We start from the raw sequence: 144,179 nt of genomic DNA, 5'->3' as shown, positions 1-144,179 counted from the left end.
CGTGAATCCGGGCTGCCGAAGCCTGTGTCAAGGTGTTTTGTCTAAAACTCAACTCTATCACAAAATAATATGGGACCGAAATCAAAGCACAAAGCTAGAAGACGCACTCTTAAATTCTGTTGTTAAAAGCATCCCTTGGAACCCACTCCACAGCATCTCCATAAACTCGACACTGCAGCACAATCACATCTTGTCCTCGCGGTAATAATGTACCTTCAGATCTGAGCATTTTCCCTTCCATGCGTATTGCCTCTCTCGTTTACACAGAAGTCTTCTTCTGGGAAGTGTTGCCACCTATCGTTTAAATGAGTGAAGAAATTAAGGCAAGGAAAGGTGAAGTAATAGCTAAATTCCAGAACGTGGACGTGCATGAACCGAGGTAGCCTGGAGCCGGAGAACCTAGGGGTTCTCAGACACTGGGCAAGTCTCTTAACCGCTTTATGCTTCGGTTAAAATAGGGATAATAGTTACACCTATTTTAAAAGATTACGTGAGAATTAAGAAGACATTATCGAAGGAGTCATTGATTAGTATGGCTAGTCCGTCTCTGGGTTTTCATTCTTTCCAGTTCACTGCAGCTATGAGCGAACAGTCCTGCAGCAACAAATAGCTTCAATAATCCTGCTGCTGGCGAGACAACATCTGGCCATCTCCAGGGTGCCCAGGGAAGACATCTGTATTGTCACAACAGAAAACATTACCAGAAACAGCACTGTTTTTCTCCAAAATGACATCATAAATGAGAATGGTATTTGGTTCTTTCTTGAAGCTTAGATCAGTGTGAATACAGCTTCTAGTACTGACGACTATAAAAGCAAGGTATTCGATTCTTACTGACTGTGAAGAAAGATATACGTCTTAAGCATGCAAAGCCCCCATACATATCACAGTTCTTACAAATACCCTTTTCAAAGGGGCACATTTTCAAGCACGGGCAACTGTGGTCCCTGCTCATACAGAAAAAAGGAGCTAGGCTTCTGTATAAGGGCTTCCATGAGAAGCAAGAAGTCGCACTCCGGGGGCGGGCAGATAGCTGGGACCAGGTAGAGGTAGTGTCTGGCAGTGGTGGGACTTGGAAGAGGGCGAGCTGGCAGAGGCCCCTGAGGCAGCCACGGGGAAGGAAGCAGGAGACATTATAAGGCATCTGCATCCAGGCCAGGGGTGGGAGGCTGGCGAAAGGCCGGTAGAGAGTCAAAACCTGAACTTGTGCAGGAGTAAGGAGCTGCCTTTTAGCCCGTAGATAGCTCCTATCTCAAATATGATCTTAAATGCTTCTCAGACTCAAAAAAGTCCCAGGGCGGTAATGGTTCCAGGATTCTGTGTGGGCTGCTTCTACAACCAGGAAAAAATGCAGCAGGCTTGCCAAGAGATGAGCTGCCCTGTCTGAAAGCGAGGGAGAAGAGTTCCTTTTTCTCTCTTTCTCCCACAGCAGGCGCAAGTACACCCAAGGCCGTGGAGACCTGCCCTGCAGGACGGCGTGACCTTTCATGTCCACGCCTGGGCCAGGAAATGGGCAGAATCTGCCACTTCAGCTATATATATATATCCAGTTTGAAAAATTATTTCACATTCAGGTTTCTAGAAAAATGCCACGTTGCACACTTGTATATATTTTAAAATCTCTCCTTGTTTTAGATTTGATCAATGCAAATATTTAAAGATTTTTGAAAGATGAAATTTAAAAGACAGTATTTCTTTTTTTAAAATATATTTTATTGATTTTTTTTTACAGAGAGGATGGGAGAGGGAGAGGGATAGCAAGTTAGAAACATGGATGAGAGAGAAACATTGATTCAGCTGCCTCTTGCACGCCCCCTACTGGGGATGTGCCCGCAACCCAGGTACATGCCCTTGACCGGAATGGAACCTGGGACCCTTGAGTTCACAGGCCGACGCTCTATCTGCTGAGCCAAACCAGCTAGGGCAAGGACATTATTTCTTTATTTAATAATTCATTATCTTCTTCAAGGACTTGTCCACAAACATAGGTTTAATTCATCTCCCTAATTCCCTTTTCATATCAAAGTCAAAACTAAAGATGGCTAAAGCATTTTAGAAAATATAATACATTCAGGTTCATGTACAACTTTGCCAAATGTTGACTTGAGTGATAATGAAGCTCCACTTAATAAGGCAGTGCCTAAATTAAAATATGACCAAAGAGAACAATTACATTAAAAATAATTAAGGCTATCATCCTATTTGGTTTAAATGGTATCACAAGATAAAGAAGTGAAAGAATCCACACACTAAAAACAAGCCATTTTATGCTTTCCTTCCGCGTTGCCAGAAAACTTCTGTGTTGATATAAATAATATAACCCTTCCTTTGGAAATTGTTCTAAAGATGCAGTCACTTACGGTCTTATTTCCAAGAGCAAACTTAGAAAGTCTTCTTCACGTGGTAACACAGCCGTCTGATGGCATACATCTTGAGCCGTAATGAAATGCTGACATTCCTAACAGGCATCTCTTCCCCAGGCACATGGATGGACGTGCTGTGATTTCTTCATGGGCCATGTGTAGTGACTGGGATACTGGAGAAAAGATTCAGAGGATGAAAACTAGAAATATTGGAATATGAACACCACCACTAAAGCAGCTGAACATGCTAAAAGCATTTCTTGTGGTGCCAGTTCATTTTTTTGCAAATGTACACATCTTTCCAAAGACATCCTACATCAGCACCCAGATTCAACAAGTGTTTCCCAAGAGCCAATGGGACCAGAACTATACCACATGTAATTCCCACCACAAACGTTTAGAGTTCACTTCATTCCCATTGTCACCCACCCAAGGGTTGGGTCTGGCTCTCTCTCACTCTCACTTCTGAGTCTTGTGGTCTTATGCAGGCCTGTTGACCTGTCTTAGACAAGGGTTGGTTTTGTTTTCTTTATTTTGTTTTCCTTACTACTTTGTACCATAAAATCCCAGGTAGACATAAGCAATGGTTCTCAACCTGGGATGATTTTTCCCCACAGGGGACATTGGCAATGTCTGGAGGCATTTTTTTTAAATGTTTTTATTGATTTCAGAGAGAGGAAGGGAGAGGGAGAGAGAGAATCATTGATCAGCTGTCTCCTGCACACCCCCTACTGGGGGTGGAGCCCACAACCTGAGCATATGTCCTAACTGGGAATCCAACTGTGACCTCCTGGTTCATAGCTTGACATTCAACCATTGAGCCACACCAGCCAGGCTGGAGACATTTTTGATTGTCACAACCAGAGTGTGCTATTGTTGTTTAGTGGGTGAGGCCAAGGATGCTACTAAACACCCTATAAACTGGCCAGGTGGCTCAGTTGGTTGGAGCGTCCTCCCATAGTACACTATAAGGTTGCGGGTTCAATTCCCAGCCAGGGCACATAACTAGATTGTAGTTTTGATTCTCGGTTGGGGTACTATAGAAGGAAACCGATTGATGTTTCTCTTCTCTTCTCTTCTCTTCTCTTCTCTTCTCTTCTCTTCTCTTCTCTTCTCTTCTCTTCTCTCTCTCTCTCTCTCTCTCTCTCTCTCTCTCTCTCTCTCTCTCTCTCTCTCCATTCCTCTCTCTCTACATTCAATAAAAAAACATGTCCTAGCCCAGGGGTGGGCAAACTTTTTGACTCGAGGGCCACAATGGGTTCTTAAACTGGACCGGCGGGCCGCAACAAAAGCATGGATGGAGTGTTTGTGTGAACTAATATAAATGCAAAGTAAACGTCATTACATAAAAGGGTACGGTCTTTTCTTTTTTTAGTTTTATTCATTTCAAACGGGCCGGATCCGGCCCACGGGCCATAGTTTGCCCACGGCTGTCCTAGCCCCAGGTGGTTTGTCTCAGTGGATAGAGTTTTGGCCTGTGAACTGAAGGGTCCTAGGTTTGATTCCAGTCAAGAGCACATACCCAGGTTGCAGGCTTGATCCCCAGTGTGGGGCGTGCAGGAGGCAGCCAATCAATGATTCTCTCTCATCATTGATGTTTCTATCTTTCCCTCTCCCTTCCTCTCTGAAATCAGTAAAAATATATTTTTTTTAAAAAAAAAACATATCCTAGGGTAAGGATTAAAAAAAAAAAAAAGAATTATCCAGCCCAAAATGTTTATGGTGCTGAGATTGAGAAACCTTAGACAAAAATGAAGAAATGAGGTGGCTAAATCATAAAAGAGTAAGCCTTAAATTGGCAGTAGCTCATGATAAAAACAACAGAAGCATTTTTAAACTGTATATATTTCTCAATTCACCCCATTCTTTTGACAACCGAAAGATATTGGTGTGGGGGGGGGAGGGGGGTGGGGGGGGGAGCAGTGAACACTGAGTTCCATTTATTCAAAATTTATTAAACATTACTTGTGTGCCAAATACTATCCATGAGGACATAAAAATAAATAATACATGGTTGCTGTCCTTAGGAAGTTCAAGCTCGAATGCAGGGAAGCTGACTAAAAATCCAGTCATTTTTATGTATTGTGTAAGTGCCTGACAGTGAAGTGCTCACACGGAAGGTCAAGGAATCCTGGCTGGGCAGCAGAGAAGGCTTTCAGTTACGAAAATTAGAAAACAACAACAAAGTTTATGAATTTTGAGCACAACTTAAGATTTTATTATATCCTGGTCGAATCTCAGGCTATTGGATTTTTCATGTGCTTCCATTATGCACTTTCTAATATGCTTTTAAGATCCCAGAAGTCATTTCAAATTCATTCATATGGGCTTATGCTTTTATCCAGCGTGGGCACACTCACAGATTTTTTTTTTGTCTTTGTGAATAGGATCAGACGTCTGAGGTAATAGCCTTTTTCTGTGGAAAATGGCCATCCCCATGTCACTCACCCCATGCAAGTTCTTAGAATTCTGATAATGCATTCACCTCAGTCCTTTTCAATGAAAACTAAAGAGTTGTGGTCTGCTTATTCAAACCTCTTTATATCCTTGGCCATTTTTACATTTAGATAATTTTTATAACCTTTACTGTCTAAGTAGTAACACCCAGAAAATAAATCAGCATCTCTACATTGTTATTTGAGAATCAATACAGGGTGAGGGGAAAGTAGGTTTACTTTACAGGTGGGAAACATGTAGTTTATTCTTGTATTATTATTTATCAACTATTATGTTATTTTCCACACGAACAACTGTAAACCTCCTTTTGCCCCACCCTGTACGTGTTGCATAAAATAATGAACAGTTCACAGAATATCTATTATACAAGAAATGTTATGCTAGGTAGTGGGGCTATGAAGAAGATTAAGTGCAAGAGATAAGTGAATAAATGAATATAAGAAGTTTGCTGATTATAAGTGAATAAATGAATATAAGAAGGCCCTGGATAGGTAGCGCAATTGGTTAGAGCATCATCCCGCTTTGCCAAGGTTATAGATTCGATCCTTGGTCAGGGTACACAAGAAACAACCAATGAATGCATATATAAGTGAAACAACAAATCCCTCTCTCTCTCTCTCTCTCTCTCTCTCTCTCTCTCTCTCTCTCTCACACACACACACACACACACACACACACACACACACTTTCCTCTGTCTCTCAAATCAATAAATTTTTTAAAAAGTTTGCTCTATGCAATCCTATCCCTTCCCTTCATCCACTCAATCACCAGTCATGTTGATTTTGCTTAATGCCTTTTTTTTTAAATTTTGTTTTATTGCTTAAAGTATTACAAAGAGTATTACATATGTCTCCTTTCCCCCCCACCTTGACCACTGCCACTACCCAAGTCAAAGTCACCAACATCTATGTAGGCCTTTTATGAGGAACTCACTCTTTAAAAACCTAAATAGACCAATGACTGCAAGAAATAAAAAACTTATTAAAATAACCTAACATGAGATAGGTAAGTTCTATTTCCTTATGTTTATCCATTTTATTTGCCTATTCAAATCTGTTTGCATGTGTTTCAAAGTAATCTTAGTAATTTCTGATAGAATCCATGTTTTTCTTTTAGTATTCAATATTTTTTGCCTTTGCCTTCTTTCTTTTTTTCTCAGTTAAGTAAGCTAGTGTCATATCTATTTTATTGTGTGTACCTTTAAATCATTACTTGCTTTCTTCTTATTTCTTGTATTCATTTTGTTGCTTTTTTTCTCATTTATTTAGTTGAATCCTTATATCACTAAAAATTATGTAAACAGTCAATTTTGAAAGCTATGAATTTTCTTATGGTCTCAGATTTAGTCATACTTAGTAGATTTTATATGTAGTATGTGAATTATCAGTGTCAGATGTTTTGATATTTTGTTTTATATTTTTTAAAAAAATATTTAGGAGAGTTTTTGAATTGAATTGCTAGGAATTTTTTTTAATATACTTTGGAATTCTTTTTAAATTTTATTGCATTTAGGTCAGATAATTTCCAGTTTGGTAAATTTATTGAGGTTTGTTTATTTATTTTTTGATTATTTCATTTTGGTCAGTTTTCCTGGAATGCTTCATGGGCATTAGCCATCAGTCTGATGAAAAGGTCTATACTGTTAAGAAATTTTAAATCATGTTGGCAAAGAGGAGCTACACTAGTTGTAAGGTTATGAAGGGATTGCAAAAATCATCGCTGCCTCAGAGGTTTAAAATTTGTGAGTAGAAAAATCTCAGTTGGGACCCAATTCTACCACATAACCATGGGAGTGGTTAGTGATAGACAAGATGATGAGAAGGTACTATGGTTAGATGTGTGAGCCTCAAATGGTAATGGAACTATAGCATGAAATGGTCATTGGGTAATTAGGAGGATGCTGGCTATACCTCTGACCTCCTCTTATATACAGTGTAAGAGAATAAGCAGTGCTTATAAAAGAGGCCTTCAGAGAAAGTTGCTATGATTTAATTAAATCAAAGAGGTTTAGGGAAATGTCTTTAAAAACAGTGAGTATATAATTGGGATTGACCCTATATTTCTGTGTATCCAGGACAAACCCAGCCCAAAGTGTCTTAGCTTGGAAGAAAAATATGGTCACCATAGAAAAAATAGATATTGTTTTAAAAAATCCACATGGAATCATAAAAGATTTGATATAAATATTTGGGAAGGGCAAAAAATGGAAGTATGATGAAGGGGTAGGAGCCACAGAATGGGTTGGATATAAAAACGTTCCCTTGTCTCCAACTTTGAAGAGGAAATTAAAGACAACAGATGCTAATTCCTTAAAGACTCTCCCATCAGAATCACACAGTCATGTAATCCACACCTGTATTCTTCCTTTTTCTTGCCCATTAAATAAAGAGGCATCACCTTTCTAACTACAGATACTCTCCATCTGTATTCCTGTTTATCCTCTTATTTCCACAGGTAACTTACTTTCTACTTTACCCATCTCTCACATCTGTTCAACTTGTGTATCATTAGCACTTAAACATACTTAAATTTCTCCTATCTTAAAAATAATAACCTCTCTTCAAAATAATAATCTTCCAGCTACTATATTGTGGTTTTCTACACTTATTATCACTACTTCTTCACTTTCCATTCACTCATCAACCCTCTGTAGTCTGGTCCCAGCTTCTTCAGCTCCATTGAAACTATAATCTTAACGATCATCAATGCATTCCTCTTTGGCTAAATCTAAAGTCACTTGTACATTCAAATGTTACGTGACCATATACTGACAGCGCATACCACTTCTTTCCCGTCTTGAAACCATCTCTTCTCTTAAGAACAGCACATTCCCTGTGTCCTTCCTAATTCTCTCAAACTCATTAGAGTTTCATTTGCAGCCTCTTTTTCATTGTCCACCCTTTCAATATTGGCATTCATCGGGGTTCTGTCCAGGTACTACCGTTAGCTTTCTCACTCCTCTTGCTTATTCTTATTCATGCTCAATGAATGAAGTTTTAACTGAAGTCTCTATCCCAGTCCTGCTCTTCCCTCCTGAAGTCTATCCGTATAGATAGCTGGTAACTGAGCATCACCTTTCAAGTGACTTTCCCACAAATACTTAAAGTCAGCATGCTTACAACCAAAATCATTATCTTTTCCTCAAATATGCTGTTCCCCATGTTCCTCATCTAGGGCAATGGCACTGCCATCTCACAGGTGCTCAAACTGGAAACACTGAAGTTATTGTACTTCCCCTCCCCCAATCACATTAATTTAATTCACATTTCAAAATGGCATCTACTTATTTCATTTCTATTGAAACTACTTCACTTACAACCCATTTTCCATAGTGTACCAAATGAACAGAACTCCCTAAATGTGAATATGATCGAACCACCTTCTTCTTTAAAAGAGTTCAATGTCGCCCTGACTGGTGTGTCTCAGTTGGGTGAAGTGTTGTCCCGTACGCCAAAAGGTGGCGGGTTTGATTCCTGGTCAGAACACATACCTAGAATGCAGGTTCAATTCCTGTCAGTTGGGCATGTAGGGGAGGCAACTCAATGTTTCTTCTCTCTCTTTTTCTCTCTCATCAAGCATGTCCTCAGGTGAGGAAAATAAATAAATAAATAAATAAATAAATAAATAAATAAATAAATAAATTTCAATATCACTTCATTGACCTGAGAAAAAGTTCAAATTCTTATAACCAGTTCTTGAATTGTTTCAATTTGATGGGGTATAACCTTGAAATGGTTTTAATTTTCTCCACTCGCTGCTGGTAGTCCATATTGACTCTCTCTTTCCTACCAGAAATAGAATTCTTCATGACATATTGGGCAGATTCTTCAACATTCAGGTCATTTTTGTCTATTAAAAGCCTATTGAGTTCAAAACTTCAGCCTCCTCAGAGAAGCATCGAACAGACTGTCAAACTTCAGAGGGAAGACGGGGATTGGGGGCGGGGGGAGTAAGAGATCAACCAAAGGACTTGTATGCATGTATATAAGTATAACCAATAGACAAAGATACTAAGGGAGTGAGGGCATGTGCTTGGGGGTGGGGGTGGCTGGGGAGAGGTAAGGGGGGAAAGGAGACATATGTAATACTATATGTAATACTTTAAATAATAAAGAATTTTAAAAAATAAATAAAAATAAACTGATTAATACAATAGAGCCAAATGCATGGAAACATGGAACAGACTGATAGATCTCAAAGAGAAGGGGGTGGGGGCAGGAAGAGATTCACCAAAGAACTTATGTGGATTTATGAATTACCCATGGACACAGATAGCAGTGTGGTGAAGGTCACGGTGGGATGGGATCTGGGATCTGGGTGGAGGAGTATAATGATGGGGGTGGGGGGGGAGAAGGGGACCTCTGCAATATTCTCAACAATAACTATTTTTTAAAAGACCAATAAAAAAATTAAATTTTAAAAAATAAATCAATAAATATTTTTTACAAAAAAACAAACCAAAAAACTTCAGTCTCCTACTAGGGATTAATCTAACCTCCTCCTGAGTTTTTGTTAGTCGGCGGGTGGAGGAGAGCGGAGCCTCTTCCTTGCCCTCTCAGCTTGGGTCGGACTAGAAGAAGCATCATCTGCCTCCGAGAAAAGTACTCTGTTCGGAGCAATGCCAAGGCAGAATAAAGGCAGGCAGCATGTGCCTTCCCTAAATTGGGCTGGTGGCTATCACAGTCCTCTCTCTGCTGGCCGTTGCCACTTCTCTGGCTAACCCTGAATAAGCCATTTTTCATATTCTGGCTTCCATGTTGCCTTTGGATGTTCACTTTGACAGAGAAGAGGCACTGCTCCATCCTTCTGTTTTGATTTCCTTCTTCATTTACCACTTTATCTACATTCCCCGTGTGCCTCTTGGTTCCCTCCCCTCTGTTATTTGGAGAGTCATTGGTAGGAATGAGTCATAGGGGTAATTTATTGTTTATAGAATAGGCCTCTTCAGGGTGTACACAGACTTCGCCAGGAAGCCACTTCAGTGTCAGGCAGGTCTTAAGGGCAGCTACACAGTACCAGAGAGGATGTGAGGCCATGAAAATGTGCCACTCGGATCTCCTGCTGTGGGGAACATAATTGATTAGTGGCATCAGCTGCTGCGTGCTAGGACCACGCTTCCCATGGCTCCTCCCAGCTAACAAATGAGCCTGGTCAGAGAACTGAACGGGACTATTCCTACAAAACATGTCTCCTTTAATAGGTGGCTTTGCTTGAGAACTTCCCATTGGCTGAAATTCTCTTAGAACTGTGTGCAGTCTGAGACTCTTACTACTACTGAATTCCCTCTACTGTCTCCTTGCATTCACAGGTTTAAGAATTATGACTAAAGTCTCTTCCCTTTAATTCTTAATTGTTCATAATGTTTTCTTACAGTCCTTTGTATTTCTTCAGGGTCCTTTGTTACTTCTCTTTTATTTCTGATTGTGTGTGTGTTCCTTCTCTCTTTTTCTTGATTAGTCTGGTTAAAGGTTCATCAATCTTGTTTATCTTTTCAAAGAACCAGCTCTTGTTTTCATGGATCTTTTGCATTTTTTTAGTCTCGATGTCATTTATTTCCATTATAATCTTTATTAATTCCTTCCTTCTATGTAGTGTGGGCTTTGTTTGCTGTTGTTTTTCTAGTTCTTTTAGGTATAAGGTTAGATTATTTATTTGAGACATTTTGCTTCTTGAGGTAGGCCTGTATTTATTTTTTATTTTTTATTTTTTTGCTTTCATTTAATTTGCCAGTCTCGCCTCTACAGAAAGAAGATGGATCTTGGAGCTAGACTGCAGAGTGCCAGAAGCTGAGCTGAGTGGCAGACCTCATTACACTGATCCATTACATCAATGACATCAGGCTGTTCAGCAGGACAAGAAAGAGGCAAGCTAGTAAGGGGAGACACATGCAATTCAGAGGGTGGGAGATAAACCCTGTGAAGATTCAGGGACCTGCCACTTCAGTGACATGTCTAAGAGACCAGGGGTATACTGAAATAGCCCTCCCAAAGTACAAGACAAATTGCATCTTGCTGCTCCTACCACAAAGAAGGAAGCACAGGGCTCACAAGGCCTTTTGGGATCTAGAGGCAATGAATTCCACCCATAGGAGTGCTGATTCTGCCCAGGTGCCAGAGGACATGCCAGACTACCAGCCTTGAGAGAGGATTGGAGCCATACGTCCAGGCTACGTGCAAACAACTGTGCCCATTAGGCAGCACAGTCTATCTGACTCTGTGGGAAGGAAAATGACACATTATGAAGCTTGTGGTAAACCCAGTGGGAGAATCACAATTCAGACCTTTGTATTCTGGAGCAAGGCTATGGCTTCTACAGCAGAGACTTCATTACACAGCTTTTGAGAATCAACTCCCAGTATGGAACACTTGACCATGGGACACCAAATGACCACACAGCCCAAATCTCCCCTTAGGAGTGGGGCCTATCAGAGCACCAATAATAAAGTTGGACAGGCCATGCTTCTGTAAGGCTGTGCCACTCGAGAACAATGGGGCTAAACTGCAGGTCCATTCTTGTGAGAAACGGGACTCCTTCAACAGGCAACTTTGGCTGGAATGCTGCCCATTGGCCTGGCTGGAACCTTGCTTAGGGCCGTGCTGCAGTTTCCTGCAGGCCAAATCTTCTTCCCACCCAATGGTCCTTTTCCCCCTTTCCCTCGCGGATGCTACTCTCAGCCCACTTGCTCGGCTCCCCCTTCCATTTACCCTTACAGGCATTTCCTCCAATGAAACTCTTGAGCAATTAAGCCCATCTTAAGTCCGTTTTTAAGAGGGTCCAAACTAACACAGAGGAGCCTTTTGGTATTAGTTTATCAGGGAAAAAGCCAGAAAGAGTAAGATACTCCATAAGAACTTGTTTTTCTGGAGGATTTTTCCCCCCTGGATATTTTCACCGAATCTCCGGTAAACACTTCAAGTAATGAGTTGTTTGTCCCCAAGCTACCTCTATGCTCTCAGACTCAGAACTCTATTTCCCTAGGCTATTCCCCTCCACAGCAGTCTTATAAATTATAACTCTGACTATGGCAGGGATTGAAGAATGCAAGCTCCAATTCAGGCCTCCCAGGCCAGAGGGCTCTCATTTTATCCGCAGGCCTCCCGTTCCAAATCAGTGTTAATGGGTGATCATTAAAACAAAGGCTGATCTTAGTCTTGTGTGGTCTCTCCCTTCCTCTTTCCCTCCCTCCCTTACTTTTATTCTTAATAGTGTTGTAGGTGGCCCATTAGGGAGACACAAGGCCTGCACCCACAGATGGCCACACTAGGCGAATGATTGTGTGGTTCTGATAAGGTTTCAGGATCTGTCCTGCCCTGGTCTTTTGTGATCTGACAGGACTAGCCCACTTGGGATTTGATGGACACATCTGGAGGGGAGAGCACCGCTGTGCCAATCATCTTCCATTTGAGCCAAAATTAGCAATGACTTCCACCAAGGACACCCTCACTTGTAAGCAAGGAATCACCTGGCCAGTAGGGCCTGCCTTCATCACAGCAATCCCTGACTCTCTTAAGAGCAACGTTTTATACAAATATTCTATAGCCCCCTTCTCACCCAGGAGTAGTTGTATATGTTAATTCGCTGTGTGAAGCACACATGACTTTTGTGTGCCTTTCCTAAAAAATGTACTGTCGGAAAATGATTCCTTGAGATAGTAACAATTGTTCCGCAAAAAAAAAATGGTTCCATGGGGTTCAGTTAATTAAACAAGGAGGCCATTAGACTGAAGTGGTTCTAATGCCATGGGGGACTAAATAAGCAAAACAAAATCCAAGCCTGTAAATGCCTCAAGATGAAGAAATAGAAACCTAAGGACAGCCAATCACAAACAGCCAGCTAGGTTATAAACTGGCTTCTAGCCAATCAGATAATTCCTCCTTTATTCTTTCTCAATTTGTCTAGTAAAGTCTTTCCTCTGGCTCCTGTTAAAGTGCTCCTAACCACGTTAGTTTTTCAGTGCCCGATTCATATTGATTTTTGCTCAAATAAACTCAACGTTTTTAATATGCCTCAGTTTATCTTTTAGCAATGCTTAAATTTAAAAAGTGCTGGACTAAAGAAATTATGTAATGGAATACAAAAAAAAAGAAAAGAAAAACATTTTGACTTCAGGACTTCTCATTGTCTTTAAGATGACGAAGAGCATTGTGTATCTTCAAGAGGAAGACGGAGTATGTAACATTTGCCAAGACTATTTGCCACAAAACTCACTGAATCTGCCCTGGTTCCTGCAGGGTAACTTCCCACAAGCAATGCCTCAGGGACCGGCATTTGCAAAGGTAAGCTGAGTGGTGAAGAGAATGGAGGGTGCCGTCCCGTCTGAGGAGTCTCAGCTGGAATGAGGCTGGTGCCTGCTGGTCCTGTCCACGGAGCTTCCAGCCGCAGAGCCAGCAAGTCTGGGAACAGTTTGACTGCAAAGCCTTGGATGCTTCTCTGGCAACTGAAGTGTTTAACTGAGTCCCTGTCTTCGCCCTTACACGTTGCCAGCTCCAGACTGGGAGGGTGTACAGTTCATTATTTTAGTTCCATTTTTTTCTCAGATACAATTGGGTCCCATCAAAACACAGAACTCACGGTGGTTGAGAAAAACAGGTCAGAGTTTGAATTCATTTGGCAATGGTGGGGAACAGATCACGGCCCTGAATAGTCCCTTTGGTAATATGAAAACTTCCAAGCTTTTGCTAAATGGACTGTCTGACACGCTGTAACAGCCAAGAGTCCGGACTGCCCTTCTGTTGGAGGGCCTCCTACGCGGGGGTTTGTATACAAACCTACTGCACATCATAACTGTGTGAAGCAAACCTCTGCCGGGATGCATGTACATTCAGAAGCTTTCTGGGATGTTCTGCTGTCTAAACGTAGCCTGGATCGCTTGCAAGTGAACATCTTCGCCAGTTCCTCTCTGGGGCTCATTTCCACATAGAGGAGCATGAAGGTCCAAGGAGGGAAGGCGGCCGGAGTCAAACGGGAAGACTTAAGTGCTTGGCTGACACTCAAAGCAAGTTCCAGGGACCTAGGCTTTGGAAGGAGTACCCTTGCAGGAGCAGTTGTTGTTGGGTTTCTTACAGGGTTGAGGCCCAGTCTGACAGTTGGACATAATTCCATGTTTAAAGACCCCATGTCCAGCTTGGGGATACTGGCTTCAGGGGACTGTCCAGGATTGTATAGGTAACTGCTGCCGCATGGTGGAATAGTCACTGGTTACATGCAATTTCTTTTATTTTAATATTTTTTGTGTTTATGTATTTATCACTTGCTTCTTTTCACTAGGATCTGGGAGTATGGCTTTATGCCTCACAGATGAGATTTTCCCAGACACATGAACTTGTTTTCCACCTTCTGTTGCTTATTGTGTGTGGAGAGCAGCTACAGTGCTTGGACAGGTTCAAGCCTTGGACTGATGAGAGGGCACAGTCCTCTCATTGCCACGTGCAAGTCCCAGGGCTCTGCCCTCCCAGCACAATTATAGCCAGCAGCTATCGTTGTAAGCTTGAACCTACGGTCCGAACACGTGGCCCCACGTGCCTGAGTGAAGTGGGCTTGATAGAGTTCAGGTGCATGTAGTTGAGTAGGACTGAAACCCAGGAGCATGTTGTAAATATCTTGATCACGCCCTTACTTTGCCTCGTGGCATCTGCTATAAAATAAAGACACAGCTTGTGGGCGTCGTCGCTGTCTCTCGGAGAAGCAGCGTCCCACCCAGACCCAGCTTTCATTCTCTTGTCTGTCTTTTCTAAGCCTTTCAGCCGACCCCTCTCAGGTTCACCCTTGGCCGTGCTGGTGCGGCGCAATGGTGCATCGGTGCCCCAAAGTGAACTACAGTGCCTAGCCTCTCCTATAGCGATGGGACATTGCCACTTTCCTCTTGGCCATTTTTTTTTTTCTGTCATGGTCTTGATAAAGTTTGGGACCCATGCAATGGAGGCCGCCCCAATGGTCCAGCCCCTGTCACAAATCTACACCTAAGTCTGCTGGGATTTTCGAGAAATGCTTCGGTGTCAAGGAAACATAACAAAACACCAGTCGCAACCCTGCATCTCAGCTGCGGTTAGCTCACCTTGCCCTAGAAAACAGGACCTGCTGGCCTTATAAGGAAACCGCGGCCTCCTAGCCAACCCTGCCCTGTTTCTGCTTTACTTCTAAGGCTTCCAGAACTTGCCCTTGCCTCCGTCCCGCAGGAGGAATGCTCCACTGCTTCTCAGCACTGCACTCCCCCAGCCCCTGGATTGTTTTCCATTGAATAATGGACATCAAATTCATTACTGAATTGTTTTAGTTTTGTCATTTGACAGCTTATGGGAGGAGGCAGGCGGGCAGGGACAGGGCCTATAAACCAGTGCTGGTGGAAGGTGCGGTTAAGAGAGGGTCAGGGGAAATGAGGACAGAATTAATGAGCATGTAAACAACAACTGGAAGATGTCAGGAAATGTTGTGTGTTGGGCCATCTGAAGGGCCCCCTTTAATCACTCCCTTATCTGTGCAGCATCTTGTCGCTTTTGTGTGCTCCCTAGCCTGATGGGTTTAAATGGCCTTTCCCTAAGGGAAATGTTGGCACTTCTGGCACAAGATAAGAATGCTGCACACATTTTCCAGGATCCTTTTTATTTTTTTAATGTCCAAAGGAAATAAAATGAAAATCACAAACAATTTTGTGGGAGGAAAAAAAGAATGAAATAAAATGAAGTTGGGTGCACAGACCTTACTGGTACCCTTGGGGGGCAGGGGGGAAGCAGATGCAAGGGGGGTCCATCAAAGCCAGGAGGTTATACATTGGCGAAGGGTGGGGTGTGCCAGGGACATACTGGAAGGAGCCTATACCAAGTAGATGAGACAGTCCTGTCACCTGTCAGCTACTTTCTAATTGATTTATAGGAGGGGGGAATCTGAATTATGTGCTGGAAAGCCTTTTGCATTTCTTAGAGTTTGGTGTTCACATTTCCACAAACGGAGAGGTTTCCTACAATTCTCTGCATTCTACAGTAAAACAATAAATGGTTTCCTTATCTGCATCTTGTAGCTTAGTGCATAGATCTCTATCACAAGTGCCACCCTATCTGATTACTCCTCTGTCTGCCATATTAACGAATCCTGGAGGCTCAGCCAGCACGCACAGTCATCTCACTTCTTTGGGGCCTAGCACAGTGCCAGGCACTTAATAACGGCTCAGTGATGTTTGTTAGACTTAATTGAATTGAAGGTGGCCACAGTGGGAATGGAGAGGGGAAAGACAGAGGTGGAAAACCTACTTCCTTTTTATACTCAGAGGATATTAATGACACAGGTCTTACAATCACTCAGCTTGATTTCCCCACCTGCAGCCAGGAACCCGCTAACTCCAGTTATGTTTCTGCAGACGTGCAAGCATTAACCACACAATCTACCTCCTTTCTAGCCCAGCCTGAAAACTGAGGCTCTGTCTCCATAGTTCACAGCCTGAGCAAGCCAATCTGAGGCTGTCCCCGCTCCCAGCTGCTCCCTGTCCTCGTCAGACAGAAAATAGATACATGACCTATAGCTGTCACAAATTACAGTGCTCAAGCTAACCGAATAGTACAAACTGTTCTTTCTTTTCTCAACAGTCAATCAACCTCGATGTGGAAAACCCATTAGGGCTTCTTTGCTGTGCTCCCCTTGCCTCTCTTCCGTTCATCACATCCCTGCGAGAAGGCCTCTGGGCCTCACTACTTCTTTTTCTAAGTGAATTAATTTGGGGGATAGCCACTGCTACTGATGGGAGGTGATTACACCTCTCCCTGATAAACGGCTTTATGCTCAATTTCCCATGGCTCGGTTTCACCCATTACTCCTAATTAGAGCCAGTTTCTACTACTCAATTCATCAGGTGTCGACTGGTATAAAGCATCTTAGTGCAGGGCTGTGTCTGTAACCACAGGCCACAAAAGGACACATCCAAACGTCATCTATGCTTGATCTTCGACATGATCGCTACGGATGCACACAAGTAGGACAGCTCAAGACCATGGCAGGAGGGGTAGCTTGGGAAGGTGGTGATTACTTATCACTCTTGAGGGTAGTTAAGCCGGGATTTCACTCACTCATTCACTCACTCATTCATTCATCCAACCAGTAGTGATTAAGTGCTCACTGTAGACAGAAATCCCTATTTGTCCACTGCCTTTCTCCCCCTTCTAGTAAGGTGGCTGGGTGAGATTTATGAACTGGTGGTGGTGGCAGTGGTTGGTGGGTTGGATTAGAGCTCATTCTATATCAGTGATGGCGAACCTATGACACGCGTGTCAGAGGTGACATGCGAACTCATTTTTTTGGTTGATTTTTCTTTGTTAAATGGCATTTAAATATATAAAATAAATATCAAAAATGTAAGTCTTTGTTTTACTATGGTTGCAAAGATCAAAAAATTTCTATATGTGACACGGCACCAGAGTTAAGTTAGGGTTTTTCAAAATGCTGACACGCCGAGCTCAAAAGGTTCGCCATCACTGTTCTATATCAAAGTTTAAACTCTCTGACAAAACTGGGAAAGGAACTGATTACTCACACACCAATCCTCTCTGTCTAAAAAAGAAAATTAAACCTATTCCAATAAAGCCATCATGAGCTATTATTTTCCCTCCTGGATCTTATATATTCATTTTTATATATTTTCTAGCGAGAGAAAAAAAATCCTTCAAAGACAGTTTTAAAGGTATCAAATTACCTGTATCCATAGATCTCCATTTGCTTAGATGTAAATTTTCTTACAGATCCCCTGAATTTAATGGGAAGCTGATTCAGGGGCCTTATGTCCTCAGAAGTTTGGGGACCTCTGGCCTGGACCTCTCTCCTCCTCTGGGCAAGCTGGGCATTACCAAACCACAGGGAGGGGAAATGGCACCCCCTCGTGGCTGGTTTTGTCAAGATGCTTTTTGCTGCTGTCCTTACCTGGTACATTGGAAGACTATTTGTTCTTTACCCAACTTCACTGCGGATCGACAGGAGCAACTTGACCAGAGAATGATTACTTCAGCACTCTTCTTCCTGGAGATAGTGTCGCCTTTCACTGTTATGTACTTGCACACATAAAGGAAAAGGACTGGCCTTGGCATTGACAAAAAAAAGAAATTGATTAGAATCCTGGTCTCAAGCAAGAATAATGGCTGCTACTTTTTTTCTTTAAACCTCAATATGGGGACAGCTGTCAGGATTAAAATAAGCAAATGTGTTAAGAAAGCTCAGGAAGCACACAGAAAAATAGCACATTAAACAAGTGTTCTCCCGGGGACTGCTCGCCTATTTTTTTCTTCCTCTGGGTAACAGAAATTCAACTTTAATAGTCAAATGGGATCCAAATATATGAACACTAGAGGCCCGGTGCACAAAATTTAGGCATGGCAGGGGGAAGGGCGACCCCTGTGGGATCGGGCCTAAACCGGCAGTCGGACATCCCTCTTGCAATTGGGACTGCTGGCTCCTAACCACTCACCTGCCTGCCCGCTTGATCACCCCAAACTACTCTGCCTGCCTGCCTGCCTGTCTGCCTGATGCCCCTAACCACTCACCTGCCTGCCTGATTGCCCCTAACCGCCTCTGCCTCAGCCCCCTGACCCGGGACCCAGGCTTCCCTCCTCCAGCTGGCTGCAGGCACCGGGGTCTAGGGCTTCTCTCCCTCTGGCCAGCCGCAGGCACCCAGGACCCCAGGCGGCTTCACCCAGGCAGGCACCCGGGACTCTGGGTGGCTTCACCTAGGCCGACCGCAGGCACCCCGGACCTGGGCTTCCCTCCCTCCGACTGGCCACAGGCACCCCAGACCCGGGCTTCCCTCCTTCTGGCTGGCCACAGGCACCTGGGACCACAGGTGGCTTCCCCCTGCTGGGCCCCAGCTTTGTCAGGACAGACATCCAGAAGACATCCAATCTATCTAGTCTAATTAGCATATTACCCTTTTATTAGTATAGATAATCAGAAGACACCGTGATTCTTAACAAACATTTCAGTCATTTTTATGAAGTATTGAGTAATTAAACACAACTTGCTCTACACACTTATTAGAACCTTCTGTGTACATCTTGGATCAATGGTAGAGCTCAGGTTCCAAATTCTTTTTACTAAGGAGCCTGGGGCTTGTTTTAACCCCTGTGATAAGAAAATGGAAGAGAACTCAAATTCTATCATCAGGCAAAATAAGAGTCTAGTCTGAACAGGCTATTCTTTGTTGTTAGTTTCCTGTCTTGGGCTCTCTCTGTGTCCTGGGCTTCTGCAGGCCTCTGCTGTCACAGCCTCCCCGGGGAACCAGTGCTCTCCATGGGCGGGGGCGGTGTGCAGGGTGACAACTGAAGTGGGAGTTCGAGTTCTTTTGGAGGAACACTGTCACATCCCCTGTGCAACACCATTAAACAGGCGCAAGCCACCCCCGTCCACACCAGAGGCCACAGCTATGCGAATTAAAGGCATTTTAACTCCAACACCTACGCTCTTCCCGCTTCACTGTAGCTTTCAAACAGACCTGTGTTTAATTCCTGACTCTACCACATAGTAGCTGTATGGCTTTGGGCAAATTATTTGGTCTAGCTGAGCTTGGGTGTTCTCATCTCTGACAAAACAATAATATCTGGTCCGTAGGGTTGTCAGGAAGGTTACGTGAGAGAATACAGATAGAGACCTAGAGACATTTATGCGTTGAAGAGATGATAACTATTGGTCATTAATATGACTGTCTTCTACAAGAAATAAAGATGTTTAAATAATAAAAATTTTAAATAATAAAATTTAAACGTTATCATTAAAAATCTTTTAAATCTTAGATGTATTTTATGTTATATTTGAACACCGTTACTCGCAGAATCCAACATCACAGCACAGCCTCATTCATTGATTGAGAAGATCATGTGATGTAAAAACTTGTGCTTGGCCATAATGGCATTCATTCTTCAGGCAACCTCCAGGGCCCCGTCTCAAACGCCATGGTTATGAGCCGACTTAGCAGAGCCTACCAGTGACCGCATAAAAGCCAGCATGTCAGCCCAGTGTCAGAGTGCTCCGGCCTCCGGGCCTCTGGGCAGGCTGCTCCAGATGCTAGAACACAAGCTGCTCCTGGGACCCAGCCAGCCAACGCAAGAACTGCATGCAGAGCCCCTTCTCCACCACAGGGTGGCGCTAGACAGTGACTGGGGAATGGTGGCTCATAATGGCCCAGGCTTGCTTCAGAGTTATAAAGTGCTTTTCCTTTGCCCTGAAATGCTGGCTCCAGTCAGAATTTGAAGAAGAAAAAAGACAAGATTTTTTATTTATTTTTTTTTAAAACAATTCTCTGTTAGGCTTATAATTACTGAGGCAAGCACTATGCTCCTTTTATTGTCATTTCTTGATAGAAACAGGCAGAGAGGAGGGCACGGGATCTTCCCATTAATCACCAGTCACGTTGGTATCTGTCACTAGCTTGAGACTGTGTCAGTTTCAGGACAGGTTAGGGGCAAAATAGTCCATTCCCAGAGAATTGTGGGGAAAGGATGGAGGAAAGAGGAGAAAGGAAGATTCAGCTAGAAGCTTGCAGGAATGAGGCAGAGTGGAGGGGGTGTAGCTATGACCAGAGAAATTATAAATGGGTGTGAGTGATCCAAATCTGTTCTTGCAGATAGGTCAAGAGCAAAGGTTTGCAGAGAACATGACCTCCCAGGTCTTTGCCCAGATGTTCTGATGCTCCCAACAATTGCACAGCAAACTGCCATTCAGGGGATGATGGTCAGGCTAAGATCAGAAAGAAAGGGCTCAGCTGCTGGGAAACACGGAGAAGAAGCAGGCCCAGGCAGGTCACTGGAGAACAGTCTTGCTTCCACTAACTTCAAGATCCTGCTATGAGGCCCAGCCGGTGTGGCTCAGTGGTTGAGTGTCAACCTATGAACCCGGAGGTCGAAGTTCAATTCCTGGTCAGGGCACATCCCTGGGTTGTGGGCTTGATCCCCAGTAAGGGTCCTACAGGAGGCAGCCGATCAATGATTCTCTCTCATCACTGATATTTCTCTCTCTCGCTCCCTCTCCTTTTCTCTCTGGAATCAATAAAAACATTTAAGAAAAGATCCTGCTATGACTTCCAGTTTTACTCCGAGTAAAAGCCGCAGCCTTCTGTTGCCTTCAAGGCCCTCCCCCACAGGTCCAGTGCTGGTTTCCTGTCTGATCTCATCTCCTCTTGCTCTCCCCCGCCCCCCCGCTGTCCCAAGCCCGCTCTCCTCCTCTTCTCCTTGCTATTCCTCAAGCTCACCAGACATGCTCCCGCCTCACCGTCTTTGTATTCAGGCTCACCCAGCCTAGAACATTCTCCCCACACATCTGCTTAGCCCCCTCCCTGACCTCCGTAAGGGCTTTTTGTTCTGTGAGGCCTTTCTGACCACTCTATTTAAAATTGCACCTCCCCCGCCTCTTTATTTTTATTCGGAGCACATTTCACCTTCTAACACACCATGTGCTCCCCTTGCTTCTTGTACTTAGCCTGCTTTCCCTTCCTGGTGCAGGGCCCAGGAGGAGGCAGGTTTCCCTGTGCTCATCACCCAGACAGAGCTCAGCGCACGTTGGGTCCCCGGTAAAGATTTGTTGTACAACAATGTGTTGGACTGTGTTCTCAGCACCATATCTGTGGGCATAGATGAAGCTCCAGGAGCTGATAAGTCCTGAACACAAGGGGCTCACACATCAAGGTGGAGGTTCTAGCCCAGCCGGCTTTCGGAGTGCCAATGCGTTTAAGACTTAGCAATAGAGTCTTTCCTATCTGTGGGGTGGTCACCCATCTGGCTTTGAGGAAAAAGCATAAGATTGGGAGCACAATGACTAGGCCCCTCCCACCAGGACCTAAGGGTGTAAGACAAGAAGGCCCAGCATGAGCTCTGGCCCCATGAGAGAGCAGCCAAACGTTGAAGGCAACATATATATGGAGTTTGAAGGCAAACCTTAGGATCCTGATTTCCCAAGGGCTATAGACAAGATTGAGGTGTAAGTACCTTGATGTGGCTCTAGACCAATCCCCTCCCCCAATTCCCTAGCAAAAGTCAGCTCACACCTCAGCCTAGTCTTTATTGGCCCAGATGCACATCCTGGGGCTTGTTCTGAGATTATTTACAGGCATGGATGGCCTCTCAGAATTGGGTTGGGTGTCTGGGCGGACAAGAGGTAAAAGACGTCTGAGGAACCCAATTCGTGACAGAGATGCTCAGTTGTAAGATCCCCAAAGGCCAAGTGCTTCTTGTACTTGTTCTCATGCATCCTCAGTTGATCTCATGAGAGAGACATTTTGAACAGCTGAGGACAATGGTCTACAGAAAGAGTCAACGTTGCTCCAAGCTCAAACGGGAGGAGGCGTGTGGCCATGTGGGGTTTCCTCCAGGTCTGTCTCTGAGGCCTTCTATGTGCATTTGTCTGAGCCACGTTGCCACGTGATGTCAGCACCAGCAGACGGGGCCCTCCGTCCTGGCTCCTTGCAGGCCCTGTCATCAGCCTGCCTGGGCTGGGTCAGTGCGACCTCCCAGGCCCAGTTAGAACACCGTGTGGTTTGACCGGCAGCCAGGCGTAATGGGAACAGAAAGAGCCCATTTTAATGTATAGCATGATGATTATAGTTAACAATGCTGCATTGTATATTTGAAAGTTGCTAAGGGAGCAGACTTTAAAAGTTCTCGTAAGAAAAAGAAATTGTTACTATATATGGTGACAGAGGTTAATTAGACTTATTGTGGGATCATTTCACAATATGTACAAATATGGAATCATTATGTTATACACCTGAAACCAATAATATAGCGTCACTTGTCAATTATATCACAATTTTTAAAAAAAGAATGAAGGAGGAATAAGGAGTAGAAAAAGCTAAAGCGGGCAGAGGGCCACAGAATATCTCTTTCCAGGAAACCAGGCAAAGGCTGGGTTGGTATTTGCTTTCTTCCCATTAGTTGTAAATGAGGTTTTGGTAGATGATAGTCTTCATTAATCCTAGCTCAGGACAGCCCTGAAGGGGTAGAATTCCACCACTTGAATTCCATCACTGGGTTTGGGTGCCCTGCTCTGTGGAGCAACTTTAAAAAAAATATATATATATATATATAAAATTGATTTCAGAGAGGAAGGGAGAGAGATAGAGAAATAGAAACACCAATGATGAGAGAGAATCATTGATCGGCTGCCTCCTGCACGCCCTGCACTGGGGATCAAGTCCACAAGTGGAGCATGTGCCCCAACAGGTATCAAACCATGACCTCCTGGTTCATAGCTCGATGCTCAACCACTGTGTCACACGGGCCGCGCTGTGGAGCAACTTTATAACACTTCAGAGACATCATTTTTGCACCGCACCATAGTCTCAGGATGTTCCGTGTACAGTGAGGGTGACTCCCCTTCTCTCATGATGGAAGGGACCCAGGGAACAGAGACAAAGGCTACTTCCTGCTGCCTCTTTCTTCCCAGATATTCTGATGGTGCTATGTCACCCAGGCTGACCTCGTCTCACCGCTAATCTGTCTTCCAGTGAGGGTGAAAAGTGATACTCCAATGACTGGGACCAAAATAAAGTCTTCACAAAGTGAAAAAAGGAGCAGAAATCAAGCAAGTCTGTGTGTTCCTTCTTTCCAGCTGTAGGTAGATCCCATGGCAGCCAGACAGGGATAGCTCCCGCAAGCATTAGAAATCCCTGCCCTTCACTAGGTCTCAATGCTGACTGAGCCTGGAGAAGGCCATTGAGACACCCATGTCAGAGCGGTTTGACAGTCAAGACTTGAAATGGTTTCCCTGGGGAGTTTCTGTGCTGGGACCGGTCCCATTTTTCTTCTCCTGGGACGTGGCTGCAAGCCCTAATGAGGTAGTGAGTGGCATCAAACACAGAATGCATCCAACAAATGTATTCATTCAGCAAATATTTTTTGAGCATTCAGTATGTTCTGGGAAGGCTGAAAATGCATGTGAAAAAGATTTCTAGGCTATGGGTTTCCATGGGTCATGCAAAGTCTTTTTTTTTTTTTTTTTTTTTTTTTTTTTTGTGGTAAACGGAACTTGAGTATTGAGAAATAGGCCATACAAGGAAAAATTAGTCATTGGTGCTCCTTGATGCATTTTATGAAGGCTGTCCTTGGCTTTTGCCATCTATCTACCACATTTCTCCTGGGCCTTACACCAGGACTCTGCTATGGTGTTCTTGGTTATAAGGAAGCCTCGTTGAATGACTCCTCCATATTCTGAATATTTTCTTAGACGCATCTCATCTAAAGCTAGCAATTCTGGGTCTCATTATTTAAAGGTCCAGATAAATCCATTCAAGTTAATATTCATAACTGGTTATTGTATCACCCTTATTAAAATTACATTTTAAAGCAGCATGTTATACCTCCACTTAAAGAAATGACAACTGGTAAGCACGTTGAAGGGCCTAGCTGCCTCACGAGGCATGTTGGTCCAGGATGTCTGTGTAACTCCCAGCACCTATCACTGAGTGGAGTGAGCAGCCTCCTGCGGAAACAGCCCGGTTTCTGGAGGATACAGACCTGGTTTAACCCCTAGCAACCCAGATGCTGTTTTATTTTAAGAGGATCCCACCCATCTCCTCTGCAGAATCTAAAACAGTTACTATTTCTCAAATTGTCTCTAAAATGCTATTGGAAACCCAAATGGCATTTTTGGAATTCTGATGCAATCTGTGGTTCCAATGAGCACGGTCCTGGGTTCGCACTGCACGCAGAGGGTGTGGCATCACGGATGCCAGCAACCCCTCCCAGCGTGTCCCTCCCTGAGGTCAGCATGCTCTTGCTTCTAAGTGCCTGCGTCTGCTGCTCTCTCTGGAGAGTGCCCTTGGGCTGCTGGAGCCTTTTCTGAAAGTGCCTGGGCAGTAACATTGCCCAGGGGCAGCCCTTAGCTAAGGACTGATGGGCAATGGGCATGAAGGCCCAGGTCAGGGGCAGAACTTCAGAATTCCTCTGCAGGACCAGGTTGAAGTTACCCTTAGCAAGATTTTGCCCGGATGACACAGTTCGTTGGCATTCTGCTCCCTGTTCTGCTTCCCCCAGCTCTTTATCAGTTTTTTCTGGGCCTGGGAGCACTTGCTTCCTGCTCATCTCATTCAGGCCTCCTTCTGAGGAACTTTATTTGTTTAAAAATAAATAAATATTTATTTAGAGTACGAAAATCATGCAAGAGTAGGCCTTTCCTCCCCCGGCTGCCGGCACCAGCTTCCCTCTGGCACCCAGGACCCGGGCTTCCCTCCGGCCATTGTCAGGCACCTGGGACCTGGGCTTCCCTTGCAGCCCGGCTTTGTCAGGAAGGACGTCCAGAAGGACGTCCTATCTATTTAGCACATTATGCTTTTATTATTATAGATAACTTTTTTTAAAATATATTTTTATTGATTTCAGAGAGGAAGGGAGAGGGAGAAAGAGACAGAGACATTAATGATGAGAGAGAATCATTGATCGGTTGCCTCTTACACAACCCTCAAATGGGGACGGAGCCTGAAACCCAGGCATGTGCCCTGACTGGGAATCGAACCGTGACTTCCTGGTTCATAGGTTGATGCTCAAGCACTGAGCCACACCAGCTGGGCATGAGGAACTTTATTTGAGACAGTGCCATGAAGCCCTACCCAGTTTGGCTTAGTGGATAGAGCATCGGCCTGCAGACTGAAGGGTCATGGGTTCGATTTGGGTCAAGGGCATGTACTTCAGTTGCAAGCTCGATCCCCAGCCCAGGTCAGGGTGTGTGTGGAAGGCAACCAATCAATATGTCTCTTCACACTGATATTTCTTTCTCTCTGTCTCTTCTCTCCCTCCCACTGTCTCTAAAAATCAATGGAAAAAATATCCTCAGGTGAGGATTAACAGAAACAAAACAAACAGACAGTGACATGAAGACAAGCTGCATGCCACATTATTGTCCCCGGGGGCTGGGGGGGAAGGAGTAACAATGCTTCAACAGGTTTCTCCAAATGCTTGTTACTTCCAACAAGAAGCTTCTCTGACCTGAAATACACGTGCACCCCCCACCTCCGTGCTCCTTCTGGGGCTTTTACAGCACTTACAGGCTACATGACTAACTCCTGTGTCTGGCTGAAAGCACTCTGAGGGTAGGAACTGAGTTCTGATTATAGTTGCATTTTAAGAGAAATGATTGAATAAATCATGTATTGCTGCGCAGCCATATGTCCCAAGAACTCCCTTGGGTATAAAAGCCATTGGGATGAAAGTCACATGAACTACTGCTCTTGTAAAGCACAGGCCAGAGCCCCCTGAGCACTGCATTAATTTTCTGATAATGCACTTGATATGACTATTTTTGCAATTTTGATGACGCATTGTCAAATACCAGCAGGCTGCAGGCCTGGTCTCTGCGTGGTGGAGGAATGAGATGATGCAGATTGTCTCCTTGGTTGCAGCCAGCAACACATGGGTTGCAGTTAAAGTCTGGATTCTTTCTCTAACACTGGGCAGGAGTGAATCGCTGGAAGAAATCTTTTCTTCCCCACAAGGTCACAACCTCAGCCCAGAGTGCTTAGGGGAGAAAGTTGACAAAAATATTTTCTGATTCTGTGACATAGTAAAAGCTTTCACCAGCCACAAACAATATCTCAGGACTTCTACGTTGTCCTGAGGGATGGTCATTCAAAAGGCTATCGAGCGCCTTAACTTCTCCTCACACAAAAGCCTCTCTGAGCTCTTAAGCCAGAAGTCATTGGTTTATAAGAGAGAAAAGCTTATACGTATCTTAGGGTCAAACCCAACTGAGTTGGGGATTTACGAGGAAAAAGAATTAGGTCTCAGAATGGACAGCATCAGGAAGAAGCAACACTCTGGACAGTCTGCCTGTGTCTTCCTCATTAATGAGGCTAAATGAACGCCTGCCACCAGCCAAGGGGTTAACTGACCTATTAGCCAATCATGAATGATGGCTGATCATGTCTGTGAGGAAATTTGATAGGCTAGACCCTAGGCCCGTGGTCGGCAGACTGCGGCTCGCGAGCCACATGCGGCTCTTTGGCCCCTTGAGTGTGGCTCTTCCTAAGCCTTAGGAGCACCCTAATTAAGTTAATAACAATGTACCTACCTATATAGTTTAAGTTTAAAAAATTTGGCTCACAAAAGAAATTTCAATCATTGTACTGTTGATATTTGGCTCTGTTGACTAATGAGTTTGCTGACCACTGGGCTAGACCCATAAATGAATTAATAAAGAAAAACTGGCATGTGGTTAATTCATTAGTTACTTTACCTTCTTGAGTCAAAGGATGAATTTCTTATTAAACAAAAGTATGACCTGCCAGTGTGGCTCCATGGTTGAGCATCAACCTATGAACCAGGAGGTAGGTCACAGTTCGATTCCTGGTCAGGGCACATGCTCAGGTTGTGGGCTCAATCCCCTGGAGGGGGCATGCAGAAGGCAGCTGATCAATGATTCTCTTTCATCTTTGATGTTTCTCTCTCTCCCTTCCTCTCTGAAATCAATAAAAATATATTCTAAAAAAGTATGAAATGTTTGAGTCAAGTTGCTTACCCTCGACATCAATTAGAAACAACCCAATGACTAGGCAGTACCCAAACTTTCTTACATGGGTTTTCATCTAAAAAATAAGATGAAACCATAAACTGTAGCAGGCAAACTACACCTAACAAGTCCAGGCTTCACTTTCCCTCTGTGGATGTTGAAGAATCTCTTCTCAAGCATTGTAGAGCTATCTGGGGTGACTAAATGAAAATAGGCCTGATGGGCCCAGCTTGTATGAATTAAGTCTGTGGCTTATAAATTGACTACTTGGATCCTGTTTCTAGTACTGCTACTGGCATTACCCAGCACATTGAAATAACTACAATAGGTATTCAATACAAGTTTTATGAGTGAGGTTATGATACTATTATAAAACGATACAAAAGTATTACAATCAAAAGTAATAAATGTCTTAAAATTTTCCCAAATAGTGTTCAAAGATGATTCATTTTCTTCAAGGGTGATGGCAAATATATGGCCTAAGAAGCAACTTTCCATGACTGTGGCAAGCATTGTTAATTGTCTCAATGTCATTCTATCCCACTGATCCTGTGAGGACCCTGGAATCCTTCTTAAAACAGTGTTCCAAACACTATGTATCAGTTAACCAGAGAAACACGAGTTCAAACCCAAATTTCATTAGATTTTATGAGGTCTAAGACAGAGCAGAAAAGGGAATTTGAGAGTCACATTCTTCCTGTACAATTGCTAACATTAGTTGGATGCTGATATCTACTGAGCGCTATTTTCTGACCCTAACGTGTATTAACTCATTTCATCCTCACAAAAACTCTACATAGGAGATGATGCTGGTTTTTTACCTGTAGATTAATGAGGCACAGAAAGGTTAAGAAACGGAATGAAGATTGTGCAGCTGATAATTGCTAGAGCTGGGATTCAAGCTGTTCTGGCTCCAGATTCTAGACTGCTAGGCGTTAAAGAACTCGGCAAAAGAGGTAAATACTATATAGAGACTAGAAAGAAGTTGAAATCATTAAAATTAAAAAAGGAAAAAAAGAAAGGACAAGTGATAAAAGAAACAAAAATATATATTTGCAGCATAATGTTTTCCTCTGGGATTATAACAAAGTTTTGAAGAATATCTTTGCATATATATATATATATATATATATTGCATATATTATATAGTCTACATCCTGGCAAACTATATATGCATATATTTGTGTATATATTATTTTACATGTCAACAGATTGTAGCAGCAATATGACATTAACATTTTTTTGAAATATAAGGCAACACTAAAATTTGACCTTTTCCAATTATTCTCAGGGATAGTCCATTTTCTGAAAGAGAGTGGAGGGTAAATGTCAGATGGCTGAATCACAGCATACTGAAAAGGTTAACGCAAAAGTACAGCACTATCCATCGCTCTTTCAGCCTGAGACATGATGATACCTGAACTGACTTTGGTCTGAGATTGTTCTTATGGTGACATGAAAGTCTATTTTCATGGACAATGATCAGGACAAAATGCAGGGCAGTGAAGCTCAAGACTCACTTCCTGAATGTCATCACCAAGGTTTTCTCTAATGATTCAGGAAAGCAAAATTCATGCTGTCCTGAGCCTGTGCTAGAGGACATGCCTGTCTATCCACCCATCACGCGCTGTTCTGACAGTTCATCAGTGGGAAAAGCCTTTGCTTATAGCATGGATACTGGAAACAGAAGAAAAGAGAAATTCTTAGAGTCTATACATAACACTTTTTCTCTGATTTTTACAGCAATGCCCTAGATAACATTATACTTGGGTAATACTAGGACTATTACGAATATATGACCCCTTGAGTAGGTATAATTCCCCTTACCATTTAATAACATGGCAACTCGATACATCATTTTCATGAAGTTTGAAAACCATGAATTAATATCCTTATAATTGATTATTTATCAAATGATACTAATATGAGAACAAAACTATCCCATAGCTGGTCAGTTTCTCTAGCTATTTACTCAGTTGTATAAACATCCCTGCAAAAACTGATTCCAAATGAAAGCTTTTTGTGACTTGTGAATAGGTGTTATCATCAAATTCATCTGGGAAAATGTTTTAAAAGTATCTTCAGAAACTTTTATGGCTATTGCTGTAAATACAGAATAAAGAAGAAAATTCAAGCATTCTAATGACTCAAGAAAAAAAAATGACATTTGCCTGGTCTTTCAGGGAATTCATGGTATATCTCTCACCTCGACCAGTCACATACAACAGTAAGGACTCAGATTATGAGTCAACGTTTTATATGATAACAGATGTTTAACTGAATTTTCAACTTCCATCCATAGTAGAATGCTGGGCTCCACTCTTACCCAACCTTTGATGAGTCTGCTCACTGGGAAATCTAATTGGATGTTTCCTGAGTATAACATAATTCATTTGATATGCCTAGTAAATTCATATACTTTTCTGCTCCTCCAGTGATTCAGTCTGCACACTCTACATCAAAGGGTAGAGACTCTGACAGCGTCAGAATTCACATCAAGCACCATTCAACAGAGTGGCAGGGACAGCCAGTGTGACTCCCATAAACCCCCCTGGAATTTGACTCAGGAAGGTTTCAGAGTAAAGGAGGAAGCCGTGTCTGCCTGTCAGAGTCAGAACAGATGGGGACCATCCTTCGAATGTGGCACATGGAGGTACATCTCTTCCATGACCTGACGCTCCCCTGTCAGCCTATGTGGTTGGCAAATACTATCATATCGACCCTGCATGTTAATGGATGGATGGTTTGCTTTTACTATTTACATGGTGATAAGATTCTTTCCTACTGGAATAAGCTTGGATGGGTGGATAGACTTCCCAAATAGTCAATCTGTTCTCCTCAATGAGTCATTGAATACACACACTCTCTCTATCTCTCTGAAAAGCTTCCTAGTATCCCACTCAGGCCTAACTCTTGGCCTGGCTCACACTATCTCCACCCACTCACTATACATCTTCATTTTCATGCTTTTTTTAAATAACTACAATCCTTTTGAAGCCAAATCTTCTCTTTACCCAAAGGCTTGATTAATGCTTTTGCCTGTCTCTGGACTGGGTATGTAATGGAACTTAGGATTTTCAGGTACAGCCCATGTGTCCTCACTCAGGGATTAAAATGTAAGTGTCACAATGAGACAACCACACTCTATTATAGCCAGCCAAGACCCCAGGGAAGTGTGAGGGGTCTGCTGCGAGGTAGGTCTGGGCTTTTTGTTCCTGCACTGACACTCTTGGTGTGAGTTACTTAACCTCTAAAAACCTCAGTTTTTTTCAATTTAGGGAGGTAAATAGAATTTACCTCATCCGGTTGTTGTAGGCATTGAGTTAGATTAAATACTGTATGGAAAGCATTTACCACAGTGCCAGGGCCAGGGTAGCGGCTCAGTAAACATTTCTTGCATTTGTATTAACTCCCATTTCTTTATTGGTGGCGAGCTCATTCTGGTTAGACACTGATTTTCTATTCCCTTCAATCCCTGGCAAAGTTTTAAGCAGACAAGATTCTTGTAATTTATTTCATACTAGTAGCTCGATGCACAAAGATTCATGCAAGAATGGGCCTTCTTTCTCCTGGCTGCTGGCACCACCTTTGCTCCGGCCTGAGCAGCCTTTCCGCCTTCCCACAATGCCCAGAGGCCCAGAGCGACTGGGGCTGTGCGGAATGCCTGCCACCCACCCCCTGCCTTTGTTGGGTTAATTTGCATACTCTTGCCTGATTGGCTGCTGGGTGTCATGAAGGCACAGTCAATTTGCATCTTTCTCTTTTATTAGTGTAGATGCCTAGTAAAAATCATATCAAATTTGTGTTATTTCTAAGTTTCAGACTAATGAGAATGGCAGAGAGTAAAACTAGGCATGGAGGTACAAACACAGGGTTGCTTTGTTCACTGGTGGTGGGTCTGCCCCGAGGAGGGACCAAGCCAGAAAGCAGCTGGGTAGTCAGTGCCAGGCAGCATGCTCCATCCTCATGGCAGCCAAACCTCCAGAAAGCACCACATTGGAGAGGAGAAATATGAGAGAAAGACAGCAGTTTGCATAACTACATCTCCGCTTCCTACTCACTTTATTTCTAAAGGTTAAGCTGGCTGCTGTGTGAATCCAGGATTTGAAACCGGGGGTCTTGAGACGTATGAGGGACGGTTGTGTTCATGACAACCCATTGACACTGTGCCTTCAGTTAAGCTCTCTAAAACCTTTCTTAAAATATGGTGGGGTGCTCTTTACATCTTTCAATGAAGAAGAAGTGAGAAGAGGTGCCGATTCAGCTGCTCTCTGAGGAAAATCTGCTGACTCCGGGCACGGAGGCCCATCTGGCGCATGCACAACACAAGCTTTGTGGATGTTGGATTATTTTAATTAGCTGATAATGCATTTGGTATGAGGTTGATTTTTGCAACTCTGATTCAAATATTGTCATGAAACATTTGAAAACAGACCTTTTCTGTGTCAGTAAATAACTTAATAAATAATACCCACAAATACAAAATCACTGAGTACAAAATTTCAGCTATATTTTCTGCTGGTTACATAAAAGTCCTTTGATTTAAATTCCGTCAAATTTGGGGCTGAACAGATTTTCTGTGACATTTTAGTTTTAAAATGAAGTTGCATTTTTGCATTTGAAGCCCTTCTTTATTGAATTTAAAGCTGCACTTTCAGCTAATGCCCAGCATCATCTAAATCAGTGGTTCTCAACCTGTGGGTTGCGACCCCTTTTGGAGTCGAACGACCCTTTCACAGGGGTCGCCTAAGACCATCGGAAAGCACATATATAATTACATACTGTTTTTGTGATTATGTTCAATTTGTAACAATTACATTGGGGGTCACCACAACATGAGGAACTGTATTAAAGGGTCGTGGCATTAGGAAGGTTGAGAACCACTGATCTAAATGTTGACAGTCTTTGGGAAGTTGAACGGATGACCCTTCATTTCTCTTTTCCTTGTTTGAGCTGCTGCCTCACATCACCCGTCAGTCATAACCTCCTGGTGAATGCACACGAATGTAAACTTCTGTTTCATATATTGTGAGAGGAGGGTAGAACATAACGACCATAAGAGATAAGCATTTGCAAGTTCCTTCAACACTTTTTTCCCCCTTTGTATTTGATGCCAAGTCTGGGAATTCACCTGCAAAGGCCCTTAGAAATGGCCCCAAATTGTGCTATTAACTGGACTGAATGACCACAATTGTTTAGTCACAACAAAAAAATTATAATGTAAAGAGCTTTTGAGGGTTTACATAGACTGCAAAAGAAAATAGAGTGAGCATTTCCTACACACACACACTCACACACACACACACACACACACACACATGCATGCACCTGCCATGCACGCGCGCGCACACACACACACACACACACACACACACACACACACACCTGAGGCACGTTTCCAGGGTTCAGTGGAGGAAGTACTTTTTCATGGTAAATATAATGTTTTTAAAGAGATGAATCAAAACGTTTAGGAAAGATTTAACCCCATTTTGCACAGACATTATCAATCATCTTCTGTGGGGGCTAAGCAGGACAGGTGATTAAACAGCATTCTCTAAATGGTCACAGATGGTTTTTTTCTTTAGGCTACAGGGGATCCGCAGAGCAGGCAAGGAGGTGCCTGAAGTCATCATCAGGGGAAATACCCCTGCCAGCTGCAGTGATTCCCAGGCAGATACTATGCAGCAATCACACCATCACAAGTTACACCCAGAAAGCAGTTTGTAAAACAAGCACCAGACGACTGGCAGACTTTCCATCGTAATCTGCACTATTTAGCCTGAATGATGACATTTACCCATGAAAATTATTAAATGTTAGGGTCCTAGATGATAGCATGACCCAAGTTATCTTTGAACATTTTCTTGTTTAAAAGGTGGTCACATTGTCACTTAAAAAAATAAATCAGAAAATAATATGGTCTCAAGTGGACAAATAAATATGGATTTTAGGGGGAGTCTTTGCATTATCTCTTGCTTTCCTCTTGCTTTGGTTCCAATGGTAATTTCTCCCCAAGTTTTCTAATAAGTTCTGCTAGATCTTCTGAATTCTGAGTTTTTTCTTCCAGGAGTTCATAGCGGAGACTTGAGATGTCCTGTTTAATTTCCTTCAGTTCCCCTTTGGAAAAAAACAAGAGTGACAAGTATACTGTCAATACGTAGTGCAGAGGAACTAGCAGCTCTGGGGTTGAGTGAAATCAGTCCCAACTCCATGCACATCTGTGTGCTGAATCCTTCTGAAGGAAATAACTTCCCAACAAGCAGGTTTCTATTTTGTCAGCTACGCATTTCAGGTAATGAAAAGACTATAGAAAAAAATTATAGCAAAGTTATCATTTACTTCACTCTGAGAGTAAATTAAAGGAAAACATTGGTGGCAAGTGTTTGGGGGTCTGGGAGGAACAGCCCCTCACTTTTCCTAACCACTTCCTCCTCCCTCCAAGCCGCCCATCAAAACAACCCTTACTTATCTAACTAGTGGCATCGGCCCTCAACTATGTAGACATAGCCTATTGCCTGAGGCCCTACTGGTAGCGGCAGTTGGTGAGAACCCATATTCTCTTCTTGAAGCTCACTCTTCCCAGGCCCTTCCCTCCAGCCCTCTCTCGGCTCTGCATCAAGCCCACACCCTGGCTCACCTTCATTCACTTCGTCACTTTCCTTATCGATCTGGGCTTTCAGAACATATCTTTTAATGAGCCTCTTCATGATTTTCTAGAAAGAGAAAAAAACCCATCTCAGCTTTATGCTGATGACAAATCTCTCATCTGGAATAAATTTGAGTCATTGTCTCTTTTCCAAGCACTTTAGAAGTGATTGCTATTGCCGAAACCGGTTTGGCTCAGTGGATAGAGCGTCGGCCTGCGGACTGAAGGGTCCCAGGTTCGATTCCGGTCAGGGGCATGTACCTGGGTTGCGGGCATATCCCCAGTGGGAGATGTGCAGGAGGCAGCTGATCGATGTTTCTCTCTCATCGATGTTTCTAACTCTCTGTCTCTCTCCCTTCCTCTCTGTAAAAAATCAATAAAATATATAAAAAAAAAAAAAAAGAAGTGATTGCTATCAAAGATGAAGATGATTTACCTGCCAGGGAATGCATAAATCACCTGAATTAATGACTCAAAAATTAATTCTGCAGAAAAGAGCAAGTTCCAAACCAACAGTTAATCCTTGATTCATTGCTTGTATTTTACTTGAAAAGTATTAGGGCAAGACACAGCCTTCAGTGGACAGATTAAAGGTATGCAGCATTGCCGGTGGAAATGGAAAATTAAGCAAATGGGGGGAAACGCATATGTTTATTCCCCTCCCTTACCAAAAGACATAGCCAGCCTTGATTTTTGCTTTCTAAGTTATGAATGGCCAGTTTCAATGTAATAGTTCCTCCAGTACCAGGGTTTCTTCCATAAGGATGTGTGTTTACTACATACTTTTCATGAAAAGTAGGAGGCTCAGCACATGTGCAGGAAGTCCTGTGTGAAGATATAGCTAAGTTACCTAAGCCCAAAGGAAATGGTAGACAGCAAAATTCCACTTTCAAGAACTTATCCCAAGGGTGTAATTGGGTTCATGGATAAATATATTCATGTTATGCTACATAATAGTGGAAACATAAACCCTTACATGTCCATTAATAAGGGATTCTAAATTACTTTATTTGAAAATATATTTATTGATACTTTAGAGAGAAAGAAAGAGGGAGAGAGAAACATTGATGTGAGAGTGAAACATCACAGGCTGCCTCCTGTGTGCCCCCTCTCCCCCCACTGGTGATGGAGCCTGGAACTCGGGCATGTGCCCTGACCAGGTATTGAAGTAGCAACCTTTCGGTGTATGGGTCGATGCCCAATCCACTGACCCACACCAGCCAGGGTTGTTTTTTGTTTTTAATTAATGAGAGAGAGAGAGAGAGAGAGAGAGAGAGAGAGAGAGAGAGAGAAAGAAAGAAACATGGAAACATCAATGGGTTGTCTTCTGCATGCGCCCCGACCAGGGATTGAACTCACCACCTTTTGATGTTTGGGACAATGCTCCAACCAAGTGAACCACACAGGCCAGGGCAGGGATTATTTTAATAAATTATCATATATTTGTACAAAGGAATATTATACATCCATTAAAATCAATATGAATATGTTTTATGAAATGAAAAACTATTGCTCATCACATAAGTATTATTAATTCATTTATATATTATGCATACATTTATATAATCCTATATAATAAAGAGCTAATATGCAATGGTTGTTACACCCTTGCGCTCTCATGCCCTCGCACCCTCACGCTGGAGCCGGGGGACCTGAGGCCAGGCTGGGGGACCTAAGGTTGTGCCCCCCGCCCTGTGGGGCTTGATGGGGGTGGGGCTGGCCAGGTCTGGGTCTTGCATGATTTTGAGGTGCATGTGGGTGGGCAGGGACTTGACTCTGGGTCCTGCAGAGTGCCCCAGACTCTGACAGGAGGGAGATTTTCATACACATTTTACTAATGTTCTTTCATCTCTGACACTTCTATTATAGAGAAAGGGCAAATAACAATATTAAAATATTTCCTCTAATTAATTCTCTTTTAATGTGCACAAATTTTGTGCACTGGGCCATTAGTAATATTAATAAGTGTAAAATTATATTCATGTATATAATCATCTGGCAAAATATTCAGCAAAAGTAAGTAATAATTATTCCTCAGTGGTAGGGTTTGAGGTGGATTTTACTCTCCTCTTTATGATTTTAATAAGGGTAGATTTTTTTACAATGAGCATGAAGACTCCAAGCTCCACGATGTCCAGGCTTCATCTATTTTGTTTACCTTTGCATTTCCAGTACTTAGTAAGTGCCTGGTACAGGGTAGTTACTCAATAAATACTTGATGAATGAATACATTATTTTGATATTGAGAAAAATATTCATTTTCACTTAAAGAATTGAATGGTTTGAAATTCTATATATTATAAATAACTAGTCTTATTATTTAAAAATTCATGCTTACCTGATACTGCCTTGGAGGATTATTGAAACTATTTAACTGGAAATCTTCTGAGCCTCTTATACCAAGCTGCAATTTGGGGAAAAAAAAATTATAAATTGATTCTTATCTAAGTTTTTAAAAATATGATTAAATTTTTAAATGAACTAACAGTTTTACATATAAATAAACGTATCCATCTCTATATATGAATATATAGATATGTATATATATATAGTACCATTTTAACTACACTTGCTTATTGTTCTATCTTCCAAGACAAATCACAGACACTTAAGGTGTGTTCAGTCTCTCAATGGCTATTAGAGGTCATCTGAGAAGTCTTTTAGACTCTGTGCATCAATCATGTTGTCATGAGAATCATATTTTAAACTTCCCACAGACACATCTGTGACAGAGGAAGAGGCAAACGAGTTGGAAAAATAATGGTGATGGCCTCAGAAATCCTGATTGACTAAAAGCTGGGGATCCTGAGAAATGCCAAGATGTGACTGTTGTGGGACAGAATTCAGGTGCCAAGAAAACACTAATTAATCCATTTAAATTTTAGGATGTGTAATAGTATCCAATTTGGGAAGCATTTTTCAAGTAATATATTTGCTTGAATGGGCAAATAACGAAAAATTAAAGCAATCTGCAACAAAGGTTTTAACATACCGTGTTAACATGCTAAGAGGAAATTAAAGAATCCTTCAAGTCACTTTCTAAAGAGAAAAATATGTTTCTACAAAAAACAAGGATAACCCAAGTGAAACAGAGCAGCTCCAAATTTCTATGCTTTGGGTACACAACTGTTTACAGGGGATGAGAAACTTTAAGATTGTCTTCAAAGATATTTCCCAGTGACATCTAAGTTGCTATAGGTACAGCTCAATGAGACTCCATTAAAATCCTTGACTTCAATACTTTGATCTTTACTTTTATTTTTTAAAATTCATCTTTATTGCTGAAAGTATTACAGCTTTGATCTTTCAATGCCTGCATACTGAATTAAAACAGCTATGTACGCATCCATCCACCGAACAAGCATGTATTAAGCGTCTTCTATATGTAAGATACTGTGCTAAGTTATGGGTGCTAACAAAGAACATAAACAATGATGGTCTAGCTGAATTATAGTAATAGGAAAAAAGTCAAAAGGCTGACAAAATCCATAAAAAACAATTTGTAATTTTGATAGTACAGATAGCATTTTTTTCACAAAACTATTTTCTTTTTTCTTCACCCTCTCTAAAAAAAATCAGTAAAGTGTTACATTATTTTATATTTACTTTGAAAAACATTAAGGTAAAATTACACAATTGACCAAACTGACCAAAGAGAGGCAGCTTAGATTCTTAAGAGTACCTGCCAGAGACCTAAAGACGCAAATCTGCTTCTGCTACAAGTTAGCTGTGTAACCCTAGGCAAGGTGCTAAAACTCTCTACTATGTCTCTGACAATGAAGGGGGGGATCTAGTAACCTCTGTAGTCCTTCAAGTTCTTCTAATGAATGAATGTGTGAAATTTATGCAAGCTTAAGCCTATTTTAATAATATAACTTTAATATATTTTATTTATTTATGTAAAATATATTTTATTGATTTTTTACATAGAGGAAAGGAGAGGGATAGAGAGTTAGAAACATCGATGAGAGAGAAACATCGATTAGCTGCCTCCTGCACACCTCCTACTGGGGATATGCCTGCAACCAAAGTACATGCCCTTGACTGGAATTGAACCTGGGACCTTTCAGTCCGCAGGCCGATGCTTCATCCAGTGAGCCAAACCAGCCAGGGCAATATATTTTATTTTTATTTTATTATTTTTTTAAAATATATTTTATTGATTTTTTACAGAGAGGAAGGAAGAGAGATAGAGAACTAGAAACATCGATGAGAGAGAAACATCGATCAGCTGCCTCCTGCACACCCCCTACTGGGGATGTGCCTGCAACCCAGGTACATGCCCTTGACCGGAATCGAACCTGGGACCTTTCAGTCCGCAGGCCGACGCTCTATCCACTGAGCCAAACCGGTTATGGCGATATATTTTATTTTTAAATAATATAACTATTCGTTTCTTTTTATAATGCCATAATTATTTCTGGCTTTCAAACTGTAATTTACACCTTAAGGACATCATTAAATGTGATGGCCAGGTTCAAGGTCACTTTCATCCCTGTTTTTATGAGAAAACATTGAGAGTAAGGACAGGTTCATAAACAGAGAGAAAAGGCCCAGACCAATGGAATCTTTGCACATCCTTTACCAACTATTCATGAATTCTCAGCCTCTGAAAATCATTAATTTGGTGCTCTTTTTTTTTTTTTATTAGAGGCTACCAGTACATCCATGGATGTTCATGGAAATTGGAAAGTAAAAAAAATTTTGCTTCCTATAGATTTTTTGAAGGCAAATGTGTGGTCCTTGATACTTGATTGGGAATGATGCCAAATCATCCCCAATTAAGGCAGCTCCACGACACACCATGCCCTTGGAGATAATCCTTTTAAAAAACACACACAAAAACTTAGTATTATAGTAATGTCACACAGGACTTCTTTCATTTGCTCTTTTCTAACAAGGCTTGTGTGTTTGCTGTTTCCAATTCCTAAAACCCTCTTTTCCTGGCTCTTTGCCTGGATGACGAGCTCTCTCTCACCTTTGGATTTTTAAAAAATATTTTTATTGATTTTTAGAGAAAGAGGAAGGGAGAGGGAGAGAGAAAGAAAACCATCAATGTGAGAGCAGAACATCTATCAGCTGCCTCTTGCATGCCCCCTACCAGGGATCGAGCCTGCAACCTGAGCATGTGCCCTGGCTGGTAACTGAGCCAGAAACCCTAGTGCACAGGACAATGCCCAACCAACTGAGCCACACTGGCCATGGCTCACCCTTTGGATTTTTGCTTAAAACATAAGCTTATTGGAAAGCTTTTCTTGCCCACCTCATGAAAAATAGTTCTTGATTGTTTCCTTCATAACATACTTCACGACTTACAATTACTATATTCACTGGCTTAGTTCCATGTGTACTGTCTGCACTCTCTAGGCTTTATAGAAGGATGGACTTTTTAGTTCATCCCAATGTCCCTAGAGCCAGCACTGCCCAGCAGATGGCAAGTGCTCAGCATTGCTGGTTGGTGAAATAAGTGAAAGAAGAAGTGTTGTTGGGTCACTAATGGACCTCACTTGGTTTCTGGACACCTTGCTATACAAGGCACGTACAAAACTCTCTGGGTTCATGAACCAGTAGGTTGCAGCTCAACTACATGATAAAGATACATCTGAAATACAATGAATTAGTTTTAAGCCACGAGGCAAATGCCTTACAACGCAACACACTGGGTGATACAGAGGAAGTAATAATGCCAGGAAACAGAAAACAGTATTCTGTTCACTTAAGAATGTGTATGATTGTGGATTTTCTAGAGGGTAGATCTTGAAGAGTCAATGACTGGAGTTACACTGTGTTCATACAGCTCCAGCCTAACCTGCAGCTCTCCCAGGTGTGGAGGCAGTGGACTGAGTTCCAGGTTTCTCGATCCAGACATTTTTGACACTTTGGGTTAGAAAATTCTTTATTGTGGGGGCTTTCTGTGTATTGCAGGATGTTTAGCAGCATCCATGCCCCCTAACCCACTCTATGCCAGCAACAGTGACCCTCTCTGGTGACAAAAATGCCTCTATTTCAAATGTGCCCTGGGGATGCTAGTGGGGGTTGGGGAGGGCAAAACCACCCCTGTTTGGAAACCACTGGTATTGTGAAATGGTATATGACTAAACATTTATAAAGTTATTTGGGACATTTTTATGTGACTAGTGCTGCTCTAAATCTGAGACATGAATGTGGATACAAATGAACATTTTTGAGAAAAATTTCTAACCCATTTCTAAATACATAACAGGTATGCAATAAACACAGGTTAAAAGGGAATAATCCAACAAACAGTATGTAAGGAGGAACTTACCCAATGTGCAAAGAAGCATTATTACCACTTGGTGGCAGAAAATTCTAACATATAATTGTTTCTATGCACACTAATGAAATAAACTGGAAAGTCAAGAGAATTCAATTTGCAATATGAATAATATTCAAACCTTCGGGATCTGGATAAGTATAGATCATATTAATAAGTACAATGTGATGGGAGTGGGGAGGGGAAGCTGGTTGAGTAGAAGCAGGAAGCATTGGATAAAAGCTTTATAACAGATTAGTGCACAAATGCACACTCCAATTCCTTTTTAAAATATATTTTTATTGATTTCAGAGAGGAAGAGAGAAGGAGAGTTAGAAACATCAGTTATGAGAGAGAATCATTGATCTGCTGCCTCCCACACACGTCACACTGGGGATAGAGTCTGCAACCTGGGCATGTGCTCTAACGGGGAATTGAACTGTGTGTGACCTCCTGGTTCACAGGTCGATGCTCAACCATTAAGCCACACCAGCCAGGCTACACTCCAATTCTGAATGATTCATTGCCTCTCCTTTTTAAAATACCTTCTACCACATTTCCTGTATTCTTTATGTTTTCTCTCTGGTTCGTTTTCTAATAATTAGTTTATTAACATTTCCTAACTCTTTGTACAATCAGAGTGAGGAACACTCAATACCTTGTTTGTTATTTATTAAGAGGAACAAGTACGCTTCATTCAGTCATTGGAAATTATTATGTGGTTGGACATGGCAACAGTTCTGAGAGTCTCCCATCCCCCGCAGCTGAAATGCCTGAGGCCCGGAGCAAAACCATGAACTTAAAGGTACAGACAATATACGAGTCAGCAGGAAATGCAGATGTGACATGAAGCCATGGGGCACAGAGCCTGCAAGCCTCTTGCTTTGGAATCAAGTAGATGTGAATTTGCATTCTGGCTTTGTCACTTGTCTGAAATGGGACTCGGAGCAAGTCATTCCACCTCTGTTAATCCTCACCTTCTGTGTGTATAAAATAGGGAAAATGGTGTCACCAGCCTCCTAGAGCTAACGTGAGGATTATAGAGATAAGGTACGTAGAATATGTAGCTTGACATACAGTAGGTGTTCTGCAAGTGTCCGTGGCTGTTATTATTATACAAAAGTCATAAATATCTGCTTTGTGGCTTTGGGCCTATTTCATGGTTGGTTTTAATCTAGTTCATTTATTCTGGAGATACTTTACAAAGATTGCTTTTTACTGACATGCCCAAGATCACGACTAAGTTATTCAGGGAATGAAATACTCAGTGATTCCCACACCCAGATGAGCATCCAAACCTCCTGAGGTCTTATTAAAACACCAGCTTCCAGGCCTCATTGCCAGAGATGGTAACTCAACAGGCCTGAAGAGGGCTGGGGACTTGTACAAACTCACCCAGAGAAGTGGTCCTGGTGAAAGTGACAAATCGAAACCACTCCTTTCTGTGACTGTTTCACCACAGGATTAAAAGGATAGCCTCTGCCCTGGCCGGTGGCTCAGTATTTAGTGTCAGCTCCTAGCACCAAAGGATCATGAGTTCAATTCCCGGACGAGGCCATATACGGGGCTTGCAGGTTCGATTTCCAGTCCCAGTGCAGGAGAAAATCAATCAATGTGTCTTCTCTCTCTCTCTCTCTCTCTCTCTCTCTCTCTCTCTCTCTCTCTCTCTCTCCCCCTCCCTCCCTCCCCTTTCCGCTCTACCTCCCTTCCACTCTCTCTAAAAATCAATGGAGAAAAAATCCTCAGGTGAGGATTAACAACAGCAACAAAAGATAGCCTCTGACTTGTTAAAAGTTCAAGGATAGAGTTCCTGGACATGTAACTGATTTCTTAACATTGCCACGTCTCACTCAACCCAGCATAAACAGACCAATAATGCAAAAATAGCATGTCTGTCCTGCATGTGGACTGATGCACATGGTGTACATGCCTGCATGTCTGCCCCATGTTGCTGGCTGCACAGGTGTAAACACCTGCATGTCTTCCCTATGTTGCTGACTGCACAGGTGTAAACACCTGCATGTCTTCCCTATGTTGCTGGCTGCACAGGTGTAAACACCTGCATGTCTGCTCCGTGTTGCTGACTGCACAGGTGTAAACACCTGCATGTCTTCCCCATGTTGCTGGCTACACAGGTGTAAATACCTGCATGTCTTCCCCATGTTGCTGACTGCACAGGTGTAAACACCTGCATGTCTTCCCCGTGTTGCTGACTGCACAGGTGTAAACACCTGCATGTCTGCTCCGTGTTGCTGGCTGCACAGGTGTAAACACCTGCATGTCTTCCCCATGTTGCTGGCTACACAGGTGTAAATACCTGCATGTCTGCCCCATGTTGCTGACTGCACAGGTGTAAACACCTGCATGTCTGCTCCGTGTTGCTGGCTGCACAGGTGTAAACACCTGCATGTCTTCCCTGTGTTGTTGACTGCACAGGTGTAAACACCTGCATGTCTGCTCCGTGTTGCTGACTGCACAGGTGTAAACACCTGCATGTCTTCTCCGTGTTGCTGACTGCACAGGTGTAAACACCTGCATGTCTGCTCCGTGTTGCTGGCTGCACAGGTGTAAACACCTGCATGTCTGCTCCATTTTGCTGACTGCACAGGTGTAAACACCTGCATGTCTTCCCCGTGTTGCTGGCTGCACAGGTGTAAACACCTGCATGTCTTCCCTGTGTTGTTGACTGCACAGGTGTAAACACCTGCATGTCTTCCCCGTGTTGCTGACTGCACAGGTGTAAACACCTGCATGTCTGCTCCGTGTTGCTGACTGCACAGGTGTAAACACCTGCATGTCTGCTCCGTGTTGCTGACTGCACAGGTGTAAACACCTGCATGTCTGCTCCGTGTTGCTGACTGCACAGGTGTAAACACCTGCATGTCTGCTCCGTGTTGCTGACTGCACAGGTGTAAACACCTGCATGTCTGCTCCATTTTGCTGACTGCACAGATGTAAACACCGACCCTGAAAGTGACAACTGGAAAGTGACCTGCTCTGGAGCTAGAGCACAGCAGCTATTCAAGAAGCTTCTTGGCACTTCAGGTTACACATGTAACACTGTGTGGCAGGGGTCAGCTCTTAATTTACAGCATCCTTTCAGAATGCATATCTGAAACCCTCATGCCAGCAACCACCGACGTCAGTGACCTTCAGGAGGATATGGTCAAAAATAATTAACAGGTCTGCTTACTTTGTTTCAAAAAGTATATACTGAGATCTGGGTTCTTGAACTTAATTCGTTCTGGAAGGCTGTTGGAGAAGTGATTTGTTTGAAAACCGAATCATTTTTTTCCCATTAGAAATAATGTAAATTGCATAAATCCATTCCAGACCTTCAAATGATTTCCTGCTTTAACCTTTCTTTTATATAGTACATATCTAATGTACTGTTTAATCTAGAAATAAACACTTCTTTTCTTAAATTTATCAAAACCACCTCCTATTAGCCGTAAACAATTTTTTCGTACCTCACTACCTCCAAAATGCTATTACTGTCTACCTGCTTTTCATTTATCCAATCAGCAATGGTTTTTCTACCTATTCAATTGCCTGTGTTTGTTATTTTGTGAGCACTTCACACCCTTAGCAATATTAATGCTCTTTATGTTTTAAAATCGTGCTAATCATTGGATTTCACTGCAACAAAAGCAGTCTCTCCTTTGTGTGTTGCCTGAGAGATGCTTTTTGTCATGCTGAGGTGTCAGCGTGAAAGGCTCGTCAGGTTGAAAACTGAAGTTTTGGTCCACAACTGAGACATATTTTCTGTGAACAACTTGGTGGAGAACCGAATTATCTGAGATGGGAGACGTTCGAGAAACGAGGTGTGACTGTATCTATAGGGCTCATCTTACTGATGTCCATGGTGTACTTGAAGCAGATGTGAAGGGCGCCTTTGAGCAACCTAACCACCTTAACCTTCAAGGACTCAAAAAGAAGAACCGAGTGAAATACAAACTGTCGTTTTAGATGGAGACTTCATGAAACAGAGTAAGCAAAAGCCACGTGAACTGAGTAACGAAGAAAGAACCATGAGAGTTTTTCTCAGCACATATCAGAGTCCAACTCAGCAGCAATAGGCAAACATGTTTGGAACTATACATAGTTGCTTTAAAAAAAACATTTTCTCAGGAAGATGTATTGTTCATGTATCACAAAAAAGCAAGCTATGGAAAATGTGCCTCAACTTCAGTTCATCACAAGCTTACATGGCAAGGGCAAATATATTATACACTGTGTTGATTTGGTCCCCCAGGAATTAAACTTGAAGACCAAGTTAGAAGGTTGAAATGTTTTAGAATTATGCCTGTGAGAGATAATGGGGAGTGGGAGCCAGAGAAGACAGAAAAGCTTCCAAGCTGTGAGGCTCAGCTCCCCTGGGAAAGAGGGAAGGTAAACAGATTGTCTGGGAAAGTCAGCCAGCCCAACAGGGAGCGCAGTTCTAAGACTGCTCCCAAAGGCGTCCTGTGATGACCACAGATGCCCAGGACCGGAAGAGCGTGGCCCCCAGGGGGAGCATGGCCCCCTGTAGGGGGTCCCAAAGAGGCTGCACTGAAGGCTGTCAGCTGACCACACTTGGAGCAGCTCTCTCCTGCAAGAAGGGATGAATGGCACATCTCCATGGTTCCCACAATAAATAGTTACACAAAAGAATCTCTAGATGACTAACTGATATTGGAATCAACATGTTGTTAATCCACACCAGGGTCAGATACCACATGCTTAGCATTGCTCTTAAAGAGTTTGTTTCAATCTAGGATTAAAATATGTGCTATTGGAAAGTATAAGGTGATCCAAGCCTTGTTTAAAAGATATAAAACAATCGTAGCAGCATTATTTACAAAAGCTAAGATCCGGAAACAGCCTAAGTAACCATCAGTAGATGAATGAATAATAAAAAAAAAAATCTATGATACATAAACACAATGGAATACTATGCAACTGTAAAAAAGAAGGATCTCTTACCCTTTGAGACAGCATGGAGGAACCTAGATTTCACTATGCTAAGTGAATAAGCCAGTTATAGAAAGACAAATATCACATGATCTCACTTACATATGGAATTTAATGAGCAAAAGAAATTGATGAACAAAATAGAACCAGAGATATTGAAGCATGCAACAGACTGACATATTTCAGAGGAAAAGGTGGGGGAGGTTTGGGAAGAGAGTAACCAAAGAATTTTATATGCATACTAGAGGCCCAATGCACAAAATTCATGCAAGGGCCTTGGCCCCGGCCTCCATCTGCCGCCCCCTCCCCCCGCCTGCTGCGGCTTTGTCTGCAAGGAAGGACGTCTGTAAAGATGTCTGGTCTAATTAACATATTACACTTTTATTATTAGAGATAGACATAACCCATGGATATAGACAATAGTGAGGTGAAGGTCTAGGGAGACAGTGGGAGCAGGATGGCAGGGGTCAATGGGGAAATTAAAGGGGACATCTATAGTACTTTCAACAATGAAGATAAATAAAAAATAAAAATACACATCTTTAAATATATATAAAATGTATTTTCAGGTTATTACAATAAAATTTAATTTTCTAGATTTTTGGAGATACTAAATAATATCATTTGATTTGAGAGATACTATAATTTCTATCATAAACAAAGGCATTTGATTCCCCTTGAATTTTTCTCATATGTGTCTGATGATTTGGGGTGTCATGTATTCATCTTAATTTTAGCACAAGTAGTTTCTTATAGGAAAACTGTAATATCAAACTTACACTGGCCTGGTTTTGTAAAATATTTATTGAATTATTTATACCCAAATAACCAAAAGAGCCACTTCTCTATGATAAGTACTTTACACTTGCATAGTGTTTGTAATTTACAAAGTACCATTGTAATCTCCCTAACAGTCTTGTGTGATGCGTTTGTATAACTTGATCATCCCTATTTTACAAATGAGGAAACTGAAGTTTATAGAAGTTAAATGAATTGCTAAAAAGGCAGAGATGTGGTGAGATCCCAATCTTCTAAGTACTTAGTTCAATGTTTTTACTGTCAATACTTATGGATATTCTTACTGTGTTGGTGGAGGAAACATAATGTATAAACAAAACAAAAAAGCCTCCCTCTTCGGCATTTGTGTCCCCTGGAGTGACTCTGTAGCATAGTTCTGGCTAATGAGATATAACAACAGGAATCGCTGGGAGCACTTCTGAGAGCGGTGGCAGTCAGCTAGCATGGCCCACTTTTCCTCTGCCCCTATTCCTTCTTCGCGTCTAAAAGTGGGTGTGATGGCTGGAAGTGAAACTGTCATCTTGCATCTCCCTACCACAAAAAAGTCCAGAAAAATCACTGAGACCCAGCACCAGCCCTGTAGCACCCACCCCTGGAGAGTGAAGTGGGAGGGGGGAAACAACTGTCTTGTAAAATACCATGATTTGGTTTTTTATGTCCAACTGAATGCAAATCCTCCTGGTACACTGACCTTCCCCTAATTAACTCATGTATAAGTTCCCTGTTTCAAGAAGCATTTCTTGCACCTCTATAGGCATGCTACAAGAAGGAAGCAAATGTTCCCATCATTGGGGGTTCTGCCACTCCAAACTGGGGAGCACATGTCTGAGGCACATTGCTCACCCTGAACTGTGCCATCAACAACAGCCACTGAATTCTCATGGTGCCTTTTTCGGCAGCTTCTGGATTACTGACTAACGAGGAGCCTCTTTTGGCTGTGCATCCTCTCCACCTGAGCTGCCGCTAGTTTAATCCCATCTCCATCAGTCCCTGATGGCTTCCTCTGTTTCTGCTTTCTCCTCCTTTCCATCATTCCTATATCCCATCATCCATAAGAAATGTGTGTCTAATATATCTTAAATAAGCACATCATTCCTTTTGCTGATTATTTGAACATAGCTTTATTTCCAGCTCTCGGTAGCAGATTCATTGGGCATTGTGAAAATTGTTAAATTCTTCAATGTGTCTAATGTCTGTCTCTTAAAATTGCTTCTGAACATTTATTCTTTTCTCTGAAAGGATAAGCCTATGCATGACTTCATATTTTTAAAGGTGATCTTACCTGTTTTCTGTCAAGTGATAATTTTGAAAGGTCTTCATGACTCCCCAAAATTTCAAATTTCTTTTCTTCATTTCTCTTTTAAAGAGAGATAATAAAATGAGCATAATTGCTAATTGTACATTTGGGATTACAAAGCCAATTTTACTCTTTCTTTATTCCACATTTTAAAGGCCGTCTGGGCTAACCCTCTAGCAGATTTCAATGGGAGAAAAATACTCTTATTGGGGTCTTCCCTTTGGTAAGTGCTTAGATATGTCCTTTCACCTGGAATTCTCTCAGATTGCAGCTCTAATCACAATGTGATTAAGTAAGGAAAGTTTTTGCTACTCAACCCACTAAGTTCTATGTTATACCTCTGGAAAAATGGCATAAATGGCATATTTTTCCAAAATTCTAACACAAAATAATCGTAAAAGTAATGATATTTAAAAAGGGCTTTGGCATTCTCAAAGTACTTTTGCATACTGACTTGATTTGATCTTCGTAATGTAGATATAACCTTTATTTCCATAGTGCAGTTGATAAAAATAGAGCTCAGAGAGTTTATTATTCACTTGAGAACCCCAAGTAGCAAATGGAGCAGGAATTAGAATGTTTTCTTTTTATTCAATGACAAAATCTTATAATTGCAAGGACCTTTTACACATTTGGCTTAATTGACCACCCAGTGTAGGAAGATCTATATGTATTCTAATGTCGGCCGTCTGGCATATTGATTACTTTCAGTGATAGGAGGCTTATTTCTTCATAAGACAGCCCACCACCCTTTTGGGCAGATTTTGTTACAAGTTTATTTTTACATAGACCTAAAATTGAACTATTTGCAACTATCATCTATTGCCTCTCTTCCTATTTTTGAAGGGAGAGAAACAAAACAAATGTACTTCCGAGTCAAAAGTAAGAATTCAAAAGATATTCATGTTCCCCTTCAGTCCTCCTTCTTCCAGTGAAATAGCCAGTTCCTTGAATCCCCCATCATCTGACATCCTATCCACACCTGTCCCCATTCAGGTACTCCTCCTCCGGATGCCTCTAGTCCTCCCGGATGTAGAGTTCTGCACCCAGCAGGGGTTTTTGCGTGGAGTAACCCGCCAGCCCCCCGCCCCCCACCGACACACACAATTATATACAACATTCCACATGTGCTCTAAATATTTCTGAACATACTGTGATCCTCCTAGCCCTTCATCCAAGCAATATCCCTCTTTTATGGTTTCTTGAGATTGCATTGGCTCATGGGATTCTTGTTTCCAATTAGTACCCTTACATCTTTCTTTCCTCAACTACTTACTGCAAGCCTAGTCTCCCATAATGCAGGTGAGCAGTTGATTTCTGAACTTTCCAATGTAGAAGTTACTTAAGAGTCAAATTCCCCCAAGTCATAATCAGCTACTGATGCTTTGCCCAGCTGTATAAATTGAAAGTGAGGTGAGAGACAAATGGCCACAAGTGCAAAAATGGGACCCAGAAAAGCTCTCCCTTTCAGTATCTGCTCCAAATAATGTATTACATTATTTTAGTCACATTTCATGAAATTCTCTTATATTCTTTTAAGTAGGATATGTCCAATGTGCTCCTGTTAAACAGACATAAGCCAAAAGACCGTGCTGAGCTAACTGACTACATAAGAAATAAATGGGCATCTTATAATGGACTGCTTCTTTTCACAGTAATTGTAACAGCCATAGTATTTGCCTGGGCCATTGTGGCTCAGTTGGTTGAGCATCAATCCATGCACCAGACGGTCAGTGGTTCGATTCCCAGTCAGGGAACATGCCCAGGTTGTGTGCTCGATCCCCAGTCGGGGGTGTGAAGGAGGCAGCCAATCAATGTTTCTCTCTCTCTCTCTCTCTCTCTCTCTCTCTCTCTCTCTCTCTCTCCCTCCCTCCCTCTCCCTTCCTCTCTCTCTAAAAATATAAACAAAACATATTTCAAAAAAATTAAATAGCCACAGCATTTTAAAATACAATAAACAATTATCAAGTCAAATTACCTTGTTCATCTCAGTATCCTCCTGGAAACCCTTTTTATGACACGGGAACAGCTCAGAAATCCATTTCTTGAGCTTCAGTAAGAGATAAAACAAAGACTTTGGACTCGGCACCAGGTTGAAGGGAACAGGAAGAGTTCTTCCCTCCTCAAAGTAGGAAAACCACAGTTTGGCCCTTGCAAACTTCCATTCCACATCAGCATCGTCCTATACAAAAAGACACATGACAGTTCAGCAAGGAGATGCGTAAACAAAGCTACTGGGATATCGCCAACACCGTGTGCCTCGCTGCAGTAATGGCGCCTGCAAACACTCCCAGACCCCAAAGACTGCTCTAGGACTTTCCCAAAGGGCTGATTCTGCTCACACTCTCTCCTAAACATGCCTAAAATTTCATCAGGCCAACAGGACTACAGGTCTCAAAATCTGCATGTGTTTATAAATACACTGGCACGTATAAATGTATTTTCCTACATTCTGAAAAGCACTATAAAAATTAGTCACTCTTTTATTCTGCAACAAGTGACTTGTTTGATTAACTCACAGGCCGAGGTTTCTGTAATAAAAATTTATAATCATTCTAAATTTCAGAAAAGGTCAATTATGAACCTCACTCAAAGAGATTTGGAGACCCTGGCCTGTGTACTAGTATACCGGTGGTTAGAGCGACAGCCCACACACTGAAGGGTCCTGGGTTTGATTCTCGGTCAAGGTCACATACTTGGTCAGGGCAGGAGGCAAGCAATTGGTGTGCCTCTCTCAGATCTATGTTTCTCTCTCTCTCTCTCTCTCTCTCTCTCTCTCTCTCTCTCTCTCTCCTCCTCTCCTCTATCTCACTCCCCCTCCTTTTCACTCTCTCTAAAATCAATGGGAAAAATATACTTGAGTGAGGATTTAAGAAAACATACACAAAGATTTGGAGAGCAGTGGTATTCATAAGCAGTACATTTTTGAATAAAATATAAATTAAAACTGAGATAGCAGTTCTAAATTTTTTAACAATGAAGAATCAGACAGCATTTCTCCTCCTTATGTCTTACTCCCCCACACATCCACTGATGCTACATTTGGAAGCAAAGACTAGCTCACTGGTCAAACAATTGTATAAAACAGGGAAAGAACAAAGGAGGGAAAGAAGTCTGGATTTTCATCACCATTGCTGAGTTAAAACATGTAGGCACAGAGTACACAACAGTTAAAACATGTAGGCACAGAGTACACAAAGGTATAGAGATTATACCTCAATCTCCTGGAATGAACTGTTGATCATTGCAATTAACATGTTTAGCAAAACAATGACCATTGTAACGTTATAGACGCCATAAAGAACATAACCGATGTTTTCAATGAACTTGTGATTATAGTTGATGACTACTGATTTCACTTCAGAAAGTCCAAATATAGCCCAGAACAGTGTCTTAAAACTCTCCTCGACTCTGGGGGAAAAAAGATAGAGAAAGGAAATAATAAAGAATATAAATAACTGACAGTGGTTCCATAATAAAAGTGAGTTAATTTAATGTCTTTGCAAATTATTAGGTAGTCATGAAAAAAACTCTTTACTTCCCTAAACCTCAGTTTTTTCTATAAAATGGGAACAATAACTTTTATTTCCAGGATTGTTGCAAGAATGAGATAATATTGTGCATACGAAGCATACAGCACAATATCTGGCACATAATAAGTACTCAATAAATGTTATTAACATGACTTCATAACTACAAATGTTAACATTTAAATAATCCATAGCTTAGGCAATGAAAGTGTTAAATGTATTGCTTAATAATAACAGTTCAATTTGTTAGAGCCCTTTTAAGTTTCCTGCTCATGTATACTTCCACTTATATGCAATAAAGAGTAGATAACAATAGTATGTGTCTTAAGGAAAATATGACAATATAAACATATACTATTACAGATATACACTGTTATCAAAATCACTGACATGTCTTGGTATTTCAATACTTTAGGCATAATTACTGAGCAAAGCTAAGCCTGTTTGTTCATTTTATCTGATAAACCGCACTTCACAAAAATATGGGTAACAATAGGTTATGCTCCAGTTGATGCTTCTGATTGTGACACTGAGGACCTAATATTTGTGTAATCAATTCCAAACATATTTATTAAAAACAAACTAACATGTGTGTCTATGGTGAACATAAGCCAAAACTCTTGTCACTGTTGATAATTCAGATCTCAAAATGATCTGACAAATTAAATTAGGAAAGCAGCTGTGCTCACAGTCAGCACCCCAGCAGTTAAGAGCACAGATGCTGAAGTCAGTGGACAAGGGGTTACGTCCCAGCTTTTCCAAATGCTGGCAGCTGTGCAACAACATTCAGCAAGGTATTTAACTTTCTGAACCTTAGCTTCCTCTTTTTGTGAAATGGAGATAATAAAATCATAGTACAGTACCTGGCTCTAAAAATGTTAGCTATTATCACTTTATATTAGGAAGGTGCTTATATTTTTTAGTTCTTTCAACTCATTTACAAATCTCATTTTGCTGAAGAGGAAAATCAAAGCACTATTTATCCGATGAAAATATGCAAACACTGTTAAGCCAACATTCATTTAATCTGCAATCTTCACCATCAAAACATTTGAGAACATATACATCATGAAGGTCTCGTTTTGTTTTACACAAGATTTATTAAATCTGTAATCATTTAAGCTCATATTTCTTTCATCTGTAATCACCATCATCAAAACATCTGAGATCACATACGTTGTAAAGGCTTCGTTTTGTTTTGCACCAATGTAGTAGGAGTAGAGGTTGAACATTCCAATCATGAAGGCCACAAACACCATGATGAAGATGACCATGAACTTGAAGATGTCTTTTACTGTTCTTCCAAGTGATATCTGCAGGGGTCCAAAGCTTTCATTTGCGGGTAAGATATAAGCTATTCTGGAGAAACTTAAAACTACAGCAATTGCATAAAGACCTTCAGATATAATTTGAGGATCAGAGGGGTCCCACTTTATCCTGGCTAGGAAAAAAGAAGACACGAGTTATGGTGAGTTTCTTTAAGCTGTTTACTTAAGTAACTTTTTCTGGTTAAGAATGTAATTACATTAGCAATCTAGTTCCGGATGGAATTCTCTGTTCTTAAAGGGCTTCTTTAAGCGTCAGGTCTAATTGAGCTAGTGAATTTATTGAGAAAATGACCCTCCTAGTTGGTTTGCTGGCAATTTTCCATAAGAGAATAGCATAATGGTTAAGAGCTCAAACTACAAACTCAGTATATATAAAAATTCCAGTAGGTAGCCTAGAAAAGCTGGGACAAATTATTTAACTTCTCTTAGTTTTTATTTTCCCGTCCTTGCAAATGAGATAATACCACTTCTATCGCTCTCAATCTGTTGTGAGAATTCAATACAAAAACATACACATTCCATGTTTAGAAAGTAGTTGACATTAAATAAATGGTAGCATTTATTATTTAATCTGAAACTATAATAACACTATTATCTGTTTTGGGGCTTGTGGAATACTTGTAGTTATTTAAATTTACTAAAGTAATTTTATGGGTCACTCAAGTCTATTTTCATCATAAAAATGAGCAATTATGCATTTATTAATTTTGATGACCTGATATAATTATATATATTACTATGTTAGGTCATCAAAAACCCAATTAAGAAAGCATCATAAGAAAAATGCAAAAACAATGTGTAATAAAAAGGAAAAATATTATTATAAATGTGTCTTTGTTTACTTGCTGAGAAGTGGATTAGTTTTCTTTTTGAGAACATATACACAGTGCTTTGAATATAAGTACTACAATAAACAGATAGATCGCTTTAACTTTATAAAATTCTGTATATTAAAAACTGTAGTTAAATGGTAAAAGAAATACTGCAAGTTAATAATAAAAAAATAAATCCTTATGTGATATAGCCAATAACTGGTAGAGATATCAATGAACATGTTAACTGATTTCTTATCAGAGGGTTTAAAATAAGTATACAGAGGAAGTCTCTTTTTCCCACTCCATGTTTCTAGAAGAAGGGATTTTCCCTAGGCAAATAACTGAACCTATTTCCATCCTGAGTCACTTTCCCTGGGGAGGTGGAATGACTTATCAGACTCTTGACTTGGGATGGATAACTGAGCATACCTGGCTCAGCTCTGTCCTCTTTTTCTTGTGAATTCTCCTCTGGCCCTCCATGGAGGAAGCTCACATGGTCAGGCACATGCTGCCATACCCCTCTTAGGGGAGGACTGTCCTGACCATTATTGTTTGGAAATTTGAAGATATGTCTGCCCAATTCTGGGGGTTCAATATTGCTGAGCCAGTGGATTAAGGACTCAAAACTATGTCATCTACCCTGAACTTTATCAGTAGTAGAGGTGATGATCTGACCTCCATATTAACTTTTTGTTTTATTTCTCAACTAGTTCAAAGCCTGGGTGGGAAACAGTAGTGTCATTTATTGAGGGCCCTTTCAGAGATTCCCACAATTCCCTTGCTTTCAAATAATCTATATGTCTTAAATGGAAATGGTACTCAAATGTATACTGGGGGTTTTTTGTTTGTTTTTTTATGCGCTCTCATTGTTTATTATAGCATTGTTCACGACAGCCAAGATATGGAGACTACCAAAGTGCCACCAATGGATGAATGGATAAAAGAAGATGTGATATACACACAAGGAAATATTATTCAATCATGAGAAGAAGGAAATCCTGTCATATGTGAAACATGGATGGACCTTGAGGACATTATGCTAAGTGAGACAGAGAAGGACAAAAACACTGTATGATGTCCCTTATATGTGGAATCTGAAAACAAAACAAAACAAAAACGAACAAACTGGACATGAAAAAACAAGGAATAGTGTGTTTAATAGAGACAAGGAGAAAATAAACCTAAGACACAAGGCAAGCATTCTCAATGGAGTCTGATAGTTAGCCAACTGATCCAAGAGATCAGTGAGATCATTCCTATGACTAAGAGATGTTTCCAACCAGAAGAAATATAGAAGGAAGAGGCAAAACACATGCTTCTTCAGATATAGATACTCTGGGGAAGCTGGAAACTAACCAAAAATTCAATGAGAATGGGTAATAACCAAACTACTAATGCCATGTATTTTTAGAAGAAAATTCTACATTTTTATTAACGTATATTGACTGCTTACTGTAAACTCACCCAAATTGTAGTATTTCACATTGTCTCCCAATGTGACTTTTGTTAAGTCTTTCAAAGTATCATTTGCATCAATGATGCTCTGAGCTTTGGAAGCGTGCCAAAATGCCATGAATCTTGCAATGAATGATGCTGCAAAGATCGCTAACATACCAAAGTCAAGCATATTCCACAACTCAAACAAATATTCCTTGGGGCCTTGAGTCCAAATTTCTTTACATTCAGCCCATATCATGCCTGCATTGGAAAGGGGTTAAATTATCAATTCAATTTCATTCCAGCCTATGCTCTTCAATAAAACAAAATAAATTTGAAAGACCTCAACCTGATATTCAAAACCCTTCAGCATTTGGCCTTAAACCAACCATTCATCCATAATTCCCATGTCTCCCCAAATCGCACAGTCCAGCAATATCAGAGCCTTATCTGAAAGCAATTTGACAAAGTTCATCAAGATGCTTTTAAAAAAAACCATTATTTGATCCATTTAACACTATACATAAAATATATTAAAAAGATGTTTACTGTAGTATTCTTTATAACCAAGACACACACACACACAGCCATTTGATATGATACTAATATTTTCATTGCCATGGGGTAGTGACCATGAGAATGTACCTCATAAACCTCACAGACCAAGAATTTAATTGGCCCTGGGCCTCAGCGACTGCATTCTGAAATCTACTGCCATTTTTGTCCCACAACGATGCTTTCCAGGGGCTGCTCCCAACCGGAGAGTGAGAGCACCCATTCTTGGGAGACACGGGACTACTCCAAGATTTATTATAATAAATCTTGCTTTATTATACTCCGAGGGCTGATTTTGGCTCAAGGATTTCCTGACAGCCTTATTGAACTTCCCTTCAACTGCATGGAGATCTAGGATGCTTCTTCCCAACTTCCCTTCCCTCTCTCCCTCCCTCAGAACCAGGCTCACGTCCCAGTCTGACAGCCCTTGCCCCTTTCCTCAGCTTCCTCCCCATTTTCTCCCACATGAAATCTCCCTTCATAGAATTTCAATCTCCCTTAAAAAAAAACTGTCATATATTTAATCCTGTCTTTGCACCTCCTTCTTGGAAGACCTGGAATAAGACGGTGGAAAATGTTTGTCATAAGCATTTAAACATGTTAAGTAAAAAAGTAAAATATGCTATCTATTCCATGACTTTATGTTTAAAGCAAGCACAATAAAAGACTAGAAGGAACTCAGGACCTTATTCATAGCAGTGGTCTCTTGCTGGTGGGATTATTAATAATGTTGCACACTCTCTCTAAAATTGAGTGTTGTACATAGGAACATAGGTTTGGGGATCAAATCTCCATAGATTTGACCTTGTTCCTCCACTTATTAGCCCTGTAATCTTTGGCAAGTTACTTCAACTTTATAAAACTCAGTCTGTAAAATGGGTATGAGAGTAGCTTGCACCTAATTCATAGAATTGTTATGAGATAAACAACTCATGTAACTTCATGTTATTGTGTCTGGCACTTGGGGAAAATAACAAGTAAAATGTATTGAGCACTTACTATTTTTAAATTTCTATGATTGGTATATATTTTCTTCCTTAATTTGAAGAATCTTGCTTTATTATAAAGGAGGGACTTTACTCCTCTTACCTTTAAGATACCCTACTCTCTGAAGTCCTGTTTCCTCCTAGAGCCCTGTGGAGGAATATAATCTTTGGATTCCAATAACTAGTCAAACCTGCCTCCATCAAGAAGGCTTTCATAGTCCCCTAGTTGAAATTAATCTCCTCTTCCTCCCAGCAACCACCTGCCCCATATTCTCCTGTTTGTCGTGAACCTCTAACCAAGAACCTGCCATGTGTGTGGTCTCTGCGTGCTAACAATTTACTATGCGCTTTTCTCTAAACTAGAATTCAGTGCATCACTAAGTATGTGCTTTGATGAGAAGATAACTTCATTACTTTATTTTGCATTTTTCCACATTAAGAGGTGACTAGAATTAAATTCATACATATTTTAGTGGATCAAATTTAAAACAGAATATACTGCATGTATACACTTAACCACACACACACCTCTTACCTCAACCCCAAAACTATGCACAGGGATGAGAAAAATCTGAAGGCAGCTTTCCTTTTGTGGTCCTTGGGTTCCTGCCAGCCTCCTTAACAGGAGACGAGGGAGAACTGAAGCATAGGGATCAATGGGACATTTAAACTCATGTGGTCTAGTTGTTTTCAAAGCTTCCTCTCCTTCCTCCCATTTTCCCTTTTCTCTCTCTCTCTCTCTCTCTCTCTCTCTCTCTCTCTCTCTCTCTCAGAATTATTGGTAAAAATATATACTAAAGCTTAAAAAAACACAGTGAACTATTCCACCCGAAGAAAAATTCCCTGTCATATGTGCCCTGCGAGACCCCGGGAGCTGCCAAGCATAATTTGAAACCCACTTCTCCGTGGGGACCAAGCCTTGCTTGAACTTGTCTGGAGATGAGGTGCTTACTATTCTGAAGGCTGCTCATCCCACTGTTGAATGTGCAGGAAGTATCTCCTCTGTGTGGACCGGCTGGTGCTCATTCTACCTCTAGGGCAGTAGAGAAAAGGCCTGCTCCCTCGCTTTACATTTCTTAAAATAAAATAAAACAAAACACTGTGTGCTCATTAAGTCTTCTCCACAGAGGCAGGTTTATTCATTGACCTGCTCCCAGACTTCAGTGCAAGGACTGCGTCTCATTCACCTCAGTATCCTCACTACCTAACAAAGGCGCTTAATATGTTCATTCATAAATATCCAATTGAAATATCATTCCCATTTACATTATATTAATGACAAGTCATATGTATGATTGATTGACACATACTGTGGCTGTTAACACTGCATTCCCTCTGTTTCACTTACCACCTGGGAGCTCTAAAGGTAACATAATGCTGTAAGGTAGAGGTATTATTATGCTACAGATTAGAAAGCGGAGGCAGAAAGACTGTGTGAGTTGATGTACATAAAGAGCTTTGAAACCTGGCTGGGTGGCTCAGTTGGTTAGAGCATCATCCTGATACACCAAGGTTGAGGGTTTGATTCCCAGTCAGGGCACAAACAAGAATCAACCAATGAATGCATCAATAAGTGGAACAACAAATTGATCTCTCGCAAAAAAAAATCAATAAATAAAATAAAATATCCAAACAGTCTCTGGTATGTAATGTTCCAAAAATGCAAAAATAAGTGCTTATTAGCTTGAGTTCCTATTAAATCTCAATGTAAAATCATATGGTTGTTTTTAAGCTTTATGTCACAGCTCTCCCAAAATATGAATAGTGGTTTTTCATCACTGATGGGGCTTGATTAATACTATCCTATTTATTTTCTTCCTGGGGGTCTTGGGGGGCCTGTGAGAAGACTATGACACTCATAATGAACCCAAACTAACTCTGCTTTAAAAACACGAAGAAAATCATGGTGTGGGGTGCATTGTGTCATGTTGCATATATTTGTAGGACTGATGTGTGAAGGAATCAGTGTCATTCAGTCCAACTGCTAAGGCTGCAAAAATAAATGATGACGGAAACTCAGCCTTTACCTATTACCCAGGATATGATGAGCAACTCCATCCATGAGAAGCAGGATGTTTTCATTCGGAACAGCTGTTTTGCATTATCTGTGCTGGTTTCATTAGGAAGGAGCTTGGTGCCTTCAAATCTGTCAGCTGCATTCATGACTAGCAGACCCAGAAAAATGGTGAAGGAGGCTGCGTGTGCTACGAACTTCATGAATGGTCCACGCATGATCTTCCCCATCTGCCATAACACACACCAAAAGAAAATCTTAGCTTTGTTGTGTACATTTTGCAAAACACACATGCATATACATAAGAATAACCACCTGTGTACTCCAATGTTCCCTTTAGGCGATGGTGTATATATATAAAACTAATGATGGAACAACTCTTTATGCTGCTATAAAATTTTGGTCACATTCCTCATCTACATACTGGTATGTTGATGGTCTGGGTGGATAATTAAATAAGTGAACTTTTCTATTAAATAATATGTAAATTCTTAAAACATTATATAGCACTGATAAAATAATATTTTTAAATATAATAATGACAAAAGGCAGAGCATAGTATCATTATTATTCATAAAAAGCAAATTAATTTAGTGGGCATGAAGTGTTGAGGAAGCAGCATTAAAAATATCACCGGAGTCTACTTTGCAATGTTGTCCTCACGTATATTTCACCAACTTGAGTACAATCGGGCCTCACGTGATGTTGCTATTTTGGTGATGTAAATGGAGTAGAAGTCATGAGTACGAGCAAAAGAACTTCTGTGGAGAGGACAGCAGGGCAGTTCTCATAATGTGCTGGGACACTGTCCTGGAATGACGCTGGGGTAAAAGCCCCATATTTTAGGTTCAAGTTCCAGTTTCATTTCTTCATTAGCTAAGTGGCAATAAGTGAATTTCCTAAATTATGTGAAAATCAAATTCTTCCTATGAGCTATGGAGACAATAAAAGCTCTCGTGCCTCTACAGTACAGGATACATTTCTATCTAAGATGCACAAACTCTAGCTGGGGCAGAGGGTGTACTTGGCCGGGATGTGTCTCAGGGGGCTCTATGCATCCCCTGACATGGGCAGCAAAACTCAGTATGTGTGTGCAGTTGTTTTCTTAGGAGAGAGCCCATAGCTTTCAACAGCCTTTCAAATGAGTTTATTATTACAGAAAAATTCCCAAGTTAATACCAACAACACAGCCAGTATTTATTATGTGCCAAGTACTGTTTTAAGTGCTTTACTCTGTTAACTCATATAATCATTACCATTCAAAGAGGTAGGTGATACCAAAATACCTATTTTACTGATTAAAAAACAACTGAAGAAGTGAGATCCAGAAATGTACTTAAAGGTCTCACAACTCCTAAATGGTAGAGCTGGAATTTGAACTCAGGCATTCTTGTTTCAAAGTTAATTTGGTTTGCAAAGTAATTTCTTATTTTATCATTAAAATATATATATATATATATATATATATATATATGTACATGTAAATTCTTAGCGAAAACAAAAAAGGTTCTTTTTAAGTCAATAATATGTATGGTGCCAAGTGGTACTAGACTTATTAGAGGAATCGCTTTGTAAGTTATATAAATGTCTAACCACTATGCTATACACCTGAAACTAATATAATATGTAGTTGGGGGGAAAAAAGTTGAAAAATTTTAAAAAGACTTTAAATAGCTAAATGCTGTATGGAAGAAATGAAATCAATGTACTCTGCTTCTGTAAGTTTTTTTTTTAATATATAGTTTTCAAAATCTTAAAAGTTAAGGCTAGAATAAATCATATAGTTCAGTTCCTTGTCTCTTGAATTTATGCCAGACCAGACATCAGGATATTTGCATGAGAGTGTGTGCATATGTGTGTGTGTGTGTCTGTGTCTATATCTTTCTATAGTTTTAAACCAATGGATCCATCTAGCTAGATATATTGTAGAGCCAATCCAAAGTCACTTTGTGAAAATCTGCTATGAAAATCATCTCTGAAAACCATACTTCCATAAAAATGCTCATTATTTGACTCAGAGTTTTTTTTTATTTTTTTTTAAATAGAACTCTCAAATAATCAAATGAGGGCAGGTTAAAACACATGGGAAACAAAGTGGATTTCATTTTCTGTTGTGTTGTCCTTAGCTATGTTTTTAAAAATTATAGACTGTTAAAAAATGAACATAAATGTGTTTTTAATTTCTTTTTTCATGGTGTACCATGTGCTTCATTTTAATTCTACAATGTTTTACATGTGATTTATTTCAGTCACGTATTATAGCAAATAAAAATGTAGCACAAGATTTAATAAGTTCCTCTTGGAAAAAAACTATGATAAATCTTAAACCAATTTTTAAAAATAAATTTATTTCTCTGCTGTGGAAAACTGGGATGGGGCACTGACTGTTCGTAGTGAAATCCATGGCATATGTATTTATATTCTGCCTTGTTCCAGAAAGAATCAGAGGTAGCCTTCAATATATAAAGTTATTCCAAACACAAGAGAGCACAAATTAAAATAGGAGAAGGAGAAAGCAAAGTAGAAGGAGAAGGAGAAGGGAAAAGGCTGGAGTGTAGAACAGAATTGAGAATAAAGCTGTGTTAGAGTGGGCCGCCATCTGAACGAACTGTGGAGCCTGAGTTTTGCTGTCCTGGACACACCCAGTCAATGTTCACTTATTCGGGGCAGGGTGTCTGGTCTGTGCCTCACCCCCGACCTGGCTGGCCTACCTTCTTCATTGAGTTACTGGCCTTTATGTAACATTACACCTTTATTTTATTCAGAAGGGAGAGAGGAGACTCAAACCAGGTGTTTTTGCTGCTTATTAAACGTTCTAGTTCAAAGAAACAAAGAAAACAAATAAGAAAACTAAAAATTGGTTGGCAGGAAACTAAAATGGTGCGTTTGGATATTCATATCCTCCATTTCCTATTACAAATTGTAGCCAGCAGTTAGATAAGCAAGAGCAGGGCAGGAAGGATGGGCCAGGTGCAAAGGGTCACCAGGCCGAGCGCTCCAGGGGCCTAGCCACAGGGCAAAACTACAAGCCCTGCAGGACCACTGCCTTAAGCACTGACTCCTGGAGATGACATCTAGGCCTCAGCTGTAGTTCAGCTACAGGGCAGAGAAGCAGCAAAAGCAGAGATAGTGACACCTGGCAGACACCAGGTCCAGTGGCACTGACTAATGAATCAGTGGAGACCATGCCCTCAGGAGACGCACCAGGAAAGCTGACCAGTGCTCCATTGAGCTCTTCCCCTGGGACCTCAGATGAAAGCCCTCAGGACAGAGGACCCAGGCAGGCTCTCTCTATGCAGCATGCCTCTGCCTTTCCCCACCCTCTTCTTTCCCCAGGGTCTCTCTCTCTCTCTCTCTCTCTCTCTCTCTCTCTCTCTCTCTCTCTCTCTCTCTCTCTCTCATCTTGTTCTAACTTTCTAAATAAACCTTTTTGTTATAATTTGTCTTGAAGGTTGCTAGTTAACATCTGGTGCTGTTTTCCCACCGCCAACAAAATTACTGAGAGTTGTGTTTTTCTTTAAACTAAGGCAGATTTTGGGACCATTTCATGGACTTTAGGAGTTTAAGTGATTTTTCCATTTTAGTAAAATTTGTCATTTGTATCTCCTGAGATGTAAACAAATTTCGGGGGGGGGGGGGTACCTGTAAAGTGAGGGACTCATCAATGCATGAGGTAAACAACTGATGTACCTGGAAAATTATTGAGTGGAAGCACTGAAACAAAACCTGCTTTTAAATATTATAGATCATACTCTTTTCAAGTATTTATTGATAACCAAATACCTAACTACCGAATACCAATAGGAATAGAAAAGGTTGACACCAACTTAAACTAAAATAATTTTAAACCACAGCATTACCTATTTTTATGGTAATGAGCATAAAGCCATTGATATTTAGACTATAGTGGAAAAACAGAATAACTAAGGAGCAAAAAAAAAAAAGTTTCTGGAAGGAGAAGAGAGCCAATCTAAAAAAAGAAAAACAACTTCAAACAGAAATGGGACTCTGTCAAGGTGCACAGGCCTACAGTACGCTCTGGCTGAACTTGCCTGGATGTATTGGAAAATAGTACTTTAAATAAAAGCATCATGTAGCTTAAGCAATCTTCCCTCATAAAAAATCAATTCTGCAGCCTGCAAATAATGTTTATGCTCATTGCTAAATGGAAAAATTGTAAAATGGATTTTACCATCATGCTTCAAAGGCTAAAGAACAGTCAGTAAAAGAGGTTTTAATATGAGATGAAAATACCTTGACAGTGTCCTTTTAATTTGATTATTTGCCTCAGTGTTCATAAACGAGGATGGAAAACAGATGCCAGACAGAAACATGGCCAGGGAAGAAGAAATAGTGAAGGAAATAAGGTTAATTAGGATTCAATCAAAAGGTAGGTGATGTGTCACTCTAAGGACTGCCAAAGATATTCTCTGTCAAAACACCAAACTCTCTGGAACACATTACGCTTTTGAACTCACTGGATAGGGGGAAGGACAATTATTCAGCTTAGAAAAGTTATTATAATTCAACTGATCTCAGAATATATAATTCAGAAACTCCTCCCCTTTAAATTCATCTTCAATCTCTGAAGACTCGGGAAATGTGACTAGAAGCAGAACAGAGACTGTATACATTGATATGACCTTTGTTCTGCTAAGGACGATTTAGATGTTTTTTCGAAGTGTAATCTGTATTCCTATGAAAGAGGGAAGACAAAATATTATAACTTTCCAGAAGAAAATCTGCTATAAATTCCTAATGCTAGTAAATCTCATTCTTTTCAACCTTTATATTTCAGAGATAAATTTGAGGCCTTATGTATTGTAAGGGCGATAGATTTTACACTCATAAAATCTATCAGCAGTTCCTATCGTCATCACCAGAAGTAATTATGAAGTTCACATCGTATTTAAAAAGGAAAAGGCTTCGCATCAGGTTTCTACCAAAAGCTGCTGAGAAAAGTCCCTTCTAGGCGAAAGCACCATACATGTGACTAAGTAATAAAACAATATGTTGGTAGTGGTGGTATTGGTGTGCACCCCCGCATTTACAAATGTTTGAAAGTGAGTCATGCCACTGTTTCAGACCAGCATGTGATTCAGCTGACATTTCTGCAGAGCACATAAATAGATGGCCCCGCAGACATGTTGCCATGTAGCTGTAGAATTATTTCAGTCTGTCGGAGTTGTAACTTAAACAGTTCCAGAAATGCGGCCTCCAAAGTATGAAAAATATGATAGCTGGCAACACAAGACAGACAAATGTCTGTGCCTGTTAACAGAATTCAAACATCTGAATATTTTTCAAGCTTGTTCTGTCACCAATAAAAGGCCAGGTCCATCTGAACATATTTTCAGCAAAGCCTGGGCAGATAGATTTGGCTTAAAAAAAAAAAAAAAAAAAAAAAAAAAAAGGCTGTCCCTAAAACAAATATTCTTCACTGCATCTACATTATATTAGTGTGTTTTTTAAATATGATAGTCCTTTACTTAAATGAAGATTTATCGGGTCATATTAGCTAAAATAAATAGGAAAAAAAATTCATGTCAAATTTGCCAGAGGAAAAATAAAGAGAGGAAACATGTTTATCTTTTATAATGTTATATGAAATACCTGCTCAATGCATGCTATGTAGCCGCATTTAAAACTATAAAAAGATATGCATAGACAGGACGATATACTGCCATAGTAACTGAGGCTTTCTTTGGCACATTGACAGTGAAGCTATTACAGGTGAATGTTCCCTTCTTTGAATTTCTTTTTCTATTTCCTAGCTAATATATGTTACTTTTGCAACATTAAAAAACAGTAAGATTACTTAAGCCCAACTATGACCTTCCTAAAATGCTCATTTGGGAAGGGAATTTTCCATGCATAACCGCCTCTGAGATGTTCAACTAGACATGCTCCTAGGAAACGACGAGGTCCGGGTTTCACAGACATACCTTGCTGCACGGAGCAAACCAATAAATGAGAGCCAGGAAGGGCAGTCCCACGGCAACCGCAAGGACCACGAGGAACTTGACCGCCATCGTCTGCTGCCTCAAGCCGGACAGGTTCTCATACCATATGGAGAGGAGCTGCTGCTGACAATTTGGATGGGCTACAAACTAGCAGGAAAATGATAAAACATTTAACAGCTTGATTAAAGTTCAGCATAAACTATTTTCTTTTGTTCTAATATCTTGTTCTGTTCTTTCCCATGAAAAATATTGTTAGAATTAAGGAACAAACATAAAGCATCTAGTTGACAGCAAGCAAGATGGCAGGATGTTCTAATATGTATTAGACAAATTAGGAAATTCCAATTTATCAAACATTCCCTTCATAACAAATGGGATTTCTTTCAAAGCATAAAAATTTTTTGAAATTTAATATTGTGAAAAGATCCATCAATGTTTTACACAAGGATGTTTATAATTATACTAGAGGACCGGTACACGGATTTGTGCACAGGTGGGGTCCCTTGGCCTGCCCTGTGGACATCAGGCTGAAACCAGCTCTCTGACATCCCCCAAAAGGTCCCAAATTATGAGAGGGTGGTTCTCCAGTGACACACACTGGAATCAGGCTCCCCCCTCTCTGATTCCAGGTGTGTCACCCAAGAACCGCAGCTGCCAAGTCACCACAGCTCAGCAGCTCCTGCATTGCACATTTGCCCCCTCATGGTCAGTGCATTTCATAGCTATCAGTCATCCAGATAGTCGCTTAGGCTTATATATATATACTAGAGGCCCAGTGCACAAAAATTTGTGCACTTGGGGGGTAAGGAGGGTCCCTCAGCCCAGCCTGTGCCCTCTCACAGTCTGGGACTCCTCAGGGGATGACCACCTGCTGGCTTAGGCCCACTCCCTGGGGGATTGGGCCTAAAATGGCAATCAGACATCCCTCTGGCAGCCCGGCAGCCCTCAGGGGATGTCCACTTGCCAGCGGGGAGCAGGCCTAAACTGTAGTCGGACATCCTTAAGCGCTGCTGAGGAGGCAGGAGAGGCTCCCACCACCACCGCTGTACTGGCAGCCATCAGCCTGGCTTGTGGCTGAGCAGAGCTCCTCCCATGTGAGAGCACCCTGACCACCAGAGGGCAGCTCCTGCATTGAGAGTCTGCCCCCTGATGGTCAGTGTGTGTCATAGTGACCAGTCATTCCCAGTCTTTCTGCTGTTAGGGTCAGTTTTCATATTACCCTTTTACTATATAGGATAGAGGCCTGGTGCCGGGTGGGGGCCGGCTGGTTTGCCCTGGAGGGTGTCCCAGATCAGGGTGGGGGTCCTGCTTGGGTGCCTGGCCAGCCTGGATGAGGGGATGATGGCTATTTGCAGCTGGTCACACCCCCTTCAGGGTGGGGGTCCCGCTTGGGTGCCTGGCCAGCCTGGATGAGGGGATGATGGCTGTTTGCAGCTGGTCACATCCCCTCAGGGTGGGTATCCCCACTGGGGTGCCTGGCCAGTCTGGGTGAGGGGCTGAGGGCCGTTTTCAGGCTGGCGGGTGACTGAAGCTCCCAACCTCTCCTTTTTTTCTTTTTTTTAATTCTGGGATTTATTTACCTTCTATGGCTGTCACTGGAGCTGAGAGCCAGCTTTAGCTCTGAGGCTCGGCTCCAGCTCTGAGACCTCGGCTGCTGAAAGCAGTTATCTGGGTTTGTTTGGGTTCTATAATTTTAACACTGTTGCGGTCCTGCTTGCTTCAGCTCTGATGGCTGAAAGCAGGTTTCTGGAGCTTGTTTAGCTTCTATAATTGCAACATTGTTTCTTAGAGTGCAAGCTCACAGGCCAGCAGCGGCAGGCAGGGAACCTTGGCTTCCTCCATCACTGGAGCAAGCAAGCCTCCTGTTCGCTTCAGCTGCCTGGCTGCCGGCTGCCATCTTGTTTGGTAGTTAATTTGCATATCTCGCTGATTAGCCAATGGGAAGGGTAGTGAAGTTACGGTTAATTACTATGTTTCTCTATTATTAGATAGGATAGATGGTTTGTTCAACTAGAAGGAACAATGGAAAGACCCTGCTAGTCCAGATGTTTAAATACTTTTTTTAAAAAAAGTACACCTTCTTTCATATATTGGCCTAAAACACTAAACTTATTTTATACTAAATTCTCATTTACATAAACAGGTCAGTTTATGAACTGCCTATTCTATTTCTGTGTCATAAACTCTTTCAATTAAAAAAGCTTATTTTTTAGATTTTTTAATTCTCACATTAAATTTAGTAAATTAAATTTATTGGGGTGGCATTAGTTAATAACATTGTATAAGTTTCAGATGTAAATTCTCTAATACATCATGTGTATACTGCATTTGACCTCCTTTATCCTCTTCATCCACTCCCCACCCCTTCCTTCTGGTAGTCACCATACTGTTATCTGTGTCTATGAATTTACTTCACATATTTATTTTTAAAAATGATCTCTACAAGGACAGAGGGCAACATTATTAATATACAAAAAGCAACAACCTTAAATAAAAAAATTGGTAAAGAATATTAAAATTTTAGATAAAGGACAGGTTATTTAGAGGAACTGTGATTGATTCCTAAGGATGGTTAGCCTCAAAGTTAAAACAAGATATGATGTTTATCTTCTCAGAATGGTAACGTTTAATAATAACCAATATGAGAGGAAGAAATAAGCCCTGTCATATGCTGTTGGCCCGTGTCAACAGTGCATATTTTCTGAAGGGAAACTTAACAAATGTTTTGCAATTAAAAAATAAAAACATGAAATGGACACATATGTAATACCCTTTGTAAAAAAAAAGAAAAAAAGAAAAAAAAATGGAGCAGAAAAATAAAAAAATAAAAAAATAAAAAATAAATAAAAAAATAAATAAATAAATAAAAACTTGCCATAATTACACACCTGGGAATTTTGTTCATGAATAAGACTCATACATGTAAGCAAGCTACATAAACAAGTATGTTTTCTGTGGCATCCTGTAAGAACAATAACCAGCCTAAAGAAAATAATAAACACACTTAAATAATAAACTGATTACATGAACAGAATGATATAACAATGCAACCTTTGAAATGGTAAAGTGGATGTTTATTTACTGATATGTGGAGATGTCTAAGATATAGATTTGTGGAGAGAAATTAAATGTTGATTCACTACTTTCTATATGAATTGGGAAGCTAGAAAGGGGATACATCTATGCTATTTGAAAACTTGCCATAAGCATGTATTACACTTATTATGCAACTTAGCTTTAAAAACTTTTTTAAAGAGATATGACACATAACCTAAGAAAGCAGTCAAGAATTTTGGGGGGAGGGGTAAACCACATAAAAACGGGGAGTGAACATATTCCACATATAAAGATACAGTTGGAGGAGATTCAAATGTACTCAAGAAGGAAGGGGAATATAACAACAAACGGGAACTGGAGTTGGGTTAAATAATGATGCCTTGTGATCTGGGCACACAAAAGTCATGGTTACGTCATTAGTGAAGTACAGGAAAGTGGAATCACCCATAAGAAAGCCTAGATTTTTAAAGACTGTCGTTCAGGGTAGGTTAGGTATCTCATAAACAGGCTCTCAGGATTCATTAGAGAATCTGCCAAAACCCAGCTCAATTGAACGATGCCAACCAACCCTTCGTCCTTGTTTAGCACCAATACAAACAGAAATAATGTAAATAGGCTTCATGCCTGACCTTACTTTTTTTACTTCGTATTTAATGGCAAGTTTTAAACGGCTGAGATTTGGACGACTGTGGTCTCTGCCACTGTGGTGTATTTCAACATCCCCGTTCAGAATGGCCTCTACTTCTTCGGTGTTTCTGCACAGATCAAGGAGTCCAACAACAAAATCTTTGCACTGCATCGACAGTTTTTTGTAGTCATTCTAGGAAAGACAAAACAAACAACAGCAGAAAACAATAATGTAGAAGTAGCACCTTTTGCTATGATATTCAGTGGAATCTATCCGTCACTTGGTTTGTGGAGAAAACAAAGAGAAAACTGTTTTCAGTTTACTGTCCTTTTAACACTGCTTCGTTGCTGTTCTGCTGAGTGATCTCTGAAATATCTTAGCACCATAAAGATTTTCTTCAGATCCTAAAAAAGGAAATGTGTCTAAAGCATAATCAAAGTTACCAAAAACACCGGCTGATTCAGGAGAAATAAAAAATAAGCAACTTTTCCCACTACTTTGCATACACCGTATCTCTTATGTTCATAACTTCATCAGCGAGGCACATAACAGACACTTGATAGGTCTTTGGAAGACTTTGTAAACTGTGCTGTCTCACTTGAGGAACAGGACTTTGGAGCGATTCCGGAGAAAAGCAAACACATGTCACTTACATATTTAATAAATAGTTATTGAGGAACTTTATGTGCCAAACACAGGGTCAGAAGGCAAGTCTAACATAAAGTCTACAAATTGGGGAAAAGAAAGTTTAATGAGAATGCTTTCATTGTCATTTATCACTGATGCCCTAGTATTACGCTGGCAAGATTTAGAGAATGCAGATCTTATTTAAACACCAAAATGCCTGTCAAACATATACAGCATGAATTCACATGTTCATTCGGGTCTTTTCTAATATTTCCTTCCTCTCTCTTCTATTACATTGAAATAAGACCATGTATAGCCCAACGTTAATCAAGAAACCTACTAGCTAGAGCTTGTTGCACTGTGAGAGGATTATATTATCGCATTGAATCTTCACAGTCTCATCCTCTCTTATGTTAAATAATGTGTCCAACTACCCTGCAGCCACTAAGTGTCAAAATCAGGCTTTAAACCGAGTGCTGTTTGGCCCCCAATTCTTTGCCTTTAGGAATTATGTTACTTTATCTCTTCTTTGTATATTGCTTTCTATTTTCATCTTGAAGAACTGGGAGACAGGCAGGGCAAACACTACTCCCATTTTGCACATGAAAAAACTAAGGTCCCTTGAGTTTACACAGCTTCTGTGGCAGTGTGTCCCTCTTAAAGCCAGCTCGCAGACTCAAAAGGTAGCTGTCTCTCCCATCCTGAAGCCACCAATATGCTTTGGAATGAAAGGATCCCTTGGAAAGATCAAGAGAGAAATATGTTGGAAACTATGATTGCCTCTGGGCATCAGTCAATAAGAGATATTCTGGGGAAGTCTATAGGAAAAGAGCCGATGCTGGGACTGTGGGAAACGCCTACTAGGGCTCCTCTCTGCAAACTATGCCAAGTGACCTTTCAGTTCAGTAACTTAGAAACAGGCTACACATCGCTACCTGCAGGTGCAGACAGTTTCTATAAAAGCAAATGGACAAAACAAATTATCTCTTAGCTAAGAATGGTTTAAACCAGTTCTAAAAAGGTATCTGGTCAGATAGTATAAACAGAGGTACAAGGAAACAGCTTTACCCTTTCCAAGGAATAGTCAGTTAGGGTCATGGGGCCAGACACTGACATGTGGACATGCAGATGTACATATTCATTCACTAGACTCTAATTAGAAAGTTGGACTTTCAGAGATAAATATCCCTTTAATCATATCCCAGGTCTTCTGTTTTTCAGCCAGATGATCTTAAAACCACTCTATGAGGCAGGTATTCTCATTGCTCTCATTTTACTGATGAGAAAACTGAGATTTAGTGAAATTAAGTAAGTGTTAAAGAGATCACACATGCAAAGCTCATCACATGGTGATGAGCATGTAGCAAAGCATCCCATAAAATAAAATTATTTTATTTTATATCATCAAAGGAAAGATCTGAAAACAGGTCATTTCCTGACATTTGTTAAGAGCCCATGGAGCTCTGACAAAATCTAATGCACCTAACCTTTCCTCTATGCAGAGCTCAGTGTGGGTGTAGCCAGTCATTCAAAGGCAAAGGTGTAGTCGTCAAAGTCAGGCTTCTGTAAAATCCTAAGAAGGCTCATGGTGAAATTAGACATTTAAAAACATTCTATCCACTGGATAGAGTGGATAGGCCAACACTCTATCCGCTGGTTTGACTCAGTGGATAGAATGTTGGCCTGCGGACTGAAGGATCCTGGGTTCAATTCTGGTCAGAGGCATGTACCTCAGTTGCAGGCTCGATCCCCAGTAGGGGGTGTGCAGGAGGAAGCTGATGGATGTTTCTCTCTCATCAAAGTTTCTAACTCTCTATCCCTCTCCCATCCTTTCTGTAAAATCAATAGAATAAAATAAATAAAAATAAAAAGAGAGTATGACCCTTCGCCTGTGGGTGACACTTCTGAGAGAATCCACATGGACAAAAAGTAAAGCGCAGGAGCTTTGCGCTGTTTCACACCTTGTTTCCAACTTGCTGCTGATTCTCAACACATAGTCTCAAGGGGGGAGAACAAAACTCCATTTTAAAAAAATAAAAAATAAGACTCTGCTTTTAGAAATCTATGCTCTTTCTTTCACCTTGGGGATCCATTTACAAATGTTTTCATATTTTAAGGTCTCACAAATTGACGTGAAAACTCACTCAGAAGGAAATGCTGGCAGCAGTTCATTAGCAGATGCAGTGGGGAATTTGGTTCCTTGAGAAGAAAAGGGAAGCTGGCTGTTTGATTTAATTCTGGGTCAGGTCTTTGGGTCACATACCCGCACCGCACACTATGAATCAGAAGTGGGTGCTCGCCTGTTAACCTTTGAGTTGAAAAAAGATGACTGATAAAGGGCTAACAGGGCAGAGTTTAAGAGATTATAAGACATAAAAATGTCCCTGGTAAAATTATCTTTTCAAAGGGTCATCTTAGTTGCATATTACACAGTAGAAGAGATGTTAGGGTCTATAATTTTAATGTCTGGCTCTTCTTTTTGTATAAAGATTGAAGTTTGCTTGATAGACATTAACAGGGAAAGGGCATGCCTTAATTCTCACTGGTGAACTGTCTGGGCTTTGAAGAAGGGCAGACCTGGGTTTGAAACTAACAGCAACCACTTTGAAACTAGCTGCATGGCTTTGGGCAAATGACTTAATCCCTTAAAGCCTCAAAATTCTCAAGTGTAAAATGAGGATAATACGAGTACCCACTTTCAGGATTGCTAGGAAGATTATACCAAATATGAATGCCAACTTCCTGGTAATTATTAGGATTACTAGAGGCCTGGTGCACAAATTCGTGCACCAGTGGAGTCCCTCAGCCTGGCCTGCAGGATCAGGCTGAAACCAGCTCTCCCACATCCACCGAAGGGTCCTGGACTGCGAGAGAGCACAGGCCAGGCCAAGGGACCCCACCAGTGCACTATCAGGGCTGGGGCCAGCCGAGGAGGGACCGCAGGAAGGCTCCAAGGCATGTCTGGCCCATCTCACTCAGTCCTAATCGGCCAGACCCCAGCAGCAAACTAACCTACCAGTCAACTGTCTGCCCCCTGGTGGTCAGTGCACATCATAGCGAGCGGTTGAGCAGCCTTAGCATATCATTAGCATATTACATTTTGATTGGTTGAGCGGCCGACTGGTCAACTGGACACTTAGCATATTAGGCTTTTATTATATAGGATTATTGTTTTCATTATTTCATAAACAATATTCAAGTGTTCTCATTCCCTTGTCACAAAGTTGTGCTGACAAATATAAAAGCATGTTGGGATTCCCGGGCAGCATCTTCATGCATTCTTTAACAAATATTCTAGGCACCAGTTGTGGGACAGGTGCCACAGTCTTACTAAGACAGGTGTTTTGTAAAATGACACTATGTACTTGCACATTAAGGTAAGTACAGAACATTATTATCTATTAGCCAGCCATGCTCCTTGGGACCACATGCGATGTCGGATCTTTCCCGTTCTTCAGGATAACTGTCACTGAATGTCACATTGATCATTGAGCTCACTTACAGCAGGTGTGAAGATTAGCAAGCATTTATTACGGTACCCACTGGATGGGTTTGTGAGAAGTGAGAGATACAAAAGTTACACTACTCTAAAGAAAAGAGAAAGCCCTGGCCAGTTTGGCTCAGTGGTTGGAGCACAGGCCTGCGGACTGAAGGTCATGGATTTGATTCCGGGTCAAGGGTACGTGACTCACTTGCGGGTTCCATCCCTGGCTGCGGTAGGGGCCTGTGCAGGAGGCAATCGATCATGTGTGTCTCTCATCCATTTCTCTCTCTCTCTCTCTCTCTCTCTCTCTCTCTCTCTCTCTCTTTCTCTCTCCCCTCTCCACTCTCTCTAAAACAATCAATGGAAAAATATCCCTGGGGAGGATTAAAAAAAGAAAGAAAAGAAAAGGGAAAGAGATGAGATACCGTTTCAAATGTGAATTAAAGGTTTTTGTCAGATATGGCAGATGTTACTAATTTTCATGTTGATTGTTGCCATCATGAGGGGCTACATATTTAACTTAACACGGTGTTTGATAACCAGTCTTTATTGTTCCCTTTATGTAGAAATTCTCAGCTCCCCTGTAGCTGGAGAGCCACAGTGAAGTGAACACATGGTTTCGGGGCCTGTGCCCTCTTCCCAGGCAAACTGCTGTACTCACTTTCCTCCTCACTGCTGACTTGCCTTAGATCTAAAATTCTGCCTGAATGAGGTTCTCTCACCATCTACTTCAGATTAGGATAGAAAAGGCAAAGGCAAGAATGTACACACTTGTATGTTAGTGTATTTATGTATTTACTAGAGGTCTGGTGCACGAATTCGTGAAGCAGTGGGGTCCCTTGGCCTGGCCTGCGGGATTGGGCCGAAACCAGCTCTCCAACATCCCCCGAGGGGTCCCGGACTGTGAGAGGCTCCAGGCCAGGCCAAGGGACCACACCAGTGCATGATCAGGGCTGGGGAGAGACTCGGAAAGTTGGCCAACAGGGGAGAGACTGAGGGAGGGCTCCAGGGCATGTCGGACAATTCTCGCTCAGTCCCGATTGGCCAGACCTCTGCAGCAAGCTAAACTACCAGTCAGAGCATCTGCCCCCTGGTGGTCAGTGCATGTTATAGAGAGCAGTTGAGCAGCCTTAGCATATTATTAGCATATTACACTTTGATTGGTTGAACGGCCGACTGGTCGACCAGACACTTAGTATATTAGGTGTTTATTATATAGGATGTATCTGCCTCTCTCAAGTAGGTTCAAACATCCTTCAGAGCAATGACTATTATGGATCTTACTCACGTTTGAGTCCTCGCATCCTAGTGCAGCGTGTGGCACACAGGAGGTAATCCAAAATTTTGTTGAGTGATGTAAAGAAAAGAACATGGCTGGGTACAAAACATACCTGGGTTTTTATTCTTGCTCTACTGCTTAATAGCTATATAATCTTAGAAAGGTTACTTTATTTTCTGGCCCTCTGTGAATTTCCCCTAATTATTGAGAATGCAATGGCTGCTATATCATAAAGTTATAGTGTAACTCACTTAGAATAACTCATAAAGCTCAAAAAAGGTATTTTGCCTCCTTTCTCTTTGGCCTGGATCCCAGCCCTGTGCTCCTGATGCTGTGATTCCGCATTGTAGGCTACTGAGTACTTTAGCGACACCCTTTGTCACCCTGCTAAGGTCTGATAACAGTTATGCTGCCTTTCTGCTAACAAAAACTACTTTTCAGCCCAGTCAGTTTCTTAGAGGATATTTCTCTCAAACAATGCCTAACATTTTGAACATCTGCACACCAGAACATAGCAACGGTTTAAAAACAGACGAAGCAGGAGTTTCTCTACCTTCCCAGTTCTCAAAGTCAACAGCAGAGGCAGCTGGAGGGCCACGTGCATGAGTGGGCACAGATCCCTGGGGGGACATAAAGGATCTGCAAAAGCTCCAGAAAGCTACTTATCCAGAATGACAGGGAAGGTGGCAATCCCTGGAGCATAAAGAGGTGATAGTAGGGTCACACTGTCTGTTATCACAAATGACCTAAGCCCTGGTGGGCAAACTGCGGCTCACAAGCCACATGCGGCTCTTTGGCCCCTTGAGTGTGGCTCTTCCACACAATACCGACTTCTGCACATGGGCCACGAAGTTTCAATTGCACTGTATGTGCACGCCCGCACGTAGTATTTTGTGGAAGAGCCACACTCAAGGGGCCAAAGAGCCGCATGTGGCTCGCGAGCCGCAATTTGCCAACCACTGACCTAACATATCAATAAGTTCAAAAAGGGTTTGAAGACATACGTCATAGGTACATATTGAGATGCTAAAAGAAAATTAGAAATTTAGGAGAATGAACTTGCTGAAAAAACCATCCCTGGTATTGATTTCCTTGTCTGTGAGGTTATTCTACCTTATCTGAGCTTAGCCTTGAGTCAAGGAGAGAAGCCAGGAGTCATGTTCTCTTTGTTATCAAAAAGGTAAGTTGTGGGTATTTCTTTTTATTATTATTATTACTGATTTTGTATTTGCTGCAAAATTTAGACTTAGCCCAAGTTTAAGGTGGCTGAGATCTCATGTGCCCAAAGCAAAAATTTATTGTTAAAAATTTAATATGAAAGTTGAATTTGAATGGGTAAAAAACTTTTGAATTTCATTTCTCTCCATTCTCTTTAAAGACATGTAGTGCCTCAGGCCTATTAATTTTCTTCTATTCCTGTGGCTTCATCTAATTGTTAGATTTCTGTGGTTGCACCTCTGCATGGAGCCAGCTACAGACCTGGTGATATGGGTAATAAATGCAATTTGTTCAGTTTAAGAAATTCAAAGTGCAAGATTAAAGTTGCCCATGAAACTCAATAGCAACTCCTCTGGCCTCTTTTATTAATGGACTATAGCAAGCATGTCAAACTCCTGGCCCATGGGTCACATGCAGACCACAATGAATATTTTTGTGGCCCAGCCAATATAACAGTATGTAAGAAATGTTTTAATAAAAATTTCGTAACTTTTTACAATATCCTGTTATACATAATTATTAATAACAAACTAAAACGTTCACTAATGACTGATTATTATAATCATGTTGCATTCATTTCCCTTACACGCCTTACATGCAGGCACATCATTTCTCTCCACTAATACTAGCAGCGAATATTTTAGCAGCCGATTGGCACGTCATTAGTATTGGACTGACTTGTTTGGTGTGATCAACAGGAAATATTTTGCTTTCAGAAAACAAGAAAAATAGATTTATTTGCATTATGCTTATTAATTTGTGCAGTTATTCAGTGTCTGGTAAGTTAATGTTCAAGAAAAAAATATTAATTTTTATTAAAGTGTTCTATTATTTTATATTAATGATTACACATTTATTTCAGCCCTTTGTATTCAGCATGTCTCTATCGAAATAAACCTATGTTTCTATGAAAATTGAAGCTTTTGTTTTTTTGCGGCCCACATAAACTTAAACCTTGTTTATTTGGCCCGTGTTAGCCTTTGAGTTTGACATGCTTGGACTTCAGGCTACTATGGAGGGGAGAGTCTGGGAGAAGCTTAGGAAGTTATATGTTAGAGCTTACAAAAATCTTTGTGAAGGATCATATACTCTGACTCACAAAATAGATTAGTTGCCTTCAAACTGCGAAGACTTTCCAGGGACCATAGAACATTGATAGCTTTAAGAGAATCAATTTCTAGATCCTCAATTTTCCTCAAACTAATTTCCTTAAAAATATATATTTTTCCCTTTTACAAAAGAATTCTCCACTCTTACCCACCCATGTAGCCAGCAATAAGGAATCCCCCTTTAATGATTAATCCAGGTCCCATCGACCCTGAGGGGTCCCTGAATTTCCCTGTCCTAATACACATCTCTGTTGAACTTAATGCTTAGTGATAGAAACACAATGTGCTGGTTCATGTTAGGATGTTCTGAATTTAGAAGCATGATACTGTGTGGTGACAGGAACAATGATAACTTTTGTTTAATATATTTGTCCCTTCATTCTCCAACAACTGTCAAAAAACACACTGAATGAGTGTCTAATGAGACAATGGCAGAGAAGGCTTCAGTAGGGAATACTGAATATAAAAATAAATTGTTCATGTACTTAAATGTAAGTGTAATTCTTCTAAACTAGTATTAACACTCATCTTTAGGAGTGTATCATTAGCTAGAATAAAAGGCATCTCAAATTGCCAAGGTAGAAAACAATTAGTGAAGATGATTCTTTTTAACGTGACTTGGAATGGATTCCAGAACTCAGAAGTTTCCTAGGACATAGGCAAACACATATGGATAAAACTTTTATGTAATTTCTTTCCGATCCATTATGTGTAATTTAGAAAGGCAGTTATTGAATCATATCAAGAAATATTTATTCTACCTATAGTGAATGCTTTTTAAATTTTATTTTATAAAATCTTTAATAATTTATATATCTTATTAACAAAAACTAAAGTAACATGCTAGCTGCCTCACCACGATATTCTTAGCAGGATATACCTTTTAATCTCATTAAATATATAACAAAAGTGTGAACACAATTAATCCCACTAAAAATTCATTTCCAATAAGAGTTGTGCCATATATTCAAAATTTACTTTTCAAATTTTGTATATATTTGTTATATTAAACAATGGTGTTTAATGTATGCAATTTTGTTCAAATGCACAAATAATAGATGTGAAATTAATTCTTCCCAGAATATTTTTAGTACCCAGAGCCTATGTCTCTCAAGTCAAACTGTGACCTCCTGCAGCTTGTTCATCTTTCCGACCTCAGCAGCACTGATCACCATGCTCTGAACACAGAAACAGTGTTTTATAGGAGAAGGAACCTAAGTTTCAGAGTACAGCACAGCTGGATTCTGATCCAGCTGTCATTTACCAGTTGTGAATCTTGGGCCTTACTTAACCTTTCAATACCTCCATTTATCCATCTAAAAAGGAAGCAATGCTTCTCAAGGTTGTGGTAAAGGTTAGACATAATAACTGTAAAACGTCTAGTGTATATCAGAATATCTCTAAATGCTTGCCATGACAACTTTTACTACGTATAATTATAACAAAGAGCTTGTTGAAAAAAAAAAGGAAAATTGCCTGCTGTCCACAGTAACTAGCACAGTGCCGAGCACACAGTGGAAGCTTGTAAATATACCTTGACTGTGACCTGTGGAGAGTGAAGTCCTTATTGTTAAAGACCCACCTTGAACTCTTTCTCAATGTTGGCCAGCACTGCCAGCTCATTGCTAAGCTCTAAAGCTGTCATGACCGGATCTTCGCTAGACAAAGACAGGTAAGCTGGGCTTGCCAGGCCTTTGTAGGCGTTAATCCTAGATCTGGAGTGGCTAAAGGAGTCATGTTTCTGTTTCTGGTTGCATTCGCTGCACTTGCAGAAATAATCGTGAGGCCGTTCAATCCGAGCACCCTTCCGCAGGAGGGTGTGCACGATTTCATATTCCTGGCAGTGGGCGGCCAGAATGACTGGAGTCACGTCATGGGAGAAGCGGGTCCCATCCTCATCGTAGGCATAAAAGTCATCTTGCTGGAGCTCAGACTGGCTGGGGCTGGTTGCTAACCTCTTTCCTTCAGCAAAAGCTGGATGGCTGAGGATGGCTTCCACGATCCGAACATACCCTTTGCTGATAGCTAGAAGCAAGGCGTCCCCGACACGAGAGAGGTTTTCTTTCTTGAGGAGAAGTTCTGTAATTTCCAGGTGCTCGTTGGCCACTGCCAACTGCAGGGCGTTCTGGCCCATGTAATCCACACAGTTCACATTGAGTGAGAGGCATTCTTCCAACATCTTTCTCACCACTGGGATGTTGCCATACTCAGCTGCATCTAAAAAGCGTTCCTCCTCCACGGACAGGCTTGTTGAGCGATCACTAAACATGTATGCTGGTCCTCGGTTAGCTAACCTTCTCCCCTTCTCACGGAGAATTGTCTGCCGCCGGTGAGCCAGTCTGTTGTCGGTGCCTCGGCTGTAATAAAGTAGAAAAATTGTGAACAAATCATATTAAGAGCAGTTTAGTGTGCCAAATGACTTGCCATCTAATGCAATCCTCAAGTATATTAGATGTTGTCTCATTGTCTCTGGACCAACTATAATATAAAATCAAGATGCACTTGCCAGGGCTAACCAGCAGACCCCCAATGACGGATGAATGATCACTCTGACACAGGTTTCTGTGCTTCCCCACATGCATTTATTTGTTCATGGATTCCAAGAACTTCTCCTTTAAGAAAGCCGAGCATTTTGCGTATTTTAAATTCCAATTTGGGGTGAAGACTGGCGATTCCCATATTCTCTCTGTGCCATTCACATAGATATTAATACATGTTTTTCAATCACAGATGGTATAGGCATAAAAAAGACATATAAGCAGTCACCATTATGATATAGAATATGAAAATATTTTTTAAAAGTGGAAAAATAGCAAATTCATTCAAATCAACATATACTTATTGAGTCCCTCCTATGCTAGGGCCAGACATTGTATAAGGCCCAGAAAAACTAATGTGGGGAAAAAAAGGGAAACATTTCTGCCCTTATAACTCTTGTATTCTAATGGAAAATGGGCAATTAGCACAATACCTTGTTATCAGCTGTTTAATTTTCATGATAAACCTAAATAGCAGGGTCATCTAACTAAGGTTATAGGAGAAAGTGAGTTGCAAAAATTAGGAGGATGAGTAGGAGTCAGGTGACAGAGTGTTTGGGAAGGTGAGACAGGTCAGGTTCAGGTGAAGAGTTTTAGCCAGGAGAGGGACCAAGTACATGCTATTGCATGGATTTCATTGACAGGGACCATTCATGCTTGGACTCTACTAGGTATTGTTATCACATTATTGGAAATTTGAGACAATTGTGATCAAGGTGGGAAGGAATTCTTCAATGATGGAGACAGTTTTCAAAGAAGTGGTCAGCCTTCAATGTGATTCCTCCTCTGATCAAAATTCTACAGTGGGGATATTTCTTTTCTTATTGAGTCATAACTTTAAGTCTTAAGGCCTTTTTTGCTAGAAGAGTACAAGCCTTATCACTATCACTAGATAACTATTTATAAGTAATTGTTAGGTAACTATTTCCATTACGACAATGGCAATGCTAGTCATGGTGTCTTTGCAGGTATAGCTTCCCTATTCCTAAAGCCCACAAGTTAAAAGTGCTCTTTCTGTACTCATATGTTTAACATTCTAGGTCCTTATGACTAATTCAACAAAAGTCTGTTCTTCAATGTAAATCTTTCTTTAATGCATTCAACATACTACATTTCTTTTTTTTTTTAGTTTTAGCTTTTTGAGTAATCTCTTCTGTAGCCTTCTGATCTTCCAGTCTGAATTGGTTTATGTAAATATTTAATGAATCATGTTGTCTTTGAATCTTGTATCACCCCAAAGATTCTCGTTGGGTTCAGAAAGTCTTTCTCCGTTAGATTCTAGTTTTTATATTTGCTATTGAGAAATATGATTCTGGATATTCTCTTTGTGTCCACCTGAAATTACATGATCTTTATTGGAGGGAATCTCTTTTTCTCCATAGTTCTGGGCATTCAGTAAATCTTTTAATGGAAAAATGTGTTCTTTCTGAGAAACATTTTCTATTTACTTTCTGATAATTTTGTTTCCTCCTTTGAGTGTTGTTTCTGGAACTTCTTTTTGGATGTTGGACATTCTGGATTTACTTTTTAACTTTCTTATCTTTTCTTTCCTATTTTCATATTGTTTATTGTTTTGCATTATACTCTGGGATACTTATTTGATTGTATGCTATATATTTTTTTTTGAAAAATATTTTTGCTCTTAAGGTTTTAATTTTCAAAAGCATCTTTTTGTTCTTCAAATGTTTCTTTTTATAACACCTTTTCTGCCTTCAAGAACATACTATCTTGCTCTATCTAATTTTAGAGATATTGTGATAAAGACTACACAGATCAGAACACTTCAGAGAATTTACTCCTAAGTTGCTCTTTACTGTTTGTTCTTTATATTTTGCATTAGAGTTTTTCCTCAAATAGCTAGTGATTTTTAAATATTCTTTCCCATTTAAAAAATAATGATTAATTCTAATGTTTTTACAAAGACAGTAAAATTTTCCCTCAGAATTAGCCAGACTCTAATGTTGATTTTAGCAGAAGGTAGTGCTTGGAGGTGAGTTTCTAGACAGCAGCATTATTTCTGAGTTAACAGATGGATGTGGTCACCAAAGAACAACCATCCATCATCTTCCTTCTGAAATTCTGAGCTCTCTTCCTTTCTCTCTGACATTTTTCTGGCTTCTAATAACCTCTTTAGCCTTTCATTTCCCCTCTTGTCTTCTATATGTACTACATTTTATAATTTCTGTTGTATATAAAAGGAAGTTCAATAATTAGGGGGAGGAGAGGTGTCTGCTGAACATAGATAATGCTTTAGGGAAAAAACGATTAAAAATAAGGGAAAAAAGAGCAAGGATTGTGAGATTTCTAAAAGTGAGATGAAAGTACTGAAATTAGAACTTTCAAGAAAAGTTCTCATGTAACTAAAAAAAAAAGACATAAAATTGACACAAAATAGTACCAAGTACCAAATACCAAGAACCAAGCCTCTTTGCTCTTTCTTCCTAAAAATGGGAGAAATAATTATTCTAGCCTATGTTACAGGATTATTTCCAGGGTTAATTGAAATTATAATTTGGAAAATGCTTAAATTGGGATTTCATTGTTTTTCATGGCTAAGGGAATGTGCATTTATATGAACAAGAAGAGACTGACTTTTCCATTTTTCAGCTGTTATTCAATTAGAAGACCCACAAAAAAGCAAGAACTGTAATGGTAATTGATGTGAATGGTTTTTGTCTTTTTATAGAAAGAACAAATATAATCAGTAGCCTTACTCATATCTCAATTTTTAATCTGGTTTCCAAAGTTTTATTTGTTCCTATAACACCTCTAAATTTACACTAAGGTGGAATGTATGCCTGAGTTGTCTTTAACTCTAAAATCTTAAAGTAATTATTTATGATTTAAATGCCTATTGATTTGAATAAGGACAAGTTCTATTTTTAGCAAACCACTAATCTTAAAGCTATTCCTCTTTTGTTCTAAAGTCATGGGTTTCACACCTATAACTTCCATCCTTCCAAAGGAACAGCAAAGACATTTCCACACAAAGCGTTATCTTCGATTTTAAAGCATCTCCTATCTCTTTCATTGGGACCACAAATATTAAGCACATGAAGTGACATCATGATGTTTTTAAAAAGACCCAGATTATCATTATCTCTTTAACACTCTGCCAACAGAAAAGCCAGATGTAGAACGTTTGTGGAGGCATATACGATTGCGTTAGGAGGATGACCACTTGCACAAGGTAGGCAATACTCCTTGCGTGGGTCCTGAGAGAACGGGAAAGCTGCTTGCATGTTGACTGAATAAAATGCATGCTCTGCTGCCTCTGTGTCCTCCCTAAGAAGAGCAAAAGGCTCTATGTATATTATTTTGTCACAAATGCTGTTGCTTAATCCCTGATTTTAGGACATAAAAGCAAAAGTAAAAGCAAACCTAGAGGTGATAGGTGATAGCACCTGTCTGAGAACGGATTTTTAAAGGCTATATAGTATAGAATTCTACATTAATTGCATATGTAACCTAGAAAAAAATATCTGCTAGAAAAAGAAACAGCCTAGAGCACTATGTCAACAAAAGAGACAGTTTCATTCCAGCTAAAGGGCACATTTTTGTTAAGTCTTCTACCAGTATTTAAGGAAAACATTTATTAAGAATGTTTCTGCATCCATTTAGCCATATTCAGCACAGTTGAATATTTAGTTTTCTACATTTTCATTCTGTATTTTTTAAAATCTGTTTAATCACACACAATATACATGTAAATGCCAGTTCTAGAACACAGCGTAACTAGCTGCTGCCCCCGTGGTACTCAAATATTGATTCGATCATGAAAATCAACAGTTTTTGCATACCTCATTGTCCTGAATCTCTCTGCTGGTGAAATAGTGTCTGTTGCCCTGGACAGTGAGAGATGGAATAATCCATCTCTATTGAAAATGCCAGCAACACAAATTAGCCTCTGAGTAGAATGGACTGTGTGCTTGAGTCCAGAGCATGTGCAGTAATTTCCTGTACTTCCTGTTCAAATCTGATGCACTTTCACCAGATGGAACGCCTACAGGCTAAGCACTATAGGAAGCATCTAGCTTAACTTTCATTCTTTGCTTCAAGGATACTTGAAATATTTGAATTAAAGTACAATTCCACTAAAGCAGAAGTGTTATGAATGTAACGTGAATGATACGTAACTATTCCAGGCAGCATGGAAGAGCCAGAAGAGTAGATTTTAAATTCAGCCTTGGAAAATGAATATAAAGGAAACCCCAGAATATGCATCTTATTACCTACACACTTACCCATGGGAAAAAAATTGGACTGGGATATTTAGAAATTAATAATCAACACAACTAGTAATTTTGTGGACTACTTTTAGGGGGATGAATGATAAAAAGTTTCATTCTAATTTTATAAAAATGAGACCGTTATTACTGCCTACTGAATCTCTGGTCACATACCCATCTCCTTTCCTCAGGGTGGAAGGAGTACTAACCAATTAAAGTGATTTTCCTTCGCCTCCTGAGAGCAGTGACTGCTTTGCCTCGTTCACCACTGGATCCCCAGTGCTCAGCAGAAAGGAACATTGCAAGCACTTTGAACATAACTGTCAAATGCACGAATCCCTCTTGTCAAAGGAATAAAGTTCAAAGCCTGTTTGTTCCCTATGAAGCCGACATCAAATCACTACGATGTACAACCTTACAAACAAAAAAGCAACAAAACGTAAAGGCTGAACCACAGCGTTCCCCCGTGTATACATAGTATTTTATATTCACTTCAAATAAGCAGCAAGCTCTTCAGAGAACGAAGAAAGTTGAAAGGCATCTTTTTTAATGACATCCTTGCGATTTGTTTTTAATCCAGAAATGGAGAATTTCTTGTCCTTAAAGGCAGGACTAATATTCTCTCCTCTCTTCTGCTCTCTCTGCCTACCTTTGACATTGCACGTAGAGCATAACTACCCATCTTCACAACGCATCACTAAACCCCTTTAACTTCCAGGTAGGCTTGGATGGAAATTATTTTAATTCAAGCAGCTCTGATTTTCACCATGGACTCCTCTCATTTCATCAAATACTAACTTCCCATTTGATCAGTCACACATCACACCACTGCCTACTACTGCGTAAGCAAAGCAGCCTGAACTGCTGCTCACTTCCAGCTGGGAGCCAGCAAGAGTATGACTGAAAAATGTCTTGTGCATGTTGCGTGTTCTTACTCGTCAGTTTTTATCACCAATTTGTGTATAAGTTAGAAACCTAACTGTACCAGAGAATAAAAACAAGAGTAAATAATGGAACAGTGACAGAAACGTGACTTTTTGTAAAACAACTAAGTCCAGAACATCACTGTTTCTTTTCAGACTGCGGTTGTGGTTTATTACATGTGTCACATCTTTCTTCTTAGAGATGCTCTTTAGCCGATTTCTGGGTGCATGCTTTTATTTTGATCTATTTTAATAGAGTACTCTTGGGAATATTAAAAAGTTTATGTGTAATACAAGCAAAGTACATCCCAATTATCTTATCAAATAAAAAGGTTTAAACTCTTTGCTTCTATTATCAACAGCTGTCATAACGCCTATTTTCCCACTCCACAAACAACTTCTGTGTAAGACAGAGCCCAGGCAGGAAAAAGATAGTAAACTTAACCTGAGTAATCTAAGGGGTTTACTGAAGAGATTCTGGGAATGTGTGGGCAGGAGTTAGGGAAACTCAACATGGTGGCCTGCAATACCCAGGTCTAGGCCAGTGTAAGCTACACCCAAAGGGGCATAAGATGGGAGCCGTTGCCAGAAGTTAAAAAGGGTGATTGTAAGGCGAGGGCTGCTTGATAGAGTGTCTGACATTTAATAGCGGGTAACAGCCAACCCTCAAGGAGAGAGCCAGGGGAACTGGTACCCTGACCACACTCTCCTGCTCTCTGCTATTCCACATGCTCTGTACCGAACCAAACATCTGGGGCCACACAGGACCGCTATGCCCGGAGGCAGAGGGCAGTCTGCAGATGGTGGAGAGTGGACCAGGAAGCCAAGAAAACAACACCCAGCACACACTCTATAAGTGAACTTGACTGCCTTGATTAACTCCTTCAGAAATCACTGATGAAAACATTTGCACAAAGAAAGTGTAAGTGTGTAATTGTCTTAATGTGAGTCACTGATGCATCATCGGTTCTCATCTTTATGAGCTTATTTTTCCCTTCTATAAGCTGTCAGGAAAGACACCCACATTCAATTTCAGGCAGTCCATTATCTTTAAAAACGAGCCTTTAAGATTCATCCATCTGCATTGTAGGTTGATGCTCAGGAGAGAATGAACAACTCTGATACTGAGGGTGAGAAGGAGGGTGTGATGGCATAGAAACATTCAGAATTACTAAAATTGTGCATACAGCACAGCACAAGACCAAGCCACTGACTGTCGGAGACAATGGTGCTAAGGAAATTAACTTAAATAATAGCTCTGCAACGTACTCTCAACCTCTACCACAGGGCTAGCTCCACTGTTCACAGGGCAGATTTAAGGCTATATGAGCCCACATGTTTAAGGGAGTTCAAGTGTAGAGAAAGAGGAGGTTGGACAATGCAGCGCATTGTTCAGTTTACTCAGGAATAAAATTTGTGAAACGCCTTCCTTTGCTGATGAAGTCTGATTGTAGACACCACTATCAAATATCAGATCCACACCAGAATCTTAACAGTTCATTCATTCATTCATGTATTTATTCTTTCAGTTATTAGTTCAAATATTTACAGTTCCAGGCATTGTGCTAGACACATGAGGGATACACCAGGAAAAGACACTTACATATGGCAGAAAAGAGAAAAGATTACAGGGCAATAAATGTAATCAAAGGAAAGGTGTGATGACCTATATAACTGAATAACAAATACTTTTCAACTCAGTCTATGGGTCAGGGAAAGCCTTCTGAAGAGATGCCTCTTATTCCAAGAATGAGGGAGAAGTTAGCAGAGGGGAAAGAATGGAGGAAGTCCTCCAGGCAGAGAGAACCACACTTGTATAAGTCAATAGTCCAGAGAAAGCAGAAAGATGTCCATTAGAGCTGGAATTCCCTTCTCCAGGGGATTTCTGATTCTTGGCTCAGTTTAATTGGAGGTTGCGGGCTCAGGGTTAGAGCTGGAGTCTGGCCTCCATTGCTGTCCTCAGTTCAGTACTTAGGGCAGTGATGGCAAACCTATGACACGCATGTCAGAGGTGACACGCGAACTCATTTTTTTAGTTGATTTTTCTTTTTTGTTTGATTTATTTTTTGGTTGATTTATTTTATATAAAATAAATATCAAAAATATAAATCTTTGTTTTACTATGGTTGCAAATATCAAAAAATTTCTATATGTGACACGGCACCAGAGTTAAGTTAGGGTTTTTCAAAATGCTGACATGCCGAGCTCAAAAGGTTCGCCATCACTGACCTAGGACTTACACCTTAGGGCTGAAAAGTGAAAGTTTAGGTAACTCTCAAATAGCTAAAGACTCCAATTTAGGAGAGTCAAGCTTCAGAACTCATGTATTGGGTCTTTGGCTCTGGGAGTTTTGTTCTCAAGCTTTAGGAGCTACATAATTCAAGGTCCCAAGTTCAGAAAACTTAAGGATAAATCTAGGGCTCCTGAGAACTGAGTCCTGAGGGATCTGGACTTGAGGCAACTCTGGGGAGCCATGGGAAATATTGGGAGGAGCATAGCTTAGAAGAAAAACGCTCTTTATTGGGAATCCTGGCTCTGCCACTCACAAATTGTGTAATCTCTCTGAGCCTCAGATTTCTTAGCTAATCAGTGGATGTGTGAGGCAGGGAAGGGGGAGTACTTCCTTTACATGGTTACGATGAAATTGGTGATTTGTGAAATTCAACTTAAAGTAATACCATCTCTCACCTATTATAGATTTCAAATCCTTCTTAATCATAATTGTCCAATGCTTTCCAGTTTTAAGATGTTCCGCTTAATAAGCAAAATGAAAGCTAAGTAGCTATTAAATAGCTTCTTTTTCCCTGATACCATCTCTTGCATTTGTACCATGTGCCCAAACAACCGATTGATCCTCCCTTTTTTTGTTGTTGTTTTTCGTTGCTCTGTACATCAATATGGCTAAAAAGGCATTTTCATTGCCTTAGTGCAAGCATGTCACACTTGCAGCCGGTGGACCACCTGCGAATTTGACATGCTTGCAAGTGTGTGTGTGTGTGTGTGTGTGTGTGTGTGTGTGTGTGTGTGTAACTTTCAGTATATTTAGTGTTCCCACCTTGCTAGCACTGTTCTTAAACTGTATTCCATTCTTTTCTCTTTCCTCTTCATTCCTTGATTGTGTATTTCCCTGTTGCATTTGTATACATGGGCTCTTAAAACCTGAACTCATGTTCATATCCTAGTACCAAGTCCAAGACCAGGCACAAAATGTCTTATGAATCTGCAAATGGATGAATAAGTAATAGAAATAAAAGAGCATGAAAACAAAAATGAATGGAGAGCATCCTGTTTTGTCACATTTTTTAGGAGTTTCCCAACTATTTCATTCCGTATCAAGACCTATTTTTTTACTGTACAGTTAGAATGTCACTTGCAATCAATAACCAAGCGTGTACTGACCACACGAGTTATTTTTTAAATAAGCGTATCCTGTATTTATGAAGTGTGGGGTTCAGAACAAGTTACCCCAAGATGTGCCTCAGTGGTATGTGGATTGTTTTGAGCCAAAGGTAACTGGGACACTGCAGGCTCAAGAGAAACTTCTGCCCCCTGCCTCAACCATCTAGAAGAATTGAAATTAGAAGCCTGGCCCATGATAAGAGTTATCACCAGAAATGGCTTTTTAACCAATCTGTGGCAGAGAAAACAAATTCCTGAACATGTGCTTTCCCTGCTGGGACCTTCTGAACCCCAAGGCACCTTACTCATCCCACACTCTGTGTGTCTTATCAACCCATGTTCCCTTTCTTGTTCTGGACCCCTGGTGTATGTGGAGTCTTTGGCTCTCTCACATGTGTGGGGTTCCCATACAGATGTATGTATTAAATTTGGTTATTTTCTCCTGCTAATCTGTCTCATGTCTATTTGATTATATGACCAGACATAATAACCTTGAGGACAGAGGAAAGTTTGTTGGGCCCCCACAGGGGTAAACATAACTCTTCATAATGTCCCTACATCATTGAGGCAGCTGAGGGGAATGGAGACAGACCACTCTGTAGATGTAACCCCATGTGCTTCACTTTCCACAAACTAACAGTCCATGCATTCAGAATTTCTCCAATCAGAGGGATGCAATCTCATTAAGAACACACCTGTTTTCAGATCATGGGAATAAAGGTATTTCATATTTCAATATGAAAATGATCATAAGACTAAATCACCCAATTTTTACATGCTAACTTGATACAACTAAAATCTTTCAATAATTCACAAGGCCCACTTTTAAATGGGCTGATACTTTTGAAATAAAGGGCAAAGGGTTCAAACGTATCATAAGTAGTAAATGTTGCCCGATGACTTTCAAAATTCATCTGTATCCTATAAAGTTGACCTTTATACCATTCCTAGCATCATAATGTCAGACATCTTTAAACTACACAACTTTTTTTCCTCATCCAGGGCACAAATTCATAAATTACCTATCAAATATCCCAGATTCACAGTGGTTAAAAACACAGATGCAGGAGTAACAATACGTGATTCCAGTTCTGGCCATTTGTTGACTCTCTGGCTTCATCCAAATAAGAAATATAATGCTTCTATTTCACAAGATTGGTGGGAGGGTTACAATATTGTGTGTATTTTTTGTAAAGTATTATTTATGACCCTGGTGTAATACTTAGTGCTTAATTAAATTATCTTCTTAACAACCTTATGCAGTATATACCTCTTATTATTCTTATTGTGGTAAAGATAATGTAAAACATTTGGTACTTGACAATAGTTAAGTATTCAATAAATAGTCATAATTGTTATTATGCTATTATTTAATTTTTACTGTAGTTGGTGACGTTGGCTTTGTTACTTCCACTTCACATATGAGAAAAAAAATGTTTGAGGATTGACTCGAAACAGGGATGGTATACATAAAGAAAGGTGTTATTTTTCTAATACAGCTGAAAAAAAGCTAATATTGAATACTTTAAAAAAAAAAGAACTCTCTACAATGCCTAGGACTAGTTATGGTATATAGAAAATTCTTAAGTTCATACTTGTACCAAATTGTAAAACAAGACTGTAAACTTAGAACTGCAGTTGTCATATTTCATTTTTAAATCTTTGTTTATAGTTGTAAAACACATATGCTGAAGAGAGCTATAAATTTAAGTTCAGTAATAAAATTAATACCATCTGCTTCCCCCAACCCCCAAGCCCGACTCCTAGCCCACAACCCATCTAAAACCATGTTACCATAGACCACCTGACAACTGAAGGCCTCTCTGTGTGCCCATTTTGATTTATTATCTCCCCCTGCAGGTCAACAAGCGACCACTACACCACTATCTGCTTTTTGTGTTAAACCTTCTCTTAACTTCATTTTTATAGCGTCTCCATCTCTGTATACCCTGAACAATATAGATTCATTTGGAAAAAGTAAGTAAGTAGCACAAACATGGCATAATAAGGGAAGGGACACATTGCCACTGCTGCACTATGGACGGGAAGCTCCGATAATAAGACACACAAAGTGTGTGTGGTTCATTGTCTGGCTCCAGCTTCCCCGGGAGGTTACAAGGGCCCCTGTGCACTAGGCAGAGCACCCTCCTCTGTCAGAATTGCGAAGTTCAGATACTTTAGTGGACTGTTGGCTGTTTTGCTGGTGGGAGAAGGGGTTGCCCGTTGCCCATCCAGTTTGGGGGTTATCTACTGTCTTCCAGGACAAAGACTTCCCCCCTTTGGCTTCTTTTCTCTTTCACTACCTACCACTTTTCTCATCACTTTTGCCTTTTCCCCCAGAAGATAGACATTTTGAAGGCTGCTCTTTCATGCTGTGCATTCTTTGAAGTCCTTCCCCTGCAGTTCATGGTCTGATCTATCAGAAGCCCTTTGTAAACTACTTGTCAGACTTAGGGGAGGTGCGATGACTCTGGCAGTAGTTTAGGTCAACCCGAGGCTCTGGACTAGCTTTCTCCTCTCTTCCCTGTAGGGCTCCTTGGCACAGCCTTTGCTCCAAAGCAGGCCGGGCTGGAGGAGGTGGGGCAGGAGGCTGAGAGATCCTGCACTGGATTGTTAAAGAGAAAACCGCAGGCCCAAAATAATTTCTTTTTGCTCATTTCCTGCAACATATTTATTTCCCCCTGAAATTTGCACTTCCCCTGAAAGTGCCAAATGGGGTTTCTGGGTTTGACAAGGCTCTGTTGAATTACTACTACCTCTGAGTCTTGGTTAAACATGTTTTCACCAATTACTCTAAAGTCTGAAAAACAACACTTAAAACTGCTACATTCAATTAAGCAGAAGCCTCTAGGACACTCAGAAAAATTTAAGATGGAAAAGTCTTTTGGGTTTTTTTTAATCATTTTATGTTCATAATAATTGGATTAAGAAAGCAAGTGTTCTAAAAAACATTGAGGGAAAATATGGATTTCACAATTAACACTTTTTTTCACGATAGAGACCCAGTGCTGCATACTAGGTTAAGAGGAGACCATATGTATTTGTGAAGTAGGGTGTGTATACGTAGGAGTATGCATGTATAATACCTTATTTAATTATTTCTATGGACATTTTGCAGCTTTTGTAAGAATAATGGCACACAATTTCAAATTTACTAATTAACCAACTTGATGAAATTATTTATTTACAATTGGATATGTTTTAAAATGAAGTAACTAAAGAGCTATTCCTTTTAAGTTGTTTTTAGTTCTTTGTTCAAATTACTACCACCCCAAACCCTTTCTTAAATGCTATGAAATATAAAATATTTTTATCTATGTCTGTCTGTATATCTATAGCCAGGTTTATATTTATTTGAATAACTAAATTTGTGATACATTTGTGCATTCTTTTTTATTTTAAACATGTTTGATAGAAAAGGTGAAAGTCAGATGAATGAAGTTGTACCCAAATGTTAGATCCTGAGATACTGGCATGCAAAGATGTCTACCATTTATGACCTGCAAACACAATGCAGATCATAGAGCAGCACAGGCCATATGATCGTACTCACCAATGTGAACTGACTATGAAATACTTTGGTTAAAAAGTATCTTTAAAATTCATTATTACCTTAGAGTGTTGTTGTCCTCTATATATAAATAACACATCGTAAAGAGCTGCTCAGTGTGGCACTTGGCACGCATTAAGTACTCAATGCTGTTATTATCCTATATAATAAAAGGGTAATGTGCAAAAGGACCCTAACAGCAGAAGGACTGGGAATGACTGATCACTATGACACCCACTGACCACCAGGTGGCAGAAACTCAATGCAAGAGATGCCCCCTGGTGGTCAGTGCGCACCCACAGTGGTAGTTCTGCTCAGCCACAAGCCAGGCTGATGGTTGCCAGTACAGCGGTGGTGGTGGGAGCCTCTCCCGCCTCCTCAGCAGCGCTAAGGATGTCCGACTGCAGCTTAGGCCTGCTTCCCGCTGGTAAGTGGACATCCCCTAAGGGCTCCCGGGCTGCCAGAGGGATGTCTGACAGCCAGTTTAGGCCTGATCCCCTGGGGAGCGGGACTAAGCCAGCAGGTGGAAATCCCCTGAGGGGCCCCAGACTGTGAGAGGGCATAGGCCAGGCTGAGGGACCCCCTTGAGTGCACAAATTTTTGTGCACCAGGCCTCTAGTTATTTTATAATTGTTATTAACTCATATGTAACCTGCTTTCTCTTATCATGGAAATCTATGGGATGCAGGCCCACTGCCTTTGCCTCATGGTGCTTTCTCAGCCTGTGCATATTAGAAAACAAACATGCTTAGGAGTGTGAAGTTACAAGTAAATGTGTCAATAAAAATTACGTGAGTCAAACAGAATTTTGACAGACAAAAAAGTTTCTTAGATGGTTTCTAAGTTGACCTAAGAGTGTGTATGAAACAATCCTATCTAATAATAGACAAAGATGAAAATTGACTGTACCTTCGCTACACCCACCATTGGCTAATCAGAGTGATATGCAAATTAACCACCAACAAAGATGGTGGCTAATTTGCATATACCGGCTGGTAACGAAGATTGAAGACACAGTAGAAGGAAGCCAAGCAACAGAGCCAAGGTAGTGGAAATGGGTGGGGTAGGAGCGGCAGAGATGGGAGGGAGAGAAGTGGCAGAGAAGGGCAGGGTAGGAGTGGCAAAAATGGGAGCGAAGCCCTATTCTTGTAGGAATCTTCCTGCAAAGGGCCTCTAGTAATTTATAAAATAATACCACAGGCCAATTGGTATCTAGAAACATTAAAATATTAAATATTCCTTCCAAGCCACACATCTTGGAATTTCCAACAATTGAGTGGACAGCCCTTTTAGTCAGCAGGAGGCATGAACCACAGACAGGCACCATTTTCCTCTGATTAACTACTAATGAACTGAATTGCAGTTGAAAGTAAGGAAAAATAAGTACATTTCCTAAGGAATTCGCTTATACTCTAAACACCAGACTTACAGATCCACAAAACTTTATTTTGTAACACAGAGGAATATAGATCAAAAGGTTAGAAAAGGCTTCAAACTTCACGAAAGCCTAGAAAAATCAGGAAGTACTAAAGGCGTTCAGGTACTGATGATGATGGAAGTAGGATGAAGCATCTCAGCCTGTTCATGGGAAGGGTGGAGCGACAGAAGAAATGGAAATCCAGGCTAAACACCAGGGGCATCCTGACGTTGGAGCATTGTCCGGCTCAATTAAAGCGATTGAGGGGCCTGAATGGAAGCTTGAGTGTGCACTGAGCAGTTTTTGTCCTTTAACTGGGTCCTCTGACATACAGGGTGTTCTTAAAATTGTTTGACTTAATGCAGAATTATCCAAAGGCAAAGTAGAACAAGGCTGAAGACTGGGAAGAAGAGACTATTCTATAGAATTGAAGAATATCAGAATCAGGAGGGACCTTAGAAACATGTATTTATTAAATACTTAGATACCACTTAATCTGTACTAGGTGCAATTCTAAACTTTAATTAATAAATACTAACCCAACCCTCTAAACAACACTAAGAGGTATACACTATTTGTATCTCCACTGTTCAGAGGGGAAAACAGAGGAACAAGAACCTAAGTAACTTGCTCTTGGTCACACAGCTCCTAGGTGGCCGAGCAGGGGTTTGACCTCAGGAAGCGTGGCCCAGAGTCGGCACCTCCCACCTCTGTAATAGTGCCTTTTATCTAGGTAGGCACTCAGTTACCTTTTCAATCTATGAAAGGCTGTGATGAAATATTCTTATTACAATCTTGATTCTAAGAAAATCTGTTTGGTTGTACCAAAGGAAGATTATTTGCCAATAACTCTTCCTGAATCCCATGAACATCATGAATGAAATGAACATAATTGGAGGCTTTTTGTATTTAACACAATTTTAACTGCCTGCCATATTTCAACCAATGTCAACCATATGCAGGACTGAATCAGCAACTTTTCCATATCAGTTAGGATTGACATCATGTATTATTTTTATTTTTTATTGAATTTATTGGGTGATAGCCTATCTAATAATAGACAAACAGGGTAATTGACCATACCTTCGCTATGCCTCCCATTGGCTAATCAGTGTGATATGCAAATTAACCGCCAACAAAGATGGCGGTAAATTTGCATATGTAGGCTCCAAGTGGCAGAGTGAAGACTGAAGGCGAGCCAGAGCCACGAAGACAGAAGACGGAAGGTGGCTCCGGCCGGGGCTGCGAAGATGGAAGATGGAAGGTGGCTCCGGCTAGAGCAAAGGCCTGGGTCTCGGGTGCCAGAGGAAAACCAGTGCCCGCAGCCAGGAGAAGGGAAGGCCTATTGCACGAATCTCTTCATGCAACAGGCCTCTAGTTGATGAATAAAATTATACAGGTTTCAGGTACAAAATTCTAAAATACATCACTTGTACATTTATAATTATTTTTCTTTTTTCATCCCCTGTAACCAATCTAATTCCTTCTCTCTCCTCTCCATTCTGTCTGCTCCACTGCAATTCAAACTCTTATTACTCAGATTATTGCAGAAGTGTCCTAAGTGTTCTCCCCATCTCCTCTGCCTGTTGGAGGCATACTGGAAGGAGGCTGTTCATGGGGACCTGAGCAGGAAACAGATCTGCAGGTTGGAGGTGAGGCAAGTTGCATCCTAAGATAAGAGGCACAGCTGGATGGACAAGAACCAGCATCAGGCCAGTCACTTACGGTGCTAAGGCAGTAGCAAGGTCAAAGGTCAGATCAAGCAACCACACTGTACAACTGAACCCAGGGCACGTGCATTCCAAAGCCAAGAAGCTCAGCCCTCAGAGCCTCTCACTTGCACAAGTCGCTTCCAGGGTCCTCTTCAAGGGACTCCAGAATAATTTTTATTCTGTTTCTTTAAAACAGGACCCTTAAAACACACAAGTACCAGGCCCCACAAAACCTAGGCCTTCTTCTGATTGAAACTATGGTTTTAATCACACCTTCAAGGCAGAATTCAATGAAGCTGTTTGAAAATTTGGAAATCAGATGAAAAGCATCCCTTGTGTCCCATAGGCTGCCTCCCACCACCTTTGAGGACTTCATACTTTGTTTCATAAATTTGGGGGGCTAACCTGAGTTTGAGGTAGATCTTCTCTCTATAAAAATCTTCCCCCCTCCTCTATGCCTGTCAGATTCCTTGAGGCTGGGCCACATGTCTATCTGGAGGCTTCCATTCCATCTATTCCGGGAGCTGCTCTTTGGTAGTAAGTCTGCAGTCAGCACGTTCCTGTCCTTCCCTAGTGTTGGATTCTGCGCTCAGCCCCAGCTCCCTTTCATTTCTTACATAACCCGTGCTCAAGTTATCACAAGATGTAGCAGGAAGGATTCGGTGTAAAGTTATTTAAACCACATTATCCAAAAGCAAGCAATTGATAATTCTAGAGTTACAATTGATAATGTCAAAGAAGTTTTTAAAAAACAGGTGGCCAAATAATACTCTACAAAAGATCAATAATTCCATATATTCCTAATCCAAATGAAGGAAAGATTAAGAACCAATATATATTTAGCAAGAGAAGGCTCACATCTTTAACATACCCACTCACAGCAAAGTTTTAGTCCTATATAATTTTTCAAAAATTAAATCAGTGGTTTATTAGGAAATCCTGACTTGCACAGCAGAAACCATGGAGAGTTCACACCTCACTGTAAGATTTATGTGAGAAAATCAATGCGTATAAATGATTTAGGATGTCAAGACAGTTAAGAAATGTATCATAACATAAGAGGGGAATTCAAAAAGTTTCCAGTGCTCAGAAGAAACATGCTCTTATTTTTATGGCTCACTCAGTTACTAGCCAAATAACTCATTTCATTTTGTTTTTTTGCTTTAATCTTTGTTATTGAAAGTATTCATAAGTGAATACTTACATTTATCCACATTGTGCCAAGATAAATTTTTTTTCGTGACTTGGGACTTCAGAGGACTATGGGGTCATTGTTCTGAACATCCATGTTCATCTCAGATATAGAAAATGTAGAAAACTGGACTGACTCTGAAGTATGACTGAGTAGTTCTGCTTACACTTTAGTAAAATCTATGATAATATACTTTTTCTCCAATGTGGTTTGACTAGTCTGTTCAAATAGAGCATAAAAGCAGTATTAATTGGGGATACAAGTTAATCAACTTTTATTATATTTGTAAATTAAGATAAAAAGAATGAAATATTTTGCAGATAAATTGAATGACCTGGAAAAGTTTTAATTAAATAAGTTGATAGCCAGGTCATTGGCTTTGGAATGTGAGACTATCTTATAAAAATATTCCTATTAATATAAAGTAGATATCACTTGGATCTAATAAATGCAAAGGTTAGAGCAAAGAGTAGTGTCACTGCCCTAAAATTCTTCTGTGCTATTCCTAGTCATCCCTCACTATACCCAAGCCCCTTGGCAACTCCTAATCTCTTTACTGTTTCCATCGTTTTGCCTTTTCCAGAATGTCATAAAGTTGGAATCATTCCAGATTGTCTTCTTTCACTCAGTAACATGCATTTAAGTTTCCTCTGTGTCTTTTCATGGCTCACACACTTTTATTTGAACCTTCTTTTTCCTTTCTCTCTGTCATCCTCACCATTGAGTGTTGGCCCCCAGCCTCATTTTGAGATCTGCTCCAGAAAGGAGCTCTAAAAGCTGTTTTGAGATTTTACAGGGATTAGACTGCTCTCTTGTTTAGGATTTACCATAAACTCCTTGCACTCCTGCTCCTGGAGTGAGCAGAACCCTCCCAGCGTCAGCAGCTGTTCTCAGTTTGACCTGGGCCTTCCAGTAAGCACCTATTGGCTGCTGTGAGCTACCCTGTCCTCGGTTTCTCAGATACCACACTGAGCATCCCTCTGTTTTCTGCAGTTCACTGATGCCAAGCAGGCCTTGTGGCTGTGGCTGGCTCATCCCATTAGCCTGCACTAGGGGGATTTGTGGAGATACTTTATCCTCAATTTTGTTGTAAATGTTGTCCATTGTTGTTTGGTTTTGTTAAATACCGTATTTTTCCATGTATAAGATTCCCCCAAGTGTAAGACGCTTCCCACTTTTCCAACCCAAAATTAAGTTATCAATATTTTAAATATAAAACAGAACACATTTTTATTTAGTAATTGCCGCAGGTAATGTTTACATACCACTGCTATGATACTATACAGCATATCACTTTATTCAGCCTCTGTCGCATCACTGTTCTGTTCTTCATCACTATGAGTTCCAGACATATCAATTTCTTCAACTTCTATTGTATCACTGCTGTCTTCTGAGTCACTGTCTATATATGTGAGATCATCCTCATAAACTGGTGGCATTTTCTGAGCTAACTTTGTTCATGTTCTCATGGCCAACCCTTCTCTCCTCATGAAACTGAAGCACCATTTTGCCTTTCCTATAAAATCAACAATGTTCATTTTGCTTGCAAACATTCTTGCCTGACATTGAATCAGCTTGGTTGGCACACATAAGCCACTCTGGCACTGCTCTATAATTCAAGTCTTAAGGCTCTGCTCCATGTTTGCCCATTTTGCTGGTTTTCCTCATAAGGCCTTCTTCTTTTTTGGCATCTTAAGGAGTTGTTCTTCCTGTTTTCTCCATTGTCTGATCATACACTTAGTGGGAGGAGGTCCAAATTGTTTCTCTGCAGCACTATTCCAGCTCTTTTGCATAGCTGATTACATTCCGTTTGAATTTTGCAGAGTAAGACAATCGCTTATCTTTTATTTTTTGACATCTTCATGGGCTCAGAACGCTCCAGTTCCTGTTGCATCTGCGCACTCTCCACCTCCACCTCCAATTACAGCATCAACTGATGTCAGTAACAATAAAGCTGGTGATTGGAGGAAGCCTGTTTGACAAGGTATACAGTCGTTTTTAACTCACTCAGTTCCTGGCTATACCAGGAACTGAGTGAGTTCTATAAGATGAAAAAATTATTCAAAACTCTTTCAGTTCCTCTTAGCACTGAGCAGTACATATCTGTAAAACTCTATTTCCTAGAAATGCTAAAACAAAGTTCAGCAGTGGAAACGAGGTGACATCACCAGGGTAGACACATCAAAGACTGCCTAAGGCTTCTGCTAAACCGCCACAGTGGGAAGGGTATCAGTGGATCAAGAGCAGATGAGGAAACAGAAAACAAGGCAGGGTCTACGGAATAATTTGAGAACTAAGAAGACCTAGGTATTCAAAGCAGTTATCTTTTTAATTGTTATTATTCTTAAAGACATGAAAGAAAGGAAAGAGTGGTATTTTTCACAGTACATATATTTAAAATTTTTATCATATACATTTTTCCCAGACTTATGCAATGTTAAATGTCTGCATTTATCATACATGCTTGGAGTATATTGACATTCATTCTTGTTTGGCTAAGTTGCCATATATAAAAATGACTGTATTTCTCACAGTATCTATGAGACAGAAGGCTTAGGCCAGGGGCAGGCTGAATGGATGGCACATGATGAGGGAATTCTTCATGCACAGTTTCTGATTAGGGCTTCCACTCATGCCTACTATGTCAAGGATGGGAAACCACCCTGAAGGATGTTAGACTAAAGGGTAGCTTTTCCTAGTGCTGAAGAAAACCAGCACTGCCCTGTTAGTATTCTCAGTAATTCAAGAACTAAATCTCAGAATAGTGTCTACTAAAAGGTAAAAATATTTTGCTGTTGAGGCCATGAAGTATCTAAATTTCTTTTGAACAAGCCTTTATAGCTAGATTTGTATAAGCAACCATTATGCTTAGCAAATGTGATATAGGTATAATGCTAAATGATAAAAAAATAAATTGAAAGGTGAATCTAAATACATTAACTTGCTATGGATATTAGACCCAAGTGTAAGGGATAAAACTTTATAAGGAAACTTATGAGAAAACCTTTATGACTTCAGGTTAGACAAAATTTCTTAAATAGCTTAAAACCATTAAAAATTGACAAGCTATATTTCAAAATTTAAAAAAAAAACTTCTGCTCCTTGATAGACACTCAGAAAATAGAGATGCTCAACGTCACTAATCATCAGAGAAATGCAAATTAAAACCATAATGAGATACCACCTCACACCTGTCAGAAAGGCTGTCATCAATAAATGTACAGAGAACAAGTGCTGGTGAGGATATGGAGAAAAGGGAACCCACGTGCACTCTTGGTGGGAATGCAGACTGGTGCAGCCACTTTGGAAAGCAGGATGGAGTTACTTCACAATTTAAAAATGGAACTGCCTTATGACCCAGCAATTCCTCTCCTGGGAATATATCCAAAGAAACCTGAAACACTAATTCGAAAGAATATATGTACCCCTATGTTCATTGCAGTGTTATTTACAATAGCCAAGATTTGGAAGCAGCCCAAGTGTCCATCAGTAGGTGAGTTGATTTAAAAAGTTGAGTTTCCCTGCCAGTGTGGTTCAGTGGTTGAGCGTCAACCCAGGAAGTAAGAAGTCACCTGTTCAATTCCCGGACAAGGCATATGCCCAGGTTGTGGGCAGGATCCCCAATAGGGGGTGTGCAGGAGGCAGCTGATCGATGATGTTTCTCTACCCTGGACATTTCTCTATCCCTTTCTCTCTCTCTCTAAAAAAAAAAAAAAAAAAAAAAAAAAAATCAATAAAAACATATTTAAGAAAATCAGAATAAAGTTAAAAAGCTGTGGTATATTTACACAATGGAATACTGACTGCTAAGCTGTAAAAAAAAAAAAAAGGAAATCATACCTTGTGCAACAGTATGGGTGAACCTAGAGAATATTATGCTAAATGAAATAAGCCAGTTAGAGAAAGAAAAGTACCATATGATTTCACTTATATGTGGAATCCAATGAACAAAATAAACTAACAAACAAAGTAGAGAAAATTCATGTATACAGAGTACAGACTAACAGCTGTCAGAGGGGAGGTGGTTGGAGGCTAGGTGAGAAGAGTGAAGGAATTAAGAAAAGAAAAAAAGAAAGAAAGACTCATGGTCACTGAAAACAGTATGATGATTGCCAGAGGGAGGGGGGAATAAATGGTAATGGAAGGAGACTTGAATTGGGGTGGTAAACACTCAATGCAATATACAGATGGTGTTTTGTAGAATTGTATACCTGAAACCTGTATAATTTTATTACCCAATGTCATACCAATAAATTCAGTTTTAAAAATGGAAAGATAGGGGGAAACTAAGATGGCGACATAGATAAACACCGGAAAATTGCTGCCTCCCACAACAATTGAAAAATACGTCAAAAACACAAAACGGACATCATCCAGAACTACAGGAAGGCTGGCTGAGTGTAAATTCTACAACTAGAAGGAAAGAAAAGCACACTGAGAGCCAGAGGAGCTGCGGAAGTAAAGTGCAGAGGTACGGGGGCTCGCGTGCGCGCGGAAAAGGGCTGGCACCTGAGGACGCGGCTGTCTTTTTGAATACAGAGGGAGTCACAAGCTCCCGATGGCTCTGAACTCCGGTTCCGGGAAGTCTCTGGGGACCCAGGACTCATACGGGGAGAAACTGGACTGTTTGGCAGCGGGCGAACTTGAGGGCGGCTTTCCCTCAGAGGTGCTTGCAGCCGTTACCGGGACACTGAGACCCTCGACTCCTTAGGGCAGGGCTGAGGCTCCGCCATAGCTGCTTGCTCCCCCCTTTGATTCCTTGAGACCCCGCCCCACCCAGGCTGCGGCAGAGGCTTTTGCATATGAATGCCCCGGCCCTTTGTAACCTGTAATTACCTAACGGCAGCCTGGCCAGACAGACCCAGAACTTCCAAGAGAAGGCCCAAGGCCCCACAGCGGCTTGCATTGCTTCACAGCTGAGCCTCATCAGGGCCAAAAAAGGAAGGGGAATCTGCAGTTCTCTTCGTAGTTCCTGCTGTGTAACCTCAGGCAGAGGCTAAATTAGCACCTCCTTAGATCCAAGAGCCACTGTACCCAGTGGTCAGAGGGGGACCATCCAGATCACAACTCCTCAGATCCATAAGGGACACACTCAGGGTGCAGTCTCAGTGAGCACCAAAGCCCCACTGAAGCAAGTCTTGCCCCAGAAGGGTGTCTCCAGCACAGAAGTTCTCCCACTGCAGACACAGCTGATTCTCGCTGCCAATTGCCCTGGAGGTCAATTCCTCCCAGTGATCCTACAACAACCAAGGCATAGCTACCTCAGGTAACTGGGGAGGCTGAGCTACTGGGCCCTACAGGACACCTAGCACACAAAGCCACTCTATCAACACAGGGAAGCAGCCAAAATGTGGAGACAAAGAAACAGGTCACAAATGGCAGAAATGGAGGAAAGCAAACGACTGGATATAGAGTTCAAGGCCACGTTTATAAGGTTTTTCAAGAATTTATGGAAACCGCCGATAAATTTAATGAGTCCCTCAATAAGTATAGTGAGACCCTGGAGGACATGAAAAAGGACCAACTAGAAATTAAGCATACACTGACTGAAATAAAGAATAATTTACAGAGATCCAACAGCAGACAAGAGGATCCCAAGAAGCAAGTCAAAGATTTCAAATACAAAGAAACAAAAAATACCCAACCAAAAAAGAAAAAAGAAAAGAGATTCCAAAAATATGAAGATAGTGTAAGGAGCCTCTGGGACAACTTCAAGCGTACCAACATCAGAATTATAGGGGTACCAGAAGAAGAGAGAGGGCAAGATATTGAAAACCTATTTGAAGAAATAATGACAGAAAACTTCTCCTACCTGGTGAAAGAAATAGACTTACAAGTCCAGGAAGCGCAGAGAACCCCAAACAAAAGGAATCCAAAGAGGACCACACCAAGACACATCATAATTAAAATGCCAAGAGCAAAAGAAAAAGAGAGAATCTTAAAGGCAGCAAGAGAAAGAAACACAGTTACCTACAAGGGAGTGCCCATACGACTGTCAGCTGATTTCTCAACAGAAACCATGCAGGCCAGAAGAGAGTGGCAAGAAATATTCAAAGTGATGAATAGCATGAACCTGCAACCAAGATTACTTTATCCAGCAAAGCTATCATTCAGAATAGAAGGTCAGATAAAGAGCTTCACGGAGAAGAAAAAGCTAAAGGAGTTCATCACCACCAAACCAGCATTATATGAAATGCTGAAAGGTATTCTTTAAGAAGAGGGAGAAGAAAAAGGAACTCTTACCATTTGCCACAGCATGGATGGAACTGGAGAGCGGATAAATACCACATGATCTCACTCATTTGTGGAATATAATGAACAACATAAACTGATGAACAAGGACTGATCCAGAGATGGAGAGGCATTGATTGGACTGTTGGGCTTTGGAGGGAGGGTTGGGGAGGGTGGGGGTAAGGGGGAAAGATCAACCAAAGGACTTACATGCAGGCATATAGGCCTAACCAATGGACACGGATAACGGGGGTGGGGGGGTGGGGGTGAGGGCATGACCGGGGGAGGGGGGTAGAGGGTAACGTGGGGACAAGGACACATATGTAATATCTTAATCAATAAAAAATATATTTTAAAAAATGGAAAGATAACCTGCAGACGGGGAGAAATATTTACAAAACACATATGTGATAATGGCCTTGTATCCAGAATATACGTATATACTCATTCAGCCCCAATGCATTTCTTATAATTTAGCTAACACATTAGAAGCTTTGCACCATTGCTTAAAATAATGTTTAAGCATATGATGGAGGCCTTTATCATTTTCTTCCTTTAACTACTACATCTATTCATTTGCCTTATTCTACTGAGATAAACTTTATTTTTCACACCAGCTATTAAAAATAGGCATCAATTTTACCTGACTCATTTGTCATTGTAGCAACTCAGTAAGACGATCCAAAAACAAAAGGGCAAAAGATTTAAAAGACACCACTTAAAAAAAAATACATACAAATGGCCAATAAGCACATAAAAAGAAGCTGAACTTAATAATCAGATGAATACTTAGAAAGACTGAGGATATCAAGCTTGTCAAGGGTGTGGAGGACATGGAACTCATACACTGTTCTTGGGAATAAATAATTGTACAGCCACTTTGAAAAGCAAGTTGGCAGTTTCTTATAAAGTTAACCTACATGTACTCTATGATTCCAAGATAAATGAAAACATATCTGTATGCAATGTTTATAGCAACTTTACTCTAAATCAAAAAAAACCTGGGGAAAATCCAAATGTCCATTAACTTGTGAGTGAGTAAACAAACTATGGCGCATCCATCCAGTGAAATACTACTCATCAATAAAAATGAATGAACTACTGAGACATGCAATAACATGGATATACCTCAAAAACATTCTGTTGAGCTAAAGAAGCCGGAAAGAAAAAGCATATGTAATTCCATTTCTATGACAGCCTAGGAAAGGCAAAATTATAAGGACAAAAAAATAGTTCGGTGATTGCAGAGGCCTTGGATCAAGAGAGGAAAATTTGAGGGTGACAAAATGTTGTATATTTTTATTTCAGTGGTGATTTCATGACTGCATATATTTGCCAAAACTCGTTCAACTCTATGCTTAAGAAGGGTGAATTTTATTGTACATAATTTAGAGCTCAGCAAAAGGTTTTTAAAAAATGTTCCATGCCAACTGGTTCATTGAGATTCTTTAAAATGCTGTGGGAATTTACTTTGTTTGAATCTTGCTGTAAATGAACCCATATCCAATGAGCCATACACAGTTATTTTCAATAAATGACATATTTAGAAGAGCAATGTTTGAAGTAAAGTCAAATTATTAGCTTGTCTGGATCTCACACATCAATGCCCAGTGCCATAAAATACTATTGAAGGCAGATATTTGCCTAGTGGTCTTTTTTTTTTATTTTTTTAAATATATTTTATTGATTTTTTACAGAGAGGAAGGGAGAGGGATAGAGAATTAAAAACGTCGATGAGAGAGAAACATTGATCAGCTGCTTCCTGCACACCCCCTACTGGGGATGTGCCCTCAACCAAGGTACATGCCCTTGATCGGAATCGAACCTGGGACCCTTCAGTCCGCAGACTGATGCTCTATCCACTGAGCCAAACCGGCCAGGGCCGCCTAGTGGTCTTCAAGTCACTTGATACTTTGTGAACTTTTCAAGGAATGGAGTAGGAGCATCAGCAATATTCTGTGAGAGAAACTCTGCCCTATCAGTATTTTAGGAATTTATTGGGTTAGATTCATGAAGGGCACATTTAAACCCTTTATGTATGTGCCTTCTGTAGGACTTGTGCTTCTGAATGAGAAATAGGTCTGTGCTAGTCTTTACACACATCCACATCATGTATATGTACCCATAACATTGCTACCATATTTGACAGAAAACAAAATCAATGTTTACAAGGCACACTGGCCTCTGTCTATCACCCATAAAATATTTTGCTTGGGTCTTTAGCCTAGTAATCTAACACTGTTAACCATCACAAAGTTTCCTGATGAAAAGCAAAACAGTTGGATAAAGCGTTCATCTAGCTTTATGTATTCAGCACTCATTCAGCCCCAATGCGTTTCTTATAATTTAGCTAACACATTAGAAGTTTTGCACCCTTGCTTAAAATAATGTTTAAGCATATGACAGGGGCCTTTATCATTTTTCTTCCTTTAACTACTGCCTCTATCCATTTGCCTTATTCTACTGAGATAAGCCTTTATTTTTCACATCAGCTAATAAACACAGGCATCAATTTTACCTGACCCATTTGTCGTTGTAGCATCTGCAGTGCCATCTGGTTTCCACATAGAAGGGACCCCATTTATCTGCTTTACCTGGGATTATTAGCTTGTTCCATTCTATGAATAGAGCAATAAAGAAGAGGAGAAAGTGAAGATAAATTGAGGTCCCAGAGAATAGAAAAGTGATGAATTTAGGATCACATTTAAAACTCCTTATTCTCAGACGCAGGTGATGGAAAAAGATTTCAAGGGAACATAAGGGTTTCTGAATAATACTTTATTGAATAAGTGCATGCAAAAATTAATGAATGAGTGAATGAAGTGGCCAAAGAAACCTGAGTTTGAATCTTAGCTCTTCTCCTGAGTATCCAAAAATGTTGGCAAGCTACTTAGCCTTTCTGAGCTTTGCTTTTTTTCATTTACAAGATGGAAATAATAACACTTACTTTGCCAAACTGAACTGAAGATTAGACATGATGTATAGAAAGCATCTAGCTTATCATTTGGGAAATAGGGAATTTTCAAAAAAAGTACAGTGCAGCTGCAGGAAAAATGTTTGATAAATTTCAACTTCTATTTATGATTTATAAAAAGAAATCTCTTAGCAAACCCGGAATAGAAGGGAACTTAGTCTGACAAAACATAGCTATAAAAAACTAGGAAATGCAAGGAGCCAATTGTAGCTGAGAAGCTCTTAAAGAACAAGAACAAGTAAGAAAGACTTGCCCTGTAAGACTTACTGCAAGGCACTGGAAATAAATAAAGTATAATACCAGCACAGTGGTAGGAAAACAGAACAAAATTCTAAAATAAGGAGCATATACAAACCTATGGACACTATAGCAGGGATGACATTATAGATTTTTGAAGAAAAAATAAAATTTTCAATAAAATTGGTTTTCTTTATTGGGAAAAAAAACAACATGTTTTACCCCTACCTAACATAAACAAAAAACAATCCAAAGTAGAAAAATGAACTAAGTGAGAAAAACAAAACGACAGGGTTATTGGAAGACAATATAGGAAAAAATCTTCATACCCTCAGGATAAGGAAGGATTTCTTCACAAAACACAAAAAGTACCAATCATAAAGAGAATGTTTAATAAATCAGATATATTAAGTATAAGAGGTATCAATAAAAAGATAAGTAAAAGGCAAACCTCAGAAGAGAACAGGATTGTTACACCTATAATCAAAAAAGCACCACTGTCCAGAATAGTAAAAGAACTCTTACAAAGCAATATAAAAAAGTAGGCAACCTAATAGGAAAAGAAAAAGGTAAAAAAATTTGACCAATCTCTTTAAAAAAAAAAAAAGTCTACCAAATGGGAAATAAATACCTGAAAAATGTATTCAACCTTTTTAGTAATTAAGAGAAATTTAAAATTACAATGGAACACCATTATACTTCTACAGATTTGCAAATATTAAAGCACCTAAAATATCTGTTATTGGCTGAATTGCACGCCTCCCTTCCAAATTCTTATGCTGAGGTCCCAAACCCCCGTATCTCAGAATGTGACCTTCTTTGGAGATAGGAGTTTCACAAAGATAAAAATGATGTCATTACTGTGGGCTTTAATCTGATAGGATGATGTCCTGATAAAAAGGGAAAACTTGGACCCAAAACACATACAGAGGGAAGACAATGTGAAGACATGGGGAGAAGATGGCCACTGACACGCCAAGGGGAGAAGCCTAGAACAGAACCTTCCTTCACAATCTGCAAAGGAACTGAGCCTGCTGACAACCTCATCTCAGATTTCTAGCTCCCAGAACTGTGAAACAATAAAAGTCCACTGTTTCCGCAGCCCAGTTTGTGGTACTTTATTACAGCAGCCCTAGCGAACTACTATAATATCTAAGCCAAGTGTTGTGGAGGATGGAGAAGAGTTAGGAGAGAGATTCTCCTGTACGGGTGAGTGGAATATGAACTAGTCCAACCGCTTTGAAAGCCAGAGTGGTCTTAATCTGGCAGGACTGACGCTGTGTCCCAGGTCCTAACAACTCACTCTTAGGTATGTACCTAGAGCAGGGCTGTTCAGTAGAACTGCCTGCAGTGATGGAAATGTTCTGTAATTGGTGCTGACCAATACTATGGCTACAAGTCACAGGTGGCTATTGAACCCTTGAAATGAGGTTAACACAACTGAGGAACTGTATTATTAATTTTATTTCATTTAACTAATTTAAACTTAAATAGTCACTGTCTAGTTCAACCGTGGGCAAACTACGGCCCGCGGGCTGGATCCGGCCCGTTTGAAATAAATAAAACTAAAAAAAAAAAAAAAAAAAAAGACCGTACCCTTTTTTGTAATGATGTTTACTTTGAATTTATATTAGTTCACACAAACACTCCATCCATGCTTTTGTTCCAGCCCTCCGGTCCAGTTTAAGAACCCATTGTGGCCCTCGAGTCAAAAAGTTTGCCCACCCCTGGTCTAGTTCCTGCAATGGTTGCTAGTGCAGCCTTATAGTAACTCAAATAAACATTCACTAAGACATACATATAGGAAAGTTTAGCCCTGGTCAGTGTTGCTCGGTTGCTAGAGTGTCGGTCCGAACACTATAGGGTCACAGGTTCGAATCCTAGACAAGGGCATGTACCTGGGCTGCAAGTTTGATCCCCAGCCCCTGGTCAGGGCTCATACAGGAGGCAACCAATCGATGTGTCATTCTCACATTGATGTCTCTCTCTCTCCCTCCCAACCTCCCTGTCTCTTTCCCATCCACTTTCTCTAAAATCAATGGGAAAATATCCTCTGGTGAGGATTACAGATAATAATAATAATAATAATAATAATAATAATAATGTTTATAGTAGCACCAAGAAAGAACACAAATATCTATCAATAATATAATGATAAAATAATCATGGTATATTTATACAATGAGATACTGTACAGTAATGAAAAATGATTGAATGATCTAGAGCTACACACTAAATTGATGAATCTCAAAATTATATGACTAAATAAAGCAAGAAATAAAAGAATACAAATGGTATAATCCATTTACATAAAGTTTACACAGTATGTTGTTTAAGGATAAATACATAGATGCTAAATAGTAAAGAAAAAAATCATTACAAAAGTCAGGTTGGAAAGAGGCCCATGCGAGTCTTCTGGGCTTTGCAAATGTGCTTGTTGACATTGGCACTGGTTACACAGAGTTCATTTTCCAATTTTTAGCTAAGTTGTATGTGTATATTTTATTTATTTTTCTGTATATGCGATATGTCTCTCAATAAAGAATGAGGACGCAATTAGAGTTATCACTATTCTTAGACACTGTTTTTAATTAATGTTGCTTTTCTTTCACAAACATATTTAATCTATGTACACGAAGTGACAGTCAGAGATTTCCAGTAGAAATTCAGATCCCTAAGTTATTTAATATATCTGAATTCTCCAATTTAAAGGCACAATATAATGACCATATACAACACACTTTCTTAACTTACTTCCTCTTATCTACCCCTAGATCAGTGGTTCTCAACCTTCTGGCCCTTTAAATACAGTTCCTCATGTTGTGGCCCAACCATAAAATTATTTTCGTCGCTACTTCATAACTGTAATATTGCTACTGTTATGAATCGTAATGTAAATATCTGATATGCAGGATGGTCTTAGGGGACCCCTGTGAAAGGGTCGTCGCAACCCACAGGTTGAGAACCGTTGCCCTAGATTAACCAATGTCATATATTTAGAAAACAAACTCCTTGATGTTCTTACCACACTGAATGCTTATGGCTAATGTACATGACAGTACTGCTCTTACAGCTCCAACAAAAATCAATTATGTATTTTAATTACTAGAGTAGGAATGTATGAGATTTGTCAATTCTATGAAGAGTAATTTGCATTCTTTGGGAAGACTTGATAAGGGAGAGTCTATTCAGGAAAAAAAAAAAAGGCCCTATAATTAGATTGAGCAAAGCAATGATAAAGTTGGAATATTAAAAATACTATACTATGGGGGGGGAGGGGACATTGTAATACTTTCAACAATAAAGAAAAAAAGAACTATACTACAGTGGCTTTGGAAAAGTTCTTACCTTCTTATGCTACATTAAGAAAATGATACTATAAATCAAAATTTCTGCATTTTATTGTGGTTGATAGGAGACAGATATGAAGCAGCAATCAGTGGCCCTTAGACTTGAATATGCTCAAGAAAAAACCTTGGCACTACATTAAAATATTAGTGACTGTACAATCCTAATGTAAGTTTGACCTTAAAGTATTGAGCTACCGATAAAGCATTTTTCACAATCCTCTGTTTCAAATCACTCTCTAATTAAACTATTAACTACTGGTCCCAATAGGGTCAGATAAGAGGGCATTTGTATTGTATTTTCAAGAGGTTGGCGTATGGAAAAGGGGAAAGAGAAGGACACTGGAAGTTTGGCTTAAAAAAACTCCTCCCAGAGAACAAGTTTTCTAAAATTCTTGTACAGATGTATTGTCTTCATCTTCTTAACCTCTATATTCTCCTCAACTGATTCCCATCAGGATTTTACATCCAGTGTTCTCCATCTCCCCAAAGTATCTTTATACCTAGGAGCTAGGTGGGCTCTAAGACTCCCAGGTGCTTACAAATATGCATATAGTAATTTTTTATGGGAAATAAAGCAGCTCAAGTTCTCCGAAGTGTGTATAGGATGAGTAGCATAGAACAAAAAACTTGTGCTGCCAAGAACATTTTTCAGGATTCTAGTACGTGACTAAGTGAACCCCAAAGCCTTCTTGGTTCAATCTAAGAACTTACGACCCCTGTGGGTTGTGCCAAGCATACCTCCAGGGAGCCATCGGTTTTCTGACTGTCTCTCCTATCTGTAATTTAGAAAGTAGTGATTTTGTGCTGAAAGTTTGCACAGAAAACAGATGATACTAACAGGAATCAAGATGATAATCTTTCTGTGAGTGTTTCAGAGTTGGGTCCTAAGAGACTGTCCGAAGACCAGAAATACACTAACAACGGGACATGGAGCATGGTCATATTTCCTTTGGTCTCAGTAGGCATTATACGGTCCCAGCCTGCTGCCTCTCTTCTCCCACTCATTAATTTCCAATAATCTGGATTACAAGCAAACTAAGGGACACTAAAATGAGACTACTGGACGATTCCAACACCAAGCTGTAACTATGTCAATAAATAGGCTACATTCAGATACGTATATACACATATATTTCTCACAAATAAACTGTCTTTAGGATATGCCAATTATGACTTTAAGATTCCTTAAAGCTGTTAGGATCATGAGAGTCTTGCCATATACATTGAAGCTATTATTTCAATAGTGGGACTAAAATAGTATTTCTATAACACCAATCATCATCCAAGTAAATTTCAACAAAGTAGGCTTTCTGTAATATATAGTTCTCTCCTTTCTTGTACTATATTCCAGGCATTTTAAAATTTACCACCTCACTTAATCTTCCCAATAGCCTAAAAAATAGGTGTTATATCACAGGTGAGAAAAGTGAAATTTAAATAGGTAAAGTAACTTGTCTCAGGATGGGGCAAGCCATTTAATCAAAGTTAGACAGCAAAGCCAATACCCTTTCTATCGCAGGAGTTGCTGCTTCCAGAACAATTATGCTTATTTATAAAAAGAAGGCTGAGATGAAATAACTATTCAAATATTTTAGAAATGATTTCCATACAATGAAATACAATGCATCCACTAGAAAGAATGGAATAGATCTATAGTTGCTAAAATGCAAGGTTCTACAAAATACACATACAATTGAGTAAAAAGAAGTATGGTATGGAAAAGTAAAAAGTATGTGATTTTGCTTTGTAAGAAAAGCAGTCAATACTTGTAAGATCTTGTATTAGTAATTACTAGGATAAACTTTGATGCGATAGAAGAGACCATCATGAAAAGAAAGTTCAAAAAGTTTATCATAAAGTAATTTCAAAAAGAGTAAGTGACAGAGAGAAAAACACAATATTGAATAAGATAGCAAAAAAATAGTTACTATATTATGAAAAAAGCTTTTATAAAATTTTGAGGAAAATATAGCCCTAATAGTCAAAGTTCATGGAAATATAATTCACACAATATAAAATATAATTAGCAAAGTAACACTTGGAAAAATAGTCAATCAACTAATAACGAAATGCAAATTAAAACTAATATGAGATATCACTTTTCATATACTTAATTAGCAATATAAAGAATATCACCAAAATTATACAAGACTGAAGTGAAATTTATATCTTCCCTTTTTACTGATGACACAGAAATTGAAACAGCCTTTTTGGAAAGTAATTTAATAATATGATCTAAGAATTATGAAAATATATTAAGTTTTTGTATTTCAGAAATTCTTCATTTGGAATTTAGTAAAAAAATCTAAAGGAAAACAATTCATATGGAACATGTTTTTGGCAACATTATGTATAAGAATAGAAGTTTAGAATCAGCTTATACAAGTTCAACAATAAAGAAATTATTACTCACAAAATAAGTCCTTTATTAAAAGTTCTTCAATAGGATTTTATGTGGATTTTAACATGGTTATTATAAAAAATACATATCACATATGAAAAACAGGTATAATATTTTATAAGATTTAATAAGTACAGAGATATATGTTATGATATAGAATCATGCATATATTTGGATGGGTAACAGAGAAAATCAATTTGATTTGTGAGAGTTCAAGTGTATTTATACTTAATTTTAATTTAATTTCTGTTAATCCTCTTATGAAAATATTTCTGCAAGTAATAACAATTTTTATAACTTCAAAACATATTGTAGTATTTTTAAGCAACAAAAAGGAAAAAAGAAATTTAATTTCCACTGAAATTTTTATATTTGTTATAAGCATTAATATATAGGAACAAAGGGCAGTTGAATAACTACATTATTTTTTATATGCAAGTGTCTTTTAGAGGTTTTCTAAGGTAAAATATCATAAAGCACCAACAGATTAAGTAAAAATATATGTGATACATGCAGACCAGGAGATGTACTACTGTACATTTGAAAAATTATAGTATTTCTTAATATTGCACACAGCTGGATTTCATTTTTATTTAGAAAATAATATACATGCTTAATTATGTTTATTAGGTTCACTTAATATTGTGGGGTGAGAGATGATTCCTATATTTTATTCAATTGTAATATCTAAAAGAAATTGAACCATATGATTTAAAAATAAAAAGTTTTATTTGGGTGCTGCCCTAACCAAACTTAAAACAATCATTCCCGCCCTGACCGGTTTGGCTCAGTGGATAGAGCGTCGGCCTGCGGACTCAAGGGTCCCAGGTTTGATTCCGGTCAAGGGCATGTACCTTGGTTGCAGGCACATACCCAGTAGGGAGTGTGCAGGAGGCAGCTGATTGATGCTTCTCTCTCATCGATGTTTCTAACTCTCTATCCCTCTCCCTTCCTCTCTGTAAAAAATCAATAAAATATTAAAAAAAAAAACAATCATTCCGATTAAGAGCAGCTATATGACTACACATGCATAAGTGTTTTGGACAGTCAGTACCTATAGTTTAGTTTGGGTGAAAATGCTTCTGAACTTTAGTAATCAGAAAATAGTTTCTCCGTATTGGAATAAATTTTCATGTCAACATACTTCTGTAAAAAAAAAAATAGTTCCATTTTTAACTTCCTGGAAATGAGCATTCAGCATTTAATCAGTAAAGACATTCACTGAAACTACTAAATGAATTAAAAGGAGTAAGTGAATATCATAAATTGGCACTCATTAAGCATGACATACTTTAAAGCACTAAAGAGTGAACTGTATTTATGCAATTTAAAGGGACAAGTTTAATAAAATGATACTTTTATAAATAGTTTATCAAAAAGAAAGCGAAAATATGTTAGGTTTGACCATTTAAACTACTTTTCTTTTTTGGCATACTTCTTAAAAAAATAAGTCGTTATTCAAATTACTCTCCTAAGAAATAACATTTATCATTTTCAAACTTAAGTTAAATTGCTTTTTATTAATTCTTCATACAGTCATAGTCTATAATTTTTCTGTAGTTATAAAGTATTTTTAAATCAATTTTTCCATCAATATATCATCTCTGCCAATTACAAGCTCAGAAAGACTTCTAAAGTCCAATCATTCACAGAGGGGCCTGGAGTTTCTTGTGTGCCAGGCAGTGATTGTCCTGTGTTCCAAACTACAATTTCAAGGATGTTGGTATAGAAACAGCCTGGGAAGACAGAGACAGTGTCTCTTTCCAGAGCACAGGGGCAGTCATGGTTGTTGCCCATCACAAAAGACTTAGGTTCCGTAAACTCAGAGTTCCTCCCTGTAACACAGTTCACTGTGCGTGCAGTGCCATCGTGTCCTCTCATGTCTTTGTGCAAATTGTGGCTTGGGGAACTGATAAAAAAAAAAAAATGAGAATACATCCTGGCCAGTGTGGCTCAGTGGTTGAGCATTGACCTATTAACCAGGAGGTCACAATTTGACTCCTGGTCAGGCCACATGCCGGGGTTGTGGGCTTGATCCCCAGTGTGGTTCATGCAGGAGGCAGCTGATCAATGATTCTCTCTCATCACTGATGTTTCTATCTTTCTCTCCCTCTATCTTCTTCTCATAAATCAATATATCTATATTAATTAAATATATCTATTAAGATATATATATATAAATGAGAATACACTGGCTGCTGTTACTGGTAGGGTAATAAACTGTCCCTTATCTCTGACCCAGGAGGTTTGTGTCTTCTACCAGCACCCATGAAACTCACAGGCTATCTTGTAAGTCTGCAAATGAAATAAAATCTCAGACCCTTCACAGTTCTGGACATCAATAAGAACTTATAATTTATTTATAATTTATAAATTATTTCCAGGACTTAAAGGCCATGATTTTCTTTTAAGTGAAGCCAGGGCCACTGAGTGCACATTTTCCATTGTGCAGCATGTCACCCTTAGCTGTAAGAGACAGGAGAAACAGACAATGAAGAGAAATCCACATAACCCACATTTGAAAAATCTATACTAATAATAGCCTAGGTCAGTGGTTCTCAACCTTCCTAATGCTGCGACCCTTTAATACAGTTCCTCATGTGGTGACCCCCAATTTCATTGTTACAAATTGAACATAATTAAAGCATAGTGATTAATCACAAAAACAATATCTAATTATATATGTGTTTTCCGATGGTCTTAGGAGACTCCTGTAAAAGGGTCGTTCGGCCCCCAAAGGGGTCTCGACCCACAGGTTGAGAACCCCTGGCCTAGGTGGTTGTCACACCCTCGCCCTCATGCTGTCACAAGAAGACTGGGTGTGCAGCGGGCCTGCAGGTAGGCGAGGCCAGGCCACTCCACACAGTGAGGCCTGGGGGTCCTGTGGCTGCGCCCAAGAAGACGGGACCCCCAGCACTGGCCTACCTCTCTGGGGCAATCCATCGAGGAGCCCCAGGGTCCCGGGTCTCGCGCAATTTTGCACACCGGGTCACTAATAATAATAATAAAGCGACGTGAGGCAGAGTTTTCTAACTATCCACAATTACTTGGCTCTAAATGTTTTTATCACAATCTGTCTCCATGGTTTTTATATGAAGAACCAATAAGTATTTGGACCAAATAATAAAACGTTAGTCAATCCATTCTGGCACAAAACAGAACCTAAAGAGTTGAGCCAGAAACACCAAGTTTGGCTTTTGAAATATCTCTTCTTTCTATTTAGGTTTGTTTATATGTTGTCCCAAGCACAAAGGAGTGGTGGTCGATAATCCAGCAACAAATTCTAAAAGAAATTCAGTCTTAGCTACCAGATTACCTAATTTTTAAAAAACTGTCTGATTCAGATTATAAATGTTTCAATCTCTGCATATTTTTCTATGATTCCTGCATTATTATTTTTCTTTTAGTGAATGAGGATCAGGTCAAATTCTGGGTTCTGGGCAGTGCCTAGAAAAACATATATGCATATGCGATGGTGTGAACAGAATGATAGTTGCAAATACTGTTGGACTCTACCCAGTGTGGGTTTTTTTCAGTTTTGAGTAACAAGACTAAAATGAAAATATTAGGACTGGGAAGGTACTCTTTTCTCCAAAAAATGGCAAATAAACTAAGTTGTATTCAGTTAATGTGAAAAGAGAAGTCTGGGTTTGCCGAAATTCAGGAAGTGGGATATTAATGGGAAGTAAGATAAGGGTTATAGGGTTAAGCATAACCAAAAAGAGGCAGCCAGTCCCTTCTTCCCATGACTGACTCAGCCGCTGGTGCTCAAGACCAAGAACATCAGCTAATCTTGACCCATGCAAATATGCTAGCCTGGGAAGTTTAGAATTGAAACAGGCCTAGTGCAGAAATCAAATCCACCCTGAGCTGTACTCCTCCCTGTAGCCTGTCTCACAACTGCCAAACCTGATACAAGCCCTTTTTTTTGCTTTTGTTTCTCCCTGACTAGGTTTTGTAATCCCTTTTCTGAATCTTTATTATAGTTGGTATCCTCTTTCAAACTCAATTAATCCTATATAACAAAAAGCTAATATGCAAATCAACCCAATGGCAGAACGACCAGTCACTATGATGCACACTGCCCACCAGGAGGCAGACACTCAATGCAGGAGCTGGCCCCTGGTGGTCAGAGTGCTCCCAGAGGGGGAGTGCCACTCAACCGGAAGTCAGGCTCAAGGCTGGCAAGCACAGCAGCAGTGACAGAAGCCTCTCCTACCTCCACGGCAGTGCTAAGGAACAGTGAGCCAAGCAGTAAGGAGCAGTCTGACATCCCCGCAGGGCTCCCAGACTGCAAGAGGGCATAGGCCGGGCTGAAGGACCCACCCCCCTCTTCCCGAGTGCACCAATCTCATGCACCAGGCCTTTAGTAAAAAATAATTCAGATGACACCATAGGATGTATCCCAATATCTCACTACCAGTTAATTCCTGCTGTCTTGCCAGCCAATAGATCAGAACTTTTGCATGGCAATAGTAAGCCAAGTAATATTAGTCTCATGCCTTTGGACATTATCATCTGGACTGCTGATCAATACTTCAGAATCACCCTAGTGATTCTGAATAGTTTCCACCTTCCTTCCCTTCTTAAGCAGCTCACCTGCTGAGATCTCAGCTTACAGTGTATCAGGTACACTAAGAAGTATAAAATAGTCTACCACATTTGTATGAAAAGGCTCCTTTATTTTACCATATCTCCGTTGGTTCCCGTAGTGAGTTCTAGAAGAGTAAATGCACCCATACATCATTCTCTCCCTAAAAATTTACTTAACATGTATCATGTTCCAGATTCCAAGCCCATAGCAAGAGGATGTGTAAAAGGAAAATTAGACCCTTGCAAAAAGAAGCATTTTGTAAACCCCTGCCCAGTACTAGATGCTGTAGTAAGTATTCATAGTTTGCACACTTGATTTAAGTGCGATACTAGAGATATGTATAATGCACTTGAAAATATAGAAACAGACACACTGAACTGGGTCTACGTTGGATCTGATTCCACAGGGAGGTGACTTTTAAGTGCTCTGATAGGAGGCAAAGAGGTCCCATAATTGAAGAGGAAGGAAGAAGCTGCACTCCAGACAGGCACATCAGTATGTGCAATGAAAGGATGCATGAGTCATTTCAACAGGAAGAACTGAGAGTGGAAACTGTTCCTTTTTATTTCTTTTTATTTATTTATTTATTTATTGGGGGGCCAGTTTCAGAGATGCCATACAGAAAAGTTTTTATTTGCATATATTCATGTTTTGTTATGCTTGTTGTATTAACTAGGCGCTTAACCGTATTCAAAAGTTGAGCAATGAAACAATAAAAAGTTAACTTATTAAGAGAATGAGAAATAGACCGAGTACACTGGCCTCCTTCATGTTCCCCACGCCTGCATGTCTCTGTATAAAACATGTATGGACTGGGAATATGGTGGACTTCTTGGCTCTTAAGAGAGACCCTGACCTCTACAGCACCCCTCAGAGTCCTGGCCTGTCTCAGCTTGTGGCAGCCCAGGGCCAGGCAATAAGAAGAGGCAAGTTATCCATCTCACTGAATCTTTCTTTCTGCTTCACCCAGACAGTGGCGGGGGGGGGGGCGGGATTAAAAACAAAAGATGAAATACGACCAATCAACCAAAGTCTTGAATAACGAATAACAAGAGTTATTCTATTTTCCAAGCTCAGACAGACAGCAGCAGATCCAGCTATCACAGCTGGATGCTCCCTCCATAAATCGCAGGCCCATTTCCTCACCCCAGGTCTGGGCGCTAGCCAGCTTGTTCCCTCCCCTCACTGTCTTTGCTAAGATTGCCATGTTCTCTCTACCGGTACTTCAGTCTTAAAACAGGCCGTAAAGATTCCAGTCTACAGGTTCGGATGGCTCCAGGCTGCACTAGTATTTAGTGTTTACCTCTTCTCGTTTCCGACTGTTTGTGGCTTTTATTGGCAGGACAGTGAGGCCTGATGTTCACTGAGCCCTCACTCTGCGCTCACCGCGGCGCTAGGCCATGGAGATACTGCTGAGCTCGGGCTTTGGAGCGCATTCTCTGTGACTTGTTACGGCTGTGAAGTGTGCACTCACTGGGTGATACAACTGACTCTCTTTTTTGTGAAATCAGCTTTCTTCACCTGTTATTCAAAGGCTCGGTGTCACTGGTCACGGAACAGGTGTGAGTGGGGGAGGGCGGCGGGGTTCGGGGGCCAAGGCTCCATCTTATTTCTTCCGTTTCAAATACCTCTGTTTTCAACATCGCCATGTGGCATCCTACTCTTTCACCATGCTGAAAGGCACCTTCCTTTAGTCCATTGTTTAAATGTATCTTCCTCTTGCCTCCCCTAACTACCTTTTCCTGTCTAGGAAGGACCCATATGCTCTGTGTATTCGCTTGTGATCAGAGTGTGAGGAGTGGTTGAGTTGATATTTCCTGCTCATAATCATCGATGGGAATCACTGGCTTTTCCGCATCCTGTTATGAATACCCCCAAGAATATGGTGAGACCTACTGGCATACAAAGTTACAAATAAACATATGACGTTATCTTTGGGAAAATAGGTGGTGGGAAACTATTCTTTTTAGACAAACATGGGAACATTATGGAATAAGATGCAAACTTTTAATGTAAAGTAGGTCACAGAATATCTGTGTCTACAGTGGGCTGTATCAGATTTCTGTGAGGACCAGTCATATTGTTTTCCTATGGTCAGAATATGAAATGCTGAAAATTTTATATAAATAAAACGTTATTTATAAAACTTTGACAAGCACTATCCCATCCTCTTATTCCCGAGAAAGTTATCTCTATCGGTTTTTAACAGAGTACATAGTTTAAACCTTAATAATCATGACATATCATGGACATATCTCTAAATAAAGGTGAACTGTTTTTTTAAGAGAGAATTAACTGAGTTTTATGATCATTTGAAAGGATTTTTAATACAATGATTTCTTTTCAAGATTTACTTCTTTATAAATATTAAGATATATACTATCAATTCAATGTCTTTTACTGTTCTTTTGTAAAGCAATGGCTGGCCATCTTGTGAAACAGTAATATATGCCAGCCCAAGTTGAGAAACAAAATTAATACCTTTATGAGAAAAATGATAACATTCTCTCTTTTTTTGGATTAATAGAGTGGTATGTTTCATTATAAGGGTAAAGTAGTAAGCAAATCTATTCCACCTGCAATTGGGGTTTCACAGAAACTGACCTTTTTGTGTATTGTAAATCTTTAAAAATTGTCAGCCTGAGACTTAGATCTGGCTGATAGTCCTTTAAGACCATTTTGTGTTTTAAAAGTCAGAACATTCCACATGTAAAATACTTCTTCTGGCTTATCTTTAAAAACTAGAGGATTTAAGAACACAGCCCTCTAGTTCCTCCTGATAATAACTGACCAGGGCTGGGTGGAGACTGCCATTTTTCGGTAGGACAATCTCTCAAGGTCACTACATCCCCAACTCACCCTGCCTTTACGTCAGACTTGCTTTACCCGTTTTTATTACTAGCCCAGGCATTTGAGTTGGCAAGATTGATTCATTCAGCCACCCTTCCAAGCAGCAGATATTTTTAGGTATTGTGTATGACACACTGTTCTGCAACTAACAAGTATATTATTAAGCCCTGGCCCTTACCCTGGAACACCTGAAAGCCCCACATACACAGACACAGAAATAAATCATTGAATAATGGTGTCATTGAAAGCAATGAGAAATCTGCTCAGAACATAGTGAGAGCTCTAAGCTACTCCAGCCTGAAATGGTGGGGAGAGTCCAGGGAAGAATCCTTTGAATGGGTGTGCCCAATACAAAAGAAGCAAGGGTAATCTAGGCCAAGTGAATAGTCTATAAAAAGGCACAGCAATCAAAAGCATCAGTATGTTTATTGTGAGAATAGAAAGATCAAGACAAAGGTGAGGAGAGTTGATATTGGAGAGAGAAGGAAGTCCGGTTGTAGAAGCCATTTTACTGAGTTGTCCCACAATAAGGTCTCAGATTATATTTTAATAGAGGCCCAGTGCACAAAATTCGTGCACTCGGTGGGGGGAGGGGTCTCTCAGCCCGGCCTGTATCCTCTCACAGTCCGGGAGCCCTCAGGGGGTGTCTGACTGACAGTTTAGGTTTGCTCCCCGCACCCAATTTCAGTAGGCCTAAGCCGTCAGTCAGACATCCTTAGTGCTGCTGCGAAAGTGGGAGAGGCTCCTGCCACTGCCGTAGCACTTGCCAGCCATGAGCCCAGCTCAGGGCTTCTGGCTGAGTGGCGCTCCCCCTGTGGGAGTGCACGTCTGCCCCCTGGTGGTCAGTGCACGTCATAGCGACCAGTCGTTCCACTGTTCAATTGATTTGCATATTAGCCTTTTATTATATAGGATTATTGTCAATGAGCTAATCCACATAAAGAAACATTCCAGTTTACTATCATGCCTTATAGCATGAACATTTTTATAAGTACCGCGCGCTAACCGATTGCGCCACTGGAGCTCCTATGAACATTTTTGTTAATTATATTAGATTTAAAATATTTCTAAAATGGAATGTATAAATCTCTTTTGATGACTCAAGGGCACCATATGTCAATCCTCATACCATGTTGCCAATAAAATACCAATACTATAAGTGGGTTTGAAGGTTATGGAACTTTTCCTCTTATACTAATAATATTCTACTTGAGCAACTCCTTTTTTATATAAAGCTATTAGGTAAATTGACAGAAAAGTAAAACACCTCAAATATTGTCTGCCACTTCTCATTTGTTGTTTCTGTTACACTTAAGTTAAAAGTAGAGGCTCAAGCTCATTCGAAATATACACAGTAGTCCTGGCTGGTGTAACTCAGTTAGTTGAGCATAGTCCCATGCACTGAAAGGTCACTGGTTCGATGCCCAGGTTGTGGGCTCAATTCAGGAGGCAATCAATTGATGTTTAATGTTCCTCTCTTTCTCCCTTCCTCTCTCTCTAAAAATGAAAAAATAAAAATAAACATACTTAAGAAATATACACAGTAATTCTTTTATTTCGGTTGGGATGAGCACTCATAAATTGCATTCATGAGCTTCATGCCAACTCAGAAGCCCCCCACCCCCACCCCACATTTTTTGTTTAACTCATATGAACACTCTGGAGTACTTTCAAGAACAGTGAGTGGCTCTCATATCCTTTTTGCAACTGATCTGGTGGATGAAAAAGGAAGAGAAGTTCCCTTAGGCTCGCTATAGATGGGCTACATAACAAGCCTCACTCCTCTCTCTCCACTCAGGAAAACATATAAAAGGGTATGTCAATATCATGGGATTCTAGGGATTCTATTAAAAATTCCCTAAAATGTAATTTTTTAAAAAAAGCAAATTCCTTTGAAAATGTGGTCCTTTAAGTCCAGTTATCAATGAATTGCTTGGGGCACACCTCACAATGCCTAAGATACAACATAGCATCACCAAAAGATGGTCTCAGTTGAGTGAGTGAAGTGAGTCTGTGGTAAAATAAATATTTTGGTATACTAAAAATCCAAACTGCTTTGACTATGGATAGTTCCTAATTCTGATTTCTATGCCTCCTCTAGCCCTCCTTAAAATGGGTTGGCCAAGTCATAAAAGGGAAGAGAAAGAAACACAACAGATTTAAAAATAAAGATTATAACTGAAGAAAGAAGGAGGTCTACAGAGGAAGGAAAATAGGGGAAATCACCCAATTTCAGTGGGACTTGCAAGGATTTGAATAAGCAGTTCTATATTTAGTACCTATCAATTTGGGGCAGTCCCTAAATTCAAGAAGTTTCTGATTTCATTCTGAGTCCCCAATTACTGCAGGGTGAATCCATTTGCAAATCACATCTTCAAAATTCCTTTTCTATTCTCTTTCCTTTTTACTCTTTTCATTATGTAAGACACTTCTTTCTGTACAATCTGAAATTTTAGAATAAGTGACTTAAATTTGGTCCTAGATAGTCCTACCAAATATCAGAGGTTGCATGATAAAATCAGATTGATACTCATATGTAGTAGCCACCTACTGTTGTGAGTTGAAATATAACAGAAAAGGTTTCTTTGTCTTTGTTTCTGTCCCCTTGGAACATGATACTAGAGGTGAGTATTAAAAATGCCTTACCTAAGAGGGTGTAGAGTAGGGGTTTAGAACATAGACTCTGGAGTCCAACTGCTTGGGTTTGAATCCCAGTCCTGCCAATTACCTATGTGACTTTGGGACAGTTACTCTAGAGGCCAGGCTTAGTTTTCTAGTGTGTAAAATGAAGACAATGTCCATGTGGGTGCAGTGCAGGGTTTCCCAGGGAGTCACAGTGGAGTCTGCAGGGTATGCTATGTGACAGGGTGAGTTGGAGGAGTGGGAGGGTGTCCTCATGGAAGAGCAGAGACAGAGGGGCTGGAATGGTGCTGAGCATCATGGGTAGCACAGAGAGAAAATAATAAAAATAAAAATAGGCTATCCCTGCTGGGAATTTTGTTTCAATATTAGAAACAATGATATTTTGAACTTTCCTACATATCTTGGGGCATATGGGTAAGAATTCCTCTTAGGCGGTGACTCTCAAATCTTAGCATGTATTAGAATCACCTGGAGAGCTTTCTAAAACACAGGTTGCTGCAATTTTAAGTGAAATAAAAAATAAAAAAACACATAATAAATACATTGAACTTAAAGATAAGGAGAACAGATTTGGTAGTTTCCAGAGGCAGTGAAGGTAGTCAAAAGGTACACAGAGTTATAAAATAAATAAGCCATGGGGATGTAATATACAGCACGATGACCACAGTTAGTAATACTGTATTGTATATTTGAAAGTTGCTAAGAGAGTAAATCTTAAAAGTTCTCAGTACAAGAAAAAAAATAACTATGTGTGATGATGAATGTTAACTAAACTTATTGTGGTGATCATTTTTCAACTTACACAAATCAAAGCATTCTGTTGTACACATGAAACTAATATATGTAAATTATAACTCAATAAACATAAATAAATAATTTTAAAAATAAAAGCTTGAGAAATCCTAAGATTTAAATTTTGCAACTTAATGTAAGTGGGTAAGATTAAAACATCAATTATTGTAAATAATTTTTTCACACACAAAACCCTCCTAGGCTTTAGTAAATCTCAGTTGACACATTTATGCAATTGTTTATTCACAACATATTTATTAACTGCTGTGAACAGGTGCTAGATACTTGAAATAGAGTGGAAAATGACTCCCAGTCCCTTCCTTCATTAAGATTATACACTAATGGGAATACAAGGGGAAAAAGTCACATAAACAACCACTATGATTTCAGATAATGGAGAGACAAATACCAATCAAAGACTATTCCTTATCTCCTGACTCTAATCCCAACTTTCTCACAGTAAAGGACACTCTGTCCCCTCTCTCATTGTCCAAAAATAGAAGCAGTAATTATTTCCTCTTTTCCATAGCCAAAGACACCACCAAACTCTCCAATTCCTACCTGATTTTAATACCAGCCTACAACTCCATAAATAATCAGTCAATGAATCTACAATTGTTTACTGAGCATCAAATATTTCCTCAGGATAAGGCTTTGTCAGGGCAGAGAAGAAGGGAAGAGAAAATTAAAAACCCAGAGAACATACAATATAGAAAGCAGCCCAATGGTGATGTGCACTCAGCAAATATTAACTCAATACCTTGCCCAGCTAGCAGTGAAAGGTGAGAGAAACACAGTGGCAAGGAAGCCTGTACCCTTGACAATCTTGTAAGCAAGGCAAGACCATATTAATTCAATGGAAAACAACCTTTTTTTTTTTACATTTAAAAATCTTTAAAACGGGACTTTATCTTACAATGGTGATGCCTTTGACTGGATAAATTATGGTAACCGTAGCAGAAAGTAGCATCATGCTCTGAGGGCTGTGTAGAACCAATGGCAGTGGTCCAAGTCAAGCTGCACTTTTTGAAAAAAAAAAAAAAAAAAAAAGGGTAGTTGGACTCCACCCTCAGAGTTTCTGACTCAGTAAGTCTGGAGTGGGGCCCGATGATTTGGATTCCTAACAAGTTCCCAGATGATGCTGGGGCACACACCTGGAGACGTCCTACTCTAGGGCAGCTGTCTTTAAACTGGAGAATACATACCCTTGCGGCACCCAACACCTTTGTAAGAAGTACATGGACAGAAATAGTTTTACGGAAATCTGTTTTCAAGTCCTCTGTATCCATATGTATTCTTTCCTAAAACTTAGGTTTGCCTTAGAGCACCAGGTAGTCAACTAGTCACACTGGTTCTCCTTTCCCACTTTCCATTTCACAACCTCCTTTCCTCACTTTACGAAGGAAAAGTATGACCCTCGCCCATTCCTGGCACTGATCGAATGTGTAAAGGCCTCTTGAACATCAAATAAATGCCACAGAACAGACTAAGGGATCTCAGAGGGAAGGGGGTTGGGAGGTAGGAAGAGACTAACCAAAGAACTTCTATGCATATATGCATAACCCATGGACAAGAAGGCCTGGGGGTGGGGGGAGCAGAATAGAGGAGGTCAATGTGGGGGGGTGGGGGGGGGGAATGGAACATCTGTAATACTTTTGATAATAAAGATAAATTTTGAAAAATAAAATAAAAAAATCACAAAGTTCAAACTAAGCCTCCTTTAACCAAGACACCAAGTCTCCCCATCCATTTTTTTAGAAATGCATTTCTAATAAATATTAAACAAAAAATAAACTATAACTGATTAAAATGTATGCAATTTTGATCCAAAAGGTCTAAAATCTGGAGCAAATATGTCTAGGATCCAATCTTGAAACCATTACTTAGTATCTATGAAATCTTAAGAAAGTTAATCTCCCTGTGCCTCAAATTCCTCCTCTGTAAAATTCACATAATAATATGAAATTCCTTTAGGATTCTTGCTAGCATTAAATAAGCTACTATAGGTACAGTGCTTAGAACTATGCCTGGCACATAGGAAATGCACTATGTGTTAGGTATTATTGTTATTTTTGTATTGTTGCAATTGCATTAATTATATTAATTTAATAATAATTGGAATACTTTTTAAATTTTTATATAGGCTTTCTTTTGTTTCAGGAAATTTTATGGGGTCACCAATAAAAATATTTCAAGAAAAAATATTGTGTAACATGATATTTATGTTATGTGAAAATAATTTCAAGTAAAATATATTAAAGAAGAGTTTGTATATTTTTAAATTAATGGTAATGAATATTACATTGCTAGCATTTAGACTTAATAAAATATTATTTTAAAGTGATGGATCAATTTTATTTAAAAATGTTAATTTTCACAATATATTGGCATCCTTTACAACTGTTTAAACTTATGACAAAAAATTTTAGATGTTAAGTTAAAGATGTGTGGCGGTAGGTATTTGATGAGAATTTTCTGAATTAAAATACATTATTTCCCAATTTATCTGTAATATCTGATTATTGAATCTTTAAAAAACGAGGTTTTTAATCTCATATTTTTACTCTTGGATGAATACACAGTAATGATTTTCTTTATTGAAATTAGATTTAGTTCCTAACTCTGGTCTTTACAATGAATCCAAAGTATCTGAAACATCAGGTTTCCTAAAGTGGCTACATATTAAAATCCACTGGGGAATTTTTTTAGTGTCATACCTCCCCAACTCTGATTTATTTAAACTCTTGTAATTCTTAGTGAATCTATAAATTTAAAAATCATCCTGTTGATTCTGAAATACAGGGTGGGGCATAAGTAGGTTTACATTGTTCATATGGAAAATAATACAATAATCCTATCTAATAAAAGAGAAACATGGTAATTGGTGTACGACTGCTACCCTTCCCATTGGCTAATCAGCGAGATATGCAAATTAACTGTCAGCCAAGATGGCGGCCGGCAGCCAGGCAGCTTGAAACTAACATGAGGCTTGCTTGCTTCAGTGACAGAGGACTCCAGCGTTCCCGGCAGTTTAAGAAACATTGTAACAAATATAGAAGCTAAACAAAACCCCAGAAACCTGCTTTCAGCGAGCCCGGGATCTCAGAGCTGGAGTTATACATTGTTTCGATTATAGAACCGAAACAAATCAGATACCTGCTTTCAGCAGCTGAGGCCTCAGAGCTGGAGCCAGAGCTAAAGCTGGCCCAGAATAAAAAAGAAAAGAAAAAAAAGGAGCGGTTGGGAGCTTCAGTCACCCGCCAGCCTGAAAACAGCCCTCAGCCCCTCACCCAGACTGGCCAGGCACCCCAGTGGGGACCCCCACCCTGAAGGGTGCATGACCAGCTGCAAACAGCCATCATCCCCTCACCCAGGCTGGCCAGGCACCCCAATGGGGACCCCCATCCTGATCCAGGACACCCTTCAGGGCAAACCAGCCAGCCCCACCCATGCACCAGGCCTCTATTCTATATAGTAAAAGGGTAATATGCCTCCCAGCACCGGGATCAGCGGAGCCGCGAGGCCTCCCGGCACCGGGATCAGCGTGACAGGGAGCAGCGCCCAAACCCCCTGATCGCCCCGCGGCTCTGTGTGTGACAGGGGGCTGGGCCACAGCCTCCCTATCCGCCCTGCTCTGTTCCTGACAGGGGAAGGCGCCCCAACTGCTGATCAGCACTGCTCTGTGCCTGATAGGGGGGAGCTCCCCAACCTCCTGATCGCCCTGTGGCTCTGTGTGTGACAGGGTGCAGCGCCTCAACCCCCTGATCCGCCATGCCCTGAGTGTGACAGGGGGCGGTGCCCCAACTCCCCTATCGGCCCTACTCTGTGCATGACAGGGGGGAGCTCCCCAACCTCCTGATTGACCCTGCTCTGTGCACGACAGGGGGCAGCGCCCCAACCCCCTGATTGGCCCTGCTCTGTGCATGACAGGGGGGTGGCGCTGCAACCTCCCCATCGACCTTGCCTTGAGTGTGACAGGGGGTGGTGCCCCAACCCCCCAATCGGCCCTACCCTGAGCATGACTGAGGGTGGCATTGCAACCTCCCGATCCACCCTGCTCTGTGCATGACAGGGGGCGGCACCCCACTCCCCAATCGGCCCTGCTCTGAGCCTGACCAGGGGCTGCACCTAGGGATTGGGCCTGCCCTCTGCCACCCGGGAGCAGGCCTAAGCCAGCAGGTCGTTATCTCCCGAGGGGTCCCAGACTGCAAGAGGGCAGAGGCCAGGCTGAGGGACCCCCCCCCCCCCCGAGTGCACAAATTTTTGTGCACCGGGCCTCTAGTTAGTAAATAATAATAGAAGAATAAAGCCTGTGTTTCATGTACTCACAACTGTAAACCTCCTTTCGGCCCCACCCCGTATAGGCAGATTTGCAAACTACTGATTAAAACCTTTTGTAATCCACCTGTGTACAGGTTTAGACAAAAGGCTGCTAATATTTTCCCTGTGTTTACATCACTTAATGGGCAGCACTTTTCCTTTAGTAATATCGCTCACTATAATGCATGTAAGAAGAGGGATAAGCATCATTTCTAAACCTCCCTGGGTATAAGGGAAGTTGCAATCCAATTTGAAAATAATTAATTTCTGGAAGCTAGATTATAATGAAAATCAACTATATGACTTTGTAAGTTTTGTCCAGGTACAATGTGGTCCAATTCACAGTTATGGTACATAATCAACATAACATAACTTTTAGACCATTTTCATTTAACATTCTTTTCTTACTTTCTTGATTTTAAGCTGAATTGTTTCACTTAAGCATTTAAGACTTATTTAATTTCAGTATGAATTATTTCATTAAAGTCTTTAAGCAATGAGTTTTGGTCTCAGGAAATTCAGTGTGCACAAAATCTTTCAACTTATTAAATAAAAATTCAAGTCCCTTTCTTCTTGCTATTTAAGTAAAAACAAACAAACAAAAGATAAATCCCCATGAGTGTTCTGTCAACACATGTAAAGAAAGAAAGAATTTATATTCATATATTCTTGTTTGTAGGATTATTTAAGAATACTTAACAAACACCATTTTAGGGATCAAGCATATACAAAGAAAGCTCTTAGAATTCACTAAATGACCTAAGTTGCAAGAATATAAAACTCCAATATTGTAGTGTTTTAGAGAAGGCTATGATAAAAAATAAATTGTAAAGGTAAAGTCTAGCAATGCCAAATGAGACCCAGAGAGAAGAGCATTTTAGAGGTAAGGCCAATCTACTGAAATCTCTTTTTATAAGGGAGACATTGATTCATCATCCAACACACATTTATTGAATCCCACCACATGCTAGTCACTGTTTACACACCAGACCCCTGCCCTCCTGGAGCCACCTTTCCACTGGAGGGGAGCAAGTACAGACAGTGAGGTCCAAAGCCAAACAAGCAAATCAAACAGTCAAATGTGTTCAAGGGCTGGCTCAGAGGCTTGAGAGCCATAAATTCTTTGGTAAGTTACTTTGCTTTTCTCAACTTCTGCCTCCTCATTTATAAGAGAAAATATTACCGAACATGCAGGTTTGCTGTGAGGATCAAAGCAGCTAATATAAATAAAGCAAGAGACTGTCATAGTCTTATTTGTGTTTTAACATCAGCTGGAGAATGAAGTTTAAGCCTCTTAAATTCTGGGCAGGTCACAAAGGATATTGCGTGCCTTGTAATCTTTCATGCCACATCTTCTCTCTCATTCACCTTAACTAGCACACCAAACACCATATTTCCTTGATTTTAAGGCACATATTTCTCCCATTTCAACTTGTCTGGGATAGGACATGTCTTATCATCTAAGGCTTCTTGCAATTGCTGCCTTCGGGTGTCAGTCACCATGACATTGTTTTCATTGCAAGTCCATGTACAAGTATTAAAAGTAATGGCATCCAAAGTTTCAGAATGGATCACAGTGGCTGGAAAATAAATCCTGGAGATAGGAGCTAAGCATTCCTTTCAAGCCTAAGAAACAAATATGTGTGTGTAAGTCCATGTGTGTATTGGGGAGGGTGGGGCATACATGAGGAACAGCGGGGAGCTGTTTGTTTAGCAACGTTCGGAAACTGTGAAACTGTGAATCAAATAGTCAAGCTCTGTATAATTGCAAAGTCAGTTTCACTGCCCAGCACTAAAAGCTTTGGGTCTATCATGGGTCCTTTGGCTTCTTTAAAGAAATGTTGCATGACCATTGTCCTTTTTGGCAGAGGACAATGCTCTGTGGAAAACCATGGCCATTGAAGATTCTGAGTTGAAAAGTGATCGGAAAGTCCATCTCTAAATGTGACGGAGCTTTAGGAATACCTTACCCAAATTCATTTTGTCTAGATTTTCTTTCTTCCACATGTGCCTAAGAGCTGTATCTGACCCAAATCTATATCTAATTAACTAAAAAAGCTACTTCAATCATTGTAAAATAAAAACCTAGGGTATAGATTGAATTGACAGCACTTTTTTTGCTTGTTTTTGGAGGTATATTTAATATCAGAGCATGTTATAACCAATAGAATCTTAAACTTCATAAGGTATAGTGTTCATGGTTCTCCAAATATGGTGCATGGCTTATCAAAGGAGCTTAAATAACTATTGTTGAGAGCAATTACTGCATCCTTTAGGATGGCCCTGAATGCCCTCAAAGGAAAGAGATCCCGCAGAAAACATTTTCCTGGGTAGGAGTGGGGATTCTCACACTGCTCGAGATCAGCTTTTCATAGTCACCACTGCCACCTTCAGCCTATTCAATGCAAAATTCTGTTTCAAGGAGGTTAACACCGTAATAATTAAATCAAGTTTTGTCTATAACAGTTTATTCGCCAAAAAGAATTTCCAAAAGAGCCTAGAGATCATGTTTTCCAATTCTTATTATAACTGTCAAGATAATCTTGTTGGTAATTCCCATGAAGAGAACTCTTCCAAGTCTTGTGTGAGGGTTTTGTGCTGACCCACGATATGCCAGGCCAAAATGCACTTTGTGCTGCAAAACCAGCGCTGCTGTAACTGAAACAAAGTCTGCCTTGAATAGGCAATCAGTCCTCACAAGACTACCCATACTGTAACTGGTGTCTGGCAATATACACTTTCAGATAAATACCATGTAAAATGCTTTAAAAACTATGCAAGTCCTCCAGTTTCACACTACCATTTGAGTCTGGTCCATTTTTCTGATACAACTACATTATAGCATAGAGGCCATTTTCAGGCACATGATAGAGAGAAATCAGCGGTAAGAGAAAGCTTCATCATTTGTACTCTTTAAAGAGTCATAAAAGTTTGTGGACAATTTGGTAAAATCATCTACAGATTACCTAGTTTTGTCACATTCATAATCTTCCTGTTGTGACAAAGATTGGCAGTTTTTCAAAACCTGTCACTGTTTATCTAGATAACAGTGGTAATTTTATCTAGATAAGTGATCAAACCAAATCTTTTGCTTCTTCCTTTCTTTCTTCCAATTTCTGCCAACTACTAGTCATGTAATCTTTGGCAAGTCACTCAACCTCTCATTGCTGTGGTATTTGGTATTTTTTTCTTTCTTTTCAGTAAAATACATCATAGGTCTGTCATAAATATTAAATGAGTTAATACCTATAAAACATTTAGAGGAAGGCCTGGTACATAGAAACCCCTAATAAATTGATTATTTTTATTATTACTAGAATAATCATATAAAAGATGAATGAATATATAGATAAACAAATTAATGAAGCTGTGCAATATAAAGCTTGAACTTCAAAGACAATTATGATTTCAATAAAAGAGAAGGTAGAGGCTAAACATACTTATTACTGCTTTCATAGCATTCCATCCCGTCTTCTCCCCTCACCTAGAAAACAAGTTAGATGCGATGAGTACAAAACAGAAAACCTTGGTTCAGTAGGTCAGAGCCAACCTGTGGCTTCCCCAGTAGCTGTAGAAAGAGAGGGACAGGAGTGATGAACATGCTCTCCAGGAGCGTGGCTCACCAAGTATCCAGCTGTGCCGGGGACAAGCATGAGTGTACGGATACTGGAGTAGGGGCTCTGCCAGCTGCCAGCCCGTCTGTCCATGTGCTCCAGTCTGTGTTATCTGAGATGCATTGGGTTTTCCCACTTGATAACAACTTACCGGCTGTGTAATTTTCTGAACATGGCCCAACATCTCTAAATTTCAGTAATGTCACTTACAATATGGACGTTTAACATAGCCAAGTGGCTGCTCTGAAGACAAAATTACATTTGTATGACAACTAAAAAAGGACCTGCTACACAGTAGGTATTCAAAAGGTGTTAGTCCCCCCAAATATACGTAAAGATTTTAGATTAGTCCTCTAAAGAAACAGCAACTTGTTACTTTAGGTAACTCTCATTAACATCATTTCTCCTCGTGGTCCTGACTGAGTCATCTGAATTAGCTAGAAAACAGTTATACCACACTCATATATGTTGTATGAGTATCTGTAACATTCATTTCTATATGCAGTTTCAAATGTGAGTCGATCAGTTTCAATGGCTCAAGAATCTTGAACAGCATACCAAATTTTAGATGCTAAAGTTCAATTGAAATTTGGCATTCAGATGAGCATTTTTCCGTGTACTCAGAGCAAGCAGAAGATTCCTAGACAAAGAGCAATCACAAATGGTAATTTTATCCAACTGGATCCACTTATATTTAGCATTTTTTTATGGAAGAGAGAAGAAAACAAGAATGGACTTAAAGAAAATGTTTTCCTTTTATGATTGACTTTCCAAAAAGCAGAGATGAATTGCCTTATGAAGTTCCTTCTTATAACTCAAGGAACATAACTGCCTAGAGAAAAAATTACGCAATGTCTTCCAAGAGGTAAACGAAATTTCTGTTGCAAAATATAGTTACGCATTTCAGCACATTTGGCAATAACTCCACAACCTACAGTGTCTGCCCCCTGAAAAAAATGTTTCCTGATAATAATCTGTTATCAGCGGTTAGGCTATTGATTACTTCAAGGCAGGGAAGATGTGAAAACAAAATAGGTGGTTTCTGTCATATAGAACACAGACCCCAAAGTGGTCAATTAAAGGAGACCCACCATCAACCCAAGTGGCAGGGGGCCAGTAGGGGGTTGTTGACTCCTAAAGGAAGAGGGGGAGAGGAGAACAGATCCAAAGGTAATTTGTTACACTTACTTTCCCCCTGGGAGCAGCTTTGAAAATGCCAACTCTTAACCAAGGTCCACGCTTTTACTTTATGGCTATAGATGTTGTTTCAGAGGACATGATATTAGGATTCTCTGTGAATTCTAAACCACTGCATATGTATAAGAAATCATAATATCACACATGCTCCCTTTGCTCGATTTTACGTAACTTTTGATAAGTAGCTCTTGTAAGGAAATGAGCTGCTTGATTTTATCCTTTTACTGCTGCTGGGTGGTCGTGTTTTGGTATTTCTGCTCCTTTGCAGGTCAGGTGAAATGGGAGAACCTACTTAATGTCAATGACTCAGGAAAAAGGGAAACCCTAGAAAAAGAAATGGAGTTTGAAAAGTATATCTTACACTGAATAAAAAGAGGGGGCTGGCTCTTCATCTGTCTGGGCTAGGACTTATATGGGGGCTAGACTGTGTGAGGGTGAGGATGGTCTCAGGAGAGGAGGGAAGAATGCTCTAGCCAGCTGGATGAAGCTCAGTGGTAGGCAGGGGTCAGTCTTAGGAGACTCCGCATATGAGCTAGCACAGCAGTTACAGCCAGCAAAGAGGTCTTCTCTGCTCATTATTGCTCTTTGGTTATCCCTGAGCATTTGACAGGTCCTGACAAAGATAGAGCCTCATCTCGGGTGAGCAGAAAGAACTTGAAGGGAAGAGCCTGAGGCTGGAGGCTAAAAGCAGAGCAGCATGGCAGTGGTGGTAGCCAGTTCCCCAGAAGAAGATGAATTTCAGTGGATATGCAACTGGGATATACGATATGGGTATCATCCTCTATGTGGACATTCATTCTTCTGCCTAACCTAGAGGATTCAGATGCTTTTTTAATAAAAAGAGTTGTATCACTTCATTCCTTATTATAACAAACTAGAGGCCCCATGCACAAAAATTCATGCACTCGGAGGGGTCCCTCGGCCCGGCCTGCACCCTCTCGCAGTCTGGGACCCCTCTGGGGATATCCACCTGCCAGCTTAGGCCCACTCCTTGGGGAATCGGGCCTAAGCTGGCAGTCAGACATCCCTCTGGCAGCCCGCCACTGCTGCTGTGCTGGCCAGCCATGACCCGGCTTCTGGCTGTGGAAGTGCACTGACCACCAAGGGGTAGCTCCTGCATTGAGCATCTGCCCCCTGGTGGTCACTGCATGTCATAGCAACTGGCCATTCCTCCATTAGGGTCAATTTGCATATTACCCTTTTATTATATAGGATACAGGGGAGGGCAAAAGTAGATTTAGAGTTGTGAGTACAGAAAACACAAAGTTTATTCTTGTATTATTATTTATCAATTATTGTATTTATTATTATTATTAACCTATTTTTGCCCACCTCTGTATTGAGGAAAGGACCATATCTTTGTTAAGGAATAAGTTAACTTGAAGCTTCTCCTCGCTACACACTCTGTTAAATGTAGACAGATGGAGGATTGCCCCACCTCTAGAGACTTACAGTCTAGTACAGCAGTTCTCAACCTGTGGGTTGCAACCCCTTTGGGGGTCGAAGGACCCTTTCACAGGGGTCGCCTAAATAGATCCTGCATATCAGATGTTTACATTATGATTCATAACAGTAGCAAACTTACAGTTATGAAGTAGCAACAAAAATAATTTTATGGTTAGGAGTCACCACAACATGAGGAACTGTATTAAAGGGTCACGGCATTAGGAAGGTTGAGAACCACTGGTCTAGTAGAAGGAAAGAGATATATAAACAAATAAGTATAAAAAATGTGCCCAGCCAGTGTAGATCAATGGTTGAGTGTCGATCCATAAACCAGGTGGTCAGGGTTCGATTCCCAGTCAAGGCACTTGCCTGGGTTACAGGCTCAATCCCTAGTAAGGGGCATGTAAGAGACAGCCAATCCATGTTTCTCTCTCATCATTGATGTTTCTCTCTCCCTCTCCCTTCCTCTCTGAAATCAATAAAAATTTATTTTTTTAAATGTGACAGATGTTTGAACAGACATATTTGTTAGACATATGGATGCAAAATGAAGGAGAAACATGAAAATTTAATATGATTCACAGGCCTGAGTTCATACTCTCACTTCAATCTTAAACTTCTCTAAGAGAGTAGTGTGGTATAGTAATTAACATAACAAAACATTCTCTAGCCTGCAATCTGAGTTTCTACATTAGCTTATTTATACATAAATGTGTTGAAGAAATATTTTATTTTGCTTGGAGAAAAGAAGGCTGTGTCTGGGGATTTTATTTATCTGTGCTCTCTGACCTAAGGTTACTTCTTTTAAATTAGACATTAAAAGTCTGGGTCTTAAGGATCATAGATAGGTTATCCAAAATCATCCTGGAGTCAACAGAAATTTTAAAGAATTCATGACCCATAAAAAAAGTTATTTCCACCTGTAATTGAAAAAATTTTAAAATATAATAAAAAGAAAGATGAAGTCACATTTAATAAAGAAATCTTCCATGTACCTTTATTTAATAACAGGTTTTCCATGATGTTTAATTTTAAATAATATTATGGCCTATAGGTAAACATCATATAAACACTATTGTGAAAATGTCTATAATTCAATATCATGCTTATGGCACATTATTCAAGTTCTTGATTTTGATCATTAATAATGTAATCTACTTTGAGTTTGAACAGCTGTTATCCTTTAATAGTCTCTTCCTTCAGGATACTTTCTGTATTGCCTAACCATGCACCAGGAATAATTTTATTTGTTCCCAAAGGAACAATAAAAATAATCTTAAAATCTTTGTTGAGAGAGTATCAAGCATTTTAACATTAAATAGTCACAGTTTCTATTTAATTTAAACTATTTTATGAAATAGAAATGTTTTCATGGAACTCATGGATCAAATAAAAAATAAATGTCTCCAAAAAAGTCACTTTTGTTTTTATCATGTGAAATAAAGAACAGAATTAAGAATCTTTTGGGGGTTCTCCAACAACTGTGATTCATTGATATTACCTTTAAATAGGAATCTATTTTTGTCCATATCCTTGTTTAAAAAGATCCTATCAGCAATAGAGCATCAACTTTCTATAAAACAGTAACACCTAAAGAGTAGACAACACCTTTATATAAAAGAAAAAACATAGTTCTTACAAGCAACACATTATATAAAATAGGTATCAAGATACATTAGGAGTACATTTTCATTGTATATATTTTTGAATTTTAAAACTTCAATATATTCTTTTCAAGTACACATGCAACATTTTCTAGAATAGACCACATGTTAGGACACAAAACAAGTCTCAATAAATTTAAGAAGACTGAAATCATATCAAGCATCTTCTCTGACCATCAGGTCTGAAAATAAAATTCAATCACAAAAAAAGAAAGAAAAACACATAAACACATGAAGGCTAAAAAACATGTTACTAAACAATGAATGGGTTAATAATGAGATCAAGGAAGAAATCAAAATATATCTTGAAACAAATAAAAGTGAAAACACAACAACCCCAAATCTATGGAACACAGAAAAAGCAGTCAGTCCTACAAGGGAAATTCAGGACTATCTTAAAAAACAAGAAAAATTTCAAATAAGCAATTAACCTTACCCTTAAAAAAACTAGAAAAGAAAAACAAAGCCAAAAGTGAGTAGAAGAAAGGAAATAACAAAGATCAGAGCAGAAATAAACAAAATAAGACCCTAAAAGACATTTTAAAATATGAATGAAACCAAGAGCTGGTTTTTGAAAAGATAAACAAAATTGATAAACCCTTAACCAGACTTATCAAGAAAAAAAGAGAGAAGACCCAAATAAATAAAATCACAAATGTAAGAGGAGAAGTAACAATTGACACCACAGAAATGCAAAGAATTACAAGAAATTATTACAAACAACTATATTCTAATAAACTGGATAATTTGGAAGAAATAGGTAAGTTCCCAGAAAAATACAATAAATCAAAACCAAATCAAGAAAAAACAGAAAAGCTGAACAGACAAATTACAACTAATAAAACTGAAGCAGTCATTTTAAAAGAAACTTCCACAAATAAAACTCCTGGACCAGATGGCTTCACAGGTGAGTTTTACCAACCATTCAAAGATGAACTAACACCCACTCTTCTCAAACTATTCCAAAAAAATTCAAAAGGAAGAAAACTCCCAAGCTCATTTTATGAGGCCAATATCATCCTAATTCTGAAACCAGATAAACAACAAAGAAAGTTATATGCCAATATCCCTGATGAATATACTAGTAGATGCTAAAATCCTCAACAAAATATTAGCAAACCAGATCCAGCAATCTATAATAATAAAAGCATAATATGTTAATTAGACCAGACGTCCTTCTGGACATCCTTCCTTCTGGATTTCACGCATCGGGCCTCTAGTACATTATAAAGGTCATATGCGATGATCAAGTAGGATTTATTCCTGGGATGCAAGGTTAGTAAATATCTGCAAATTTACTAACATGATACACCACTTAAACAAAATGAAGAATAAAAATTATATGATCATATTAATAGATGCAAAAAAAGCTTTTGACAAAATCCAGTACCCATTTATGATTAAAACTCTCAGCAAAGTGTAAATATATCTCAACATAATAAATGCCATATATGAAAAACATCATACTCACTGGGGGAAAACTAAAAGCATTTCCCTTAAGACCAGGGCAAGACAGGGATGTCCACTTGCACCACTCTTATTCAACATAGTACTGGAAGTCCCTGCCACAGCAATCAGACAAGAACAAGAAACAAAAAGCATCCAAATTGGAAAGGAAGTAAAACTGTCATTATTTGCAGATGACATAATACTGTACACAGAGAACTTCAGAGATTTCATTTAAAAAAAAAAAAAAACCACGGGAACTGATAAATGAATTCAGTAGAGGAGCAAGATACAAAATAAATACCCAGAAAACAGTTGCATTTTTATAGAGCAATAATGAACTATAAGAAAGGGAAACGGAAAATAATCCCATTTACAACTGCATCAAAAAAGGAAATGAAATACCTGGGAATAAACTTAACCAAGGAGTAAAAAACCTGTACTCAAAGAATTATAAGGACCGAAGAAAGAAACTAAAGAAGAAACAAGTAGAAGCATATACTGTGCTTATAGATAGGAAAAGTAAAATGTCTATACAATCAAAAGCAATCTATAGATCCAATGCAATTCTTACGAAAATATCAATCGTGTGTTTCACAGACTAGAACAAATAACCTCAAATTTTACTAAAGACCCCAAATAGCCATAGCAATATTGAAAGAGAAAAAAAGTTGGAGGTATCACATTACCTGATATCAAACTGTACTAAAAGGCTATTGCAATCTAAAGAGTATGATACTGGCATAAAAACAGACATATAGATAAACAGAAAAGAATAGAGAGCCCAGAAATAAACTCACACCTATTTGCTCAATTAGTATTTGACAAAGAAGGCAAGAACATACTATGGGATAAAGATAGTCTATTCAATAAATGGTGTCGGAAAAATTGGACAAATATATGCAAAAATATAAAACTACTTTCTTATACCATATAGAAGAATAAACTCAAAATAGATTAAAGACTTAAATGTAAGACTTGATAAAATAAAAATCCTTGAAGAAAACATAGACAGTAAAATCTCAGACATTTCTATTAGTAATTTTTTTTCTGATATATCTCCTTTGGCAAGAAAATCAAAGAAAAATAAATAAACGGGGCTATATCAAACTAAAAGGTTGTGTACAGCAAAGGAAACCATCAACAAAATGAAAAGACAACCCACTGACTGGGAGAACATATTTGCTAATAATACATTTGATAAGGGGTTAATATCCAAAATTTAAAAAGAAATCACACAACTGAACATCAAAAAAAACAAACAATCTGATTAAAAACTGGACAAAGGACCTAAATATACACTTCTCCAAAGAGGACATGCAAATAGTCAATAGACATATGAAAAGATGCTCAAGGTCACTAATCATCAAAGAAATGCAAATTAAAACCACCATGAGATATCACCTCACACCTGTCATAATGGCTATCATCAATAAATCAACAAACAATAAGTATCAGCGAGGATGTGGAGAGAAGGGAATCCTTGTGTATTGCTGTTGGGAATGCAGAAGGGTTCAGCCACTGTGGAAAACAGTATGGAGGTTTCTCAAAAAATTAAAAATGGAACTGCCTTTATGACCCACTGATTCCACGACTGGGTATATATTCTAAGAAACCCAAAATATTAATTTGAAAGAATATATACACCCCTACGTACAATGCAGCAATCTTTACAATGGCCAAGCTATGGAGGCAACCCAAGTGCCATCAAAGTTGAGTGGATAAAAAAGCAGTGGAACATATATACAATATTACTTGGCCATAAAAAATAATGAACTCTTACCATTTGTGACAGCATGAATGGACCTGGAGGATAGTATGCTAAGTGAAATAAGCCATTCAAAAGCAAATGCCACATGATGTCACTTATATGTGGACTCTACGAAACAGTATAAGCAACCAAAACAGATTCATAGTTACAGAAAACAGGCTGATAGTTGCCAGAGGGGAGGAGGTTACAGGGGTGGGGTGGAAAAGATGAAGGGATTGAGAAGTATAGATTGGTAGTTACAAAATAGTAGTGGGGATATAACGGATAGCATAGGAAATATAGTCAATAATACTGTAGTAACTGTACATGGTGCCAGTTAGGTACTGGATATATCAGGAGGAACACTTTGTAAAGCACATGACTGTCTAACCACTATGTGATACACCTGAAACTAATGCAAATTAATACTGAATATAAACTGTAATTGAAGTTTTTTAATTAAAAATAACTTACTCATTCAAATCCCTTATATTTTGGTTCATTTTAATATTTCCCCTTGTCTTTAGCGTTCTGCAATCTCAGTAAGTTGTTTAAATGGGTTTATTTTTATGTATTGCACTAATTTTGCTGTACTTCATAAACATGAGAATTTATCATTTCTGGAAAATCATTAGCCATTATCTATTCCAATGTTGCCTCTCCCCTATTCTCTGCATTTTCTCCTTCTGGAACTCCTACCTTTTTATTCCATGACTCACTAATGTTTATGTTTACCGTTTCTTTATGTCTCTGCCTGCTGGGTGTTATCATCAATTATGCTATGGCTAATCTGCATTTTAACCCTTGCACAGAGTTTTTATTTCAAAATTATATTTTCATTTATAGAGTTTCTATTTTTAAGTAGGTCTTATTCTCTCCTTAGAGTTTGATTTCTCCTTATATATTATCAACACTTTTATTTTTATATCCTGTATTTTATATCCTCTTTCATGTTGCTGCATTACCTCAAGTTCCATTATCAGGATCCAATAAGGCTGTTGTAGCTCATGCTGATTCTCCCTCATGGATTGTATCATCTGCTCTCATTCTTGGTTGACTATTTCCTTGCTCGTTTTGTCATGTATTACAGTGAACATATGTTTATCCATGCTCTTCTGTCTTTTGCCATTTTCTTGAAAATCCTTGGCAGTTGAGATGGTTGGTACTCTTTCAAAATGGTTTTCTATTTTACTCTTCCAGGAGTCCTAAGGGTATTTTTCAGCTTGAAGATTTCCAGGTGATCTCAGTCATATAAAAAATAAAAGCAAAAACCAAAACTCATGTGACATGCAGGCCCAAAGAATGAAATTTTTAGGGGGAGATTTCTTTTCCTTTTATTAATAAAGTTTCTTGTTTTCACTTTGTGCGGGTGGTGTATTTTTCTAGCCTAGCCTCTCATAAAAACAAGGATCCTGGACTTATGCAGGGCTGAAGATGTCTCAGTCCCAACTCTCTGCCTCATCTGGGACCAAGGTCTTAGCTTCTCTCCATTTCATATGGACACTAGACTCCAAGCTCCTGGTCACTCACATCCATAATCCCCCAGGCAGCCACAGCATCAGCTCACAGGCTAAACTCTGCCTTTTAATTTCTTTGCTTGTGACACATGGTAATCTCCTTTACTTTTTGCAAAACTGGGTTTTAAAATTATTTTAAATATTTTATCCAGTATTGCTAGGTATTAATAACCATAATTTTTTAAAATTATTTCAGTCCACTATATTGCCAGAGCTTTAGTTTACAAACAGCTTACTATGTCAATATGCTTAATTATTTAGTCAGCCTTTTCCAAACAGAATGCTTAGTTGGACTGTGTTTCAGATCTTGAGAATTTAGAAACCCTTAATATTACTTTTTATGTCCAGAATTCTTCCTCATATTCAGAAGTGATGGACAAGAGACATACTTTTAAGTTCTAAATAATACACATCCTAGGATTCTGGCAGAACATGGACCATTTCTTGCTAATCACCATTACAAATTGACCCAAACAGAGCACATTAATTGACTACTAATTAAAAGTTGGAAAAAGGAAGAATTTGAATCTTTTTCTTCTAAAAACCATTTCAAAATGTTACTACTTACACTATTAAGGCCTGAGAATTGCTCCCAAACAAAAATAATTTGCCACAATTTTTAGTAGTAAAGCCTCATGAATATACGTAAAAATCTTTCTACATAGTGCATTATGAAACAAAATTTTTTAGCAAAAGTCATTGAATTTATCTCACAGAAAAGACAACTTGCAAAAAAAATTGTGATCTTATAAGAGGAAAATCTCGATGATTTCAGAAAATGGCCATGCCCATGTCTAAAGTGTACTAATGATTGCCCTTTCACAAAGAACACTCCTCCCACTCTGGGGAAATGTATGAAATTGTTGAAATAACATGTCAATAGCATACGGAAGGGTTTATTTGTACTCTCTACCAAAGGGAAGCAGTTTCTTTTAGCTCTTTCTCTTACATCATAGGTGTGAAGTACTGCTGTTTATTGGTTAAAATATTTCAGTTCCTTGACTTTTAACTGGGAAAAATAAAAACCTTGCTAGAGTAAATGGTAATAAAAAGTAACTATAAAACCTTTTGGAAATAATAGATTTAGACAAGGCCAAACTCTAATTCTGGAACAAGGCTCACTCTTAAATTTATTATAATAACTCTGACATGACATGAGGGGGTGCTCCTTATGAACTGAAGCACATTCAAATATTTCTGCTCATCTCTCTGCTGCCCAGGTCTAGCCATTAAGATTGATCTGGAATTCCTGAACTAAGGGAGAAAAATACTCTCTGCATAGTAGGTAATGTAAAAACTAGATAAATCAGTAAGGCAGTAAACTACATTTGAAGAAAACATTGGGAGAAGTTTTTAGAACATGATCTTACTACTTTACTTAGTCTCTCTCACTACTAATATATTACCCACTAGTTTTTAAATCGAATTATTTTTCCCACAGACAGTAACAAGTGATTATAGACTAACCAGGTGATAAAAAGAAAAGATTTTTGTTTATGGGACAGTCTAATATTTAAAAAACAGTATAGCTATTTTAAGTTGCTTAACTTAGCCACAGATATTACCGTTTTAGTAGATCTCAAATCTAAGCCAATAAAAAAAAAGTTCATCTATGTTTTAAACATATACTCTCAAGTCACATTTGAAAATAGTGGTATTTACAATATCCAGGATTGATTCATTTTTCTTTCTATTTTTTTCTTGGCATATATATCCTTGCTACTCAGAGTGTGGTCCATGGACCAGCAGCCTCCACCTTTCTCAGCAATTGTTAGAAATGCAGTGTCTTGGGCTGCACCTAGAGCCCTGAATCAGAATCTGCATCTCAACAAGATCTGCAGGTAATTAATAGGTCCACTAAAGTTTGAGAAGTGCTGTACCGTAAGAAATAAAAATATTCTGTAATTTAAAATCAAATACAAAATTTATTCTGGGGATAAGGACAATGTCCTGGAATTAGATAGTGATGATGGTTTCACAACTTTGTGGATATACTGAACACCACTGAACTGTACAACTTAAAATGAATTGTATGGGTATGTAAAATATATCTTAATTTTAAAAAGAAGAAAAAGACACATACACATACAGAAAAAAAATATACTAGGCATTTCCTACAAACCAATAGCCTAAAATAAAATTTCACATCTTAAAACAAAAAAAGATAAGTAACAGTAAATGATTTCAAGTTGTACAGCACACAGATGAATGCAACCAGTTCTAACTTTTTTGTTTCATCTTGAGGGAAAAAAGGAGACGATCCATTTCCTAGGGTTCACCTCTTACTGTGAAAGCGAACCACAGCAGCTGTGGCTGTGGGCAGCCCTGGCCAAAGACTGCAGGGCGCACTCTGCTATCCTGGGGGTCTACCAGGGGCCAAGGGGGCGGAAATGCCCTGTCCCCCACATGCACCTCTAGAGCTGCTTACCGACCTGCTACTGAGACCTGCTTTCCTAAGAGGAAACCGCACACGGATGGATGTGTCAAGTCAGGAAACCAGACTACCCAGTCAAGTGAAGGAGCAAAGAGGAAGAAACGCTATCTACCAGCTGCACCAGTGGGCCCAGGCGGGTGGGGGAAGGGAGGCTTTTCCTCCATTCGCCCTCTGCCAGCCTCTGCCAGCCTCTGCCAATCGCCTCTCCACCCGCCCCCCGCCCCTACCCCCAAAAAACACCACAAATTCTTAAAGTATTTTAATTACTGAGAATGCACTAGAAATGACCCCTACCCCAGCACTCCCACGGCTTCTCCAGTTTTCTCCTCGCCGGCCCGCACCCTAGCAGGCTCATCTCCCCCGACGCCTTTGGTAAAAGCTTCGGGTGGGGAAGCCTACAAGTTCTATTTCCCAGACTTAACCTGGTGACCCGGCGGCGGGGAGAGGATGTCTCAGGGCGAGTGCACCCCGTCCCACGCAATCCTTCAGCTCCCCTGCCGTCCGGGGTCCGGAGGCCCTGTGCGCGCCCCTGAAGGCTAGGGCAGGCAGCGCGCGGGGACACGCACCGGGGCAGCCAGGGACCCCGTGCGCCACTCCTCTCTCCCACGGAGGCTGGGTCAGAGGGGCGCCCATCTGAACCAGTGCCCTGCCCAGACCATGCACGCCACTGGCGCAGGACACTGGGTCCCTTCGAGGGTGCCAGCTGACACCCCAACTGCAGAAACTGACCAGCCCCCCGATCACCACCCGCGGCGGTCTCGGTGGCCTGCGGTCCCACGCTCGCGGGCACACCTACCCGCGCTTGCTCCCCGGGAGCGATCTAGACCCGCACGCGCCCCTCCGCTCCTGGGGTCCCAGCCCCGGCTCGCGGGTCGGTTCGCACCCCCCGGCGAGCGCACAGCCCCGCGGCGCCCGCACTTACACGTTGGGGTAGTAGCCGGAGGGCGGCAGCGGGGGCTGCGCGCAGCCGTCCTCTCCCAGCTCCGCGTCCAGCAGCAGGTAGTCCTGGCTCTCGTTGCGCCGCGCGCCCGCCCCGGCAGCGGCCCGGGGAGAGCCGCCCGGCCGGGCCCCGAACGGTGGGCTGGGGTTCATGGCGGGAAGCCGGGCTGGCCCGGGCCCCGCTCCGCTCCGCTCCTGGGGAGACGCCTGGGCAGTTCCCGGGGGCGCGGTGCGCGCTCCGCGTCACTCGCCGGACTGGCCCGGGGCACACGGGCGCCCGGGGGACGAGGGTGAGGCGGGGGTGCGGGCGCCTGGCGGTCCGAGCTCCGAGAGCGGCTTTGCTGCTAGCAGGGGGAGAAATCGCCAGTGAGAGGGTCACCCAGGGGACCCCGCAAGGAAGAGGCCCGGCTCCCGGGGTGAGTGAGTGCAGGCGGGGCGGCGGGTGGCAGCGGAGCCTGGGAGCCTGGGAGCCTGGAGCAGGGGAGACGGAGCTGAAGTTACTATGTCAACGGAGACTCTCCAGCCGTGGGCTCCCGCCTTCCTCCCCCACATCCTCCGTCATGATCCCACCTTTAAAGGGATCAGAATGACGTTCCAGAAAGAGCGGCCAAAGCCAGTCCTGTTAGCCACAACTTTCTGGGCCTGGATGAACCTCAAGTAGGCGGGGCTACACACGCAATTTTTTTTTTTTTTTTTTTTTTTTTTTTTTTTTTTTTTTTTTTGTATAGCCCTAAGAGTCTGCTTATTTAGAAACCACACAAATTAAGAACTTTCTAGGAAGCTTCCCTTAAGTAAGACTCTTGAAGAACCAAGGAAACCTGTATTTTTACAAGAGATACGATGTCATAACTGTGTATGTACTGGTGCCAGGCGGGTACTTGAAATATCGGAGGACCATTTGGTAAAGTATGATTGTCTAACCACTACGCTGTGCATCTGAAACTAAGCTGTAATTGAAAAAAAGAAATTTTGAAAGTATTTTTAAATAAAAGGAACACGAGCTTCTGGTTTCTCTAGGCTGCTTTCATTTTCTTAAGGCATTTTCTCTTCCATTCCCAACCCCCAACGTTCTTGCAACTCTTCGCTTTAAAAATGAACAACTGCTATGATCCCAGTGCCAGATGTTCCCAGTTCCTGAGCAAACCAACAAAAATAGGCAAGCATTTTCCTATGATAACGATAGAGGCCAGCAGCCTGCTTACTTAAGAGAAAATCTTTCCCTCCATCGCTGCAAATGCCAGAATCATTTATCTGCAGATGTTTCCCACATTTCCAAACTGTTTTTAATTTTAAGACTTAGTTTTACATTCTCATTTAATCTTCAGAAACGTGAGAATTAAAAACTTCTCAACAGGGATGAGTAAGTATCTGTAGTACCAGCAGTTGACAATTAGGAGCCCATTCATTCCTTCAACAGATATTTAATCAATGCCAACTGGGTGCCCAGCTCCCACTTTAGGATTCAGAGGCAAACTAGCCAGGTAAGGCTCCTGTCGGCCTCCACAGTCTTCATGGAAGAGAGGGAGACGCTTTAAACAAGCAACTGAGAAAATATCAGAGACAAAGGCTACCATGAAAATAAGAGATTCATGGGATGTAACTGGGGACTGAATCCTTAAGATTGGGTGTTTATAAGAGACCTTTCCAAGGAGGTGCTAGTTAAATGATGGTTGGCAAAGAACCAGACATAAAATGATCAGAAGCCCTTTGCAGGTGGATTGAAGACAGCCAGACTGCCTGAGCTCCTGTCCCTAAAGGTACCTTGGCTTGGGTGGACAATACAATGGATGTTGGAAATGTGAGCAACAGCAGTCAGCTAGATGGAGGGGGAAAGAGGTCACAAATTCAGAGCTGAGACTTAGCCAGTGTGCTAAGAGCTAAAGTTCAAAGAAGACAGAAACCATTGTATTCTGAGAACCTAGTTCTATATTTGGCACTGGTATGTGGAAGGAATGAGTGGATGAAAGGATGGATGAAGTATTTAGAAGAGAGAGAAAACATTCTTGGCCACTAAAAGAACATCCCTGAGAAACTATGTGACCATTCTCCAGCATATCATTCCTGATTTCAGAATATCCTTTTTTGATTTCTTAACATATGGAGCCATAATTTTAAAATCTTTTTCTTAGTAATTATGCACAGCAATAAGATACTCTACTTGAAATTTGTTTGTAGCAATTTCTACCTGTCAGAACTCAACAGCTTTGATGCTTAAATTAATTAGTTAATGAATATTTAATTTAAGTAGTGTCAAGATAATCATTCTGGTAAAATCAAGTATAGGAAACAATTTAGTGGGGAAAGTAACAATTCAGGTGTTTTTTATCTGACTCAAATTCTATGAGTGAAAGCAATTAGGAAGGACCTGTAGTGTTAGTTGAAGTGTTAGTCTTTAACTTAGAAAAGAAAAATAGAGACAATTTATTTTGTTGTTGTTATAGTTAATTGAACTGTTTGTGCCCTTTCTCATAGCACTTTTTTTTTCATTCCTAGGTAGCATCATTTACACTGAAAAATTATTACAGCAAACTTATAGTGTGATATCAGATTATCATTTTTCAAGGTAGGGCATGTTTTTCTCTATTATTTGAAATGTAGTTAGTAATGGACCAATAAATCCCAGGGACATTTCTCCCCAGGAGAGAAAAGGTGGTATTTAAATAATTGGAAGATTCTGAAAGCTTATGATATGATGAAGTGGAAAGAGCTTTAGGCTGGAAGTCTGAAAGCCTAAATTCTTGTGCTAACCATTAAGAGAGGACATTTCGTCTCCCTCTGCTTCACTTGTTCAGCAGTAAGTGGATATACAATTACCAGAACCCCTCAATTTTTAACTTTCTGCATTTTATGATTATGCAGTTTTATCTTTTCAACTACATTTAGAAAACACAGTGAAACAATAAGCTAAGACAACTTTTCAACTGATTAACCTATTTTTAAGCCAAATACAGCAGTGTTGAGCAGATGTGGAGAAATGAAGAAACTGAGGTGCATGAAGAAATGACAGTTCTCAAAGTAAAACACAGTGGATGCGTGAAGGAATTATACTTTTCATAGAGTAAAAAATTGTTCTGTTCTTTTACGTTATCTGTGTTTATGCAGGATGTCTATAGTACTGAAATATAAAATGCACTCAGGTGTAACTCTGAGATGTGGGGACGAAGGTGGAGGGAACCCCTTTGGAAGGAGGAAGGGATTCCAATAAGAGAAGACTTGTCTCATATCTGCACCTGCTGTTTGATTGGTTTTACAAAAACTGGTTTATTATTATAACAGTATTTTGTAAAGTCATTTGGGCAAAATGAGCAAAGTGAAAGGGTTGGCCTCTAGAAGGTCTCACGCTAGGAGCCCAGAGGGACGAAAGGTTGAGAAACCATTACTAGATGCTTGATGACTCAAAAAGAAGCTCAGGAGGCATTACGTGAAAGACTTAGGGCAGCTGCAGTTTCTGAGATGCTGCTGTTGATGGGAAACGAACTGACACAGGGCTTTTCTGGGAAATGCAGTTTGGGGTTAGCTGGCTGAGAGCTACAAATAGTAGTTT

The 144,179-nt window shown here is 40.0% G+C and overlaps 1 protein-coding gene across 2 annotated transcripts; it reads right to left on the bottom strand.

Annotated features, from left to right (window-relative positions):
* Positions 1-32,048: 32,048 nt before the first annotated feature.
* Positions 32,049-141,279, bottom strand: TRPC6 (transient receptor potential cation channel subfamily C member 6). 2 transcript variants are annotated; one of them, XM_036324604.1, is made up of 13 exons: positions 140,619-141,278; positions 76,860-77,634; positions 67,567-67,752; positions 63,858-64,022; positions 57,926-58,142; positions 54,385-54,618; positions 51,954-52,218; positions 50,463-50,658; positions 49,226-49,429; positions 47,233-47,307; positions 36,264-36,329; positions 33,917-33,992; positions 32,049-33,396 (listed from the first exon to the last, which is right to left on the bottom strand). In XM_036324604.1, exons 1-13 carry the CDS (start codon positions 140,786-140,788, stop codon positions 33,245-33,247), a joined length of 2,781 nt encoding a protein of 926 aa, XP_036180497.1. In that variant the 5' UTR covers positions 140,789-141,278; the 3' UTR covers positions 32,049-33,244. The 2 variants fall into 2 exon arrangements, with proteins under 2 accessions (XP_036180497.1, XP_036180498.1); XM_036324605.1 differs by lacking the exon at positions 47,233-47,307 and having other exon boundaries at positions 140,619-141,279.
* Positions 141,280-144,179: the final 2,900 nt, after the last annotated feature.

The sequence above is a fragment of the Myotis myotis genome, unplaced genomic scaffold (genome assembly GCF_014108235.1).
Source record: "Myotis myotis isolate mMyoMyo1 unplaced genomic scaffold, mMyoMyo1.p scaffold_m19_p_10, whole genome shotgun sequence".
Lineage (NCBI taxonomy): Eukaryota > Metazoa > Chordata > Mammalia > Chiroptera > Vespertilionidae > Myotis > Myotis myotis.
Note: the sequence above shows the minus strand (reverse complement) of the source record. Positions and strands in the feature narration are given on the sequence as shown.

Bases quoted from the DNA above. Each gene is read 5' to 3' on its own strand.
- TRPC6 (XM_036324604.1), bottom strand. From the start codon at position 140,788: ATGAACCCCAGCCCACCGTTCGGGGCCCGGCCGGGCGGCTCTCCCCGG. The intron at 67,753-76,859 runs GTGGGTCTTTAA...TGTCTTTCCTAG, and splicing joins ACATTGAGAAAGAGTTCAAG to AATGACTACAAAAAACTGTC. The intron at 49,430-50,462 runs GTATAATCTCTA...CTTTTTGTATAG, and splicing joins GTTCATTCCAGGAGATTGAG to GACGATGCTGATGTGGAATG.